The sequence below is a fragment of the Netta rufina genome, assembly GCF_964035555.1.
Source record: "Netta rufina genome assembly, chromosome: 1".
NCBI classification, from domain to species: domain Eukaryota; kingdom Metazoa; phylum Chordata; class Aves; order Anseriformes; family Anatidae; genus Netta; species Netta rufina.
This window is the reverse complement of record NC_140123.1, coordinates 194,184,793-194,306,688: the sequence shown is the minus strand read 5'-3', so window position 1 is coordinate 194,306,688 and position 121,896 is coordinate 194,184,793. Positions and strand designations below refer to the sequence as shown.

General features: G+C 39.5%; 2 protein-coding genes across 4 annotated transcripts in view; one reads left to right on the top strand and one right to left on the bottom strand.

Annotated features, from left to right (window-relative positions):
* Positions 1-575: 575 nt before the first annotated feature.
* Positions 576-75,878, bottom strand: PTPN12 (protein tyrosine phosphatase non-receptor type 12). Its single transcript, XM_084304673.1, has 18 exons — positions 75,694-75,878; positions 43,280-43,388; positions 39,656-39,732; positions 38,561-38,656; positions 37,725-37,763; positions 36,885-36,956; positions 32,925-32,984; positions 29,099-29,241; positions 27,706-27,772; positions 26,969-27,046; positions 26,789-26,887; positions 17,493-17,578; positions 8,050-9,017; positions 6,213-6,290; positions 4,911-4,999; positions 3,882-3,912; positions 2,434-2,550; positions 576-1,838 (listed from the first exon to the last, which is right to left on the bottom strand). Exons 1-18 carry the CDS (start codon positions 75,790-75,792, stop codon positions 1,777-1,779), a joined length of 2,370 nt encoding a protein of 789 aa, XP_084160799.1. The 5' UTR covers positions 75,793-75,878; the 3' UTR covers positions 576-1,776.
* A 37,571-nt stretch (positions 75,879-113,449) lies between these two features.
* The window catches only part of GSAP (gamma-secretase activating protein), a 48,189-nt gene continuing 39,742 nt past the window's right edge, over positions 113,450-121,896 (top strand). For 2 of the 3 annotated variants that reach the window (XM_084304372.1, XM_084304371.1), the window contains exons 1-3: positions 113,450-114,062; positions 117,253-117,326; positions 121,411-121,467. In XM_084304372.1, the coding sequence (XP_084160498.1) occupies positions 113,978-114,062; positions 117,253-117,326; positions 121,411-121,467 (216 nt within the window). In that variant the 5' untranslated portion in view covers positions 113,450-113,977. Of the gene's footprint in view, positions 114,063-114,514; positions 115,570-117,252; positions 117,327-121,410; positions 121,468-121,896 lie in introns of those variants that run through there. The other variant, XM_084304373.1, reaches the window with a different exon arrangement.

Sequence of the window (121,896 nt, the reverse complement as noted above, 5' to 3'; positions counted from 1 at the left end):
GGCATATAAGATTGATTTTTTTTAAATGAACAATTGTAGAACGATATCCAGGGGAAGTTAAATATTTATAGCACGCTCAATTCTTCAAAAAAGCTCCTGAGCTAGGCAGGCTGTACCAAATGCACAGTGATTATTCCATAATCAAAAACAGTACCTGCAAGTTACACACCTTTCGGGAAGTGGTAACGGGGTAGCTATCTGGGGCCTCTCTGCTAAAGGCGAGTTAATGCCTGAAGTTACAAGTAGCAAATCAGACCTAATGTTTCCATGGCTAAAGTTTAGATTAATAGATAGTTCCACTAGCTAAAATAACCATTTTTCCTCTGAAGATGCTTCTTCACTTATCTGGCATTACTGCCAGCCAGAGCTTCGAGCAGTTACTTAAAATAAAGTCCTGAGGGTCACTATATGTGCTCAAGTACAAAAGTTACAAGCTAAGCCAGACCTCCATCCTTCAATCCACTTAGGCTTCCTTCTGAGTAGTCTTTTTTTTTTCCCCCCTAAGAGTAAAAACATCCATACCGAGATTTTGACTTTCTTTAATTTAAAGATTCTATTACAGAAAAGTTTAAGTAAGGAATCCTTATAAGGATTAACTCTTGACATAATATATTGCCAAGATACAGTGTAGCTGCAAGGGCTCTACGTGAACCTTCATATAAGTTGCTTTTTACATACACAGTCGCTGAACAACAAAAATGGTATTCACCATTGTGAGAGAAGACAGTGGTATTTAAACAGTCCTTTTACCAGTGTGTTCTGGTTTTCCCCAAATTAGAAATACGCTGCACTGAAGTTGTAAAACTACTATACAGAAAGTTGACAGAGATGAATCTTCTATTGATTGCAACTGATCAAATGTTAAAATGAAAACTAAGGAGTGTTGAATATGTAGAATGGTTTCTCTTTTACTGGCAGGTCAAATATACTAGAAACTTACAAATATTTTTGATAATCTAATTCCAGATGAATTCAAAACACTGAAGTAACATACACAGGCTAAGAGAATTCAATATTGTTCCAAGGCACTTACTGAATCTCCATGACTAGATGAAAACCAGAACAAATTAGGTCTGACAATTAAACAGTATATAATATAAAAATAACCTTTTGCTTACAATTTACAAAATGTATTACAATCTTTATCTCTGCTAACCTGCAACTCTGGATGTGTGTGTCCAGCAATTTTTGTAAAAAACAAACAAAACCAAAAAAACTATTTTCTAAAACTTCAGGGCAAATAATTTACAAATAAGGTACACAAAAATTTAGATCATGCAGAGATTTCTTACATCTTCTGTTAATATTTTATGATTGCAACTTTATCAAATTATATACTTACTTGCCCTGTACATATACAAAATAATGCATACATGGTAATCAAACGTTAGCAAAAAGTAGTCCATAAACACAATCTGTCAAAAGTATTACTATATTAACATATGTCTACAAGCAGCGTGTAACAGGGTTAAAAGACATTAAGGCAATAATACTTGAAGTTACAAAATAAATCATATGTAATACTTTCTCCTAAGTGTAATAAGGCAGGTAGATGGCCCCAGCAAAAAGTTAAGTTGTAATACTGGAATCCACTGTTGTGAATGATGTTTAAGGTTTTGCGTGGGATGTACTGTAAAAGTGTACCATTTGGTAGTTAGATCTACACTGCTCTGTGTTAGTTGCCCCTCAAAGAAGTGGAATACTGTTTTTCTAGTTCTCAGTGGCACTTGAGTTTTCCAGTATAATTTATTGATAGTATGTCCATTGGTTCTTGGATCATGTCCATTCTGAAGGTGGCTCTCTTGGTCCTCTAGGCTTTCCACAACGGTTTCCAAAACCTAAAGAAACACATATATTAAATACTTCTGTCCACCCAGACAACAAAACCTCACAAATACTGATGGGGCATGTCACTGTAAGGCATGCTCCAGCTCTTACATAAAAGGTTTACCCTCAAGGCTAAAAACTTAGCTTGTGGGTATTAAGAGTTCTAAAGGCACTATGGCCATAAGAAATAAAAACACAAAAAGATGTATATAATTATATTTCACTAGTTAAACCTCACTTGGGAGGTACATTTCAGAAGATACAGTATTACAGCCTTTGTTATTTTTTCCCCTCCTGTGTACTTAAGTAGTTTTTCCCAGATATTATTTCTGAAAGTTTTGAATGCTCTACAGAAGTTCTATCCTAGTTGACTAATTCTCTAGGTCCTAAAAATCTTTTTTTTTTTTTTTTTAAATAAAAGCCTAAATTCCTCATTCTGAGTAAAACAGCCAATGATGCTGAAGAAACAAGGCAGGCTTATTTGTCTGGGTTTTTCTGGTCAGTAAGTTGAAAGGAAGGTACTAGTAGCAGCTATCCAAACTAATATTGTTAGTGAATCTTCTGTTTAAAATATCAGGTGATTAGTTTTGAATGAATTGTAATTACCCATATCTGTTATTTCTGTAGGAAATTCTGAGATTTGACCTCTTGTATCAGCGGAACCAGAAAAAGAAATCTGAGGTAAAGTATCAGTTGGTGTTTTGTTGCTTATTTCAGGACGACCTGGAAAACACACACACAAATATATACACTTCTTAATGTATCATTCTTCTAGTCAGCACTTCATGAAAGCTATTTTTAATAACATCTTAGTCTAAAATACAACTTACATCAAATACTGTTTATAAAAATCAAGATTAAGCAGCACATTTTTCTCATTTCTTAAAAATGCACTTCAAAATTGTTTGATGCAGATGTTCAGCAATTCCAGTGACACACTGCTGTTTACCAAACATAGAACTTCTTTCTAAACAAGTTTGAAAGCATATTTTAAATTACAAGACTTCACAGTACCATTTAATGCATCAATATAAATGTATTTGTCCATATTCCTTCTAAACTAAAGGTGCTTAAGAGTACGGGTTAAGTGACTATACACTACGTTACTTGCATAACCTCCAATGAGCAAATCTGTAATACTTTTGAAAGTGATTTCATTAAAAAATAACTATCTAATAACTAAGTTAAAATAACTAAGCATTTAACATGTGGGTTGAAGTGGAGTCTTCTAGCCCATTCAAGTATATACATACATAAGATACATGGCAGATAAAGTAAGATTACAGCTGAAGCAGTTTGCTTAATCAGGTTGCTGCAAAATTAAACATGAATTGATAGACTGCCCCCTTACCAAAGCCTTTTCAAAAGATATATTTAATGTTTTGGTAAATATGCACAACACATACATACTCCCCCACAAATCCTCACCACTGAACTTTGTTTTGTAATGACAGGAATAAACACAGAATAAATTAATGAACATAACACAGGAAGGATTTAATTAGGGCAAAAAATATTTTTATTGTAATGTAGATGAAAATTCAGCGATTTTGGTATGCTAGAATAAGTTTTACATTTGACTTACAACTTGCTTCCTCAGAAAACATTAAAAACTTTAGAAATAGCCCTTTCAGAAACATCAGTGTTCTGAAAATATGTCTAAAATATTTTGAGCTGAAGCCAAGTTCAGAAAAAAAATAGTTCAGTAGAATATAGGTATTTTGAAATAAGAGCTTGGTTTATTGCAAGACTGCTATCATTTTTAGAAGTTTGAACATTAAATTATAGCATCCTGGTTTGGAAATAGTTTTTTGAAGTAATCCTATTTTTTTCCCCAAAGTTAGATCATGAAATACTTGAATTTCCAGAAGAAAAAGGTCCTCTGTTATTTTCCAATCTTCTAATAGAAATACTCCCAGCACACTATCAGTTCAAGTACCTAGGTTACTCAAACTTTTACTCTTATGGGATTACTTGACAAACTGATAAGTGGAAAAAACATTATTTTTCATATTAAAACAACAACAACAAAAAAACTCTTTTCCATCACTTACCAGGTAGTACAGGTGAAGTAGTTTTCAAACCCTGTTAATGAGAAATATTTAAAATAGTAAAATATTTTCAAACTACTGAAAGAACATCAGAAATTTAAGATGATGGAATTAAGTCTTCAAGAAATAGAAAATATGGGAATACCTACTTCCTCCTACATTTATGACTTACTGTAGCGCTGAAAATGTTATGCTGGTTTATATATACTTCACTATCAGAGTTTTACATAATTTCATAAGAAGTTGAAATTGTCACATTATGGACTTTTTGCAGAATCAGGTAGTTTACTTCTTGTACGAAATGTACAGTTCCCAAAAATTCACATCTACCATTTTTGACAACATTTTAGTGTGTAAAGGTGGCTGTGAAGTGTTTGGGCATGCATGAAAAAATGCATGAATGTGAAGAGAATATACATGTTTTTGAAATTTTACCAGGTGTTTAAGCTGGATGACTTGGAGCAACTAGTAGACTGAGGTGAAAAGTGACATTTAATGTGCAGGAAAAGCATTATTTAAAAATAAATGTAAATATAGTGAAAAACATTTTTCAGGCAGTGGAACATGTTGTCCACAGAGGATACGAGGTCTCTGTCTTTGGATGTTTTCAAGGCCCAACTGCATAAAGCCCTCGGCAGCCTGGTCTGACACCCTGCTTTGTGCAGGAGGTTGAACAAGAGACTGCAACTCCCTTGAACATTCATGTATCCTATGTTCCACTAGGGACAGGAGCAAGCTCTGTATAAATAACAATACTAAATAGCAATACTTACATTACTAACATTGTAATTTAAGTTATTTTAAGGATGACTTCTTAAAATATTCTTGGACATCAAAAAAAATATAGTTTTCTTGGAAAGTGAACATGCTCTTCACGCGTTGGTTCACCAGCTATCGCAGGACAACAATTAGGTAGGTAGCTGCAGATACTCAACAGCTCTAATTTTTCACAGCTGTATATTTTGTTTTCTATTGTGGCTCCCAACACAACTAGAAATGAATGATCAGTACAGACTTGTCTCCTTTACGTACCGTAGAGATTGTTTGTTCAGGGAGATGCTGATCACGCAATATGCTCCACTCAGACTGTGCAATCATAACTGGCTTCGGCAAGGGTGTGCCTAGGAAAAATTAAATCAAACTTATCATACTTGAGTTCTCTGCATGATGGGGCATCAGAACACAGCCAGTAGAAGTGTGATATAAAAGCAACTTATTCTAATTAGAAGTTTGGACAAGCAGAAAAGAGTTTAAGATAAGAGAAGGCTCTACAATGTAAGTGCAAACAATGCAGTCCTGTGCTTTCACAGTGGGCTTCTACTTTCTACATTTGGGAGTTCCTAACTGAGAGAAGAATTAGCTACTTTTTCAATAATGTTTTCAGAATTTTGCTCTGCAACAATAGTAGATCTAAAAAAAACCAAAAACGTATGCAAAGAAAACACACAAAACAGAACAGTCACACTCTGCTTTTGCTGAGTCAGCCTGTCAGACGCTGACATCAAGACAAAACACAACCATAACTGATGCATTTCTAGTGATTCCAGCCCCATAGATTTTTTTAATGTGTTCTTACAGAAAAGAAGCAAATCCAAGAATTACGTATTTCCCTAACACAATATAATAACCAAAGAAAGAATCAATGACTCAGAACTATCTATGCTTGACAACACTATGCTGAAAGTACCTGTATTACCCTCTTTAGCTAGAACTTCCTGAAAGTTTGAGAAAGCCAGTGACATTAAACAAAAACCTCAGTAAGTAACTACTTCACACCAGGGCTTTGTTGTTTTGTTTTCGGAAGATACCAAGCATCATCCTAATTTTTGACTTTATTAACAGTAAAGTATGTAAAACTTGAAGTAACTGGACTTGTTCACCAAATGCAGTACAGCATGACCTGTCATCATCTTTCCTTCCTCCCTCATCCCAAGATGAGCCTGAGCCCCATGTTTTCCTGTTCCCTATCCAGGAGTAGTAGGAATGTTGCTTAACATAGCTAGGGAATCCTCTAAATGGAAATACTACCTTATTCAGTATTTCAGATTGAAAGACAGGTACACTAAAATCAATATTGAAGTCTCCAATATACTTAACTATCATGTAACAGCATGCTTAGTCAGAAATGGAGAAATTATTTGTTTGTGTTCAAGCACTTGTGAAAGTTATCCATCAAGCTCAAATATGCCATTAAATATGCTAGGTTTCATTCAATTTTTTCTTAAAATTCAAATTTAACACCTCAAAATTAGCCAAAAGCCAGGGGCATTCAAATACCGAAATGCATTTTACATCTTATATCCACAACTATCACACAACATAACAAAAACTCACTCGGTTCACTTGCCAATATAAACGATTCTGGTGTTCTTTCTGGGAGCGGGGGAGAGGAATCTTCACTAGTATCGGCATCTGAATCAAATACAACATTTAGATAAGTTAAAAAAACACATTTTGAAGTTGATTTTTTGATATGAGATATCAAAATCTCATATTGATATCATATGATATCACCCTAAACTGTGAAGCATTCAATAATACAGATCAACTTAGTGCAAGAAGAAATAGGTTCGAACTGAATACAAAAAGAAACAATAACAATTTAAGAAAAGTTAAGCTGTTCCTGTGAAATCAACAACATACCAGCAGCACAAAGGCTGTCCTGTTATTTCAGAATGTTTCTGATGTGCAGTTACATGAAAAATTATTGAGTGACATTTTTCCCCATTCTTTATCATATTTATGCACTATCACTTAAAAAATACACGTTTGCATGTTCTTGCAGCATCTGCATAAAGAGATGTGTAGGGAAGAAGCAATTTCCTAACAGTGATAAATAATGATTGCCTGGGGAAAGAAGGAAAACAACAAGTATAGAAAGATACCTTATCATGCAGATCTTCCATGATCTATCTGAGGACGACTGCTTGGTATAAATGTTAAAGTAACTATGACAGCAACAGCAAAGCCCTTTACATATAGAACATTTTTAATGTGTCTCAGATTTGAAAACTGCAACTGCTTGTGCTCGTATTGTTTTGTGTGTATAAATAACATCACAATCTGTAGAAACAGATTGTTTTTCAAGTTGGAAATAGTTGACATTTCTGAGTACCTGACCTTTGACAAAAACTTAGTTCACAAAATATTTTCAGATCAGCCAACCGCATCTTGCATCATAGACTAGACCCAATTCCACCACAGAAAAAGTCACGTAGTTCTACACAGGTTCCTGAAGCAAGGCCATCACTGTAAGGAGTTTCTAGTGCAAGAGTCTGATCTAGTTAGAGGAGCACATGTGAACCTTTCAGAGCTCCACAGCCTTACCATGTGCTTTGTTGGACTTTGCATAGCCAGCTGCTGAGGCCTAATTTGTCTTTCCAGTTACAGCCTCCATCTGATTTAAGCATGCCAGCCCGACTGAAAACCAGAGCTGCACATCTTAGGACCCTTTTACCTTCAATATTGACATTATTTGCAGAAACAGTCACGCCCTATTTTGAGCAAACCTTCCTTGCTCAAAAATTCCCCCAAAAGAGTAAGATTTTTCAAAGCATTGCACAAGTCAGCAGTTTAAATAGTCACTAAAGCAGAACTTGGATTTTTACATGAACAGCAATATTACTGTGTGTCCTCCTGGCCACATACAGGAAAAGAGGGCTAAATACGTACAATGGTATGAAAATGCAGGAGGCAAATAACAAGCAACTTCAAAGACTGATGCAGTTAAAAAAGTTACATCCACATTGCTAGGATCAGTGCATCAACCAGTCAGCATGAATTTCACATACACTGTACTTTGGCTACCTGAAACTGCCACTACTATAGACACTTCCATGAAATCATAGCAGTGAAGAATTAAAAAGTAAAATCTTAGCATGAGGGAAAAATACATGGCCACCAATAACACAGAAACCTGCAATTAACGATACAATCACACCTCATAATAGTGCTTTTGAAATGTTATCAAGGTCCCTAGTTGCAGTAACGTAACAGACATAGCTCACATACAAAATAAAAACTGAAGAGTTATGTCCCTTCTAAAGCTGCCATACTATACTGTTTAAATTTACATGTAAAAAAAATCACACAGTATAGAAACTTACATTGTCCAGTCCTAGAGATGTAACCAGGTTAACAAATAGCACTTCTGAAACACAGTAAAACCTACCTTTGCCATCTTCAGAACATGTTAGAGCTGTTAAGTCTTGCCTAGCAATAGACATTGGCAACACTTTTCTGGCAGAAATGTTTTCAGTGTGAGTGGCAGCAGAAACTGTGGCACTTGCGGTTGAAACGTTAGATGCGCTTCTGCTCATGGCTCCTTCAAAGTTCATTTCATCTGTGTCAGAATCATCTGAATGAAGAGGATTAGTAAAACAGAGGGGTGCTCGAACAGAAAGAGCAGTGTGATCAACTTTATCACTGGAAGGAAGTTCAACTGCGGTGTTTGATACTAGAGAGAGAGTTTTAGCTCCATGACACAAGACGTCCGAAGACGTGTCTTCGGACACTGAAGAAGTACGCAGTGCATTTGCAGCCCCGTGCAGCGACCACCTGGCATGTCCCTTTTCTGTTAGAGGCAGGCGATCTGGTCGTGGTGGAGTATCAGAAACCTGCTGACTCCGCGGACTTTCCGGTGAAGGTATTAAGGCTGTGTTAGACTGGGGCACGCTGCATTCCACGCATGAGTTTTTAGAAGCATCCACAAACATATCCCCTGAAAACTGCTCCTGTGACTTAAAGCTCTTATCAGTTATGGAGGATGACACAGGCTTCACTTTAATCGCATGTCCCCTGTTCAAGAGGGAGTTCCCATCAAAGCTCCGGGGCCCCTCCTGCAGAGGTACCTTCTTGATTTCAAAACTTAAGTTGCGCTCCAGCCTTTTCTCCACGCGTTCACTGGGTTCGTTCTTCCCTGAATGCTCTGTTGCCTTGTTATAATTCTCGTTGAGGTCTGTTGAATGCTCTGACGAAACCATGTGCAAAACTGGCTTTGGATGGTATCTGTCATTGTCCTGCCACACGGTAGTGACTGTTGGATAGGCTGACGGAGGAGATGGCGTTAAGATCGGTGGGACTGGCTGAGGCTCTGGAGGCTGCAAGATTTCTTCTTTAGCGTCTCCTTCTACAAGGCAACTGCAAAAAACAATGGTGTGAGTTTTCTGCATTTTGACAACGTTTTAGGTATCTATGTCTGCAGCAGTAATGCGTTGATACCAATACCAAGCGCCAAGACGCACTTGCACTACACCAAGACAACAGTTATACAATATGACTAATGTGGCAGGCAAGAATTAAGCCAAGACACTTTAAGAAGTCTTTCAGAGTAACAGAAGCATGCATTCAGGACACAGATAATCCTCACTGATACTTTAAAGATTGCTCACATCCTTTCCCAGAAGCATTCTTTCAGAGAATGTCAGACAGGCCCTCTTGTGGCAGGATTCCAGTGTTCCTTGCTTTATTCTGAAGCAGCAGCTCAAAGGAATTCAACATACGGAATTCCATTTTCAAAAAAAAAGCCGTGAAAAAATTCTTTGAAAGACCTTACGTGAACCAGAACATACAGCCTGTCCAATACCAAACATCTTCCTTTATTTTTATCCACATGTCCAGGAGGTTTTGATGTTTGTGTATTTAATAGTTTCTCCACAGATGTTAGGCTAATGATCCAGACCAAACTTAGTTGGCATGAGATACACACGTTATGAGAATGTTCACAGTATGATCCAAATTATAGTGCGTATTAGCAAGATTATTAGCACTTATTGCAGCTCATCTTCAGCTTGTTAAAAGGAGAAGCTCCACAGGCACACAGACAATTTACTTTCAGCTAAGATACAGAATATTTGACTACAAACATTTTGCACAACTAAGGTCTAGTCCACAAACCAGAATTAAGCATTTTCCATTCGGAACCTTTAAAGTGTTTCCTTTCATTATGCAGACTAGTAACTGCAGTGCAAAAGAAATGTCTGAGAAAAACAGAAATACAATGAAGTACTGTAACAAAATGACAGTTTCAACCCAGGCAGACAAATCAAAGCAGGATGGACTACTGTTTGCAGAGGGCTTCAGTGTGGCCTGAGAAACCAGCCCAGTGTTGGCAGAGACACCCTTCAGGAGGGAGTAATAAACCCCTGCATGGGCCAGCACATAATGCCCACGGTGGTGGCATGTAGCAGACAGATGCTCCCAGCCCCCCATGTAGTTCCCAAGGATGTAGGGTCTTCACTGAGAGGTTCAGGTGGTCCCGGCAACAGAAAAACCTTGAATAAGCAAGAGTCATCTAAATCCCGTATACCTTTAGTTTGTGGGGGTAATCTATGTCAGAGACACTACAAAGCACCCAAATCCAGCTCTCCAGCAGGAGACTTGGAAGCTCCTCTTGGAGATTCGGTTATTGCAGAACATTCTTTTCCCTTGAAAATCAGGTCAACTGTAAACCTTGGGCTGTACCTTCCGTTTGTAAGCCAACACCTTGAAGAACTGAATCAATTCAGAAGAGTGTTCACAGTACTCCCATGAAATACGGTTTTATCTACAAGGCTACAAACCAAAAGCCAGAAAGCAGAGGCTTTCAAAAATTGAAAAACTCTTACTACCTGCTACTATTGTCCCACTGCATTTGTGCCAAACCCAGGAGATCATATCTAGCAGACCTGGAAGGTGTGCCAATAATAAATCTCACATCGTAAGGACCAGCAGAATGCCAGGCAGATTATACTCCCCAGACCCTATGCATTTAGGCTATTTAAATCAAACTGCTATCCCATCAGTAGCAGTCAATCATACATTGCTATCTCCAATGAAGAATGAGACTTGAAAGATCTTATGGAAGAGAAAAAATTCACGATGTGCCATCAACTAACATAATGAAACAAAGCCTTTGGAGTTTGTAGGTGTAGTCTGGTATCCAAATACAGTTTGCCATTCGACTATCAGAAAGTGTCCAGCTCTACCAGCAGCTCTCTTGCTCCCAAATATCAGGAGCCCTGACCAAAATCAGAAGCCTAATGTAAATACTTTTCAGCAACTGCAGGAGAGGTTCCAGGAAATCTTGGCTGGATCATCACAGTCAGTCATTTAGGTACGATGATCAGAAATAAGATGAATGTCTTTCAAGTCCTTCTTAATCAGACAACTACCTGTACAGACAGACTGTCACTGCTACCAAAACATTTCAAGGGTGTTTAGAGCCATTGACAGACAAAATGCAAAAAAGGCTTGTTATTTATATCACACCTTGGCTGTCAACAAAAATACTTTAAAGTAGACATTCTGAAATTTCATAAATCAATCACTTCAAAGACTGATAAAGTCTAGTATCAGTCTCCCGCACTTGTCTTGGAAACCTGAATGCCTCAATCAACAAGTCTTCATTTTCCTTGTGTTGTGATCAGAAGAATAAAAAAGCCTTTTTGAGAGAACATGGAGTAGCAGCACAGGCTCCAAAGGCCAAAGAACATTCTACCTCCTGAGCCAAGATTAAGGAAGTATTAATTAAAAAAAAAAAAAAAAAGCATGAAAATAAAAACATAATTAAAAAGTCTTACAAGGCAAATGCAAAGTACCAAACTGTTTTCAGTATCCTTCCAGTGTTGTATTACCCAGCAATCTATAGTGAGGTTTATTCTGACACTGCTCACGTGTGTCACACGTTGGGCACATACACCTATCTTTGTCGGAGAGCAAAAGAGGAAGCAAAAAGACTCAGAAATCTTGATCATGGTTTCAGAAAGGTTACTGGAGAGCGCAGAGGACAAAATAGAAAACCCCAACAGCTACAAAATTGAATAGCTACCGCTTCCTTAAGGACATGTTTTTTCATGTTTCACTTCATAAGGAAACATGTTACTACACTGGAATGAAGAATACATTGGGCTTGGGTTTAAGTACCTCACACAAGGGATTCCAGACTGAAGAAAACTGTTGATAAGTTTCCAATTTACCAACATCCCCACCCACTGAAAGCACTGCAAGCTCTCCAGTTTCCAGTTATCTCCCACAGGTTACTACCTTTTAAGATAGGAGGAATACACAGAACATCAAAACATTTTAATCAAAAAACCATTTAGAAACTGTTTTGCCTCTAGATGTTCTTGAAAAATGGGCAAGCTTGGGAATAAAGTTATTTGCTTGAATTAAGCAAAATAAAAGAGTCTTGCTCCAACTTAACACACACTAAGACAAAAGGAGAATTTCACTTCAATTTCTCTCTATGCCAGAAGAGAGGGAGTTCACTTGCTTTAATGGTTACATGCTCTCTTTTACCAGCAGTGATGCTTGGAAGTAATCACCACTAATTCCTGCTACTGAAAACAAGGTTTTCCCTTATTGACCTTATGTTCCTGACCCCTCACATTATACTCACAATCAACAAAACTAATTTGTTATCTGGTACACGCATATCATTAATTGTTACGATTAGCTATAAAATAAAAAAATAGTATTGAACTGAATACGACAAGATCACAGGCCCATAATACAGGTCAAAATTCATTAAGTTCTTCACTGATTATTTAATGAACTCTTTCCAATTTGATTCCCTAATAAAAAGAACCACATGTATAAAAACTGCCCTCTCAAAGTCATGCACAGAACAGATGATAGAGACAATACTACACAGTCAGTAACACAAAATTCACACCCTTGTTTAATCATCTTCGTTATATACAGCGTAACAGAGTTGTTACGTGCATTTTCCACTTTCAATTTCTTTCACTCCTAATATACATTTCCTTCACTCCTAAATGAGAGCAGAGTGATCAAATGAGAAACGCTCCATATAAAAATAATTCTTTGCCTTATTAATATTAAGAATATCCACCCATTCTCAAAAAAAAAAAAAAAAGACAACCAAATAGCATTTGATTTTTTTTCTTTTTCTTAAAGGAAATAGATGCCACCCAGGATTTCCTGGTTTTCGCTGGGCACGTAACAGATTGTTTCTGTTTTAACAATATCATATTATTATCACCACACGTATTCTGCACTGCAAATAATGTTTTTGCTTCTTTTTAGAAAGCAGAAACATTGGGATATGTATACCTTTAAAAGGTCTTTGCTTGGCAGTAGCTATTTCTGGAAGTCTTGCCAGAAAATGTTGGGCATTACGGTCTGATGCATAATGCTTTCTTTGGGCCCTTTCTTCAACAGCTGTGCTCTATAGACACTTCTCTCCCCAAAGGCAGAAAATTATCTGAAGATGAACTACTAATATTATTCCAAACAACGGGAAACATGAGACCGTAGAGTAAAAATAGCTTGACTGAAAGCACCGGGAAACTAATGGAAAGCTCATGAAAGAGGATATTGGGATAGAAAAGATTCAGTGAACTGAAGAATGTCAGACCATTTGAAAAAGAAAATAAGCTTTCCTCTATTAAATTCTTCAAATTAACCCTGCACTGCTTTTACATACTGCAAAAGCAAACATTTCTCAAGTACATTTGTACAATCACACTGTGCGACAAAAAACAGAAAGCCTTCTCATAACTTGACCTTGACAATGTCTCTGCACACGCAACTGTTACTGATTATCTTGTAATTCCACTACCTCTCCACATATGTAACTGTCTATGGGTTCTTCTTAGGTGATCAAGACAGCTTTTTAGGTGTTTTTATTGTACAGTCTGAATAGCAAATCCATCACGTCCCACTATCTCAAAATGAATGGCTTCTCAGCTTACAGGTCAACCATGCATTGGGTGTCATCTCTGAGCTATGATCAGGCCAAAAAAATGAATGGTGGGAAGTTGTGTGTGGAAATTGTGAACGTATTTCTGGAAAACCATTTAGAGACTTACTGAAGAAACAGAATTTGAACAGCTGTGATAAAAGCTTAGGAGCATAGGACATTTAGCTATTTGCTAAGTGACAGCACAGAACGGGGGTAGGAAGAGCAGTTGAATGTATTTCCTGTTTCAGGAAAAGTTTGGCACTCAGACAGTTTGGCACCCACCCCCAAAATCTTGAACAAACATTTTAGAGCAAACTGTTAGAAGAATGTAAAAAATTCGAAGGCACATATTTATTCCTTCTGGAAGTCACAAAAATGGTTATATTGGTAACAAAATAAGAGCTCATAGCAAAACAACAACAAAAAGAGTTCCTATGGGGAAAATACTTTCTGATATTAGCCACTGTGATTTTAAACAACCCAACTGAAAGATTTAGGACGTTTTCAACTTCATTAAATATCCTTCATTATAAATATAATCTTGAGATGAGTTCTGTTTATTTACATAATAGCTGAAAGTACATCATTTGTGAACCCTGACTTATTCACAGGTTACTTTCACAGTCTGTGAAAGTGAGATACTGTCTCCAGGCTTGACGTGGTCTGGAGGAGGACAGAAAACCAGTGGGGAAAAAAAAAAGAGGAACACGCAAACCAAATAAGGTTGCAATTTGCTGAAAATTTCCCAAACATTTGTGTCTTGGATCATGCTGAATGCTTCAAAGAATATTTTGACAAATAAACAAACAAAAGAAATAAAAGAGCCCCCACAACTCTACTCCAAAAATGTACACAGAAAAAAACAAAACCCAAAGAAATAACAGAGACAGTCTTGTTTTCTACTTTTCCTGTAATATATTCTAAACCTTTAGAATATTTTAAAGGCCCTTCTAGCCTTAATGTAAAAGGGCTATAAAGTAGCTGCCCTAAAGTAGAGCACCATAGGGTTCAAGTATAAATGAAGGTTGGCCTGTGTTCAAAAGAAAAAAACAACTTTGTAATCCACCATTATTATGTGCAGCATATTATAGGGTTTTATTATCAAATAAAAGAGCAATGCCAAGGTCATTGAATGTGGCTGCTATGATCAACCAAAAATAGATACCAAGCTCTACATCCTTCCTCATAACTGAAATAGGAAAATTCAACTCTGCACAAGCAGGTTGAAGCTAGACAAACACATTATTCTACTTAAGCAGTGCATTTTATATATATATATATATAGATATATATATATATATATAATGTAGAATGAATGAATAAGAACTGGTGAATTTTTCTTGTAAAATTTAGTTATAAGGCTCTTTTTGTAGCTTTTTTTAAATGTATTTATGACATACAAATTAAAAACTGCTAACTAATAAGGAATATCCATGTTTTTTTTATCTTGGATTTTAGGAAACGCAAGGAGGGTTCCATAGGGCTTGAGGTGAAGTGCAGCACTTGTACTGCATTTTAATGTCATCAGACAGAAGGATAAACATAATTGAAAGCCAAGTCAGACTGCTAAAGTATTTCGTCTCTTATCCTTCAGAGTATGACATTGGTCTTCACTACACTGCAGTAGTACAAGAAGCTGTTACCTCATTTTTATTTTAGAGTTTATGCCTCAGCTTCTCCAGTTCTTTCAAGTTGCCTTATCTTTTGTGGGCATTTGAGAATTTTCCATAGCCAACTTGATTAAAATTAATCCTTTTTCCAAATGGAATGAACTAATGATCACACAAATGTTTCAAGGACTGTTCACTAAATGTATTAAGATACTCCCTCCAAACTCTGAAGTACCAATTATCTGTTGTGGACTTGAAATAAAAGAAACTCCAGCTTTCCATGTACAGTTCTAAATAGCGAATTCAAAAGAACTTGGGTTATTTATGGACTTCTATCTAACAATAAAGACAAAAATTACTTATGCGCTCTTCCTGCCTTAACCTGAAAATAGTCAAACATGTCTAACAAAGAACAAAAGAATGTTTTTCCATCCGCCCAGTCCTCCAAAGCAATTTAACATAGACTTAAGTTTCAAGGTGATTTTCACAAGTAATCAAACTGCAAAGCCAGTCTCCAGAATATGGTACTGATGCATGCACTCAAAGCATGAGTTGTTCTTGTTCACTTTAGTAATAATCTTATAAAATCTTAGAATCTTAGTAATTTATAAATTATTATAAATATATATAATGTTGACATCAAATGCAAATACATGTCAATCTAAGTGACTATGTTCACAAGTGTTACAGCAAACATGAATTACATAGAGCATTACAAGGTGATAAAATTAAAGGGGAGGCAATAAGATTCCATAAGCTCTGTATAAAGTGAAGCTAGATGCTTCATGCTGACACGACAACAGTAAAAAATTTCCAATTAAATACTGATCTAGTATCAATAGCCTGAAAATACTTGTAATCTCCAAAAAGAGGATTTGAGGCATAAAAAGCTTAAAAAGCAAAGTTTTAAGTTATACTTTATCATACTCCTTCCTCCAGACACCTCCAAGTCAAGATAAACACTACAAGAATAAGTTATCCCTCCCTGAGCAGGTTGCCTATTTTATAGGACAAAAGCCTTTAGTACTTTGTAGATATGCTCAGTAAACAGGCAGTAGAATTGCATGCAGTATTCTAGATCTGGTCTGAAGTGGAATACTTACATACCCAGTTTTAAAATGTTTATTCTTCAAACAAAGATGTTGCAATATTGGACATGCACACTGCTTCCCATTTTGAGTCACCAAATGTTTATGTCCAATTATATTTTTAAATACATAAACACATACATAGACCTTTATCAAACCTTAAAAACTTCAGAATTTAATATTTATTTTATTATTATTATTATTATTTATTTATTAATCACTGCTCTTGTCAGCCCCTCAAAGAGAGTCGTCTTCTGACATCACTCATGCCCTGTTAAATGCAAAACTTGAAAGCAAGAATTCCCACTACTGAGATGACCTTGCACTGCCACAGTTAGATTATATTTTTAAACTCTTAAACTGCTTTCCTTATATGACTAAATGCTATGCACGAGTATTAACGGGTTGGTTGTATCTTGTGCCATTCTACAACTTCACGAACCCCCAGTGCTTAGCTTACATGGTAAGCACTGAAGGAACTCCAAAGGAAAATATCATCTATTTGACTACAGATAATTTAGCACAGGCAAGATCAGGATGTGGGCATCCTTCCAGATACTAGCAAAGCAACTCAGGATATTTTCAGACACTAGCAAGGATACTCAGGATAGCAAGGCAAACTCAGGATTGCTTCTTCAGCTGCCTAATGCTCAGGTTGGGTACCCATTTCAGGTAGACAAAGTCTGTCCATTCACTTTTACCTTTAACTTCTTTAAAGGCAAGTCTATGTATTTCATAAACTAGAGAGAATTTTATTTCCCCTTTTGAATGAATGTACTGCCGAGACTATTTTTTCCTCTAAAAAGAAAGAATGTTTTGATGACATACCCTAGTCACTAAAAGTTCTTTTGTGAGATAATATTTTCTTGAATAAAGAGATATTTTTTCATTGTCTTTATTACTCCAGAAATTAACGTTGAGTCATTATTTGAGCTTACTTTGAAGTATGTAGTAGATCTAACAGATCTGTCTAATAAAAGGGTATGTCTGTCTACTTGTCTTCCTTTATTGCAAGATTAGTAAATTCAGACTTTGATCTGCGAAGATATTAAGATTATATATTTACAAAGCCAATTACAAGACATCTATTTGTATTATACATATTTCTGTTCATAAATAGCAAAAAATCCATCTTAAAAGTCTTCACAGTGTCAGTAGTTTAATTCTACTTTTTGTTTACAAAGCAGGTCAATCTGCCAGCTTGAAATAGTGTGTCCTCATAATTAAGTACCTGCGGGTCCGTGGAGGCTTTGGTGGTGGAGAATCCTGTTTCTGAGCATCTGAAGAACTGACAGCATTCTCGGTGTTATTCTCATCCTGATTAAAAGAAAAAAAACATTAATTCATAGCTGTAAAGCTGATATGCACAATACTTGACTCTAGGGTCTGAGGATCTGTAACAGTACATGAAAACAGCGTATTGCAATACTTTTTTTTTTTTTTGACTATCATATAGAAAAGACTTCAAATTACATATAGATTAATTTCAATTCTAATTTTGCAGCATTGTTACATGTTTTCCAATTTTTATAACCAAATATCACATTTCACATGTAATAGTGTAATCCACCACAGAAAATTCTCAAAAATTAATCTTTCAGGTTAGTAATGAGCAAGGTTCTCTATATCCTTCAAATTATTCCTATTAAGAACGCTTATTTTCTAGTCAGTCTAATAATTTTCACCTGTACAATCAGTTAACATAACATAAAATTAATCTACTATGCAGTAACAAAATTAAATTTTTTACTAACCATAAATTTACAAGTCAGGTTTAACATATACTTCTAAAACACTTTCAAATCATCTATTTGTCTACAATAAGTTTAACTTATTTGGCAAAGCACATTTCAGGAGTACCACAAGTATATAAGATATATACATACATATCTGTACATATTTATACATCTCCAGTTATGTAGAATGTATATATATTCTATATAAACAGAGCATGCAAGACTCTAAGGCTGATAAACCATTTCCATACACATGCCATGGCAAAAGATCAAACAAAACCAAGGAGGACCTTAGTGTTATCTTGAGTTCAGTACACATTTCACTTTCTTTCCCCTGAAGGAGCTTTTTTTGAGAAGTGCTTTAAAATAAATTTAAAAAAATCTTTTATCGGTGTATTATTTTTCAAAGCACAAAATCAAGTTCATACAGTGGGGCTTCTGCCTTCTTTCAGACTACCTGCTTGTATTGGGTGACAGGCAGACCTTCTCCAGTCTTATAAAACAATCAAAAAGAACCCCGAGTTAATTGCTGCTCCAAATCCAATAGTTGCACTTGCATTTGATAAATATTTTCAACTTTGGAAGACAAATCATAACTAAGTGATCTCACCTTCACACAAATTTAGATTCAACATGTCACATATTTTTCCTTCCTATTATTAGCCTTTTAAAATGACTGCCATATCACTGGCTGCTAGTGTGAAGTCCATCATCAGATTCTATTTTGCAGTACACTAACCCAAGTGAAACTTTTCCCATAAAGAAAAAAAAGTCTCCTAATCATCCTTATTGCTCTTCACTGAAATTTCCCCTGCCCACTCCTATTAATTAGTTGCCAAATGCAATATTCCAGAAGTACTCCAGAATAGATGCCCCATTGTGCTTTGGTGGATTGTGCTAGCCCTTTCAGACAAATTACACAGGGACTTCATTGTCCCGCTGACCACTGCTGGAACTATCGAGTTCTTTTGGAGTGAGTAGCTAAAAGCCACTTACATTTAGATGGCCAGAACTGAAGCTCCCATTATAGCCAACCAAGCTGGACTGGTGCTGAGCCAGGAGACCTCATGGAACTATTCTAGCAACCAGCCAGTAATGCTGGGAAGAAGGGAACAGATCAGTTGGCTCTACTGACTACATCTGGAGTTTAGACACCTACATCACAACCAAATTCTGAGTTCCAAACCAAGTTTTGCCCTTTTTGGTTTCCAGATTATTATTAATATTATTATTTTTTTTTTCAACATTAAAGTATAGTCTTGGGATCATAAAATGTTCCAAGTCGGAAGGGACCCACAAGGATCATTGAGTCCAGCTCCTGGCTCCTCGCAGGTCTACCCAAAAATTCAGCCCATATGACTAAGAGCACAGTCCAAACCTTCTTAAACTCCGACAGGCTCAGTGCTGTGCCTATGTCCCTGGGGAGCCTGTTCCAGTACGCGACCAACTTGCTCCACTCTTGCTCAACTTGCCCAATAGTCCAGATCTTTTTGAGTGTGTATCACAATGACTTGTTCCTCTTTAAACCTCCATCACTTGAATACTCTAAGTAACAATTTTTGGCAATGCATAAACTAAAAGCTGTAACTGATCAGTTAATCATGTTGTACCTTACTACACAAGGATTATTATCAATTGGATGGCTCTCAAAGTGAAATGCATAACAAATTAGGTTTAAATAGATTTAATGCACTGCTTTTTGTATCAATCTAGCTTCTCAGTGGATTACGTTGGTATCAAGTCACCTTCAGAGATTTATCACATCAGCACCATCCTAACAATCACTATTCTTAGCTAAAAGTGCTGACAATACAACACACTGCCCAAAAAGCCACTGTTCAAGAAAATACAGCAACTGAAATGGCTGATGAGATATTAAGAAAAAAGTACCATTAATGCCATGCTTGATCTGTAAATTTAAAGCAGAACCTCATTTATTTTGAAAGGGTATCTTTGTGCCTGCATATCTTTTGTCAGCATTCCACAACATGAAAAAAAATTAAGCGCCCAGAGGACTTCTGAAATTTAGCTGCAAACTACTCCAGACATGCTAATTAAAAAAAAATAAAAGTCTATTATCACTTTCTAGTCATTGATGGAAGGGGATGCTACCAGGGACCTCTGATCCTTCTACTACCTTCCTGTCAAATATGAAAAAAAAAAAAAAACACAATTCCACATTTTTGGCTTCAAGTAGCGAGCAATTATGCAGACTGATTTTGTCCTTAACCTACATAAAAACTAACTTGATTGCCCACATTCAGGCGCAGCAGCACTCAGAAGGATGGTGCCAAAGATGGGGACACTCGCAGTATCCCAAAACTGCAATTCTGTTTCCAGCTCACTGGTTGTGTCCCCTTCACCTCAAGATGTGCAAATTTATCTCTGATCTTCTCCCATATGTAGTCATTACTACGGATAGCCCTAAATGCATCAAGATTGCAATAATAAGACCCTGTATCAGCAAGCAGAGTTATAACCAACTAATGCAACTGCATCCTGGAGAAGGGCATGATGTTCTGCCTTGCTTCTCCACAGCACTTTAAAGCTTCATCAGGCACAGAGAATGTAGAGTGAGACACCACAGAGAATGTTTCCCACCCTTGCCACTAACTTCTCCACCCTACAACAAACCAGAAAAGTATTCTGGTCCAGTTCCACACCAGCAGAAAAGTTCTAAGGAACGCAAATAGCATGTTTAAGCACTAGATTTTTAAGAGTTACTGACAAGGGAGAGGGTGTGCCTGCTGCAATGTAGACCAACTTGTCCAGAATACAAACCAGCAGCTGCATCCCTGCTCTCTTTGCAAAGTGAAACATTTGTCAAACAGAATTTTGCCTGAGATACACTTTTCTCCCAGGCAGAAGGAAGAGCTTATTAAAGAAACTAACATATGCCAGTTGGATTTTTTTTAGGCTCTGTATCTATACAGTGAGAAGCTCAGTTTCTGCTTGAAACAGGCAAAAGTAACCCAAGGGACAAGGCAGCGCTCCACCATTTTTGCTACTAGCAGTAAAACACACTTTGATATACTTAGAAACATGTCCAACCTCAAATGTCAGGAGCAAGAACGTTACAGGAATTGTCACCAAAAAAGAGGAACTTCACTACATTGCTTAATTAGCTCCACTGACTGATGATTCTGTGAAGGCTTCACTTAATTTAACACAACTTGTATCCTAGTAAGGAGAGGATTTTTACTTAAAAGGCTGAAGATGACAAAAAGGAAGGCAGTAGACAGATATGCTAACCCACATAGGAATGAAAACAGTCATCACATTAACGTTATGCTACTGCAGCATTTAAGTGATTGTGCTCAGTTACTACTGGACCTCTTCTCCTTGCTTTTATCTTAAGAAATCCCGCTTACTGAACTCAGAGCCACTCTGCTACTTGTTCCCAGTTCTGTGTCAGGAGCGGTAGCAAACAACCAGCATTTTAAGCATACTTGAGCAATACCTACTCTCAGATTTCTCCTTCAGTCACATGTCTAAATAAGGGTATTGGTAAGCATGGCGAACAACTAGCACAGAGAGAAGTACAACTCGAAAAGCGAATGTAGGGTATCTCAGGGATGACCTCAGCCACTAAGAAGAGCAGATGGCAGTATTAAGGAAAAGCCTTCCAGCCTTCCTAATCAGAGCTTATTGGCATCAGTCAGCACTCTGTTGGTTCTCTAAACAGATGTCATATTTTAGGGCAGAATACAATTTTGAAAAAGAAAAGCATCAGCTTAGAAAAAAAGTAAAACGTATGTATTTTGCAGGGGTCACTGTGCAGAATTATTAGTATTTTTAAATGGATTAGCAAATATGCAATTTATTCAATTAAGTAAGTGTTTGGCAAAATGTCCTGCTTTCTTACCTGTCCTATTGTGGCAGGCTTCTCATTTAAAGAAAATGGAAGCATCAACAGTACGTGGGGAAACAAAAGAATAGAAGCTTTTTGCATGTTTACCTCTACAAGGATCAGATGCTGAACAGTTCAGGAGGTCCCATGATATGAGTGAATCCCATGATATGAGCGATATCAAGTGAAAAATGCTCACAGTAGCTAGGAATTTCTAGATATAGTGTTAAGTCCTATACACATACGGTCTTTTTATTTGTCACTGCAGTATTTCATAAAGCCAAATACTTGGATGGGAAGTGTAGGTTATTTTGTCTGCAAGAATGCATACTAAATAACTCATGTTCCTGTGTCCGTGCAAATAAATAAGGAATTCTCATGGCAAATGCAGTTTCTGAATGCAGCTTGCTCAGATGACCTAAATTTTGCTATTATCTCCTCCCGAGGGTGGGTCCCTTTCTCCATCTGCCTCCTCCAGTGGCTGAATTACAAAACTGAGTTGTCACTAACTTTGAGTAAATAGAAGATCAGTTTTAAACTGAGATTTCACAGGCATTGCCTACAATTCAAGAACTCTTTGTCCAGGAAATGCAATACATAGTTTTCTTTTGAAACTCACCATAGAAACCTTTACTGTCACTCAGAAGGTTTTTGTACTGGTGAAATACTATAAAATTTAATACAAAGACTCTTCCAGAAGTCATCTCATGGTTTCCCTTAAAAGGAATCTAGATTTTCCTTTTTCCCTTATCATAAAGCAGCATGGGAACCACAGAGCATCACCAGATAAAAGAAGTATTTGAGACTGAAGTAATACACTCAAATAACTCAGCTAAATACAACTTTCTGAGCATAGGCAGCAAGTTGAAGGTCTCTGAAGACACACAAGATTTTTTACAATGCTATAACAGCTAAAAATCTCTTTCCAAGATTCAAAACAGCAAAGAGAATTTCAATAGTGAAGTCTTTTCACTTAGTTTCCAAACCACTAATATTTGGACATCCACATTCTTCTTACAGCAGCTGCTTTTTCCACAGCTTCTAAAAGCACAAACCACTACAGTAATATAATTGTGCCACTTTTACAGGAAAAAGTGCAAGAGATACTTTAAGTACTAGAAATGTCATATTTTAAGGAAAATGTTTATTAATAAAGTTTCTTTTAGTGGATGAGGGTACAGCACAAAGACTTTAAGTACTGTAACATGTTTTTTACTGTCAAGTGACAAAATTCAACAAGAAGCATTTCTCAACAGACAGTAGAATTTTTGTTGTTTGCTTCTCCTTTAATCTATTTTCCTTTTCCTACACACAGGACATCCAACTCGATGGAAATCCATCTGATTCACATTTTGCAAGACAACCTTGGTTCACTTCAGGTCATGGAGATGCCCCTCAAGAAGCACATACGATATTGATTGAGATCTTATCAGATGATCAACACTGATCAGCTCACATCTGTTTCAGCTTCCAAACACAAAACCAAGTGTAATATTTTTACAGCAGTACTGGAAAAAAAAAAGAGATGGACTGACTTCCAAATACATGGCAATGTGATCAAGAGTTTCAATGGAGAGAGGGCCACGTTCCAGACTCTGCTCCATTTTAATCACTTGAGAAATTAAGAGTCCTACTATTTGAGGGAGGGAGAGAGAGAAGGAATAGTTGTGAATATCAAGTTTAGCACTTGAGTCTTTTCTTATTTGGTCAGGGATTCCCTGCTTCTGAGAAGCAAAGGAATCTTTGCCCTGAAATTTGTCTAGTGCTGGGACAGTCCAAAGTGCTTCCTGGCATCTGAAGAAGGCTTTTCCTCATATAATTTGTGCTTTCCATACTCTCATTTTAAGAACACTTAAATCATGTAAGCAATTCACAGTAAGTGCTACTGTACTTAATGTAATAGTATACAATTATTACACTATTTCACAAGTACATTTTCTATAAGGTTTTGAATTCATCAAATTGCATTTATAAAATAGAATTCTAGCGGAATTCTAACCACTAAGTGTGGCTTTTGTTTTGCTCATTTGTTTTTGTTTGACTTTTTACAGTATTGTTTCCAGCAGGGCAGAGTTGGCAAGTTCACCGGAACACACGTTCGGCATTGTGTCTAAGCTACTTCCCTGTGAATGCCACTACCCATTGCCAATCAGATTAACTTTTTACTGTGATGTTACTGGCAAACTCTGCTTACAAAGCTTAAGTAACTCAATTTGTTTCAAGCAATGCTAGAAGCTGGAAAGACAATTGGACTATAAAACCATGGAACAAACCTTACAGAGTAGGCCAGCCCTTCAGAGTACTATCAGAAATCTATCGGATGAAAAAGAGGAAATTGTCTTTCACCTTTCCGTACTGCCTCCTATAGCAGCACTATATCAGAAGTAGGCATGTTCTTTTATTTGGATTCATTTTCACAGAATACAATTAAAACCCTTCACATGTACAAGATTCCACAGTCACTATAGCATCTTTGAGAAAGTATGGATTTTGATTCGTACCAAAGAAGTTTCTTAATTACACAAATAGTTTTTGTCCATCTTTAAGAGATACCTAAGGACCTCACCCTGAACATGATCCTATTAATCGCTCTTAATGTGATACTCTTAATCACCATGTACATGTAAATGGTTACTTGTTTTCCTGACTGACCTTTGAGAAGCAGAACAATCCAGACATCCCATCGCTTCTACTGGCAGTGTAGCACAAACTGCTACACTATTTTGAAGTAACAAATAAAGGAGCTTAGATTATAAATGATGAAACACTGCAATATATTAGTTAGTCATAGCTACTATTTCTAATACACACACGCTGCACAAGGATTAGGACAACTACAGTGGGGGGAAAGAAGTAACTGGAGCTTCCCTACACACTAAAACTGTACTTTGTAGACAGAAAACTACCATAACATTGCAGCCAGCATGCTGTCATGACAATTTCCACTAAAACAGCTTAATTTATATAGTTAGGCTATGTGACCACTATAAACTGTGATCCAGATTTTTAACTGTTACTAATATAAACCACCACTCAGATACTGTTATATGCTCCAAAACTAAGTAGTTCCAAAGCCAGAAGACAACAAAGACATCCACAAACTCATTGCTGGGTTATGGATTTCCTACCACCAAAACATGCTCAGGATGAATTGTCCTAAGATAATCTGATTATTCCTATATATGAACTCGAATGTTTCTCACCCAACCTACTAACAGGAAAATGGCTTCCTGTACATTTGGCGCAAAAGAGTAAAGGCTCACTTCTGCTAGGCAGAATAAGATCTGGGAAGGAACCTTCTGTACAAAGCCAATATATCTGCACTTTCCAGAGGTTATCATACTCATTCATCAGAAATAAAATGAGAATTTACAATTCAGCTAGGCTGAATATCAAACTCCACTCATTTAAATTAAAACAGCCTATCCTATCAATATTGTATTTAGCCCACAAAGTTTCTTTTCACGACTCCAGACCTGAGAACTATTGCATGAATTGATACAGATTCTAAAGAGAGTTAATAAAATGATGCATGCCTTTCTTTCCAGGAAGGAAAAAAGTTTCAGGCTTTCTAGAAAGAACAATATAGAAAAGCTAAACCCCTAAAATAAAACTTTTTTTTCTCAATATGATGAAATAATAAAGGCGGTATGTCCAGCCTTTGAGAAAGCTGTAGAAAATACTGTATTTGAGTGTTAAAGGCAATCTCTTATTTCGTGATTTACTGTAAGGGCCAAAAAAAAGTCCTCACCACTTCAGATTTAAAATTGCTTTCATGATTCCAGATATTGCAAAGGGTCTTCAAGACACTACTAATAGTCCCTTTAAAGGGCTACAGAAGCTACAACAATTCCTGAATAAAAACAAAGGTAAAGGGCAGTATGCATTTTTGGACCACGGGAAGAAAGAAAAGACAGACTATACAAGCCATTTTTCATGTAGTGCCCACCAGTAAACTGGAAAATATATCAAACATTAAAAAAATAAAAACAAATAAATCAGGGGCTATGAAGTTTAAAAAGGAAAGATGTAAAGAAAAATCCTCAAATGCCATGATCATTAATTAGTATATATTTTTGAGTTTCTTTTCCACTTTTATTAAATGGGTAGAGCAAGAAACTTCCTGACAAAGGCGTTTAAGTTATTTTTCCTTTCCCCAACATGTTCCAGTGCAAACACTACCTCAACGCCATGTGACAGCTTAGTATGATCACTCATTACCAGTTCTGCTCAGCTACACCAAGGCTGTGTTGGGACAGGACCAATGTAGCACACAATACCATGCAATACCCAGCTCTCAGCTGAAGAATCAGATTAATGCTTGGCTACTAGTTTAAAATTGGGTTCCTATGAAAAGGGAGCAGGAGAAGAAAACCTGGATGAAGATTTTGCCTTTTGAGTTTAAGATAAAGATTGAACAAGTAGAGTTCATACACACATGTAGATTGTTTAATTTCAATTTGCTCTTCATTATATTATTTAACAGATAAATTCCAAAAGGTCATGCTTAGACAAAATTTAATGTGTTATGAAGATACCAGTTCTGCAGTAACTAATGCTAGTCAATGCAAAAGAACAAAGAGCAGCTGTCAACTAGCATCACCTTTTCAAGGTACGAGCACATTTCTCAATTTAGATATTGCACTGAAGTCCTGTGTTTCATTCATGCTAGAATTCTTTCTAGCTTTCCCCAATGCAGTTACATTCGGTATATATGGTAACTATTCTTTCAATTACCTGACATAACTTTTACAATCAAGTCTTCAGCATAAGCTAAGTATAGTGTAACTCCATAGTCAGGTAAAAAACACTTGTAGTCCAAGTTCTGCATCTTCCCTAGTGCAATTGAACACAATCTTAAAAATTCAACTTTACAGCAAAAACTGTTATCAGAATCTAACAGCTACAACTAATTGAAACGCATATGGGAAAGATACATACCACTCCATCTGCAATCTTCCAGTCTGCACAACTTTCGTATTTTTGCAGCTGCTTTTCAAACAGTTGTGCTATGGCTCGATGGACAAGTTCATACTGCTCCTAGAGTAGGTCATGAGATAAAAATTAGTGCATGAGATCTTTAAAAGAACGATGGTATGAAAGATCCATTTCAAACTGTACCTTTGTCTGCACTGCAGAATGCCTTTGCGTCCTCATTTCCTGTATTAAATTAAATACATTGAATTCTTCAGGTATTTTCTGAAATACAGAAGGAAGTCAATGATATTGACAATTATTTGTAAGAACAGCAACACTTTAGGCTGTCTATCAGCTTTTGCATGTCTGAGTTATGTAGGTGTGGACAATCTGTTCTCTGGACTTCGAAGCTATTTAGAATTCTTTTTGAAGAACAATTCTTCTCCAGAATTGGTTTTAAACATTTGTTTTAGACCAGATAAGAACACTTAAAGAATTTTGAGAATGAGACATCCAATTTATATTGATGGCAAGTGGGATTAATAAGGCACTTGAACAATAATGATGTTGCATAACCTAGAAATCCCAGTATTTTTGTTTATCCCTATACATTTGAAATCTTGAGACTTCAGAAGCTACAAGATTAACCAGAGACGTTGAAAAGGTTCAATTCAGAGTCACTTTATATTGAAATATATTCAAACAGTATGATTCTACAACTACTTTTCTGTAAGATAAAAACTTACTGTCAAAACAAAGTAAGTTCACACAAAAGCAAAAATGATGAAAGATGAAACTAAATATCCAATCTGTTGTAAGATTTTTGGAATGTTTTGAAACATTGCACAATTTTAGTACGTTTGGGAGCTCATCACTGTTATGAAATGATAGAATGTCACAAAATTTCTTTTTTTTTTTTTTTTTTTTAAAAGATTCCTTACCCCAGCTTTAAGCAAATTCCATGTATAATCTATGGCACAGATGGCTCCTGTTCTTCCACACCCTGCACTACGAACACAAACAGTTTGTTATGTTAGAAGTTGCTCTAAACGGTTGAAAAGACACTACAATTTTTATGTTTCCAGAGTCCACATGGAAAAGAAAATTAAATCCCTTGACTATTATTTTAAGCTTGCTCAGTGTATCACAATAACACTAAAATCAAACATGTAGCAGTGCAAAATAGAACATTAGTTTTTAATGTAAGTTTTTCACAGCAATCAGAACCACAATCATGGAAGATGTTTCCATGTTGACATTTTTAATGCTCACATTATTCCTAGTTACCACTACATCAAAAGTAGGGATTCTGTAAAAGTATAAGAACAACACATTCACAGAGTCCCCACATTTTTCTGATTCAGAATCGTATCTAGTTTTAGATAAAAAGCAGAAAATAAGCAAGTTACAAAAAATGACAGCTAACAATCACATTTATTCTTTATAATGGAATGAATGCATCTATATTACAGATAAAGTTGTAATGATGTATTTTTGTTGGATTAGAATTATATGGTTGTAAAGTTTTACTAACATTCAAGAAAAACAGGACGAAGTGAAATGTATCTCAGTATTAAAGAAGTTCCTTTTGGGTTTAGACTCCAGTTACTTATAATGTCAAATTAAAACACCATGCAGTAGATTTCTACATTTGTAGAGAACAACCAAGTTATAAAGAGTAAATAAGCCTCCAACAATTGATTATTATCTGGCTTACTAATTTAAATTCAGTTTTTCCCACATATCATACATTAACTTTTGCTGTTTAAAAAAAAAAGAAAAGGTTCAAATATCACAATCAAAAACTTCCCAGAGAACTTATCATCACCTTGCCAAAACATTTTTATGGCAGGTTAGTTTCAGCAGTATTTCTGCTAGCCAAATTTCAAGTCAAGGATGAAATTGCTGCTTGGAAGCAAAGGCTTGCCATTCAGAAGCTAAAGTGTGGTGATTAGTCTGCACCTGCTCTGTAGCCTACCATATTGCAAAAGGAGCCTTTGATAAATGTTTCCATGTTGAAATATATATGTTCCTCCATATATGACCTGCAATAATCTTTATAGTTTGTCCTAATGATGATTTAAATGTCTTAAGAACCACAAAACTACTTCCTTTTCAAAGAGTAATTCTCTCATGACAGGTATTGTGTCTTCAGCTGAAACAATCAAATTTTATTGTGGCATGAATTTTTCAGGCCATGAGGACTATATTGTTTTGAGCTACGTTCTGACATGAGCAAACATTCCTTCTTAGAAAACGAAAACTAGTGCAACTCATACCAGAATTCTAAATTTAAAAAAGTATATAAGCTTTAAAAATAAATGTACTTGATACCTGCAGTGTATACAAATTGGTACATCTTCATGTTCCTGGTATTCTCTCATCAAGCTGATCATGTCCAGAATAGAATCAAAAGATGATGGGACATCATGGTCAGGCCAGTTAACATAATGAAACTGATAGACACTACGAGTCTCCTAAGGGAGATAGAGGGAGAAATGTGTAAATAATAAATATTTGAGAGGCTTTTACGAAATAAGTACTTCTGTGAGGCTCCTTACTTTGTTTGGTTAGCTTGGACAATCAAAGCTGTTTATTGTATGAAAATACTGTATGCAGTTGGCCTTCTGGGCTGAAAGCACACACTGCTGCCTCATGTCGAGCCTTTTGTCCACCAGAACCCCAAACTCTCTCTCTGCAGGGCTGCTCTCAGTGAGTTCATCTCCCAGTTTGTACTCATGTCTGGGATTGCTCCAACCCAGGTGCAGCACCCTGCACTTGGCCTTGTTGAACATCACGAGATTCACACTGGCTCACTTCAAGCTTATCCAAGTCCCTTTGGATGGCATCTCGCCATCCCATTGTACCAACTGCACCACTCATCAGCTTGTTGTCACCTGCAAACATGCTGAGGGTGCACTCGATCCCATGGATTTTAGACAACACTGGTCTTAAGATGGACCTTTTAGGGACAGCACTCATCACCAGCCTCCACCTGGATATGGATTCTGGTCTTGCAGAAGCCCAGGTAGATGACATTGGTTGCTCTTCCCTTGACAACTGATGCAACCGTTCCATCACAGAAGGCCACCAGATTGGTCAGGCAGGATTTGCCCTTGGTGAAGCCGTGCTGTCTGGCTCCGATCACCTCCTTGTCCTGCACGTGCCGTAACATCTCTTCCAGGTGGATCAGTTCCATTGCTTTCCCAGGCACAGAGGCAAGTGATGTTCACTGGGCTGTAAGTTTCCCAGGTCCTCCTTTCTACTCTTTTTAAAAATAGGAGTGATGTTTCCCTTTTTCCAGTCACTGGGGACATGGCCTGACTGGCAGGACTTTTCAAACATGATAGAGAGAGTCTTGGCAACTCCATCAGCCAGTTCCTGCAAGACCTTGGGATGCATGGCATCAGGCCCCATAGACTTGTACCTGTTTAATTCCTTCAGGTGGTCTCAAACCTGCTTTTCACTTACAGTGGGAGGGACTTTGCTCGCCCAGCCACTGCCCAGAGGCTCAGGAAGCCTGAATGGCAGGGAAGACTGAGAGAAAGTTGTTGAGTACCTCAGCCTTTGTGTCTGTTGATACTGTTTGTCTCCTCTCGCCTATCGGGGGGTGTACATTCCATGGCTTTTCTTTTCTGTCACTCAGAAGAAAATCCCCTTCCTCTACTGCACTTATTTTAAAGTAAACTTGTGGGTCTGTGAGCACATAAACTTATCTTACACCTGAAACAGCTACTTTGGACACTATCAAACCAGTGAAAACACCATAGCTAGTAAAATCAAAAGAAAACCCAGTCTAAGAAAATAAATTTATATAGAAATGCAACTGATTATGCAAAGCCAATGACATCAGCAGGGAAGAAGAAAAATTACAGCTTCCTACTATGGTTCATCAAGAACTTCCAGTTAATTACATTTAAAGAGACTGATTTTTCACATCTGCAGAACTGTCAGAAACAACTCTGAAGAACCTTCATAGTCCTTTTTTATTGTAACTTTAAGAAAGAACCTGGTGTTTTAATTTAAAATAATCTTTAGGTTTCAAGCTGTTTTTCCTCATAGGAATTGGAATAACTTATATGCTAACTTACGTAGTTATAACCTTTTCTATTTTTTACCCTCCATGTAGCGTTTTGAATGCTACTCCATTGAAAAGTTTACAGAAGGGACTTGTCTTGTCTCTTATTCTAGAAAACTGGAAAGTGATCTTAAGAGGATATTTGTACCACAAACACATATTTTCCTCCCTAGTTCAAGCCTATATTTAGAATTCTTCAAGATAAGATGAAAAGTCGACAATTCACTGCCCATCTATGCAGCATAGATCTGTTTCTAACAGGAAGATAAAACCTCACAGAAATACTGAAACAAATTTACTAGGTAAGTTTGAAGAAAGATCATTTTATCAGCTGCTGAGGTTGAACATCAATGTATCTCGTTAAGCCCTACATTACTCCTTAAAAGAAAGTAAACTCTGGGCTCTGGGCTAAGACCAAAAACATGTTAAAACTAAGTAAAAGCTGCAGTTTTCATGTAACACAGGCATCCCATGAAATTGTAGAAGTCAAATTGTAGGAGAATATGTTTTGCATTTACAGTATATGCAAGCAAACTATAAGAAAAGCTACAGTTTCTGAAGTAGCCAGTTCTCATAAAGTTCAAGTATTAAAAATAACTTAGGTTCTGCTTTGGGGTTTTTAAAAACAGAACTGAAAAGAAATTAAGTGCACCATTTCAGTAAATGTTACAAAAACCACAGTTGTTACGCAGACAATTGCTGCTATAAAAGGTTTCATAGCATGGTCAGTTTTGAGCATTCAGGAAACACTACAAGATGAACTGCTTAAATTCATGTCTTGCTACAAACACCTAGGAAGCTGCAGTTAACACAAATTCATGCTAAACACCACTTAATAATGAAGTGGTTTTCACAACTGTTGTGATCTGTCATTGACACGGAACAAAGTACTGCTAAAGAAAATAAGCCCAACTGAAACTAACTTGTAATAAGCAATTTCTTATTACAGGATGCCAATCAAGATGACAGGTATCCTTTAAAGCAGACTGTCAACCTTTGTGGTTTTGCAGGAGAGCTCTTCATTTATTTTTTACTGGCTTACTTTTCAGAAAAATGAACTGCCACCCCAAATTTGGCATTTAAGTTCATTCGCTCTTAACCCTTATAGGAGAATGCAAGTGCTCTTATTTCACTGAACAGATAAATCCTATATACAATCAACACACTTGATACTTAGCTTTATCCAGTCAGTTTCATGATTTACAGCAGTTCTTTGAGACACAAGATTTTAACCAAGATGAATGAACTATTTTTTTCTATAAAGAGACTAATTATAACTATGCTCAACTGCCAGCAAATACTGTATGTGAATTGGCTTACCAAACATGCATTCTTGAAGATAAAACTCTTCAGAAGTCCTGAGCTCTCTTTTAAAAGTACATTTCTATCTTAACCCTTGGATATAACTACACACCACTCTCCTGTTTCCCTTGCAGAAGTTTACCAAGCAGGAAGATAACGTAACTTAACTTGCAAGAACATATTGTATGTTCAGAAATATTTGAACTCCATAGAGCAGAGTACTTTTTTTTTTTTTTTAAAGAGAAAGAAAACTTGAAAAAATCATGACATTGTCCTTGCTTTATTTTTATTTGTCAGTACAAACGTATTAATGGGCATCAGAAATATCCTTTAACATTGTAAAACCCTCTGGACAATAAATACAAGTTTATGGGATGAATTCTAACAAATACTTACACTTTACCCAAGAAGTTGACTAAAAGGAAACAGTTTCTTTTGACAAGTCTGATTTAGTTTGTAGTCATGTTTTCAGCTTGTGTAACAAGTAAAATTCTGCAAGGTTCACAGCAGCTTTCTAGTTAACACACGCTATTAAAGATTATATTACTTTGACTAACCAAGAACATACATCAGAGGAAAAAAAACAGTTTCACTATGCTTTTCTTATATACTAGACTTTCAACATCACCTCTACGCTGATGATTTACATACACAACCAGCACCTAAAAAAGTAAGGAGATTTGATCAGTTCCCTCCATTGTATGATTTTTAAGAACTTTTGACCAATCATTAAATCAAAGTTGAAAAGTGAGAAAGATGAAATTTTTTTCACATACTTACATTTTGAAATTCAAGTAATAATGTCCTAATGAAGTAATCTGTTCTTGCTTGCTCAGCTTCCTAAATAAGAGAAAACAATAATGAATGGATAAAGAGATGGATATGAAGCATGCAGTAAAATAACTAAGATTCAAATTCAGTTTGTTTTTTTTTTTTCTTTATTTATTTACTGTTTGCATATCTATGATTTTCCCAGAAAGGGACGATCAATGTTAACTCTAAAACAGCAACAGCATAGCTTGCTGTACACAAGACACTTGTGAAAGATTTTGCTTTTATTTAAAATAAAAATGGGTGTTTTCTAAGTGAATACGCTGCACCTGAAACAAAGTCCTTGTAATAGTATTTCAAAGCACTACTTCTGCTTTATTTCTCCATGCATTAATTCATTAACAGTTTTCCTCCCACAGCCATCCTTTTCCAACACTTCTGTTGTATCAGCTTCAGCCTTTTATCACTCTGTCCTTTCACATCCACTTTCACTCCACCCCACCTTGGTTATTTTCAGCTAGGGGTGCATGTTAATGGATCATTATAATTATCTTGATTGTGACCAAAAAACATAACTTCTAGGCTCCTAGGATTTTCAAATCCACCTTTGGAACACCAAAGAAGGTTTATACTGCACCTGTCAAGCAATATTATTGTACTTGAAATATCAGTAAGAGCACTAACCGAAGGTGCCTTAGAAAACTTACATGCTCCAGCTTTCCACAGTGAATTTAAGAGACTGCATGTGTGTCTTAAGTTCTTTTCTCATAGTGGGAATTTTCCATGTTCCATCAAGAAAATAGTTGCACTACCTTGTAGGAGATACTGCATATCTAGCAGCAATGGAGCCCACGTACACCACCACTGCACCAAATGGTAACGCATCCTCAGCTACAGCTCAGAAGTCCGTTATGATGTACACTTGATCCTTTTCACAAATACTTGTCGGGTATGTGACTATCACCCACTAGATCCAGGAAAGGAACCCTCCTCCCCCCCAATGGTTTTAAAATCAATTTAGGTAGAAAAATCAATTTTAAATCAATTTGAGGTAGAAAAAAGCTACTCAGAAGCTTTATGGACTAAAATTTTTAGATACATGCTTTCCCAAGAAGATCAACTTGAAGTATACTTAGTTCTTGGTAGACTACTTCAAGGCAGAATTAATAACAACTTGATAAGGTGGCATGTTAGCTCTAACTGAGCTTTTTAAAGTATATCAACTAGAAAATAGCAGCAACTCTGTTCCAAACAGATAACTTGAAGCTATGGAGAATTAAGAACAGTCTGGCAATCCATGTAGGGGTTTTCAGTTCCACTGTTTCAGAAGCTCCAGGGAATACTGAATCACTAGCTCCTGAGTAAATCCTCCAGCTTTAAAGAGAGCTTTTATAACAGTTAAGGCCATTTTTAAGGTGTAGTTTCACAACTGTTCAGAGATCCAGATCACCAAGTTGTTCTCTCCTTCCCTGTACTCACAGTGGTACATATCTGATCCCACAATTTTTCCAGTACTGGGAACTACCTTAGCAGAAAGGTGATCCAGGAACTTTTGACCTGCGTATTTTTACTGCTGTAAACTGGTGTAGCTAAAAAAGCTAACCAGAGTGTCAGAGAAATACCAATTTAATAGAAGGGACACCAGTGTCATACAGAAGAAACAGAGAATAATGTGAAGTGCTGCCTGTGGAGATTAATGAAAGCAAATGAGCTGACATAACAGCTTTAAAATACACTACTGAATCTCAATGGATTTAAGTGCCACAAAGTATTTAAATAGCTAAGAAGGGTATTATGTTGCTCTAGTAACATTAGACTAGTATTATGTTCAGGCTGTTCTACTGATCTGTAAGGATAGCAATAACAACAGAAGATGTCAAAGACTTGTTGTCTAAGTCAGCCTCAGGTTAAGAAGATAACTATACACTTATACGTTCTGAAAATTCTGTAGCAATCCTGGAAATTACAAGCAGCAAGCACCTTCAGACTTGTTAACTTACCAGTAAGATCAAAATTATCCATATGACATCAGTAGGATACAATGAAAGGGAACCACAACAGCATTTTGAGACAAAAATCCTGTCCTGCCTATTTCTTACAGTTCTTCTTTGAAGCAAGAAATGAAATAAAAATCATTCCATCATCAAAAGAACTATCAGTACTCAGCTTTACCTTTAGGTTGTGATCAAGTTGCTGTGTGTTGTTGTGTGACCAGAGCTGTTAGAAAACTAAACCCTTATGGTATAAAATGGGAAACTTATCTTCCAGACTAGATAAGTATAGGAATAGGTTAAGTGCTGGAATGTGAGAGAATCTACACATTTGAAATTAGTAATCAGAAAACTGGGAAATGTGATATAAAGAAGCTAAATAGGTGTCATTCACTATTTGTCATAACTTAAACTATGAAGGACCTGATTAAACTACCAGATGGGAAGATTAAAAATAAGGACACCAGAAAGCGTGTCCACAATGATGTGAATATCAGAAAGAACAGGTGACAAAAAAAAATCCCATATGAAAAAGTTCGTCAAATTCATGGTCTACTATATTATAAAAATAATGATAACCCAGATAATCCCAATTAAAAAGTCCTTGCTAGAAAGCTGGCAACAAGTACAAGGAGAAGAATCATCCTACACACAGTTTATTTTCTCCTCTACTGTTAAAGACGTTGTGAAAGACTGGATGGACCCTGGCATCATATGGAAGCAAAATCTTGATGTGATCACAACTCCAAGAGCCAGAATTGGGACAAAATTGGCTGCAAACATATTTAAAGCAAGAAAGACCATACATAAACGGGCATGTATGAAGTCAAACAGATACTATTCCACATCCAAGGAACACTGATCTTAAACTCCCAAATTTATTTTTTGTGACTAGGCTCCCATATACCTTATTTACACTCATGTTCTGAATATCTCACAAGCAACAAAGTGAACGTCTGCTATGTAAGTGGTCCCCTTTTGTGAAGTGATAATTATATCTTGATTTCTTTTACTATACAACTTCTTCTAGATATGATAGGTAATTGCAAAGATGCACTGGGGTTTCAGAAATTGTACTCTTGTGCAATCTGAGACGACAAGGTGCCAAAAGAATGATTGCTTTCAATTCCCTGTTGTGCTTAGTGTAGGAGTTATCCACAGGCCCTCTTTCTGCATATTTAATCTCTCAGAAATCCTTAAGTTATCATTTATAAGCTAGTATCAAAACTAGGTGTTCTAGCAGTTATGCTTAGAGATCAGAACTGTTGAAAACACCGATGCAACATGCAATGGAAACATGCATACTTTCATCTTTCTGGATTTATAGCTTAAGTAGTTCACCTTGGGAATTCTCCAGGAAAAGCTTCAGACCTCCTTAACGATACTCATTTTTGTTTTGCTTCGAAGAGCAACAACGGTAGCAAAGGAAATATTTTTAGATATATCCATTACCAACAGAAGTAAAAAAAACAAAAAAACAAAACAAAACAAAAAAAAAAAACAAACAAAAAAACATAACAACTATAGTTTCCATTTTCTCTATTCATGCTACTTAACTTCATGTACCTTAAAGAAAATAAACTATTCCAGTATTGCTTTCATTTCTCATGCACATCCAGAATGCACAAGTGCTAATGGAGAGAAACACCTGCATGACTATTATCTAAATTCTTGAGCATGGTACAGACATTCAAAACTACACGATTTAAATCTAAAGAAATGACACAAGAAACAAAACCAGTGCACGTACGTTACCCGCTTTTTATTTTAAATTATGGAGCATCCAAAAAAAACCACAAAGCTTACAGGGACACATCACTTTCCATGGATTTCTTTTGAGATTCTTGGTTTAAAGTTTGGTACTGAATAACTAAAGAAGTATTTGTTTGTAATACAAGGCTGATACAAGTTGAATAGCTATTTTAAGCTATGGAAGCATTAAATCCTTCAAAGTTATTTTACAAAGCTTTATACTTACACATGAAACACGAAATGGTCCAAAAGTTACTGCTGCTTCTCCATACAATGGCCAGTAGCGTTCACATTTTTTCTGTAAAAACAAAAAATTCTAATTTAGTTAACGTGTAATATTGAAAGATGATTAACAGCAGAAAAAGCAGATGATGATAATCTCTAATGCTTTATTTTCTTGCCTATTCGGTGCTTCCTAATATGTGGCTACCGGTGCCTGGTGATTAAGTGGTAGCTAAACTTCTTTTAAGATATTAACATGTCCTTTCTTTTGGTATCCAAAACAAACAAAACTGCACAAAAAAAACAAAGCAGGACATGAACTTCATGACTACCTACATATGTGCAAGTATGCGTCATACAGTGGGAAGCTACAAAAGCAAATCTAGTGTTTCTGTAAGTTCAGAGTTAACAATTCTGGACCACATTTTTTTCCTTCTCAGTCTTAAGAATACAACAGAGACTTAAGAAGATAGATTGTTTTTGCAGCTGTATCAATTGACAGGAAATTCTGAAGGACTCAGGATTTTGATAGTTGGCCTACATTCCAGTAAGGGCAGGACTTTTATCCTAAGTAACATGTCCACAAACCGACAACTAGTTCAGTTCTTTATACAAAAATGTAATGTATATTGCACTGATAGAACTTCCAGATAATAATATAACACTACGAACAGAACAAGGAAGACCAGTCATATTATTTGTTTTGCACAGAAATATAAGGGCATATATTCTAATTTAGTCTGGCAGATGACTTTTATAGCTATGGATTTCACACGGTTTCATGGATATTGGCATATTGCCCTACATGGGCAACGCTCACTTATGTTCATATTAGCATACTTACCCTTCCCATTTCAAATTCTCGACAGGCCATTACAATTATCTGAAAAGAAAAAAAACATTTGACATTATCTAGCTTTGGATCAAGTAAATTCACAAACACTTTACTGCTTGCTTCTAACTGAGAAGACACAGGTACACTTCAAACTATTGAAGAGACTAATTAATAGTATCTTCTTACATGCAGATGTATATTCTTTTAATTCTAAAATAGTATCCAAGTTCTATCCCATACAAAATAATCCACAACACTAGTACTATAAAATACAATAAATAATACAATAAAAAGCACCAAAAGATATGCTGTTTGTTACAGTAATAAGTAACTACATCTTACATGTCAGGTAAAACAAAAAAAAATAATTGCAGAAATTAGGCAAGTCCATATTGAATAATACTTGGAAGTTAACTCCTGACAGTAACTATTTGAAGAGATGTAGAAAACATAAACCAACAAGTAACCCAAAATTAACAAAACTAGAAAGGCAGGCTTTTGTTTTCAAATGCTGCTTCTACATCTGATATTGATAGTCCACCCTAAGTCAGAGCTGTAAGGTCTTGTAAAGGACAAACATAATCAAGTACTGACCTATTAATAAAAATGCATAATTTCACATACACTTAAATTATTACACTTTATTTACATTTTTAAATTCAATAATGACATACAGAATGCTATTTAAGCTACAAAATTCAGATCTGGGATGAACTACTGCTAAAAAATTGACTAAATCACCATCAGTATTCTTGATAATAGCTAGCTCAGACAAAAAGAAATACACAATCCCTGTACCATGAAATGGAGTAATACACAATTTTTGTTTTTAATTAGGTACTTACGGCAACATTGTATTCCCATATCATCCTCCAAAAGTCTATTACTGTATTTGCTAATGGTCCCTGGGTAGCAACATATGCTTTCGGCCCATGTACTCCCTAAAATTGCACAAAGGAACAATAAATGTTTAAAAGAAAACTTATCAACACTAAATGAGAAGTTTTCATTTACAATTATATAAAATTAGATCTTGTTGGATCCAACAGGAAGGGTGAATATGAAATATGAATCCCATTTACATTAGCAGGTATTTTGCTGGTGATTTCAAGTGGGTCTAAGATAACAGATACTGTGCTGGGAGAGATTGCAGCAGAAACCATTAAGCTAATAATTTCTCTGTGTTTCAATTCTGAACATTCTCTTTAAGTTCTCATTACTTATTACACATTTAATGATCAAAATTTGATTATTTCTGTCAAAGCAAACTCCATGAAAAAATAAGAAATACCATATTTAAAAGAAAAATAAAGATTTTTGTATATAAAACTTGAACTGAAGACATTTATGTTTAACTTTGCAAGCTAAATATTCAAGAAACAAGATTTACAAGAACACCTGTTTCTGAATTAGCATTACTGTTACAAACAGCATCAGAATAAGTCTACAGAGAAAGGCCAGGAAATTCACCATGTAAAACTGAAGTCTAAAAGTTTTTTAGCCAAATTCTGGCTTGGTTTTAAGAATGTTAGGTACAATTCCATTGCCACACTTCTGCAATAAACAGCAAGAAGTACATACTAGCAAACAAATTGTCAAATGCCTCATTTAGGATCTCTTAAAACAGCTTCCCAAAATCTGGAATTTTTAATGATATCAACTGTTAAAACAATCATATTTAACTTTGCTGAGGTAAAATGTTCCAATTTGGTTGACTGTGACTTTAAAGTATTTCATATTATACTTAAACTTAGAGCAATATTAGAACCTAAATTGCTTTATAAAATGGCATTAGGTTTGTAAATTTATTCAAGCCATAGTGAAAGAAAATTTTTCCTCGTGGCTTTGAATTCTCATCTCAGACTATAACATTAAAACTACACTGATCTGAAATAAAAGCTTAGAACAACTTTTAAAGCTGTTAAGATAATAATACATACCTTAATAAAGTTTGCATTAATGTAGTCTGAATCTTGGGGAGGAGTTTTTAAAGTCAGTTTAACCCGGCTATGATCGACTAAAAGAAAAATATAGATGTTAATTAAAAATGTGAACATTTAAAGCAGTATGTAACAGCAAATATACAGTGTATATATGAAGTGTATAGGACAAATTAAGCATTAAAAATATTTCCCAAAGTCATATAAGCAAGTAATGTTCCTCAAAAAGTAAGTCATAGAAGCAAGTCAGTCAGTTACTGAAATGAACTATTACCCAGCTCAGGTAGGGATAAGCAGAATGCTCCTACTACTACGTGCTTCTATTGCTCAAATTTACAGAGTACCAATTACTGGAATCCAAGTGTGATTCATTACAAAGAGGCAAAATTAAATTTATCCGAAGCAGGCAAAATGACAGTTACACAATATTACCGCAGGCTACGATAGTCAGAATTAAAGGAAAGCTTACACTGCATTCAGAAAGCAGAAAGAGTCAAACCGCTGCATAGCTTAAGCAGTGGGCAAGTCTCAGTGTCTCCGCCAAGGAGGAGCCCATCAACTATAACAACACGAAACGTGCACTGTGGTTTATCGCTTTGGCCCTAGTCTGGGCACTTTGCTGAAGCACAGAACATGCCCCTGTTAAACAAGCAGCAGTTGATTCCCTCACTTAGAGAGCTTGGACTTAACAAATTTCTACCTTGATCATCAGTGAATGTCTCAAAAAAAAAAAAAAAAAAAAAAAAAAAAAAAGTTTCCTATAAGAACAACAGATCTCCGGAGATCCTCAGCAATCTTTAAGAAATAGTTGATATTTGTTGACAGAACACACTGAGCCTCTTGGAATTCTTTTCAGCGATGAAAGAATCAGTGCATCTTCATACAGAAACAACTCAATGCTTCTTACTAATGGGGAAGGAGAGTAGGTGGTCGGCTGGTTTGCCAGCCTTTCCAGCTCTTCTTGATACCAATATTTCCTGGCTAGCACAGAGGCTTCTTATATAATTTATTATTACATTAAACCGGAAATCAAGACTGACAAAAATTACCCTATAGATTTGAACCGGGGAACAGGAGCGTCTGCAGAAGCAGCATCTGCTCAAGCAGTTTGTTCCTTTCTGTTCCCATGATCAATTCCCTCAGCCACAGAGCAGCTGCTGAAACTTTTATGTTTCTTCTTTACTTGAAGCTCTAATAAAGAAGTCTATCCATTCCTAAAGAGGAAATATGGTTTGTGGGTTTTTTTTTCCTCTCTCAAAAACATCACTGGTAACAAGTATAGAAGTATATGCTAAGACTAAGAAGTATATGGTAACAAGTAAGAAGTATATGCTAAGAGTTACTGCTATACAGAAAGCTCTTACAAAAAGCTTCCAAGATGATTTTTTTTTTGCTAGAGTCCTGACAATATGCAAAGAAAAGTTGATTTCAATGTAATGCTTTCTAAAAACAACAAGCCTAGATTAACATAAAGACAACACTCTTAAATAACAGCCCAGAGAAACCCCTAAAGCATATTACACTGTAATACATTATCACACTCCATGTAAAAGTGCAAACTCTATGAACATGAACTGATGTTACAAACTTAATACTAAAAAGTATTTTCACATGACAGATCAGAATAATTAAAGCAATGGGCTAAAGCGAGCTTCTATCTTCTCAGCACAGTAGATCCAAAATTCTATAGCAGTTTCCAAATGTCAACATTTATTTATTACTTCCTTCTCCTGCCACAGCTCAAGCTCTTCCACAGTTTTAGCTCCAAAATAGAATTCCCCAAGAAAAACTCAATCTTCTTGGAACTTGCAATGAAGTGCTTGCTATTTATTTTTTATCTTTGTATGTAGATACAAACTGGTGTCTTCAGCTAGTCAGTGCACACCATGGCTGATTGAATTATCACTTAGAAGGGCTTCATAAATTGTAACGTGACCACGCACACGTTTACTCTGAAGCCTGTGTTGACTTAGTATTAAGGTACCGATCTCTCTGGTAGTAGCAAGAACTTCTGATAAGTAGTGTTAATCTCTGATTAAGTTACATTTGTAATCTTCTAGATTTACAGAAAATAAGTAAAAAAAAAAAAAATCATTCCCCTCCCTCCTCGGAAACATCTCCTAGCTTTCATTTCTCTGTCAAGCTGGTCTCCCATTACTTTTGCTGGAACTTTTAAGTATTTGAAGATACTATTTGTTTTAACTGAAGGTGTACCTTCAGTTTTCCTCATTGTCAGCTTTGAGGTTTGTTTTCCTGACTGTGCATCCTTTCAGTTCCCAATGCCTCTTTTTTTAAGATAGATAGATAGATGAAAGCAAAGCTCATCCCCTACTCTAGTTGCAGTCATTTACTGCCACAGTGGCTATTGTATCCCATGGAATCAGCTTAGGTGCTGCTGATACTTTCCCGTATTTTTTATTATCTATCCAAACACTGGCATGGAACATGGGAGAGTATAAATACATGGTAATAACTTTATATTTCTTTCACAGAATTAAACGTGTTTCCTCACAATTAAAAACACAGTGGCATTCAACTATTTTTCTGCATTTGAGCTTAATACCATCTCAATGCAGCAGTGAGAAGGAGATGCCCATTCCCATGCCCACCTTGTTAAACAGTCTAGAGCCTGTGGCTCTAGGGCAAAGTTTACTGCTCTAAGTGTGGCCCCAAGCTCTGATAGATGGTAAAAAGATTCTATCAGCAGAGAAACAGAACCAACAAGTACACAACAGTCTGAAATACAATCATTCTCTGAAGTTTATTACCAGAACACATCTTGAAAATGAAAGCTAATGATGCTTGAGACCATTTTTAACTTCAAATAGCCTATAAGCCTCTAAACACTTCTGAGAAAGCTAAGCAGAGTAAAAAGTATCTGTTGTTAATTTTCTGGGATATGAGAAATGGCATTTGTCAAAAGATTAGCCTTTAATCTTGTTGTCAGCTGTCCATTTTAAGAAGCATAGTAAAAGCTGCTGAGATACATGGTCTCATGATGTAAGCAAAGCAAACCTGCAACAGGCAATCTTATCATTGTAAGATCTGTTATACCCATACATTGGTGGTTTTAAAATTTAAATTCTGCTCTGACTCACATTTTATGTTTGTACATGAAACAACTTCATTTGGGCTCTAGCAAAATACAAACAGAAGATAATCCAGCACGGAATGCTCTCAGACATGGTTTGCAGGATATGAACCCGCAAAAGATAGATCTATTGTACTTCAAACCACAAACCCAGGCTCCTTCAGGCTTCGTAAAATTTCATCTAGATCTTATGCTGACATGTGTTTATCTTCTACCATTAACAACATACTCTGAAGAAAAAAAAATACAGCTAAGCACATCGCAAAGTTCTGGACTACTCTGAGTTGAAATGAAAGCATCAGCTCTACGTGTCTTGGCACCTAGCTAACATTTTCTTTAGGTGATAGATCTTCTAAGAAAATATATTACCCTTTACTTTGCCTTTTCAGCTAAAAACAAAAACTTTATATAAGTTTTATTTCAAAGTACCTCCAATTTTGCCTTTCAGTAATAACTAAGTAGTAAAATTTATAATACCTTACGAGTAACAAACATTTCCTTTTATCCCCTATTAATACACAAATCAGACTTACATGGCAATATATCCTTGTATCTATTCTTTTTAACATTTTCTTCCTTTTCACCGGTGGCTGTTGGGTAGATCTTCTCTGTTCTATATTTTGTGGATAATCTTCTTAACCTCTGAAATAAGACACATACATTATGTTTTCAAGTCTTAAGGCAACAGAAACATCACTAGGCATCAGCTTCAATTATGAAGTGTAAGCAGATCATTTAAGAAAACTTCTATCCTTTTACAATATTCACTACGATATACATACATATATTAAAAAAAACTAATTATCTAGTACTTTTAGGTCATCAGCAGTTTACAGTGAAGTCGAAACCAGCTCATGATACATGGAACTTTTGATAAGCCACTACAATGTGGTCATACAGCTATACTTCAATTAGAACATCGTCTGCCTTGTTAGGGAGCAATGACTGCATTAAGAATACCTGTGAGGAACAGGAAAATCTGTTACTGCCCACAATATCCATAGGAACACAACAGAGCAGGTTGGCTTAAGAACAGCTGTTATTTTGCTTCGAAGCTCATGGCTTCCCACACACAATTGGTCAGGAAGCAAAACCTAGGTTTTAGCAGGTATTGATTCCTAGCACTGAACTCCTGTTGAGTTTCAAGCTCATCTAGGAAAAAAGAGGGTTCCTGCCACTCAGGTACAAGCTATTCCCAATTAAGATGAGTGACAGGAGGTCTGCTGAATTCACAGCAGTACGGTTTTTCTTTTTAAAATCCCCTTGATCTATTTCAAATCCTGGAAATTTGGAACAGGCATAACCTCTAATAATAACATCCCGCCCATCCCTTCTGGCAACGTAGGAAATAACAAAAGCAACACAGCTTTCTTTCATCCCACTCAAGTTACGCATTTACAGCCTTCAACTGAGGAGGAAGAGTACTTCTGTTAGATTGCGTAGACCTTTAGATTTAAAAAGGAACTTGAAAGACCTCAAAAACTAAATGCTCTCTTCCAGCTAGAACAACTTAGTTGTAAAACCAGCCACTCCACTGACACGCTGACATGAAGGTGGCATACAAAATGATCAAGATGAAGACAGAAGTCATTTTTCCATTGAGAGGTCCTGTGCACAGGTAGATGGACAGAGGTTGCTCATGCTTCCCATCCCACCAACTTTGATGCCTGGTGATCATCCCTGAACACCCAAAATGTTTGTAGCTTTCTTTTTTTTTTTCTGGTGTATGTGTGGGTAGGCTGCAATTGGGAGAGGTTGGTTGTTAATTAGAAATGTACATCTTGTTTATTACAGTATGCACAACAGCATACAGGCAGGACATCATCAGTAAAATTTGAGCTGGTTGGAAAGTCACTTCTCTTCCTGAATTCTTCTTAGATTACCAACACCTGGGAGACTCGCTATACTCAATTTAACAAAGAAGTAAAACTGAGTTGGTAATTCAAGTTCTCCAATAACTCTTCCAGAAAAAAAAAAAAAAAAAAAAGTTTAACATTTATGCTACTACTTAGAGAAAAATGCTTTCATTAAATTTGTCTGGATGTAGAGAAAAAACAGAGTAGACAAAATTCTGCGTGGACTTTGTTGACTACTAAATGTCTAAATCCTTAACAGTAGTATTTACAGAGCAACAAAGATGGCAAAGTAAAATAAAGCAAATCAAGAAGCACACATTTTCAAGGTAATTCCCAGAGGACTTTTTTTTTTTTTTTTCAGATGAAACCACTGAATGCTAAAAAAAGCAACTGAATTAGCACACAGGGTTTTTTCTTAAAAAGCACTGCTCTTGAAAAACTGGCAGTGTCAGTCAACGCAGAAAAAAAAACAGTAAACATTTGGAGGTGGGATAGCAAGTCTGACCAAATGATGATCCAAGTGCTAGATACATTATCTGAAAACATTACCACAATGAACAGAAAGATTCAGTTTTTGAACAGACATCTTAACAGCCCCAGGGAAGAAGCTTCCACGCAGACTACACTGATCTTTGCACCACTAAAACCAAATCTGCAACCTATCTTCCTGTGGTGGTTTTACCCAGCTGGGCAGCTCGACTGTGCCACAACCGCTCTCTCACTCCCCCTCCTCAAAAGAAAAGGAAGCCAAGGCCACATGGAAGCACAGAGGGAAGAAAATTACTCTCTACTTCCCATCAGTGAGCAATGTTCAGCCACATCCCGGGAAGCAGGGCCTCAAAATGCGTAGCAGTTGTTTGGGTGGGCAGACATCTTCATCACAAGAGCCTCCCCCTCCTTCCCCTTTCCCAGCTTTTACTGCTGAGTGTGGCACCACACGGTATGGAATATCCCCTCGGTTTGAGTCAGCTGCCCTGGGGATGTCCCCTCCCCACCTCCTGCCAGTTGTGGGGTTTGGAGGAGCCATGAGGCGGTGCCAACAGTGCTCAGCAGCAGACACGACACGGGCTGGATATCAGGGCTGCTGCTGCCAGTGCACAGCACAGCGCTATGTGGGCCGCTGCCGGGAGAGTTAACTCCATCCCCGCCACAGCCAGCACGCTTCCACACAGCAGGCAGTTGGAAAAGCTCCCCTGTAACGTGTGACAGACAAAATACCAGGGAGTGGTCAACTGTGCATGGGAGACACGGTCCTACATAGAGTCATAAAGGTTGGAAGAGACCTCCAAGATCACCTGGTACAACCACCCCCTGCCACCAATGCCACCACTAACCCATGTCCCCAGGCACCACGTCCAACCTCTCCTTGAACACCCCCAGGGACGGTGACTCCACCACCTCCCTGGGCAACCCGTCCCAGTGCCTGACTGCTCTTTCTGAGCAGAAATGGCTCCTCATTGCCAGCCCGAACCTCCCCTGGCACAACTCTAGGCCATTCCCTCTGGTCCTGTCACCAGTTCCCTGTGAGAAGAGGCCGACCCCCAGCTCCCCACCCCTTCCTTTCAGGTAGCTGCAGAGAGCAGTAAGGTCTGCCCTGAGCCTCCTCTGCTCCAGACCAAACACCCCCAGTGCCCTCAGCCGCTCCTCACAGGACTTGTGCTCCAGCCCCTTCACCAGCCTCACAGCCCTGCTCTGTACACACTCCATGGCCTCGATGTCCTTCTTGTAGTGAGGGGCCCAAAACTGAACACAGCACTTGAGGTGCAGCCTCACCAGAGCTGCGTAGAGGGGATGATCACCTCCCCGGTCCTGCTGGCCACACTAACACTACGTAACGCTGCCCTCACATGCATCAAAGGAAAACAAATGCTGCCAGTGCTACCAAGGCTGGACACTGAACCAGGAGTCTAAAAATAGCAAAATAAGTACACATAATTCAGCAATATCAGCTAACAACCACAAGACTGAAGTAGTTCAAAACAGGCTCTAAGCCTCCAATCCAAGAAAAAAAAAAAAAAAAACGAAAAAAAAAACACCAAGCCCCATAAAGAGAAACAGTGATACTTCCCCAGCACAGCCACAAATATGAGTTTGTATATTGTTCCCCATCTCAACCTGGTTGTGGGTTTTTGTTTTTCATATTATTCATCTTATTTTTATTGGGCTAAGTACTCTGGCTGTGCTTAGAAAGAAGTAGCAGAAAAGTTTAGAGAAAAAACAGCCTCTGAAAACCACGAGTAGAAGCAGAAGTTTTTTTTGCACGAGAAGAGATACTTGAGGAAGTGATACAGGAGAAACAGTAGGTAACAAAAAGCACCCTAGGAAGATGACCTTTTGTGCTTTGCCTATTTTAAAGGCACACAAAAAACCACCAGCGTCAAGGGTACAGTATGGTTCTGCTGTAAAGCCAGAACACCAAGAAGTGCCTAATACCAGCTTCCATTTCTAGCAACTGATGCTATTAAATTCAGCATATCCTCTCCTCTGCATGGCCCACTTGTCGTAACTCTGCAAAACAGAGTGGAAAGGAGGATTAACACAGGCCAGCTCCGAGGCAAAGACCAGAAATGAAACACAGTATGATTCTAACAGACATCTCTGCTCCTACAATACTTCAAGACCCATGCTTTTAATGCTTATTTGTCAGCTGTTCTCTGGCTTGGGTAATAGAAGATAGGTACAGTCATGAAAGCAACCAAAAAAGAATAAGCATTTTTATGGTTTGTAGCAGTGTCTGCTACATAGAATAGTACCTACTTCATGCTTTGGAAGGGAAGGATTTGACCAGAGCAAGGGAAGAACCCTGAAAACCACGCCTTGAATGAACCAGCCCAGCAGAAATGCAGGCTACAGCAGCAGAACTGTCACTGCACACAACAAAGGACTTCTGCAGAAAGCAAAGGACACACGTTGCTGGTGTAAGATGTAAGAGAGATTTGGTGCTTCCCAGGCTACAGCCTGGAGTGACCAGAAAAAGGCAAATGAGTGCAACAGAGCGGGGTAATGACAGGGCAGAGGAAGAAAGAGTTTTGTTCAGACTACATTAAGCTGTTGACAAGATATCCAGCAAGATCCGTCACAGTCCACTTCCATGCTAATTCAGAACAAACAACTGTGGGCAACAGAAAGCAGCCCTCACATTTGGGCTGAATCAGTAAAACCACCAGGCTGCTCCCCAGCAGCTCCCTGGGTGCAGAGAGCCGGGACAGGAATGAGCCCAGTGCCTCCACAGGCCCTGCCCTCATGCTTCTACATCCACAAAGCAGCTGTGCAGCACCTCAAATCTTCTCCTGGGTGCCTTTTAAGACTGAAACAGTCAAAAAGGAGCTGAATATTCACGGTATACTTTAAGAACTATGTTCACAAGGCCTTAACTTCCAGTCTCATTTCATTAGAAGCACTGGGTTTAGTTTCACCGTGCTACAAAGCAGGCTGTGGGACAGGGACAGACCCCACAGGATGCTGGGGCAAGCCTTGGAAGTAGCCTGAATTTCAGAAACATGCTTCCAGCCTCTACAGCAGCTTATTATGACAAATTAGTACAGTGTTTTTGAGGAGAAGGAAAAAAAAAAAAAAAAAAAAAAAAAAAAAAAAAAAAAAAAGACTTGACATGAAGCAAGTGGAACCACACTATATCAAAGAGAACATAGTCCAGGCAGCTCAGAAAACTCATCTGACTTCCAGTCAAGCCTTTTTGCCTATTTTACCCTTTAGAAAGCCTGTCAAGATGCACGGCTTAATGCCAGAGAAATGCTGTTTGTGGATTAAAGAAAATATTTATACTGCTTATTGAGATTTGAAGAACTCGCTTTAAAAGCCTGAGCATTATTTAAGATATAAAAGCTCTTCTGCCTCCTCTCCGGGCTTCTTCGCAAGGGAAGCGTGACAAATAATGTCACTTATTTAAAGCCCTCAAATAATCTCCTAAGACTTATCCGACGTTTCCAACCGTCAGCAACTCTGTTAACAAGAGGCAGAGCCGAGCACACACTGCTGTTTTGCCTGCCCTGGAGGAGCAGGGTGCAGCAGCGGCACCCACTCCAAGGCTCCCACGGCGCGGTCGCTGCGCGGCAGCGGGCACCAGCCCTCGGAAGTCCTCCACGGACAGCTATGGCAGCGGAGGCGTGAGATAACACCAATCACACTGAAACATATTTTGCTTCGCGAAATTCACTTCAATTTTGCATATTAAATATGCAAAAAAAGAACACTGAAAATTAAAGAAAACCTTCCATAAAAATTCGCTTAGTAGTCGAAGCATAAAAAGATACTGGCAAACACTTGAAAAAATGTTGCATCAATGAACCCATTTCTTAAGACATTTATTTCTAGCATAGATTGAACCTTTCATTATGCTTACTAGAAGCAGGAAAAAAAATAAAATAGTTATGATACCAATACTTAACATACACATGAAATCACAGATAAACTTAATTTTTGAGAGTATCCCTTCCACCACTCTGCCTTAGGAGTATTTAAAAAACAGTTTATATTTGTCTGACTGTAAATGGCAGTCTTTCCCCAGATATTCCTGTCAGCTTTCAAACAGCTATTTCTGAGTGTTCCTAACCCTCGTGCTGTAAGGTAAAAGCCTTCCCAAACACCAATCAAGCATAAACAATGAAAGGAAAATGATTCAGGTCCATAGAAGAAAAGCTTCGCTGTATCTGAACATTTACAGATGGCTTTGGCTACCAGGAATAGCCCAGATCTAACTTATTTATCTGAAATAAAGCCCTAGCAGGACATTGCAAGCTGAAGTGATAGAAAGAACTGAAGTGAAGAGGGAGAAGTGTGTTACCTTTGTCCTCCCTTCTAGCAACACCTACCAGCTCCCAAGCTCTACGCTCTCCTACAAGGGAATCTCCTGAAGTGACTAACATATGAGGCTGATAACTAAGGTCTCTTGGGCACTCCATCTTCTGTTTCATAGCAGGTCAACAACTAGTCTAGAAAACACCACTGTGCTCAAAGAAGCTGGTGTGAACTCCATGAAAGTCCCCCCAGAATTTCCCAGGGAACCGGGAACGCCAGTATTTCAGTATTAGATGGCATATTTTGTTCTACGTCATCTTAACTCAGGTTGGTATTTTCCCAAGAAAAAGGGGAATTCGTGTTGTTTCATTAGAGATTTAGATTCAACAACGAGCATTAGTCGCAGCCGACAACACTGGCAGGTCCACACGCAGGGAAACCAAATGCCAGTACTGAGAGGAGCCAGGGAAGGTGAACATCCTACCTTCTTCAGTAGCACACTGACACTGGAAACAGGTAAAAAACAACACAAGAACAGCATGCTCTTAAGAATTAGGTAATGCCAGAGTGAGACCTTTGCTTTCCATCTATCCAAACCAATAAAACATTTTGCTTGACAGAAATATTAGGACCAGAACTTACACTATATTAGAATAATATAAGTATTATCCCATACGACTAACGACTAAGGATGCCTTCACGTAGACCTATTGTTAAAACTTGGGCTGACTGCTTCAAAAGCCTTCCTTTTCCTCTCTCATTTCTGAAACTATTTTTATACTATCTGTATATTAATCCCTGCTTAAATTAACAGTGGTATCAATTATAGTTGACATGTTCAGCCTAATAGCAGAACACCCTACCTACTGTCAGTGATGCGCTAGCTTAACAGGGATGGAGCAGACTAAAGAGGTTTGTGGCCTGTTGATGAGCAAGTAACCAAGCAGAAAAAGCAAAACATTAAATTACTACAGCATAATCAAATTTTAGTTAATAAGTTATTAACATCTTCTTTATGATATTTTAGAAAGCTCTGGTGCATATTCCTTCACAAGCTCCTATTTTCTATCCCTGAACCACACTGATCCCTTCGCACAACCAATTTATTGCAAGGACTGCTATAAACACACCACTTCAAGTGAAAATATGCAGGACAACACAGCTGACAGAACACCAGCAGCCAAGGTTACAGGCTATGAATGACGAACGTGAAGGTTTCTATTAATCTGAGAACATCTGATTAGGAAACAGCCTGACTGCTTTGGTTTGAAGTCTGGGATGCACATCACAGTGCGAAACCAGAAAATGCGTTTCACGTTCATGCACACCATAACGTGCTTCTTAGCAGTGCTGAAGGAATTCAGGAGTCATTCTTAACAGAAATAAGCCTCTGATTTTTGCAACAGACCACAATGATTTTCAGCAGCAAAAGGAAACAAAACACTTGAATAAACAAGGAAACAAAGCTCACAGAGAACAAACTCCCCTGCTTAAGAGCATAATTTCCAAGTTACTGGATTTGCTACTTCCCTCTTATTCCTGGAGTCCTAGGTTACGGTATTTTTCACATGCTGACAGCACTGGTATATTAAGAACTGCACATTTAATCTTGAATTCCCCTTCAAGTCTCTTTGAACACACAGAGCTTTGATTCATCTTGCCTTGCTATGGGATGCTCCTACAGAAAGTTGTGGGGAATAATTTTTAAGAGAATGGTTTTGCCCCACTCCAGGCGATGAAGTGTTTCAATCAACATGCCCACAAAAAGACCCAAGAGCTTGTTGGTAAACAAACAGCTATGAAATACAATACAAAACTAGGTTAATTGTAGCATATAAGATATGCCATCTTCATATGTAAGCCTTCTATACCAGATCTCCTCACCGACTCATTTTTCACAAGCAGTTGAACTTACAAATTAAGACAGCAAGTAAAGGCTTGAGTTGTCCTTCGTACAGCCTTCTGCAGGTCTTCAGAACTAAAACCATTCATTTCTGGATGAATGAGTGAATGACTGCCTCTAATGTGAAAACTCTTACAGTTTGCTGAATACTTATGCATGCCAACCTACTAAATGCAATGTATATCTTGAAATAAGGAAGCACAAGAGTTTTCCCACCTCTACACCTTTTTGCAGCCTTTTCTTCACAACTCTGTAATGTCAGCTCTATCAGTACCATACAACTTCACTGCCAGCATTTCAACAGTTCAGCTGACTCGTTCAAGAAACTGACAGATGCATATTTTAAGTCTTGTTTAGGTTGAATCCACATTCAGCTCAGAGCCAGGAATGTAAGGTCTTATCACATGGTGCCTATAAATAACTTGCAAGAAGAATTGGCAAACTCAGTCCAGTTTCATTACATGCGTATTTCCTTTGCAGCAGGAAAACCCTGTACCACTGCACAAGGGTACAGCGATGAATAACCCATCCACCTCCCATGGCTTCCTACGGAATTGGGTTTAGGCCCACTAGGGGGACAACAGGAAAGGTTATTTCTTGTGGCTGTTATGCAAGATGCCATCTATATGTGCACTCCGTGGAGGGTTACGGCGCCTTCTGAATCTCTGGGGGATTCAGCAACAACACAACAAGAGGTCAGCTGGGGGCGTACACAAATACCTTGAATCAAGACACAAACACCTTACTGCCAGGCATCCAAAAGCAGGAGGAAGATTGCTCGGTCTTGTTGTAATCCCAGTGATCTGAGCTGCTCAGTAAGAACTGGTTTCACTAATATTAAGCAGAGATTTACCAAAAATGCAAGGATGTAGACAGCAGTTTGACAGATCCCCTCATCTCAGTCAGCAAAAGCAAGGAGAAGCAAACCTGCAGCACCAACACCGGCACAGCAGAGGGCTGCTGAAAAGCCTTGCCAGGAGCACGTCGCAGAGCAAGTGTGAGAAAGATGGGATGAACTTCCCACTCCGATGCCAGAGGAGGCATTTTGTTTGTTTTAAAGCCATGAACTGATTACAGGTCCAGGTAAAAATTCCACAGAAGCCTCCCTTTCTCTTCTTCATAGCTCCAGGAGAGGTGACCATGGTACAGCCTGCTATTGAGACAGAGCTAGCTCTCAAGTCCAACTTAAATTTTGATGGTCCTAGATGTGATGCTGACACTGTCAGCATAATATCTGAGTTGAGTGAAGGCTCCTAAGGCATGTGCCCTTCACCAGAAATAGAGATCAAAGCAGAGGCTCATCCTTCCTCCCTTGTGAAGCATTTCAGCTTTGGTGGGAAAGTCAAAACCCGATAGCTATGATGTGACAGAGACGTATGCCGGAGTACCAGCATTACCAGGAAGGAGTCACAGAAGCGTAGAAGAAAGTGTCTAATGACAGCTTGAGGCTTTCTCCACTGAAAACGCCCCAAAGGCGAGAGGTTTCACTCCAGCTTGATCGGGCAGCCAGAAGGAACTCAAGCAAGGCTTTTTCCCAAGCCCTAGGGCCACTCACCGCCGGCAGTGACTCCCCAGCTCCTTCATTTCAGCACTTCTACCCTAACCCACACCACATCCTTAAAGCACAAAACCCACGGTGACAGACATCCAACAGAGAAGTTATACAGCCAATACAGATCACGTACGGCTCAAACAAGAAGCATTAGGAACTGAACAGCTATCATCTAAACCTCTTCTGCTGAAGAATATTTAGCTTAACCATGTTATTGCTCCCTGAGAAATTTCACAACCTATTAGCACCAAAGTTTTCTTTCTGACACTCTTTACCATTCCCTTGCTGTTGATTTCACAGTATGTGGAATGAGGCATCAGATGCCACAAATGATATATCTTGCTTCTGGTTTCACTCAGTTGTCTGTTCTACTTCAGGAGTTAACACTTGAAAAGTTTTTCTCCCTCTTCCTTCATAAGGCCAAAGACTCTTCCTCTTTTCCCACGCCTTGGAACACATTTCCATGAGTTCAGTGATTGTTTTCAGTTCAATTCATATTAGGCAAAAGAAAAGCATCACAACTGAAACAGGAAACTGCGAGCTTTCACTCCAACAAAAGTAAACTAGGATTTCCTACCTGCTGGCCCCCAATACCAAAGCTGCCATAAATAAAGGCACATGAGAACAGCCATAAAGCTTTTATTAAACCTATACCTCTAGCAATACAACTAACAACACTTAATAAATACTTAGTCCAGCTTCATGATGTTCAGTCTCAAGCTGCATTATTGCTTTTACCACGCTGTTGAGCTGTATTACATCCTGTCCTTGCTTGCCCCCACAAGAAGTCTGCTACAGCCGCACGTCCTGCCATGCGCCTTCCAAAAAGGCAGTCGGGCTCTTTATCAGCTGTGCTTTGTCTGTTTTTCTGAAACAGAGGTACTGCCCCATAAGCCTTTCACTGAGAAAGGATCTATTCTGAAAAGCTGGAGCCTTACACACTCTCTGGCAAAAAGCACAGCTGTTTGTGCTATTGAGAAGCACTGCAACCAGCATCTGGTTTGGGGTTAATTACCTCACTGAAATTACCTTTCTGAAACACCAGGGGAACTCAGAGATGCTACTCCTTTCTGTTAGGTGATGTCCTTTAGCATACAGCTGAATTGCTATGCAATGACATGAGCTCAGGGTGAAATACACTCATGGTAGACAGGCAATTCCAATAAAAATGTGCTGGTTTCATCTTCTGCCAGGTCTTTTTTTTTTTTTTTTTCCCAGAAGCAGGCTTGACCCTTACATAGAAATACAGTGTCTGTAAAGACTCAGTAATTTAGAGCCCATAGCATTCAGCAGGCAAGATTAGGATGCTGTAATATAGTTTTGTTAGTTTATAATCGGCAAGCAGAACACTCACGGGGTTTTAAAGATTGCTCCCCCCTCAAAACCAAAACAAAAATGGGAAAAAGAATGTTTCCAGACAAACACAAACAAGAAAGCTTTTGACAGGCACCAAATCAGTACATCCGTGCAGGAACATGTACAATTACAGTTGAGTTGATGTAAATATGCAGTTGACACGAAAAATTAAAAAAAAAAGAAAAAGGAGGGGGGAGAAGGTATCAAAGGAAAAACATGTTTACTATCTGGAGAAAACATGCTTAAAACTATTTTCACCCCTTCTTTGAGGCTGTGTCTGGACGCCAAGGAATGTGCTAGTTATAAAGAGGTCATTTATGATGGAGCTCAATAGAGTTTTAAGAGCCAGGAAGTGGCCTTATTAAAGATACAAACTTGTACTAAGACTTCTGTTGTAGGAACCCTAGCTAATAGCCATCACAATATTTATGGATAGGCACGCAATTTTGTATCCTAGTTGTTCATATTAGTAGCATCTCTCAAATTTTGGCTAACTAATATATCCCTGGGAGTTCAAAAGAATACACCTTTAACCAGATGATGCCAATTCTGGTTTCAAGACGAGATAGAACAGAGAATGCAATGGCCAACAAAATTCTCATACTTAGAGCACAAAGCCATAAAGCAACTACTCAGATGAAACCAAAGCAGCAATTGCTAGTACAGAAACAACAAACATAGACAATAAATTACTCACTAGAATAATTTTCACTATTTCTCTCCATCAAAGTTTTTATTTTAATGGTTGAACATTCAAGAGCTGGAAATATCACAGTTAAATGCTTCAATAATACAAGCTCTGATTTAGACTGGTTTGCCAAATTAAAAAAAAAGCTTAACCCCCTTAATCTGCACACACACCTTACTGTACACAATTCTCTTCTGTCAAAGTAACGTGGGTGTACACGAAGCACCTTCTACCAGCTTAGAGCACTATCGCTCGTTCAGGAAATACTCATCTCATTTGCTTTCATGAGCTGCTTCTAAAAGAGGAAGAGGCTATAGTTTTTTCCTCTAATATAAGGATTTCAGATATATTTTTGGCATGCCATCTATGTTTAAAGTTCCAGCGGTAACCTTAATCACGGGTATTCTCAGGTTTTATATTTACCCATGTAAACCCAGAAGTGAGTAGCAAAAGAAACACTTGCCTATTCTGCAGCCTCATATCAGGAACACCCAGAGGCTAGAACCTTACAGTGAAGTTACTAAAACCAATTGAAAATACTGCTTTAGTCTGGTAGTTTAACTGTTAGAAACCACAAATGTTCTGGAGGAAATTTTCAATTCTGAAGATGCATACAAGCTTGCATCAAACTAAAGGGTCAAGCAACAAACATTTTCTATGTATCCTCTTAAAAATAACTCCCAACCTAAATCCCTGATACATCTAAAATGAAGTCTTTATATATATATATATACACACACACACACACACACACATATACGCATATATATATATATTCTTGCCTTCTGTACATCAAAGCTGCAAGTCAAACTTGAAATTAATTTCCAGCCCTTTTGTAGGTTGCCTTTATTGCGTTTATAATTATCTCTGAAACCCTTCTATTCTGAAGACCAGAGAAACGTCTCCTTCATACCAACTCAACTATACACTCCATCACTGAAAGAATTCTCAAGTAGCCTCTCAGTGTTTGTACCCTGCAGGATACGTCTGTCACACAGACAGTGTGCCAAATAGAGCCCTTCTACAGTGCCAAGTTTCAACAAATTAAAAGGTACTAAAGTCATCAAGTAAAGTGAGTCTGGTTCAGGCAAGTGCCTTGTCAATCAAGGCACTGATTTTTTTTTTTTTTTTCTCCAAATAAACCTCAATTGTTGCCGCTTTTAAAAGCTGCATATTTACAATTCAGGATGCAGAACTAGACTGTTTGTTTGGTAAACAATAGCCAAACCCTCATTAGTTCTTATGTATTCTATTTGAAACACAAACAGCTTTATTCACCACCCCCAGGTTCTGGATGATAGATTTACTTCCAGGTATTTCAGAAATGCACAGGAATACCTTCAGATCTAACCTCAAGATGCTTATCTACAATCCTCATCTATGGAGTAAGTGACAAAGCAATAAGACTCCATTTCCTTTCTTGGGAAAGGAAGCTGTTCTAATCCGAGCCTCAAGTCAGGATTTGATACGGTGCCAATTCAAAAGAAGAGCATGTGAATTTTTACAAGAACTCAGGCAAGACCCAAGTCTCTTCAGTCTGCTTTTACTAAGAAATACATTGAAAGAAAAAAACCATTTGACTGGAAGGATTTATCCAGTGGGGCTTCTCGAAAAGACAGAAAAACACAAAAAATACCTTCTTGGGCATTTTCTTGGAATTTTCATTCATGACTTCTCACTAAAAGCAGATCATACTAACAGACTTTTGGATGACAAAGCCAGAAAGCCATCAATAAAGAGGAAGATGACAGCGTTACAAAAAGCGAGGAAGTAGACTTTTGGGACAATAGAAAGACTGAGCTTTAAAAAAATGCTAAAAAAGTGGCATACCAGAAGCTAACAATGAAGGTGACACATGTATACAATTAAATTAACTAAGTGGCAATTCCTAAGTGTTTACAGCAGTCACCCAAAGAAATAAAACAGGATATTTAGTGACAAACAGGCTACATTCACAAGTAGGTCCAGCATGCTGGAACGTTTCTAGAGACAAGACAATGTAAGTTTCCAATAGCCAAAAGGAGGCAGAAGCTATTTTCTTCTTCCATCTCAATTTCAATAACTGACTAGCTGAGGCTGTGATTCTTCTTTTTTGATGGACCATATGCTATTTTTCTTCAGAGTCCAAAATAAATAAATTTGGTTCAACTTCAAACTACTGAAATCTTGCTTGCAGCAAAGAAACATGCAAATTTTAACTTAGCTATTGCCTGCATTTCCTAATGCCCTTTTGAATGTAAGTATTAGTATTGTTTAAGTTTCATTTTCCTGGTATTTCATATAAAACATGACTTTTTTCCCCACATAGATGCTTTTGGTTGTCAGTGCCTGGTTTTACTTGAAGATATTTTTACTGTAACCAATGAATGCCAGCCTAGCCATTCATAAAATAATCTTAGCATCCTTCAGCATAAAAATCAATGCTTTCTCTTGATGAGGAAGCAATATTTTCTCTTTTAAACCCTGGCACCAAACATTTAAGTCTAACACCTTCATTCTATGCATTGTCAGCCTACGCTTTCTCTGACAACTCTTCCACCCATTGAACACGGATGGCCCAGGAGGTTTCATTTTTGATTTTAAGTGCCTTGAAACTAGTTTTTAACCTCTTTTAGAAAGTTACTGTATGGTCAGCAAACCCCCAGAAGGTGTATTACTGTAAATCCTTAAATCCTTTGAGATCAAACAGGGACCCGCAGCAGGCGTGTTAGCTGCTCACTCAGCTCACGTCGACTGTCTGATAGCCAGCAGAAGGTACCACATGGAAGTACTAAACTATTAGGTTTAACAAAGAAAATAAACATCACATTTTGAGGACTGAGCAAAATATCCCCAACAAGCAACAAGTCTGACAACGTAACCCTTACATCTTAGAAGAAGTTACACAAAAACTGCTAGTTTTTTTTTCTTCTGTATTTTATTTTTCCTTCACAAAAACACCTAGAAACCTTAATAAAAGCACATTTTCGGCTTAGAAAGATGGGCTTAAGCAGCAGTTGGCTCGCACGGTGCCTGGGGAGCCCATCCACTAGGTGTCAGTGTCCTCTCGGCAGGGGAAGGCCTCAGGTGGCACCGAGAAGGCAGCCCACACTTCTTGGTTTTGGGGTCAAGTGTAAAGGAGGAAATCCTTCCAAAGCATCCCTATGGCCACCTGGGCCACGACAGAAGCAGCAGTAAGAGTACACAGGACATAAATATAGCCCTCGTCCTCAGGTTTAGCCAGTAAGGTGAGAGGGTGAAGCTCAAGAGCTGTTTCTCAGACGATTCCTGAGGAGCTGTACAGCACAGCTGTCAATATGAAGGCACTCAAAATCGGCAATAAAGAAGCTGAAAGATAAAGAAACTTCTGCTTCTCAGTTCCCAAATTACCCACCCCCCAAAAAACAAACAAACAAACCACAAAACCAGAGTGCTTTTGTACAAAAAATAATACAAGAATAGGATCTACCTATACCAAACCGAAACAAGGCCTGAAGAGGCCAGAAGCAATAGGTTACGTGATCATAGCACGGTGTGAAATCCTCCGTGATAGGCATAAAGCCACCACACCCTGCGAGGCAGAGAGCAGAAGTCAAAGTTCAGGCCCACATGTGCGTGGTGGAGGAAGAAATGGGTGTTTCTATTCACATGCGCTAAAACTAGATATTCAGGCCAAGTCTAAGTTTGGGTCTGGAAGGAGAACAGAGATATAAAAGGAACATGAAATTTCATGGACAGACTGCTCACTGGGAAGCTAATGCCAACCTACAAGCTACACAGGACTGCCAGGGCAGCGGGGAAGCAGCACTAACACACCTCGCAAAGGCAGAGACTCAACCAAGGTGTGGAAGCAAGGCAGGCCGAGCTGCTGTAATACAGACACTTACATACCTGGCACTGGGCAAGACCTATGCTATCAAGGAAGCAGGTACAAGAAACCTGGCAGGTCATGTGAAGGTGATAGGGAAGGCTATGAAGCTGAGAAAACAAATTTGAGAACCACAGCACATACTGAGTTGGAAGGGACCCAGTGGGTTGCAAGGTACAGGCTTCTCTTTTTGAGGGTATCACATCAGTTTCCCAGAGACATCTCTCACTCCATCCCACAGCAAGAAAACCCCTTTGGTATATAATAAAAATGGTACACTTGAGCAGGCACAGGACCTGGCTAGCTCCAGCAGAACCACCCCCAGTGGTATTTGGTATCCTTGCCAGACAGGAAAAAAAAAAAAGAAAAAAGTTTACCACAACTTTTCCCTTTAGAAATGGGAACTTCAAAAAAAAAAAAAAAAAAAAAAAGAGGAAGTTGAATGAAAGGAAATTATACAGATCTAAAAAAGTAAAGCATTTGCAAGCAGCACAGGGCCTGTCTCATGCTCTGGGCAGTGCTACCTCCCACTGCCCCGGGAGCCCTCTCAGTGGCAGACTGACTGAACTGAGGATGCCTTCTTTTCTCTCTCTCTCTCAGTATTCACTAGCCAGAATAAAGTGTTAGGCTAGGAGCACGTTTGATATTTAATATTCTGATATTTAATATTCTGAAAGAAACCATATAATACCCTATGATTCAAAAATTCATCTATTCCTCTTCCTTCTCAGTGCAATACACATATTGCTGACTACGTGCAACAGATTTCTTTTTTAAAATCCCTTCCAGGCAGCATAACATAGTCTCCTTGATGCTGCTGCTTTGTCCCAAATACCACAGGTGTACTTATGACAGTTTCCATACCACTTTCACTGTCCATGTTCTGTAAGGCAGTTACTTTCAAGGGAGTGTTCCCTCTACCCAGCTCCTATTTGTCTGACCCATCTTGTACCATTTTGCCTCTTTGTTTGTATGCTGTCAACCCAAAGAAATCCCCAAACTGCCCTCAGTATGGAAATAATTTCAGGGTTTTCTTCCCTGGTGCACACACACACCACAGGAACGCTGTGCGAGCTGCTCTGTCTTTTTCAGAGCCAATTGCTTTGACAATTTAAATGAACAAGTGGCCCTTCAAAACAAAGGCAATACTGGAAACATCCTGACCAAACACCAACGCAGATAACACTTCCTAGAAGTCTTATTTACACCCTGCCTTCACCCACCCTGCCACCAGTGGTTGGTCAAAGGCAGCAGAGGCATGGCTGAGCAGCACAGTCACCCACTCACCTTTCTCCCTGGTTAATCACACTTATTGCAACGCCCAAAAGATTCTTATTTACACGCCACTAAACAAGCCAGAACTACAAATATTTATAACATTTTAAGATCCTTTCCAGGCAGCCCAAGATAACGTCATTCATATTATTCCTTTGTCCCAAACACCACAATTAGAGTTATTAATATTCAACTCATTTACTTTGTTCAAATAATAGGCCTATCACCTCAGCCTTCACAAAGCAAGAAGTAACTTTCACAAAGCAATACGTCCTTCTAAGCTGATTATTATGTAATTATATTACTAATTATTCCGTATTTAAATATTTAGATGCCATCAAAACCCTGTAAGTTACAAATGTGAATGGATTCATGACATTTGGTGGAACTCTTCAGTTTCCTATTTTAAGGTATTGCAAAATAGGATAAAACAGCAGAAGTAGATTCTCAGCCATTACATTTTAAAGGCCAATCACAGAGGTAATCTAAAGAAAAGTAACCACTTCAGATACAATTCCTATGGCTGACTTCAGGTTTTAACAAAGTTATATCGTCTGTGGTTAGAGCAGTAAGTGCACAAACTGCACTCACCCACTTCTCTCCTTCCTATGTTAAGAGAGCTAAGAAATGGAATACAGGGGAGAAGAGTTTTTGATGATCTACATGATTATAAGATATGCACAGAGGTATGTCCTACTTTTACAGTTTTTTTGTTTGTTTGTTTGTTTTTCAAGTTTTGTATTAGCCATGTTGCTGCTTCAATTCAAGACTGTTCAGCTCATGGTACAATGAACCACTGGTAGGACACAGTTTTATACCCACAATCAGGCAAAGGTTTTAGCTGGACTCTTTTTACTATGTTTTTTTACAGCTGCTATTTATACAATAATTGTAAGATTTTACATATCAGTCACTTACTAGTTGCCCCAGACACTTTTAACATTTTCCTCCTCAGCCTTTTATTTCACTTCTCTTTATTTTTTTCCCCTAAGACTTTAATCTCCTTTATTGCAATTCCTTCCCCATATCAGCCCAAATACTGCTTTTATTCCAACTTGCTACTGACATTGGCTGCAGCCCACGCTGGCCCATCTAGGAACAGGAAAGTTGCTCAATACCAAATGTCTCCTTTCTCTGTTTATAGATACATTTAAAAAAAAATTCTCAGAAAATACTACAGCTGTGGTCAAATTAACATTCTGACTCTGGAAAAACGGAAGCCAAAGACAGAATTAACAAGGTGACAGGGTGAGAAACTACGGCCGCCAACAAATCAGGAGAGACACCGGGCAGATTAGCATCACAAAGCTCACTGTCTGCAGAAACTGGAGTTCTGCCTTGTTTGATTGCAAATACTGGTGACAATTCCTGGCACAAACAGAACTGCTACCCTTTTGCTGCCTCTTTCAGCTCGGTGTATTGCTCAACATGCATTGCAGAACGAACAGCAGGCTGCTAACCTGCTAACGCAAAGAAGCTGCAAATACCTTGTGGAGTTGACGCTGCATTTTAGCGAGCTGAAATAGGAAGGCATCTCCTGCCTTTGACTGTCTTCCTCCTAAAGCTTTTGCTCTTCACTGCTTTTTTTTCCTCCAACAACAAAGTTTTGATCTCCTGCAAGAACAACTGAAGTTTACAGCATCTTACAGAGCACTGAACTTACAGCTGTCAAAATCAGAGGACCAACACTTAATTGCACTTTTAGCCAACGGAAAAGTTTGTGAAACCACCAGTCACGGCTCCTCATGGTGACAAAATAAGTAGATGAAATAGAGCAAATGAGGAAAGTTGCATTACAAAGTTACTTCCTCAGAACAGATCTATCACAGCTGAGCTTGGGAAAGGCTAGACAAGAAAGAATGGAATCTAGAATTTCAGACTAAGATAGGAAAAAGTAAAAGCAAGCAAAGCATGGGTTTCTTTTTTGTTAAAAAAAAAAAAAAATGGAAAGTGATGCTACATAGTACTGAATAACTTCTATGGAAGAGGTTGCATTGCTATTTATACTCATTAAATAACTACTTGACTTGCTTTTTGGTTTGAAAACAGGTAAATCTTCAGTCAGCAAAAAATAAAACCTCTAAAATCCTAACGAGGTTACTGCCTACTACAGTATTTCTGGCAAGGAAATGAGCTAGATAATGCGTGCAGTTTGGATTGGGGTGAAAAAATTGTTTCCAAATACCAGAACACCCCACACTTAGTAAAATGTTTTAAGTAAGTAGGACACAATTTTCTCAACCTTATTTTCCCTCGATGCAAGAGGCAGCATTCCAAACAAAAATCAATAGTTTTAAAATACCTCGATTTCATTTCAACAGCCAGTTAAGCATCTGCTGCAGCCTGACTTTAAAGAACAGCAGCATTTTTCTAAAGCTCTCGCCTCCTTAATCCTTGTGTGCTGCCTTCCCTTAAAGGCCACCTTCTTCTCAGTCCCAGTTTCTAGCATCACGCATCAGTATTCCAGGGGGTAAGGAGAATGGCAATTAATGCTAATGAGCCCAGACAGGAATACACATTTGTCCTTAAGAGACAGTAAGTGCATGACAAGTAATAGGATGAGACATGCAGCATTACTACCTCCTGGCTTTAAAATGCAAACTACAGGAAGGCTTACAGGGAGGCCAAAATGAATCCAGTCACAGCAGCAGTGATTTATCAGTGTCTCACCAGGACACAGCATGCCTTGTGGCGAGCAGCACCTCGTGTCTGAACGCCGATGCACACGCTGCTTGAGAGAAGGTTACACCACGACCCCAGTGCTGACTGCACTGCTGTTCTCTGTGTGTCGACTGCACCCTTGTAGCTGCCAGGATTTAACGCTTATTTCAAGATAGTCAAACGAGTTCTTTGGGAACCTTGGTGAAAACCAAGCTTGGACAATATGGCTCAATATTAGGGCTCCTCTTGGTGAGGAGACAGATCCATAAGCAGCTGACTGGTCCAATGCTAACACTAGAAAGTTAATCCTGGTGAAATGAACAGGCCATAACATGAAAACCGATAGGGAAGAGCATGCATGATGATTCTTACCAAGGCCCTTTCCAATGCAAATAAAGAAAGCCCAACTGAGACTAAAAACAGACTTACATTCACAATAACTCTGGAGAAGCTATTTCATCCCTGAAGCTGCTTTTAACCAGTCTGGTTAAGCTTCACTGTCCTGCTTCCCAGGCTTCTTGCCTCACTGTCCAGAGCTCACACACTAAGATTTTTACTTATTAAACACGTTGATCAGAGCTAAACAACATTTGCAAGCTAACTTTCTGTTGAAAAGGATAATAAAACCAACAAAATGCATGGCTAAGCTGTTCTGTATTGAGTTTAAAACCACCCTCAAACAGAGCAGCCAGCTGTACATGGGCCATTTAGTTCAGTAAAACAAACAGGACAAAAAAAAAAAAAGACCCATTACCTTCCCTCTTATTATAACCCAACAACTGATCAAGCAATTAATGCTTGCGCAGCTGAAAAGGGTACCAAACTACACTACAATTACTTGCCTTCAGTTCCTTCAATCCATAACCTGTATAAGCTAATGCTTGTTCTGAAGAATTTCCCGGCTAAAGGAAGACAAAGATGAGGATGGACAAAGACATTGAACTCATTCACACTGTCCTCCACTCTCTTCTTCCACTCGCCCCGCAATGGCATCAGTATTCCCAAAACAGTAACAACCGATGGCTTAAAAATGAGGCAACCATCCCGGCACTACAGTGGTAAGGAGAACGGGAGTGAAGTGGAAAAGGAAAGAGAAGCCTTCAAAAGCAAAATGAAACCAAAATATCCAAGACAGCTCTGAGCTGAGATGTGCTGAATCAAATACGCACGCTGTAATTTGCGTATGATCTGACACACGTACTAAGCCCAGTGGAAAACGACGCACTTCGCAGGGGTGATCCAACTACTGGCTGACAGAAACGTACAATTCCCAAAGGGCATCTTGTTTATACAGTGCTCAGAAGCCAGATCCAACAACCTCAAGACAAATCAAGAGACAGCCGTAGAGGAAGGCAAAAGAAAGCCCACAAGCACCAACATTTCCACCATGCTGTGGAAGAAAATTTTTTGCAGGAGATGCCCTTCAGCAGACACACTTCGTATAAGCTAAGTTCCCCAACAAACTGTTTCTTCTGGAGGCATTCTCAAGCCCCGTTTATAAGCTACATTATTTTTATATACTTTCCACTCCATGTGACACCGACATGCCCACTACACTGACCTAACACGGGAAGCACAGAAAATCGCAAGCTCTATCCAAACAAATCTTCACTTCAAGCACGTCGAGCTGGTGGGCTACATTTCTCTCAACAGAGCATTTCATGTTTTCAGTTGTTGCCAGTCAACAATAAATTCCGCCAGCACACTAGCAGGAATCTGGTATGTTAACAGAAAAAGGAAAAAATAATCATATGAATCTTGTAAGTAAATATTGACTCTTCTGTGACTCTCACTTCTCTTGGAAGAGTTTGCAAGGAACAGCAGCTGGAAAATCTACACGAGTACGACACAAGGAACTCATGACTTCAGGTTTTACAGTGCCATTACTACAGCCCCATCACACCTAAAGGACACAGCACTGAAATGCAAGGACAGAAGGAACTCACTGTTGTATTCATTTACTGGAACTAATTCCGGTGACCCCCTGACGAGCCCTATGAGACCCTTTCACCTGACCAAAACCACGATTGCATTTAATTCAAGGTACTGTCTCTCTCAAAATAAGTCAGTTCACTACTTAATTATATCCCTGACTGAGTTCTCTTTTTACTTTGCTACTGCTTTTCTCAACCTAAATGCATCCTGGCCTGATGCACATTTAATACATTTGGAAGTTATCTTCATCTGTACGAGCTAGAAGTACAACAAGGTAATAATCACTGAGGTTTTAGACACGCACGCAGTTTTTTCACGGGATGATCATTCTGCCTTGCTTTAGCAGCCATGGAGCATTTTTTCTACGAATACAGGAAGGGAAGCCTATTATGTATGCTATACGGCTGTACAAACAGGATGCTGCCTTCGTTTTCACACAATCACCAACTTAAACAGCGTGATGCTTTTTTAAACGCTCGAAGGATGCGTTGCTATAGCTCTGCACCCAAAATGCTGTCATGTGTACTAATGTATAAACGGGTAACCTGAGCTCTCCTTCAGAATCTTCTGTATTAGAATTAGACACAGAATTAGCCAGCATTTTAACGGTAAATATTTCCCCTTAGGAAATGGCAGTTTGTAAATGGATTTATTGCAACAGCCTGTTGACATTAGGATATGAACCTTTATTTCAGTTTCACTGGTCCCTCAGTTGAAATCATTCACTTACAAGCTGCAGATTCATGTAATTTGTAAAAACACAGCTAGGCTTCTTCCCTCTGCCATGGTTTCACGTATTCAGGTTTCTACCTTTTTTTTTTTTTCCAGAACAACAGAAATAGTCAGTTGAAGTCCTAAATAACTTGCAGGCAGCATTTTCACTATAATTAAAAAAAGAATTGAAAGGTCAAATTTCATCATGTTCATTAAAATATTAAGAAAATATCTGGCACCAGTTTAAAGCACATCCGGTGCAATGTTTCTACAGAATATTACAACAATTTCATGGTAATTCCCACAACAATTCTATGGAACAGCCTTTGAAAAACTTCCACTTACAGAGGAAAATATAAAAAGGCTGTGATTATTGTTTTTTGAGTGACTGCAAGGTGGAGTGTCCAGCAGAACAACAACTTAAGGCAGAACATTCAGCTTGAAGAACTGACTTGTGCCCAGAGCTTTGGTGTATTTTATGGCAAAAAGCTGTTAAAGAAAGCAGAATAGGTCACACGTCCCCCTTCTGGGCCTACTCTGCTAAGAGTGGAAAGAACAGAAAAATAAAGCTTTTTATAAAAATAAAGCATTTCTTTACTACAACTCAATTGCAGTGAGAGGCTCGAGTACTTTACCTGCCTAAAATCATTGTCATTTTTCTCCATTCACATTCACACGCAGCTATATTTATGCTACCTCACAGGAAACAAGTTAGTGTTCGTTTTACTTTTTTGTTTGGTCATAATAAAAACGCATCTTTGGGTAGCCACCTATGCTGCTAAAAATGGAAGTCTCAAAAAAAAAAAAAAAAAAACTGTGAAAGAAAAGATACTTACAGCGATCTGGGGAGACTCGCAATATCTACGAGATTATTTCCTTCCTTTAACAGTTTGTGCAACAGGGCTGCTGCCCGAGAGGCAATTTATTCTAAATTTGTTTCTGCAGGAATTCCCAGTTCTTGAAGCAGTTAAACTAACCTACATATACCCTTCCCTCTAGAACAGGGCTTCATTTTCCAGTTTTATTTTGAGCTAAATTGTTCCCTCGAGTGCTCCTACAGGACACCTGTATTCATTTCAATTAACAATTACCTGCTTGCTCAAATTATCAGAATATGTAAGAGGCAGTAACTAATAACGAAAGCAGAGCTTTGCCTTGCAATCCTGTTTTTTATATAAGAGGGCAAAGATTGAAGTACAAAATAAACAAAGATTTAAGACTGGCTTTCCATGTGTAGAAAATCAGTAAAAAAAAAAAAAAAAAAAAAGAAAAAAGCAGTACATTGCAAAAACACAAAACCCAAAGCATTTACCACCAAGTCACCACCTTATGAATCCAAGGTGGCCATGATCTAAGTGCAGTGCCCTATTCATATCACTTGTGCTGTTTGTTGAGCTTTTTATGGCAATTATTCAGTTCTGTGCAAAGACTGAACAAATACTGGGCAACAAACCTAATAAAAGCTGTGCGAGGAGGAAGCTACACGCAGGCACCACGCATGTTACCAGGACACCGAGTGCCTTGGGGGAAAAAGACACTGCTCCACCACAGGGTTATGCATTAGAGAGTCAAATACAGTCAAATGAGAAGTGAACCACTTAGGAGCAGAGTGGAACAAAGTGCTTTTAGAAGCTGTGGGGAACACCACTTGTGCTTCTCAAGAGCTGTGCAGCTCCCACAGCAGGAGGCATTTCAGCATGATGCATTATGTACATGGCAAGTCCCTTGAACGCTCACAGAAAGGACACCCACATAACATCATCTGAACTGGGAACCAGTCGTTCACAGACAGCTGTGTCCTCCAAGTACCACCAGAGGAAGTATCAGATAAAACTAACGCCGTACTAACAGCAGGGAAAGCCAACATCTATCCGGGAAACCAAACAATGGAACAGAAGTTAAAAATTCTGGACAAAGCACCCCCTGAAACTCTCGAAGGTGGTGAGTAGCTTGGAGGCATGCCTACTGGTCTCTGAAGTCCAGCCAAACCTTCATGGGCTGGAGTCTTGTCTACACAGCTACAGACATCCAGCTCAGCACAGAAGTGGAGTTCTCATCCCCAGTATTGACCTGACAGCAGATATATATAGTACAGCTCTGCTACCAAAGCTACCAGCCCATTCCCAACAAAAGCATGAAGACCAGACCATGCCAATCACATGCCATGATCTTTAGAGCCTCCCGTTGATATTCCTTTGTTAGCTTTGTCTTGAATAAGAAGTCTTGGCCCCTCGTTTCCACTGTAGCCCTGCTGCACAGCTGAGAGATGGTCATCTGCCTTTCCAGAACCAAAATAAGAACTGCTCTTAATCTCACTGATCCATGCAGAGGCTGCGTTTCCTGCGATCACAAAGGGTACAAGACATCTGTGTGTTTTTAGATAAAAACAAAAAGCAGATGTCATCCACATGTGCCAATAAGAATGACAAGACAAGACAGATCCACTAGACAAATGCAACAAGATGCAAAATTGTTCAAGACGACACCACCAAAACACTGACCTTAGAAAAATAAACACCGCCAGCTAGAACTTAAAAGACTACTTAAGAAGGAAATTAATGTAAGACCAGTTTGTTTAAAATTTGCAAGTTCAGTATTTTAACGAAGTAAGAGATTAAAGTCGTGCATATGTTCTTTAAAGCAATATGGCTTTAACTAAGTTAATTACCCCATAGGAGACTGACGCTTTCCAGCCCATTAGTTTAGACACAAAACTAGTAGCACGACACACTTAAACGTTACTGAGATACATTAGTTTCAAGAATCAAGGCTTGCTCTCCAACATATGCAAAGCTAAGGCTATAACTCTTCCTCCAAATAGAAAGGAACCCAAATTACATGGAGAAGCTTATGACCACTGAACTGTGTTGGATGTCTCTGCCAGTGAACTAAAAACTGAACACGACAACCAATTCATACAGCACTTACTAATTTCAGTCCCCTGATTTAGTTGCCCATGGCACATTAATAAATCCGGCCAATTCAATTGTTTTACTACATTAAGGGAGCTCAGAAGTAAAATAAATAACACAATTAACTGTCAGAAGTATCGCGGCAGAACTTCCTTCCAAACTGCTGATGCTTCCTTCTAGCAATCCGAATGAATGAAACTTATCTTTAGTTGCTTTTGTTCCTTTGTTCTCATGGACCTCTCAGTTCATGAGACAACATCATTCATAGCTTCAGTCCTCTTATAATAGCTACTTATTTTTCCTTCTTGAAGTCACTGGCTACATCAGCTTGCTACTTTTTACAGCTGCTAATTCTAAGCCTTTCTTTCAAAAGGTACTTCCATTAAAGCCAGGATGGCTGTAAGCTTTCCCACAAAGTGGTTACCACCAACAAAATTACCTTTTAAAGGAATTAAAATCTCAGTCTGTAGCAAGATAGCAGGAAAAATCAGGTCAAACAAACTAGGTCATCCACTTATACCTCTATTTATCCAGTACCTTTGGGGAATTTTTCTACCTTCTCTTTTTAGAATGAACGAAATTCTTACACAGCTAAAGTGGATGGCAAGAGAGTAGCTAGCAGAGGCCCTCTGAGATAAAAGCTGTAACTTTCCAATGCAAATCTCACAGCGCCTCAATCATCCTGACATGCTCTTGAAAGATACTATGAAACAGTGGTTCCCAGCCTAGAAGGATGGTCCTAAACTCTGATGGGCTTCACCACGCTTTTCTCCTCCTAATCTTTTGCTTAACTCGCTGTTGTGCTCTCAGCCTTCCTAGTCAGGCTTCTAGCTTAATTCTTGTACTGTCCTGGTGGCGCTGGGTCAGAACACGGCATCACTCCGGGGAGGTGCAGGAGGATTTGAGACAGATCCACCAAAGCAGCCGCACCCAGTGACTCCTACTTCTGGATCAAGAACTCCACAGCGGGATCAGAGCGTCCTCCTTCACGGATGCATTCTGACCAGATCTCTCTGAAACAAATTAATGAGTTAAGTTTCTACTGGTAAGTTTTATTGTCTGACGAAGCAGGAAAACAAGGAGCTCAGCCCCTTTCCAATTTTCATTTGCTACTTAATAGAAATGGAAATGCATATTCATGCCTTGCTTACAGCAAATATACACAGCTGAGTTATCCCAGATGGCATGGACATGACCATAGCCGTGGTGGAGTGCCACCAGCCCAGGGAAAACACCAGGATACAAGTGCTGTACTTCCTAGCAGCACAAAGAGCTTCTCCTCTACCCATTAACTTATGCTCTGCTCAATTCCACACCTGACCTTTAACGCTGATGCCTCTCTCTAAGTAAAGAGGATTTTTAAGAAACCAAGAAAATCATCATCTGGGCTCTGACTTCAGTTCTAAGACTGTGTACTCAAGGCACCACCACAGTTTTGTCTTCCCCCAGCACTAACAAACGCGTTACTATTCTCCCTGTGCTGAAGTGCCCTACATACTGAACATATTACAGCACTACTGGAGCAGTGCAAGTCCCTTTAGCACAAAATCCATCAATCTTACATACTGACAAGCAAGAAAATCAAACGCTTTTCTGTTTATGACAAATTAAGGCCTTTAAGATGAATTTGAAAAGCTTTGGCCCTAACTATTAAAAACTTCCTATGGGCAAATGTATGCACATGAGATAAGCAGGTATTCAGATTAACCTCTCCTGGGCTGCAGAGCCGGTGAGTTACGTTTGGCAGTAACACTACACAGCAGAAACACCCCACACATATCAGTTTTAAGGTTAGTTATGTATACCTCAAAACAAGAAACTGTTTCTGTGTAATATAAATTGTTTCTGCAGAAATTATATAGATATAAGCACAATAATGTGTATATATACACATGTATCTGCGTGTATGTAGAGCTCCAGACCCATGGAGCCTAGCATAGATGAACTGTGGTCACCTGAGACATGTACCTACAGATTTCTCTCTCTGCATCTATCTACATATAGCTATATATGTGTTTGTACATATATGCATGTATATATACACACACCAAAGTTATGGTAGGACTGCAATCTTAATAAAAGCTAAGTATTTGACGCACCATTTAAATTATTTAGGATGTGTGCTGTATGCCACAAGGTGCAAGGTCAAGATTATCACTTGCTCCTCCTGAATAATCTAATAATACCCCAAATCAGTACACAAACCTTTGATACATAAGACCAGGAGACTTGCATGCTGCTGTCTTCAGAGGCTGAGCAAACAGAGCTTGTTACCATGCGAGTTATTTGACAAAACCCAGAGCGTTGCCCAACCACGTTGTTTTAGTTTCATCTGCCTGAAAGAACAACGGCAACTTTAGGCCAAGTTTGCAAGTTCTTACACCCCAGGGTGACGACAGGAGTTCTGTGGTTGTATTCAGCCACCCCTAGGAAAATTCAGAGTGGCATCTTGGAAACAGCAGCAGCAGCACTCATTTCCTCAGGAGACGACAAAAAAAAAAAGTTTAAATATATTGATGTTCATAGAAAGTTGCATTTTGTGCAACACTTCAAGAACAGCATTTCACCAAATTCCAGAAGCTTCTTAAGTTAAGGGTTACTGAAAATATTATTCAGTCGTATTGCTCCAGCCAGAAGTAGCCTACATAAATGGAGCTTTATGGCCGGCCCTTATGACTTAGCATTGCTCACAATGAAGTAATTTTTCCCCCCACACCCCCGACCAAACCAACGGCAGTCAATGAAACGCAGCTAGCAGGAATACACTTCAAAAACACATTAACGCTCAAAGTAATGCCTAATATGGAAGACGAACAAGACCAGAGACAACTTCGACTCTGAAATTTTAAGGCTGCAAACCCTTCAAAGTGCTGCCCCAGCTGCCTGTGACCCATTGCACAGCTGTAAGAGCAGAGCTCCTCGCAACGTGCCGCTGCACCGCATGCTCACCGTCCTTCTCCCCAAGGCCATCAACCCTGGGAGCATGCTCGCAGGAAGACAAGTGCTCAGAACTGGTGACGGTTGCTCAAAATCCCCCCAGGTTACGTGAATTTCCCCCAGAACTTGTTTTTACACCAATCACTTTTTAAATCTTAAATATATATATATATAGGTATATATATATATATATATATATAACAATTAACCTGTTTGTGAAAGTCTAGCTGACTCTACCCGAGTGTTTTTCCTACTTTAGCCTTAGCAGATAGAAATTATTTCTCTTCAAAAGGCACCGTGTGTTTTATGATGCAGAGGATGAAGCCTAAGCAGAGAATTCATGTTTCAGATTATGTTACAAGCAAGAGACTCATTCAGTAAGTAAATACTAGAAAACAACACAAAAAATACATGTATAGACATTGATTTTTTTTTTTTTTTATTTTTTAAGAGAAGTAATTGGTAATGTAATTCTGGAGGCATAGCAGTCTTACCCTTCTCTGCTAATTTTCCTGATTATATACTTGCTCTATAAAATTGAAAAGTACATTCACAGATACACCTGAGATACATCAGTGGTATTTAAATTGAGAAAGTTTACACAAATGCACATTAATATACAGACAAGCTTTTAAGAAGGTTGTCTAAGTGCTATGGTTGCAATTGAATGTATTATTTGTGATCTCTTTAATGCTGTATTAGACAGTACAGGAATTAGAACAAAATCCATGGTGTGTTTATCATTATTACATGGACTTTTACTACATATCTCAGTCACCTTGATTGGTAATTTAGAGCAGCCTAGATTGTTATTTCATTTTTAGTAGTCTCATCTCAGGTATTTTAGACGTGATCCTTGGAAGTAAAGCACATCCCACCTCCCCTTTTTTCACCAAAAAAAAAAAAAAAAAAAGAGGCAGAAGTATTTAAAAAGAAAAACTTAAAAAATTAATAAATAAAACAACCAAGAGATTAAGAGTGGCATCTATCATAAAGTCTACCTTTCATCCACTTCAAATGAATGGCCCATTCAAAATCCCTTTCATACTGTAGAACACAGCGCAAGTTCTTCAGTATCTCAAAACCTATGAGTTAGCTTAGATGGATTAAACAGAAGACAGCCAGGGGTCTCCTACAGAATACCCAAAAGAGAAGCCAGAAACACCTTCAGCCATTCTCTGTGCTCCATTAAAACAGATTAGCCAGGGGTATAACTCCAAATATTAGGTCAAACTGTCATACTCTGCAAAACATTTGAAAAAAATGATTTTTTTTTTTTTTTTTAACAAAATGCTTTTCACCATTCATATTTCAGTTGTCCTGTAAAGATATCAATCTACCTCAGAGAACTGATAGCAATGACAGTAGCAGAACACTGTTGCTGGATTACTGCATAAATGTGTTAGCTGTGAACACATTAAATGTAAACCAGCAACAGTATTTATAGAAGTCTACCTAAAATCTGGAAGCTAGAACTGTTTGCTCCACATGGACCTTGGAATTGCAATCCTGGTTTGAGATGAGTCCTGTTCATTAGAGGAATTCAGAATCCAGACCAGACTGCTTGTGAACACACAACAATACAAGGCACGACACAACACAAGGAAGCAATCTGTACTCCACCTTGCCCTAATACCGGTGTCAGCTTTGATGTACTTTAACCATACATTGGCCAGACCCAACCTGCATTATTTGAGGAAATGCCCACTTGCCCCTAGAGCCACAGAGCAGAGCTCATTGGCAAGACCCACTGGCAAATGAGCGATATGCTGCTGCCAAACGACACACTTCATTTCCACCTCATTGTGTGCACCCATAATGCTCAAGTGATCTACTAATAAAGTCCTGCTTACTTTCCAGTGAAAACTAATTAAAATTAAATACATTTGACTGCCAGTAAAAGGCTCGTTATTGGTGCCTACGCTGTGTAATTTATCTTGCAAGAGGGAAAATAAATAATTAAGTCACCTCTCCACCTTCTGAGTGGAACATGTCTTCAGGGATGTCAACGGCACTATGAAGTAGCAGTCAGATTTATCTGTGCTATGGCCTTTCAGTAACATTCAGCCAGGCTAACCAGAAGCCTTCAGTCACCCACAGCCTACCCGCACACAGCTGTAGCTCTCCTACCACCTCTTCCAGAGCTCCATGGCACCTGTCTGTCAAGCACCTTTAGTTCATTCACTCGGTCCCAAATAAAATTCTCTAAGTCAGCTACTCAATGCAGTCAAAGGCGATAAAGACATGAAAATAAAGAACTGTTTTCAATTGCATTCACTCAGTACTCCTCTCCTATTTTTAGATTCCATTTTGACTTGGAAATGAAGCGATGAGTAACAGCAATTCCTTTTCTACACACTTGCCGTTGCGGTGCAGCGACAATACATCCTGCACTTAAATGAGAACATAATTCCTCCCCAGAAAATCACTACTGGAACCTACAGAAAAGATAATACAGAAGCTTTTTACCCCCTTCATCTCCCCTCCTCTCTCCAATCATTATAATGAGTATCTAAGCATTGGTCTGTAAAAAAAGAACAAAACAAAAACCAACAAACACAACAGCAAATGACATGCCCTCAGTGAAAAATAATTGGTAATTACGATTCTCATTGCTACACTAATCTGTATCTGCTTTGGTACGTGCAGGTGAATACTGAGACTGACGGGAACACTTCTGTCAGCGAGCAGCATCCCGGTTTCCTGGTTTCCCTATCACTTCCTATGCAGAAGCAGCATGCAGGTTGGAAACAGAAAGCGTTAAGAGCACAAAAGAAATCTTGAACGTGATCCTTTCCAAAGCATTTAACACTTCTGCAGGCAGTACACCTTTTCCCTGAAACGCCTCGCTAGTTGGTCTCCGTGACCCTATTTTCCCATTTTTAGCAGCATTCTTTCCTTACTGCTCTGAGAGCAAAGGGAAAGCTCAGGGCTCCACATCCGAAAGCTACACAAACAATGCGCTGTCAGGAACAGAACAGAAACCAAACCGACTTTTCCATACAGAGCGGGGACTATTTAGGAGAAAGGATGGCAAAACTATTGTTTAGGCTTTGTTACAGTCCAACTGCACGCGTTAGGCTGCTTATCAGACTTGAAATGGTAGCAGCTGATTACCGGATCTAATTCATACAGCATTTAACAGAGGAGATATTAGAAGCCCTGCATTTTCTAGGCCACCCTTTCTGGTCCACTTGAACCAGACTCCCCAGTACTAGATGTCAGCGTGCGTTTAATAGCAATTATATCACTAAACCCATCCCTTAACAAGGGCTCTGCCCTATCCCTTAACCTCCCTGTTACCCAGGGATGCTGCTGCCCCAGAGCTGTGCCCCAACTCGGGGGCAGCCCCTCGGCTCCCCCCATTCCCTCTGCCTTTCCCACAGGCCGGCTGCTTGCCCTGAGCTTGCCCTGGGCTTGCCCCAGCCCCTGGCAGCTCGGTGGCCCGGGGCTGCCCTTCCCCGGCCCCGTTTCCTCCCGCAGCCCTCTCCCAGCCCTTGCGCAACATCCGCAGCCCCGATGCGACATTTCCATCCCGTTTTTTTTTTTTTTTTTTTTTTTTTTTGTTCTTCCCGGACCATTAGGGAAGGCTGACAGCTCCGAAGGCTGGCAGAGGGGTTTGATCCCAAACAGCGCCAGAGGATAACCGGGGGGGGGGGGGGGGCGGGGGGGGGGGGGATGCTCGCTTTTCCCTCTCCTTCGGGTCCAGCCGGATTTTTCTGTGCTTTTTAGGGGCTTCGCCGGGGCTGCTCGATCCCAATCATTGTGCGATTCAGGAGGCAGATGGCCTCCAGCGGGTTCGCAGCCCAATCAAAAAGGGGGAAACGGAGCCGGCATAAGGGGGAAATCCTCTGCTGAACGCCCCCCTTCTCCCCAGCACACCGCCGCGCTGGGCAGGGGCTGGCGGGGAGCTGGGCTGGGCTGGGAGGAAGAAAGGCCGAGGGATGCAGGCAGGGCTGCCATGGGGGATGGGGAGCTGGTGGGAAGGGAAGGGAAAGGGAATATCCCTCCCAGGGAGGCTCAGGGCATTTAAGCCGTCTCCTGGCAGGGAGCAGGGGTGCTCACCGGGCAGATGAAGGGGTAGGCATGGCCGGCAAGGAGAGGGGCTCCCCCTCAGCCCCTCCCCAGCCTCCTCTGCCCCCTTCATCTGCTGGGGGGGCTCCTGGTCAATTGGGTTTAATTCTGCCTCTCAGCGTGAGCAACCCCTCGGGAGGGGTTTGAGCAGGGAATGGGGGCTCATCACTCCCAGGGGGGCGGTTATAGGGATACACCCCGGTTATGGGGCCAACCCCGGTTATAGGGTTACCCCCCGGTTATGGGGCCAGCCCCATTTACAGGGATAACCCCGTTATGGGCCCATACCCCTGTTATCAGGGTACCCCCCGGTTATGGGGCTAGCCCCCCAGTTCTGGGGGTGTCCCCCCCGGTTCTGGGGTACCCCCAACCAACCCCTACGAGTGTGGGGGACCACGGGGGGCCCCTGCCCAGCTCGGGGGCCACCCGACGGCACCTCACGGTGCTCCCCCCCCCTCGGAGACCCCCCCTCGGCCCCTCACCATGAAGTCGGAGGCGAAGTTGTCTTCCCCATTGTGGTCCGTGTCCTTCATGGACTGCACCCGCCGGATGAATCTCCTCAGGATCTCCTCCTGGCTCATCCTGCCCCGCCGGGCGGGAGCCCCCCCAGCCCCGGCCGTTCGCTCGCTCGTTCGTTCGCTCGTTCTCCGCCTCGAGCCCCCTTCCGCCGCCCTCCCTCGCCTCTCCTCGCCCTGCCGGCCCGGCTCCCGGCTCCCCACCCCGCTCAGAGCTGCCCGGCCGCCCCCTCCATCTCCCCTCCCTCCGCCCGACCCTCCCCGGGCGCCGCCGCCACAGGGACACGACGAAATCCCCTCCTCCTCCTGCCCCCCCCACCCTCCCTACGCAGGCGCGGCACCCGCCGCCCCGGCCTGAGGAAGAGGCCCGCCCCCTCTTCTCTCCCATTGGCTATTCCCCCACGGTTCCCTCATCCTATTGGCCGTCCGTCACGCTCATCAGCGCCTAGCCCGGCCTCGGGGGAGAACTCCGTTCCGTTCTTCGCCTCGCCCAGCCGCGCCGGCCCCTCCCGTTTCCCACGGATGGGACCTTCCGCCGGGCGCCGAGCGGAGCTGTGGACGGGACCACTTGGAAGGCGGAGGGGGAGGGAGCGAGCCCGAGCGGAGCGCGGCGCCGTTCGCTCCGGCTGGAGCACAATGGGGGCGCCGCTGGGTGCTGGCGGCCCCGGGGCCGGCATGCCCGGGACCTGTAGGCGCAGCCGGCTCCTTATCCCCGCTGAAGGGCCGGCTCCCGGCGGTGCCCGCCGTCCCCCCTGTCCCGTAGCGGCCCGCCGGGGAAGGGCCGTGCCGGGTGGGGAGCCCGGAGCCGGGGAGAAGTGACCGAGGCGGGGCGAAGGGCGCCCCGCGGGGCCGGGCAGGGCGGCGGGCGAGCTGTGGGGAGCGGCGGGAAGATGGCGGCCGGGGGCTGAGGGGAGCGCTCCCCGGCGCCGTTTCGGCACGGTTTTTAATAAAAATCGCCTCACGAAACGCCGCCCGGGGGCATGGGGGGTCGTGTGGCAGCGGCTGCTCCAACCGCTGGGCACGCAGCTGAGGGGCACGGGCTGTGCCCCGTGCTGGGGGTGCCCCCCGGGCCGTCAGTCCTTACCAGAAAATACCTTAAATCTGAAAATACCTTAAATTTCCTCCTTCCACGTTACGGGATTTTTTGGCAGGGTCGAAGCATTAAGAGCCATGATGAAAGGGTGCTATTTCTGCCTTTTTCTCCACGTTAAGAAGTGAATTCATTGTCACCTGGTATTAATGTTAATTATGTTTAAAATATTTGTGCTGCGTTTGTATTTGGCTTCAATAAAATCAAAAAGGAAAAATTAAACTTCCACGTCTATTATTTTTTTTTTAAAGTGCTTCCCGACAGAGAGATTTTAAAGTTAATTCTTCTGAAATTGTCTTAGCATGTTTTTTTTTTTTTTTTTAAAAAAAAAAGCCACTAGAAATCTTCAGTACACCTGTGCACAGAAATACATGCCTATTCTTTATAAGGAAAGATTAATTAGCCTCATTAAGCATTGTCTTCATGTTTGGTGCCTTGATTACATGTATAACTTCTGCTTCATCACAACTTCTGCTTCAGCAAAGCAAAATAATTTGAGGTATGTTGTATAAAGCCTCACAGCATGATAAATATACCACATAAAGTCTCTTTAAGTACAGTTTTATCAATGAAGAGGTGTGTGGCCTTTATGGGCGTAGCTGGTCCTATAAAACCTTGTAACAGACTCATGATGAAGTTCCACACAGAGAAGCATTACCTGGTTAAAGCACCCTGCCACGTCACCCCTTTCTATCCCCTCAAAGCATCGCTCCTACCTGCTGCAGCGCCGTGCCATTGTGGGACGGTGCAATAAACCAGGCCATGGAACTGAGCTGTGATACAATCCCCCAGGAAAGCTACTTTTTCTTCTTAGGTGATTCAATTAAGCTGGCTTTGCTACAGAAGCAAGCCTACGTATTAGCTTGGTCTTCCTGTGGTGGTTGAAGGTGTTACTGGTTTAGAACGACTGCCAAAGATCACCGCCTTTACAGCAGAATTAGCAAAATGGCATGTTTTGGCCAATTCAGTGCCCGTTAATATCAGCTTCCCCATGAAAGAAGGTTTGAGCTATGTAAGATGTCGGATTCTGAACTGCAGCTGTTAGAAGGACACGTTTCCTTCTGTTACATCTGCTGCAGAAGCAGTCATCTCTAGCAGAGGGGCAGGCTGGAAAATTCAGAGGGTTAGCGTTTTCGCATGGTTTGCCAGAGACGGCAGCCTCCTGTAAAAGGGTTGGGTTTTAGCAGTTGATGTTCATGGAGGCTAACGTGTGGCAGTCTTAAGGACACGTCAAGGAACTGCTGCCAGGGAGACAGTTCTGTGCTGAGGCAGTGAGGCTTGAAGAGCTCCCCGCTGCACTGGAACCTCCTTTCCACTGCACGTGGATGTTGAGGTCTGAGCATCCCACGCAAGCACATCAGCAGTCAGTGCCCAGGCTCCTCTTCATGTCCTTCGCACCCTCTCCCTAAGTATCAGCCCCAAAGAGACCCAAAGATGCCTGCTTTTCTTGCTTTAATCCCTCTCTTCGTTCTCCTTTTCCTCCAAGCCTCCTCTTTCCCCTCCATCAACAAGCAGCGTTAAAGGCACATACAGAAGAAAAGAAAAGGGCATAGCTGTGACTGGTATCATCAGATAACCTTTTCGTGGCACCTTGCTTGATTTCCTTCTGCTTCAGGGAAGGTCGCTTCATTTGCTCAGCAGTCACCCTGGCAAACCTGATCACAGTGCCAGATGGCATGTAATTTTAGAAAAGTGATAGCTGAGACTAAGCAACCAGTTGAAGAAAAGTCTTGAATGTGGTATGGTCTTCTTTACTCATTTATCCACACAACAGAATTACAGAGGACTTGATAGGAGGGAAGGAAAGGTCACAATTTATTGCGCTTGCATCTCACATCATTATTGCCTTCCATTAAAGGACCCAAGTTTTCAATCTGGCTGGCCTGCTTCATAATCGATCGTCACGTCGTAATAAACTGTTTTACATTAGCAAGTGTAACAGTGACCTTTCCTCTGGGTTAACTGATAAGAAGAGTATATATAGTCTCAGGGGAAAAAAAATAAAATAAAAAAAAAGCCCCCCTATCCAGGCCTGTGCTACTAGCCAAAACAGAGGTATATACAAAACACAGCAATTAGAAATACCTGGGTGGAGACCTTTGCCTAGCACTGTTTGCATATGCATGTGTACTTGTTAGGGTTGCCAGATATTCCTGAGCACAAACCCCTTTTTATCACCAGTTTTATCTCCCTCAGCCCTGCAAATGTTGCACTTGGCCGTCTCATCTCTTTGCTCTGAACACAGAAACTTGAACTTTCAACAGCAGAAGTAGTGCTTTAACCGAGACTTTTGATCTGAAACTCTTACCGCCTGGGTTAAACCCAGACATCTGACCAATGCAGCATGTGTGCATGAGTGTGTATTTGTGTAACTGTGGGAGAGCGGCGGAAAAAGAGTGTGATGCAGGCCAAATTACTCACACTATAGATAGAACAGGAAGCTGAAATCAAAATCTGTAGAAGTAAATTGTGGTCGTCTTAACAATCTATGTGAGTACGGTCCTTGGAAAAAGTCAAGCAGATCACCTACAGCTTGTCTGCCATCAATCCCATTTTGCTGTGTCATGTACTACATCAGCTGCCACAAGGAAGGAGGTCTAGTTTTAATGTTCAAAGGTAGCTCCGGTTCCCACGGGGTAAGCATGTGCGGACTGGAAAATGCATTTCCTGGCATGCAGGCTGTGCTTGTGCCCAGGCAATGGATGGGAGCAGCAATCTTCCCAGCTCATCCAGATGCAGAGGTTTCCCAACGACAGCAGTGGACCACAGGCAATCCTCAAAGCCGTGTCCTCGAGCACGAGCTTGGAGCCATGTGCAAAAACCATTTCTCCCTAAAACTGAGCTCCAGAAAGACATCAAAGAACTGCTGGGGAGGGAGCTAAGAGAACCCTACAACTCCAAGCAACATCATCTCCTATGTTTTCGTTCCTCTGCACAGCAAAACAAGACTTTGTGTTTTCCTTGTAAATTGGCATGACTGCATTACAGTCACAGCTGACTTCATCACCATTTTCTCCTCCCCCTTGCAATAATCACTCTCCGATTTGGGCTACCAGCTTGGATTAACATTAGTAATACTGGTGTGCAATTACTAATGCATTGCTGTACTTGCAACTAAATTCTGGTCAATATATCTTGTACATGGAAGTACTTTTGTAGTCAAGATTATTTAGAATAAAAAATAGAGGCTAACAGTCATAAGTGTTAAAAAGACACTCCTGGAATATACACGTAAGAACAGTTGGTAGGATACTTTCTAAAAAAGTGGCATTTTCAGGGATAAATGTTATTTCTATAAAAGTTAAATGTTCAACAGGAAACAATTTTGCCAAAGTTTCTCTGCTTCCTGACAAAGACAAAGCATTCTTATATTTACTGATGCAGAAATGTCTTTACCATTGAAGACAGTACAATTTGGGATAGGGACCCAGGACATGAAAGAACTGGAACATGGAATATAAATGCCAGGAAGCTGTTCAACAGCTCAAGGGTACACATAAAATGTTAAACTAAGTCCAAATGAAACATTTGTCTTTGATCTGACAAACAGAAAAGCAATGTGTCTCTCCACAAATGTCCAAATGTTTCATGCTCCTTGAAAATACTTAGAAGAAACATTTGGGAATATCAGCATCAAGTACTTTTTGTATACACTGACCCTCAGAACATTTTTGTGTTTAGTCATTTATGTGTCTGAGGAGGTTAAAAATAATCCTATCGGGTTTCCTTTTGATCGCAAATTACATTTTGGCCACTTAGATTACAAGCAACAAACTAACCAAGAGGAATCCCTACGGATTCTCAAAACACCCATTTTGAACACAAAGGACGTTAGGAACATTAAATCTGAGGAAGATGCATTGTAACCTTTGTCTACAACAAATAAATTGAATTTCAGATTTAAGGCCGAAACTAATCTCATTTTAAATGAGTCATAAAGACCTGATCAGTGTCTTTATAATATGTTCCATTCATACTAATTAAGTGCCATGTGACCCTTGAATTTCTTGACATTTGCCTCTATTACTCTCAGTTAGGCAATGACAGACTCCTCTTCTATAATTACCGCTGAAAATATTTCTACTACAGTTGAATGTTATGTGGCTTGCTCAGCTTTTAATTTTTTGCTTACCATCTTTACATTGGGTCTTCTGGGATTCATTGCACAATGCTACTAAACCACTTGACATGTGACATTTCTTTTATAGGTGAGAAATACTTCAGATCATAATTGCTGACATTCATAATCAGTGCATAATTTGGATTCCCCTCTCACTGTAACATGCCCCTTTTCCCCATTTGCATGCAGTTTGTATAACTTGGATTCCCCTCGAACTGTAATGTACCCCTTGTACCCCTTCCCCCCATGTGTGTGCAGTTTCCAGAAACAGAAGAAACTTTGCTGTTGCGATGGGACTTAATGTAACAGCATTCAGGTCTGAAGTGGTTTTTAACATGCAACTGAAAGTAAAATAAGCATGTGCACTGTGCTCATCAGCCCAGTCCTCTACCAAGATCAGTTATAAAAAGAAAGCAGCTGTGAGATAGTGCCCAGACATACAATTTTTCTGTTTATCATTTAAAAGTTCCCATTTAATTAAAAAAATATAATTGGTCGGCAGAGGTATTTTGTTTGAATCTTGTGATTAATAAATAAATATTTTTTTGTGTGTTGTATTGTTTCATAATACAATTAATATTTTCTGCAAGGTTTTAACTGTATTAGAATAAATAGAATATGGGCCCCAGATTAATTGCTGTGTGCCCTTTTGATGGCTACTTTCTGATGGTTGCATTGTGTATCAGATAGGTGTGATGGTTATTTATACGTTTCACTCTAATGTAGGAACACTAGTATCGGGAGGAGACCTGATTCTCTCTATTGAACGTAGGAGAAGAAAAATCAGGAGCTATTTTCCATCTGTATCTTTTGACCTTATTCAGATTGGACATAACATTTCTAAAAGAGGAATATTGCTGTCTCCTGATGACACTGTACATTTGACGCAGGTCAGTTCTGCTCCAGCAGCCAGCTGTAGCCCTGTTGTGGGCTGCTCTGGGGGAACCTCATTTGCCTGCTTTTGACAAAGCTTTCATAAAGGGTATTCCCCAGGCACAGCAGCAGCAAATCTGAAATGGAAATAACCAGCAGCAGAAGGTAAGCCTGTGCACAGGGCGTGTGAGGTGTTTGTGCTCTCAAAGCTTTGCCTACAAGTATTAGAAAAAAAAATAAAAAGAAAAAAAGAAAAAAGCATTAAAAAAATGGCATATTTAAAAGACACAAGGAAAGAATCTGGATGTACCAATGGGAGCCACTTATTCAGAAGCTGGCTTTGAAAACAGCTATGTAAAAAAAAAATTAAGTTGCAAGTGCCTCGTTAAAAATAAGCCCCAAATCTCAGTACTTAAACCTTGCATCAATGAGTCTGAAAGATGTATAAAAACTGAATGTGATTTGCATCATTTATTGTGCTTAGTTTTTGTGTACCAGGTTCAGCAACAAAAGAATTAACCGGTTCATTACCAGTTCTACTCAAGGTTTGTATCCGTTGGTGTAGCAATATCTATATTAGCCTTAAACGAAGCTCAGGGTAATGTTTGTCTCTATTTTTATATTAATTTATACAAGTTAAAGTATTTCTACTTATTTAAAAATTGACTTTACTAAAAATAAAAGTAAAAATAATTAGACAATATCTGAGCCATAATGAGTAATCACTGTTCTTTTACCTGGCACTGACATTCTCTGGACAGACATACTGTAACATTTTATTCTGAAAATCCTTATAAAATAATAATAACAAGGACTGAGACTGCTGCTATTAATGCATTAGATATACTGGTGAACTTAAGCTCCCTAAGAGATTCTTGTTATATTTATATAACAAGAGTTATATTGCCTCTTGTTATAACCATTAGCAGTCATGATGGCCAGTTCAGATTCTCCTGTTTTGTAGATTTTTAAAAAATTTGTTATAATAGTCTCTTAAGGGAAACAATGAGCTCTATAGTTTGAGAAACAGAACAGATGGAGGGGAAGGGAAGGGAAGGGAAGGGAAGGGAAGGGAAGGGAAGGGAAGGGAAGGGAAGGGAAGGGAAGGGAAGGGAAGGGAAGGGGAAAAGGGAAGGGAAGGGAAGGGAAGGGAAGGGAAGGGAAGGGAAGGGAAGGGAAGGGAAGGGAAGGGAAGGGAAGGGGAAAAGGGAAGGGAAGGGGAAAAGGGAAGGGAAGGGAAGGGAAGGGAAGGGAAGGGAAGGGAAGGGAAGGGAAGGGAAGGGAAGGGAAGGGAAGGGAAGGGAAGGGAAGGGAAGGGAAGGGAAGGGAAGGGAAGGGAAGGGAAGGGAAGGGAAGGGAAGGGAAGGGAAGGGAAGGGAAGGGAAGGGAAGGGAAGGGAAGGGAAGGGAAGGGAAGGGAAGGGAAGGGAAGGGAAGGGAAGGGAAGGGAAGGGAAGGGAAGGGAAGGGAAGGGAAGGGAAGGGAAGGGAAGGGAAGGGAAGGGAAGGAAAGGAAAGGAAAGGAAAGGAAAGGAAAGGAAAGGAAAGAAAAGAAAAGAAAAGAAAAGAAAAGAAAAGAAAAGAAAAGAAAAGAAAAGAAAAGAAAAGAAAAGAAAAGAAAAGAAAAGAAAAGAAAAGAAAAGAAAAGAAAAGAAAAGAAAAGAAAAGAAAAGACACACATCCCTCTGCCATTCCCAATAAAAATGCGCTATAGGGAGACACCCTACATGCAATCAAATCTATTTTTACACCAACTTCAAACAAATATGGGTACAATTCTGTCTTTGTAATGCAAGTTTTCCCATAGATTTCAATGAGAAGTTTATAGTTATATTTTCTAAACCAAAATGACACAAACCCAACACAGACCATGTTGAACGATATTCATATTTCTTTATCTGAGAGCACAACAATAGCTCTATTGTGTAAGGCAGCACTGCTCAGACATGGAAGGAAGGCTGCATGCAGGCTTCCAGAGTGGTCCAGAAATACGGTGGTGACACCAGGCTGGCTCATGTAAACAGGAAATAGGGCCAGGATGTAAACTGGACTGCTTCCATATTCAGTAATACTCGGCTAAAAATAAACAGGTTGAATAGAGGTAAGGAAGCCAATCCGCTCTGTAAACTCATTTTAAAACTTAAAAATTTCAAGACCTGATAGAAAATTTCAAATAATAATAATAATAAAAGAAGTTTTATTGTTGATTTATCAATGTTTCTGTAATGAGATTGTATTCACATCCAGATGGGCCAATAGGATGAAAAGGAGAATGGAAAGTTTCTCGTTTCAGAGAATAATAAGGACCTGGAGAAGGTTGAAAAGGGAATTGACTACTCCATAAATATATTGAGGTTTAAAAATAAATAAATAAATAAATAAATAAAGGAGAAAGAGGTTCTACTTAAGATGAAAGATAACGTCATCCCAAGAATAAATAAATCCATTGATGGTGAAATCTAGAAATGATTGGGCATCTTATTCCGAGAGGGATGAGAAGTTCGAAAGCAGCCTTTGCAGAGTGGCAAGGAGGAGCTGTTTCTTCAATACCATTGTGTGGAGTTCAGCGGCAGCATCCCCCAAAGTCCCCAGTTCCATATGAATGCTCTGATTTCTAACCATGCCTATCTCAGAAGGAAAGTCAGGAAAGGAGTAATTCTGCAGAATGTGTTTGGGTGACAAGAGAAAAACACATTACACACAACCCATTAATGAAGTTTCCCTTCTGCAGAAATCTATTTGCAGTACTGTTCTAAATATCCTGGTTTGATGCATGTAATGTTGTTAATGAAAACACTGAGAAGACGTGGCAATTCATTTAGCCTTTGTTACTTCCCTGTCTCCATCAGATATGCCAGATGCCATAGTACAGGCTTGGAGCACAGCAAGCTAATAATGATAGAGCAAAAAAAGGCAAAATAGCCTCAAGTATAGCTGTAATCTGTGGGATTTAAATTTTGAGGCACAATTATCCCTCAGATTTAGGAAGAGATGAACATAGGATATGAACTGGAAATGAGTAGGAAAAGTAATCAAGTCCAGACTCCCGCCATCGCATTAAACCTTGACATAATCTGGTTAATAACACTGTCAAGTTTCATCTCAAAATAAATCATATTGTTGCCTCTGCTGGCCACACAGGAAGACCGATCCAAAACCTCACTGCCATAATGACAGCAGGATTTTCTTCCTTCTGACCTCAAGCTTTCAAGCACACTTTTTCCTGTGCCAAATGTTCCTTCATCACAATCATCTTTGTCATATTATATGGGGAAGCTATACTTGTACTCTCCTCTTATGCCATAAACCTCTAATCACTTCTAAAAGGCCTTCTTGGCCTTCTTGAAGTAATTCTTTAAGTTGAATCATCTTTCTTGAACAAGGGTAATTAAATATGTGCCAAGTTCTAGATTGCATTTTATTGAAAAATTTCCCTGAGATCTGGGTGTGCTTGCCAGGGATGAGGGTTAAAAGCCACGATGAATAGGTGCAATTCTGAGGGAACAGAAGAAAACACAGGAGGAAGGTTAGGGCCTGTCTGCTTAGCAGTAGGGTAAAGAGACCAGTGTGGCACTTATTGATGCAGGCATCAATTAACCATACACATTAATGGCTCCTTCCATTAACAGCTCATCAAGGCAGTGGCACTGCACAGTTTTTGTGACACTGTTAAGGACCTACCAGCCAAAAAAGCTGACTGACCCAGCATTCAAGGAACAGTCATTTATTTTTTCAGAAACTGGTCTGTGTGATTCAGTCCTGGCACCCCAGGCCCACTGGGCTTGCTGGGCATGTAAATAAAGAAGTTGCTCTGTATTTTCTCCCCCTTCCAAGTGCAAGAGAACTTCCTTAGAAAGCCAGAGCCCGTGGACTGAGGACCACTAAGACAGATTTGGCCACGAGCTGAAAATCTGGGGCCAGGAGTCACAGGCCTGAAGCTGCCTTAGGGGATCGGCTGCAGGCCTGCCTCACTCAGGAATCACTACCAATGTCCTGGATGGCATGGGCATAGCTTAGCTGCCATGAGAAAGAGGAATCACAACCTAATTGACATGGTGCATGTGCTTATTCTTGTGCAGGCTTAGAAGAGTAGATGTTTTTACACCATTCAGATGATGGCAAGATGATTGCAAGATGTAATTGAAGACTGTGACCATGGAGTTCAGTTGAACCTCCACCTTGTTCTTATTCCCCATGTCCTCAAGGATGGTTTTTCTTCCTTCTTGATACATCAGCTATTGATCTGAGCATGCCTTTAATTTCTGCCATCAAAAACATCATTAGTGTATTCTTACTTTTGTTCATCAATGAATAGAAATATTGAATGGTACTGTGCCCGAGACTGAATTTTGAGAAATTCCACTTGTAAGCAGCATCCCAGGAGATCATCTTGTAAGGCCAGCCCACTGTGTTCTTCTTTGCTTTAGACAGTTTCATATTTACCTTACAATCCTTGAAGTAATCTCCTGTTTGTTAAGTAAGGTTGTCTTTTTTTTTTTTTTCTTGAAAAAAACCACCCACAAACCACCACTGAAGTGTGTAATAACATATGTGACCATTAAAAAAATTGACACAAAATTTGGGATTCTCTAATTGAACTATTGTGATGGAAACTTCTTTCAAAAAAAGGATTATTTTTTTTCCCTGCTGGTGTTTATATTGACACTTGAATTAAATTTAATAGAACAAAGGAATTCAGAGGATCAAAAATATTAGCATGACCTACACAATGTTCAGCAGTTAAATATCATTCTGTTTTCTGAATACAGAGACTTTGGGCTTCTTTGTGTCATAGCAAAATAAATGGATGGTAAAATCTATGAATTTAGGAGCTAAGGGAGAGAGAGGAAGAAAAATGTTTGAGCTGTGATAAAAGGGTATTTGCACAAAGAATGAGGGTAGAATACAATGCAGCTGTTACATTTCAGCATCACTCATTGAAGGAAATTATCATGAGGGTCTTTTAAAATGATCTCCTTTCTTCCTTTTATTTAGCTATTCTGTATGAAAATGCAGTAATTGCTCAAGCAAGTCAGTCACAAAATTGCTTTAGCACATGCATTTTGTTATAATTTTTTGAGGATGCATTTTTGAAAGTGTTAAGATTTCAGCATTAACATAACCTGGTGTGGTATTGATTATACTATTGAATATATTATATTTTCTGCTTAAATTATTTAATTTTAAATCAACTCACTGCTTTTTCCTGACTGGTCATCAGCAATTTCCACAAGTAGGGAACACCTCTATTTCTATTCATCACCAAAGAAAATCTACTTGGTTGGAGTCAGAAACCATTCTACTTGGCTGTTTTCTCAGTGCAACATGTTCTCTGTGCTTGTGGAATAAATGACGTACCTGCCACATTGCCAGACGCATAGGCAGTAGTGACTTTCTGCCAACATGTTTTTGGTGGTGGTGGTTGTTTTCACATCAATATTAACCGTCTCAATCGAAATGCAAAATTCACGCTCGCTGCCATCTGGATGGTGATACTGTCCTGGGACTTCGTGTTTACAAATTGAGAACGGCTTCCCCTCCTCTCTCAATATAATTTCACAAACTAAATAAGCAAGATATAAATCATCATGGAGTGTTACAGCATATACTAAGCTCTTTCAAAGCACTGCTTGCAAAAGAATGTAACTGTATGGAAACTATTAGTATCAAGAAAAAGACAGCATACGTATGTGGGCAGAGCAGCAAACATGAAGTTATGCCTTTCATTACAGTCAGCGTCTTGTCATATGTCAAAAAAACAACAAAGACAGTTTGAAAGTGTGCATGATGGAGAACACACTTGAGCACTTCTTAATGACAGCAATAGTCACAAGCAACATGCAAAAATAAGAGGCAAATCTGTTTGATTTTTTTTTTTTTTTTTTAAGTTACAGCACACTGCATGGACTATTGATGTTTTTTTTTGCAAACTGTGATGTCTGTCTGTTAGAGGGATGTATCTACAGAAGAAGTGGCCAGGAAGTCCCCTGGAATAAGCTATGTAATTGACAAACATTTCACAGACCAGATCAGTTACATATGCATATCGAATGTCCTATTGGAAATACCCGCAGGATCTGTTAGCATCTCTTTGGAGAACATTATTTTCCTCCCAAACAACTAACAACCCAAGAGCCCGTAGCATAATAAACCAATTACTTTTTTCCTCTACCTGGCAGAGGCAATGAATAGGTAATATCAAGGCTGAATGCTCTGAATACTAAACACAAAACTGCATACAACCAAACTACTCTCAGGTCCACAAACAACTTCTAAAACAGAGCGCTAAAGAAGTTAGCTCTACTGCCTCAAACTGCTTTTAATTGTATCCTTTACTTCTGTTATAGAAACACGGTGAATACAATAGAATCACAGTATTGGAAAACTAGTAGAACTACATATAACATCTTTTAATATACCCTGTGAAATTCACAGATCCTGTAAAGCCTGATCATACCTAGATGGAAGGCAGAACCTGAACCTTTATTTTATTTTATTTTTATTTTATTTTTATTTTTATTTTCATTTTTTAAATTTATTTTGTTTTATTTTTTATGTTACTTTTATTTATTTATTTTTATTTTTTATTCCTTTATTTCATTCTAAACAAAACGTGAATGGTCTTCACCTAGAACACTGACAGCAGTGGATATCTGCACTGGAGGCCATCCATGCGGCAGGATTTTGTTGAGATGTTTCTCAGCCGCGGTGCTCCGGCAGTGCTGCTCGACCATGCGATGGCATGAGCACGGCACGTTTCCTGCGCATGCTGCAACGGGGCAGAGCACCAGCTGCCTGGCCGTGCATCAATTTAATGCAGCTCCCATAAAGGACAGCTGGGAGAAGCCACTGACAAGCTTATTATCCTGAGGCTAGTTTTTAAGGAGGACTCCAGGGCAGATATTCAATACCCCAGAGTAATAACCTGTACTGGCTAAGCCAGAGGAAACCATGATAAAGAATAGCATTAGCAGGCAGCAGGATAAGTACGTTACAGTGAAGAAGTCACCACGGTTTTGTGAAGGGAAGTCATGCTTCACAAATCTACCCGAGGCCTCTGACAGAGTCAGTAAAACATGTTGGCAGCAGAGATCTGCTTGATACCATCTGCCTGGATTTTCAGAAGGCATCCAAGCAGTTGCCTCCCTAACGGCTATTGAGGGAGATAATCAGACATGAAGAAATGTTCAGAGGGTAGGGAGAAGGGACGGGAACAAATAATTGCCTTTCACAGTAGGGAGAAATCACATGTGGTGTCCCACATGGCTCTGTGCTGAAGTCTGCATTGCTCAACACAGGTCACAAGTGATCAGAAAACAGGGTAGAAAAGGGATGAAAATGCTGATAACACTGAATTAGTCAGGGTGATACAGACTGGAGATGATGGCAGACTTACAGAAGAACTTCTGACCACTTTATGATGAGGCAGCAAAAACTCCCGGTCAAGAAATGTAAAGGGAATGCAAACAGAATGCCAGAAATCAGTGGAAAAGGAATCAACGTAGGAGAAAACATCAGTTTGCTTTTGTACCAATACATGACACACCCACATCTTCAATAGCATTTGTAGTTATGCTTTCATCTGATGACAGTTAAGAAGAAAGAATAATTGAATAAAAGAAGGCTTTTGTCATGAAAAACACTAAAAAGATATATGCTAGAGATTAATAAAATCAGGACTGGCCTGGACAAGGTGAATAGGAAATAACTATTTTTATTTTTATTTTTATTTTTATTTTTATTTTTATTTTTATTTTTATTTTTATTTTTATTTTTATTTTTATTTTTATTTTTTTATTTTTATTTTTATTTTTATTTTTATTTTTATTTTTATGTTTATGTTTATGTTTATGTTTATTTTTATTTTTATTTTTATTTTTATTTTTATTTTTATTTTTATTTTTATTTTTATTTTTATTTTTAAATACAAAATCTGGAAAACACCAAATGAAATAAGATGATGCCAGCCTCTCAGCAAACAAAAGGAGCCATGTCTTCATTCATATAATCATCCTGTAGAATTTGTGACAGAGAATTGTGGATGCTGAAAATATACCTCAATTCAAAAAAAAAAAAAATGATAAGTTTACAGAGGAAACAAACACCAAGTGCTACTTAGTACAAAAACTCAAATCTGATTTAGGAAAACCTAGAATGATTGATCACTAGATGCTCAGAAAATATTTTGGGAAGCTTCTGTATATTATCCCTATAACATTTTTGGGACGCTAACTTGATGGTCACTATTGGTAACAAGGTGCAGGACTAGGCAAACCTCTGATGTTGTATATATTGCTATTCAGGCTTGAATTAGGATTATAAAGCGTATTGAGCTCTCCTCCTGCCCACTGTTGAAGTACTTAGTGTTGGGCCTGCAGAGTGAGCCTGGGATTTTTGGGCAGTGTTATTACTCCTGTACACGTACTGTAGCCCAACTGTGCAGGCATAGCTGCACTTCTTGGAGACACATCAAACCTACTGCTCACATGGGCCCACAATTTCCAACGTCCTGTGAATGTCCAGGGTTCAGAAACCACATACAAGCCTACAAGCACAGCTGGGCATGCTCTTCGTCATTGCAAAGCCATCAGATGTACCAGAAAAAGGGCTGCCGTGCTCCCCAAAATCCTAGATAAACATAGAATTCCTCTATATCTTGCCAGACAAGATTTCTAAGTGAGAAAGAGACGTATTCATGAGGAAACAGAAGGATGGTAGTTCTGCCTGGAAAATCCTCTTTTATCTGGAGTGAATCTGGCTTCTCTGACTTGAAAGACAGGTTTAATATCGTTTAGTGGTTGCTTCCATTGTCTGCAAATGAGTTGCCTCTTTTCTCTACTTGGTGGTAGGTCCTCAAGGTTTGTTAGACAACTTCTTTTCTTTTACCTTTGCCATTTTTAAGGTAATCCTGTTCATGAGAACACTCTCAGGCAGCTACATTTCTGCCAAACTGATCTTTCTGGTCTGTATTATGCATGTGAAGGAGGTTCTTGAAACGTAGAGGTGTGGCTTTCTAGTGAAGTAAACCAAGATAGATAGGGTCTTAATCATCTTCATTTGCCTTAGTTAGTGTTTGCTTTGCTGTTTCAACATAGTTTTCAAAGTCCACTGACCTCTGAATAATACAGACTATGAAACTTCCATACCTTTCAAATATTTGAAATTCCTGAGGTATTTAATGCGTTCTGTTATCTGAAGTAAGTGTATCGTGGATGTCATTCGCTAATGCTGTCCTGTTGTGATTCATTTCCTTACTGACTAACTAATTACTTGGCTGAATTTCTTCAATAAAACTAGTGCAATAGTCCACTGCGAGCAGTTCCTGGTCACATGTGTGTTCAAATAACTCCATTTCCAAACACTCCCAGGCTCTGCCAGCTGCTTCACAAGTCAGCACAGGCTTATCGTAATTTTCTCCTTACTATTGTCTATATAGTGAGGAAATAATTTATTTTTATTTCTGCCCTGTATTGTACATTTTTTAAATTCTTGTAATTTCTCTGGTCAGCATAATACCAACGTGAGTTCTGTGTGTTTTTTTTTTTTTTTTTTTTCCCGAATCTGTGCAATTTCCTCAGAAATACTTTCTAACCATCCTCCAGAATATCTTGTAGATATTTATTTCACACTTCACCTACTCAGAGCTTGTCCTGACTGTCATCTTTGCTGTCCTTATCACTATGTCTGACTCCAAAGTTCTTGTAGATGCACTATGATTTTCGTGCACCTCACAACAAAACATGGAAACTTTCCTTGCTGTTACTAGTATGACTTCCTACTTTTATTGTGAGGTTGATGGTTTTGACTTCTGCTGAATGACCACAGATAAACTTTCTGACATCTGGGGACAACGTGAACTAATTCTTTTTGTGCTTGAGAGTAATTCTGCTGCATCAGCACCACTGTTCTCCATTTGCTCCATTCCTGCCACAAGGCTGCTCCAAGTGCTGCTTATGAAGCAGCTTAGAAACCAGTAGCATTTCCCCTTGTTCCACATGTGCTCAGGAATTATCAGGCTTTCCAGCACACCCTCTGCTTTCAGCAGTCAGCTCAGTATAAGCAAACACCAAAAAGCTGGAGCCTGCACTGATTTCAATGGGGTGGCTTCTCTAGAAGGAAGCATTACACCAGGCTATACACTTTTATTAGATTTTTCTCATTGCATTCCTAAAGGTTGAAGCAAATGCAATTCAGCAACAAAGAAGAGCCTAGTTTGTATCTATAAGGAGTCATATTTTAAGCTTACAAATGCCCCAAATTCCGCCACTTGTTGATAACAAGCACTCCCAACAGCAACTGCAGCCCAGTTCCTGCCGGTGGTCAAAACCAAAAGTCTACCAGGGCAATGTGGGCACAGATGTTGGTGGCCTTCTGTACTTTACAGTAGTTCTGCCAGTGGAGATAAGTCTCCTTTAGAAATCTTGTTCCATACACTCTGCGAAGAGGAAGGTAGGTAACCAGTTTCATGTTCGTTCAGATCAGCCACAGGAAAGAGGGCATGGGGAATCAGTGATAGTGCTGCTGGAGTCCAGGCATCATCAGCTCTGCAGTTGTTTCCTTTGAGTATATCAGTGGCTGCTGAATTCTGCATCTCTTCTTTGTGGCGTGGCCACAAGAAAATGAGGACCGAATAGGTTTACACACATAAACTCTAAGAGAATCTGATGTGCACTCCTAATCCATCATTAGCATTTATTTGCAAAGGCAGAAACAAAATCTCATGAATATCATACTCCCTTTTTGCAAAACAAGAATAAGCATAGAATCTTTAACACCTTAAAATACTCCCTGCTTCTGTGTGAAGAACTGTAAAGCATCTGTCTCAAAAACCTGGGGTTTTTAAAATGATTTCTGAAGGAAAGGTAGAGGTTTTCGAATACTGTTATTATGTCCTCTTTTTATTGGGTATAGATTAAGGCCTAAGGATGCTAAGTATTTCATCTTCTCACTCCTTTTGTTATCGTTTTTGTGCTCATTGCTCACCACATACTCGTCTAATGCACACTTCTTCATTTCGACCTACCAGTGATGTCAGATGTTTTTCCCAGAAAAAAACAACTACCTTTCAGCAATGTTTATGGTAATACACTTTCAGTTATTATCTTCTTGCTACCCTTTGAGTTTATCACTTGCAATGCATTGTGGTAGATGGTTACTAAATGTAGACTTCCACTCATTAAGAGATTTCACATCTACAAGTTGAATAGGAAAGATTCATGACCCAAGCTTTAAAAAGCCTGTACATCTTACTTTATACATTTTTAAACAACTGTTTGTGAGACAGGTAGAGAGAATGTCTTCAGGTTATTTTTTGTACCAGGAGAAATAGTTGAACAGAAAAGAAGTTTTTCCAAAGATGTCAGTTGTAATAGGATAAAACTCTAAGGATTAGGGATCCAGTTTAAGTGCAGAAAGTGTAGGTCTGCTGAATGCACCTGATATATATGCATGTGTGCATGCAACTACTAGCATTGTACACTAAAATCCTTCTCCATTTCCCTCTCCCCTCAAATTCAGCAGGTGGGCAGTGCTATAATTAATGGTCTCCCAGCACAAGGATCAGTTAGTGAGACTCACTAAAAGCCCTAACATTAACAATTTGCCTATTTTTATGCCTCTTTATATTTTGTACTGGTATTTTGTGTACAAAGAAATCAAAGACTGAATTTCAGCAAATATATTTAATTTCATTGTGTTTATTCCTAGAATTTCAATTAATAAAATATTACATTTTTTTTTGTAGGAACAGCCACAGTTGGTCAGATCACAGTCTATTTGTGTCCATATCCCCTGTAACCTCTCTGTAGAAGTGTCCAAAAGTGGATACTACAGGAATGAATGCAGGAGGTGACACATCCATTGTGTGGTCCTCCATAGGCACTGGCACTTAGCAGCTGAAGGAGATCCTGCACTAGTCCATATACTGTGCTATACACTCCTGTGCTACAGTTATGAAACAATACCTGTGAATTTGCCAGCTTCTGTTCTTGACACTATAAATGTTATGTCCAAAACATCCTGTTCTATTGAGTACCACAATATAATTATGTTATGTGGAAAAGTACATCCTTTTGTTCATTTAAAATCTGTAGCCTGTTTGGATTTCATTTGATTTCATTCCCTGTATCACAGAAAATGATGATGAGCCTCCACTGCATTCACAAGCTTAGAGCTCTTTCTTAAACCCCTTAAATTTTCTTTTGTAAGCTGGTGAGTCCAAACCTGTTTTGTCTTTCCTCATATAAAAGCTATCCTAGCTGCTCAATATTTCCAGTTTCAGCTGTCATCTTTAGATTTGAGTATCTTGAATAATTCTTCACCATTTTCAGTCTTTAGCACCATCATCTCTGTCTATCTGAGTCTTGATGACTCGTTTATCAAGCAGTATCCATTTCAGTAGAGATACTTTCAAAGACTGCTCATAACATCCTTCATTGAAAAGTCAAGAACCCCAATGAGAACATTCTCTCTTAATTTACAGTACCTCTGTTTCTTTCAAAGGCTTGGTGAGGAGTCTCAGCTTTAAAATCTTGAAAACACAGATATAATATGACAACACTGGACAACTATTGCTTGTCTGACAAGCAATGTCTCTAATAGCCTTGTGAAACACCCTATCACATACAGAGCTTTTGTTGATTTTTCTCCAACATATCTTAACTATGTGTTGATTTTTTTTTGTATTATATTTTATAGTTTCTACCAATCTATTCATATGGGCTTTCTACTCAATGGCCTTTCTGTGTTTCCGAACCACACCTGCAAGACTTCATTACTCCAGCTCCTATCGATTACAAAAGTAGGCAAGATTATTAATATTTGATTATCATCCAGACATCTGTTTATTAAACGTCTTTTCATCTTTTGTATTGTATGCACAATGACACAAGAGAATTTTAATAAAAAATTAATACAATGCATTTGCAGAGCTCCAAAGAAAAGTTTAACTGTAGAGATAGGCTTGGAGGCTGCTTGGAACTAATTCAAAGCCCACATTTGAGTTTTTTTTCCAACTTCAAAGAGCTCTAATTCATTTAGATTGTTTGGTGACCATGTGTTTGATGGAAAAAAATATTTACAATCAAGATTGTGCTGCAGAAAATGCTTATTACTGGTTATAACACTCACTACACAGTTGATTCTGGTCTGCTAATGTCAGATTTCCTACTTACTGCAGTAGGCACAGAATAAAGCTATACCATCCTATAGTTTGTTTGTTTTGAGAAGCAAAGCTCATTCCAAGCAGTGAGAATTTTTTCCATGAATCCTATGTCATGTTTTGGGAGAAACAAATCTTGAAGTCTTTACTCTGGAAAGCTTTCATTGAAAGTAACAGTTTAAAGGTAGGACTACAGATGACCCATTTTTTCACTGCATAGTAAATGTCTAAGCTTAACTACTAAAAATGTTGCTTAAGTATTAAAAATGCTGCTTCAGAGTAAGGAAAAGAAAAGCTGACCTGGCATTTTATTGAACTTCATTTCATGTTTGAAAAATGTAAATGAGCAATGACAAAAATGTCAAAGCTGACATTTTATCTACCCTTACATATTTTTGCCTATTCCACATAACTCCCTATCAGTTCATTCAAAAAATGCATCTTAGGTGTTTATTTTCCCAATGTTTAGACTGTAAACGTTTATGTATGCACTATAATTTGTACATTAAAAGACAATTTACAATACAAAATTTCATTCTAATTTTTGTATGTAGTTCAAATTGCAGAAACAATGACACATAAAGCAAAAAAAGAAAGTCTCCATTTTGGAAATGTAATCTTAGGTATGGAATAGTTTGTTATTGCACCTACAAAAGAGCATTGTAAAACAGTAGAACATGTCTCACAGGTCATAGCAAAAGACACATTAGTACTTTAAGCAGTAATTTATTTGCAGGAAAATTAGCACTGAGAAATTTTACTGGGAAACAGAGGACCTGGGTTTTCCATTAGAGTACTGACTGCAAGATGTGGAGTTATTTACATTTTTGTTTTGTTTCTGTTCTTCCAACCCACATGGAAATACATGCTTACTTTGAATTTTCTGGAAAAATCCCACTGAATTATAAACAGAATACTTTGATTTGTACAAAACTGTATGAAAGCGATGAATAAGATTGTTTGCCTAGTTGCCTTCAGGGAAGGTACCATCATCAGTTCATGTCCAGGAATACAATGTCACATCTCATCAGGGAGGTCTGGAGCTGCAGATTTTGCAAGTCTGCCCTTTGTGCCTGCTTTAGTCACATCTCAGGTAATACCGGGGAAGGGTGTATGTGGTGGTCAAGGCCACCATTTAAACACGTATACGGTACTGCTGCTGCAGTGGTGTAAAGGTGTTATTGTCAGGCGACAGAAAGGAAGGCAGAAATATACAAACTTTGCTTCTGCTGAGCTGCTCTTAAGCTTTTCCTCTCCCGAACACCTGTACCAGATCCCCATGACAAAGAGCATCATGACTATGGCCACGGGGCAGAGCCACTGTTTGTAACTTGCGTTGAGACAAGATCTTGGGTGCTGGAGTAAAACTTTTTGCCACCACCAGAAAATATCCACATCACGTAGAGGAATCAATATACCATTAATACCTACCATTTAGACAGCATTTCATATTTCTGGTCAAAATCGTTTTTGCAGGCAGTGGTGTTCCTTAGGATTAGCTCAGCAGAGCTCAGTTTCTCCAGCTTGGCATGATAACACAACACAGCTTTCAGTCCTTACAAATATTTTAAAGAGGTTAAAACCTTGAATCAAATTCTGTCCTGATCTGCAAAGCCATTGCTGTGGTCTTACAGGATTCCATAGTTTCAACCAGTGGCAGGCTCTCATTTCGAGGTTAGTCAAGATGTCAGGCTCTCATTTTGAGGTTAGTCTTGTGTAAGGGGCTACCGTGTGGGATAAAACTGACACATGCAACAAACTCACACATTTTGAGCCTACAGAGTACTAGCTGGGTCCAGTACAGCAACTCCTCATCATACCACTATTATTGCATTTTATCATATAAAATATATATTTAAATAACTGCAAATATATGTATATTTTTAATGAAACAACCTCTCCTTAAATGAAAAACAGATGGTTAATTCTTATTCATGGCTACAAAAGGAAAAACAAGAAATAACTGGCTTAATTTATAGGATGGGAGATTTAGTATAGACATTAGCAAAATAATTCTAGCCTAAAGGATTGTTAAGCACCAAAACAGGATAGGTCAGACAGTTATAGATGAGAAAGTTTTTAAGAACCTGCAAATTTTAAGAACAGTTGGGCTTACTTTTATTGAAGGTCGTCTAGGACAGCTTAGCATGGGGCGGGGGGCTGGGGAGGAACAGGTTGGGGACCACTGATCCTTGAAGTCCCACCCAGCTTTTCTGTGCTGTGAATCCTCAGGAGCAGGACAGTCTGTAGACTGGCGCAGTGCAAATGATCCTGGAAATAAATGACTAACTTGAAACAATTATACAAGTGAATAAACTTAAGGGAAGAGAAATGCCCCTACAGTTTTATTCCTAACCTTTATCTCCAAGTTGCATATTATATTGGGTCAACCAAAAAAACAAATGCCATATTCTGATGCAATCCAGTCCTGTCTGTTTTACCCACATCACTGTTTCTTTTTCCCCTATCTTGATTACAGATCTGAGCAGCAGAGGCTTAAAATTGCAGTTGTCAGAACAAGAGGTCATTTGAGTCATTGCAATTTTCAGAAATGTGGCTTATGCCCTCAGAATTTTCTCTGGGAACATTTTATTGTAAATTCAACATATTTCACACCAGCCTGTCTTTACAGGACTTATGGGCAGTTTTACAAAGTGGGACAGAACAGCTGAAGGGTTTCTGCTTGTTTTGTTTGATTGTATAAACATTTGAACAATACATTCCTGTTTTGTCCACCCTTATGGCTAACTGCCTACAGTTCCGGTAAATAAATGGTCTAAATGAACAAAACCGAAAACAGCTGCCTTTTTGCAGCCATTTTGTCTTATCACCCCTTTAGACAGGTCAAAGCCTTTTGACTAGCCACAGCTCAGCCCCAGTGGTGCTACTCCTTTGATGTGTATAAACCCAACTTTAGCTTTCTTCAGCTTTTGCAAATTTGCAGCTATAGCTTTCACATGTATTTTTCATGGCACAAATTACGACCACCTGTAAAACTCCAGACTCCGGAGTTGAATACAGTATTGACCACTTCATGTTGTAAAATTAGAAACTGAAAGCTGGAATGACACATTTGAAAATACTCAGCTATTCTAGTTTAGAGGAAATGACAACAACAAAAAGCAGCAGATAAACTTCACGAAAGTTCCCCTAAAATCCTGATTTTATTCCCACACATAAAATTGCCTGTCCAGCTAGACTCTGGAGAGCTAACAGCAGATTTTTAAATGTGCATCCAGACTTTCCACATAAGTATAGTCTGAAAATATGCAAATAGGATGCAAAAAATTACAAACATTACGTAAAATTCTGGTCCACACCAAAACCAAATTACATTCCAGTTTCACACCAGTAGATCCCCAGCACAGGTCAAAGGCACAAACAGTAGCCAAGAGCATGAAAGTCTCTAGCTGAGCTCTCAGCAAAAGTGCTGCACTAACCACACTGAAGCAAGGATAAAAAACACTAGCATAAAAAAAAAAAAAAAGCAGAAAGTAAGCTACATTTATTCTCTAAATAGTAGACAAAATAAGTGCACAGTATTTGTGGTTCTCAAATGCTTCAGAGGATTGCAGACTATTTAGTGGAAATCTTTCAAAATTGCCAACTAAATTGTTGGACATCTTGTTTATACATGTTACATTACCGAAATTGGACATTACTATATTTAAATGAGGTTTTGTTGAAGTTTTTCACGTCTTACCAGTTTTAGACTAAACCAAACAGTGGTTTATTGAAGTTGAAACATTTTCCAGTCAGCCTGGCCTGAAGACAAGCCTTAAGTGACTTTAATTCTTGCATTGTTTCAATTAAAAAAGTTTAAAGATGCTACACTAATCATGTTAATTTATTTTTGTTGCACATCATCTTTTTTCTCAGCTTTTATATTTATTAGTTTTATTTCACAGAATCACAGGATGGTTGAGGTTGGAAGGGACCTCTGGAGATCATCTAGTCCAACCCCCCTGCCAAGCAGGGTCACCAAGAGCATGTTGCACAGAATGACATCAAGGTGGGTTTTGAATATCTCCAGAGAAGGAGACTCCACAAGCCCTCTGGACAGTCTGTGCCAGTGCTCTGTCACCCTCACAATAAAGTGTTTTCTCATACTCAGCTGGAACCTCCTGTGTTTGTGCCCATTGCCTCTTGTCTTGTCTCTGGGCACCACTGAAAAGTCTGGCCCCATCCTCTCAACACCCTCCCTTCAGCTATTTATACACATTAATTAGATCTCCCCTCAGTCTTCTCTTCTCTGAGTTAAACAGGCCCACCACTCTCAGCCTCTCCTCATCTGCCCTCCTGACAGGTGCTCCAGTCCCTGATCATTTCGTAGCCCTCCTCTGGACTCACTCCTACAGCTCCATGTCCTTTTTGTCCCTTTTGAGCCCATAACTGGACACAATACTCCAGGTGTGGCCTCACCAGGGCTGAGCAGAGCGGGAGGATCACCTCCCTTGGCCTGCTGGCAATGCTCTTCCGAATGCACCCCAGGACACCGCTGGCCTTCATGGCCACAAGGGCACATTGCTGACTTGTTCATTGACTATTTCCAAGTCTTTAACACTTGCCTCTAATTCACTTTGCATTTCTCTTGTATTCTAGATGGGTTGGGAGAGATGAAAATCTACCCAAAGATCTGATTATGGTATTTAAAATGTATGCTGTAAAATGTAACTCCTTGTAAGTTCAACTACATGTATTTGTGGGGTAATAACATCTGAGACAGCCTGAGATCAATAAGATAAGTTGCTATCACTTTGTCTACACCGTTAGACAAACAAGAATAGAAGATACTGTGGTATTTGTGGATCCTAATATATCTACCTCTTACTGTTCAAAACCACCCTGTTTTAAGCAAAAATGATACATGCCTTACACATGCATGTCGGTGCTAAAATTTGCAGTTATATCTCTCGGGCCCAGTAGTAAAACCACCACACACTGTTCCCCCAGCAGCCTACTGAGCCCGATTTAGTTCAGCAGTATGCCCCACATGTGGTTGTAATTGTATTGCTAGTTCATTATTCACTCACATTGCCTGCGTGGCCTTGTGTTACAGGACAAGTGGTTTAAAAAGCCCCTGTGAAAGAACAAATCTTTCCTTTCCCCCTCCATTGACTTAATGGTTTCAGAAGTTTAGTTTCTTAGGTAATTCTCAACTGACTGGATGTTTTCAATCAAGTTGGCTTTGTTTTTAAAATTTCCTTTGTAGTCTCCACTGGAGAAGATAAAGCCTTCCTCCTCACACTCATCCCCGTAAATCTCAGGGATGCTTCTGGAGAAGGGCAGGTGTTCCAGACATCCCATCTAGAACAAAGCACTGGAAGGATCTCTGTGGCCTGGGGAACGTGATGCCCTGGGGATCCCTTCTCTAGATATAATGACACAGAATAAAAGGCTGAAATGCAATACCCATGATTATTAGCTTCTTGCTCATTTGAAAGCTACAAACTCTGCTCCTCAGATCACCTCTTGGCTGCATGAGCCCAGCCCGATCCATGGGCTGGTGGTGTGGCTCTGCAGGATGCTGCCCGCCCTCTGTAGTGGCTTCATCAGGTTGTTCTGTGCAGAAAACAACAAATTTTCTAGCTCCAGCTAGATTTTAAGAACGGTTACTCCTTTGCAAACTTTCCATTCATCAAACAACTTCAAACCTTTCCAGAAATGACAAAGAGTAGAGCAGCAGCAGGCTGTATTACTTTCCACTGACTTCACTGGTTTTAGTTCAGGCAAACTGAGAGGTACTGATATTTAAAATGACCTATGAAGCTGACCTTAACACTGAGAGCCAAAAATATAAAAGATTTTTAGAAAAGGAGAATAATATTGGTAGGTGGGTTTTGAAAAAATATAATTTTTCTTTTTTAAACTATCATTGCATGTTTTTTTTGGAAAAAGGAATGCCAGTGAAGTCACTGATATCTAAACTGAAAACATAGAGTTAATGTTGAAAGCAAGAACCAGTAATTAAAGTATACAATAAATAAAAATATCAGATAATTACAAAACACTAGTTTTTTGAAACCCAGAATGTTCAGATTTCAGGTTAGATACAGCAGAAATAATATTAATAATAATAAAATTAAGATAGCAATATGTCTTTATGATACCCTAACGACTGTAATCTTACTTCAGAGTGAAGACACCCAACAATCAACTAACTAGAATTAAGGCACCCTTTGATGCTTTTAGCTCCTAAATAATTCAAACTGCTTTTTAAAAAGGTGTATTTACTTTTTTTTTTTGTTGTAATTTTTTTTTTCCACCCTGGGAACATCCCTTGAGGCTATTATTCATGGAGTCCTTAAAGTAAAATTGTGCAGAAGCATCTGCTCTGCACGATATGGGAGGCAAAACTCAGCAGCTCATCTCTTTAGGCTCAATGCAGGAAGCAGACCAGAGCATCTCAGCTGAGGTCCTTGAAGAGTTGAGAGCACAAAAGCTAAGCAAGCTTCTTGCTCCCAACACCAGGATCCTACTTCTTGTGTGCTCAGCACCAGGGATGGCAGGTTTGTGTGGCCACTCATTCTCCTGTGCAACAAACAGGTAGGAAAATGGGCTTGGCAACTACTGAAGCTATGGACCTACTTATTGGGGCTGAATAAATCAGTTCTCTCAATGTTCTAAAGCCTTTAGTGTGGAGGGCACCAAGTGCAGTCTGCTTCTCTAGTGATGTTGCTGTCCCCACCAGTTTGCTGTCCTAGACAAGCGCTACCTTTCAGTTCCTGTCAGTTCCTGACAAACACAGGAACTGCAGCACAAAAGCAACATGTGATCTGCAATTGATAATTAACCTTAGGTGGGTTTTGTGCCTATGAAAAGCAAGCCACTCGTTTACATGCCTTCATAAGAGATACTTATGAAAAGTAAAGTAGAAAATGAAAATTAGAAAAGCAAAAGAATTTGACAAGCAAATAAGTAGTGCCATAAGACAAATTACAGGGAATCTTATTACAATATTAAAGAAACAAATTATGAATCCATGACCCTCCCAGCAAAATAAAAAACAATTACAAAGAATAAAGACTCTGTATAATATGCAGTCAGAGAAAAGCATAGAAAGGCAAAATAAGGATGATATGAGGTAGAGGATAGGTTTTCTATGGAGACATTAAACAGACTCCTTGCTTTAAAAGAAAGATGGTAGGGAAGGTAAACATGATAAATACGTATAAAATCCTGATTAGAGTGTGACTATGCTCTGTTTTTCTTAAAGTAAAAACTAGAGTACAGCAAGCAGAATTATGAGGCAGGAGAATTGAAAACACAGATGTACTTTTTCACATTTACCCCACCGTGAAACTAATTGTCACAGGATTTTCTGGGTGCTAAAAGAATCAGTAACTTTCAGATTGTTTTGTTCCCCATTTTTTCTAATCTGAGAGTTACAACAGAAGAAAAAAAAACCTTTTATGTTGTTATATATGCTTTCTCTTAGCATCTCAGACTGGCTACTGTCAAGAGGCAAGATGCTGGTTAGATGGACCTTTGATCACACAGTCACAGTTAATCTGAAGTTTCAAATAATCACCCCCATTTAGCCTTTTTTTCCCAGTAGAGAACATTGGATAGAAACACTTTTACTTGAAATAAAAATAAGGCAACACTGGGAGGAATACAGAATAAATAACATAGATGTTATTATAAGCTGATAAATTTAGAATTGGAAACCAGCAGGATATATCCAAATGCACTTTAAGAATGAAAAAGTTCACGAGTTAACATACAATCTTTCTCATTTAAATTGTCTAATTATCTAATAGTTTTACCAGCCTGTAGTGCAGCATGTGTATGTATTTACAATATTAACACTAACAAAGATTTCTAGGATACAATGAGAGTCTTTATGACAAGGTCAGGTGGTAGACACTGTCTAATGACAGACTTATAAAAGGCCTACCCGTGGCATGATAGGACAAACAGCTCTGGCTATCTGAAGGAAAACCATGCTCCTTATCATCTGAGAGTGATGATGAAATGGAAAAACACATGCATATACCTTATTTCTGTTTTTTACAGAAAATTTTTCGAAGTCTTTCTTCAGAAGTTATCCAGGAAAGGCTATAAGAATGATCCGGAGCATGAAAGCATCTTGTCAGAAGACAAATTGAAAAGATTGATTGTGTTTAACTTAGAAAAGAAAAGAACACAGAAGACTAAAAAGTACCATAGGAAAGATAGGGCAGGAGTTTGAATTTAATTCAAAGAAATTAAATGATGGTAGTTTCTTAAATAATTCTCTTTCTTACTTCTCCCTTACTTCACATGTACTCACTAATTAGACTGTGGATAAAAAAGATCACTGAGGCCAAAATTTAAAAAGGAATTAAACATTTTTATGGATTATATGAAGATACTGAGTTCTAATTAATCCGAATACTTTGCAATATTAAATGTTCAACTTTGAGCCATAAATCTGTCTCTGACTATTTTGAGATCAGGATGAAACCGAACTTCTAAAGCAAGTGCAGAATATCTTTAGTTGACAACCACAGGGCTTCTTGCACCTTTCCCTGACACTGTTGGAGCTGACTGCTTCTGAAAGAACAAGGAACGGAGTGCAGGAGAATAGATGAGAGAGGAGGCTGGCCAGTTTGTGCTTGTAGGGAACTTGGCACAGACATCTATGGAAGCAGTGTCCTGGAATGAAGGGAGAGAAACTAAAAATAGATAAATAAATAAGTAAGTAAGTAAATAAATAAGTAAGTAAATAAATAAAAAAGAAAGGAAATGACAAGGCAAGAAGACTACTACTTCTAGGATGTTGGATTCAATGGTGTTTGCTATTGTACCTGAGGACTACATAAGGGAGCTGGAATGAGTAGAAGAGCTAATCCAGTTCTAAAATTAGTGTTTATTGACATGGAGCCTTCATACTACTGATAAGATAGCAAGTCCCTTTGTAGATACTGCTTGGGAGTATAAAACTTGCTAAATATTGGCTGACAAGAACTGTCTTGGGGTACAGTAAGGGAGCATTCTCCTCTGATCCCAGTAATGGGGCCAGACATGGGCTGCTTTCCATCATGGCCATGGCCTGCTCTCGGAAGAAAAAAAAGCTGAAGCTCAGCTTCCAAAATATCTGACGTGGTCCTTTCTGACCATGTCCTTACTGTTAGTGGGCCTTCAAAATAAAGGAAACATGTATACCCAGAAAAACAAGCATGTTCTAAATTGGCAACATTTGCAGATGACCTGTTTTTCAAAACAGGTTGATTAGAACTATAGAAAAAGAGAAAAAGATGGTGAAACTACCACAACAGGCAATATTAACAGGCAAAGTCAAATGCTGATAAATGCATGACTGTGGTGATTGGAAGGAAGTCCTTCCACTCCTCATAAACATAAGGGATTCTACCTTTACCATAACCACTCAAGAAAAAGGTCTTGGCACTATAATAGATAGCTAGCTGAAGACACCCATTTATGGTCCACTCATATTCAAAAGAACAAATACAACACAGGAGCTACAAAAGACCATCATATAATATACTGATGATTCAAGTAGATAATAATTGCACATTTGCCATGAGTATAATAAAATATAGGAAAATAGAAATAAATATTTCAGATGTGAGTGAAAAAAAAGTACCTTAGACTTACAAAAGCACCTGAAAAGTTGGAGTCTTCTACTTTAAAAGGAGAAAATAAGGAAATGAAAGAGATATGTAACATAATATATTTTGGAAAGAGGACGCATCAACTTTATCTATTTAGCATCTTTATAAATGGAAGAGTCATTCAAACAAACTGAAAGATAGTAGACTGATGAAAGTGTTTTTGATACAGACCCACCTTGCTACCCAGCTCCACTAGTGACAAAAAAATTGCTTCCAAAAAGGTATCAATCTGTATCAGAAAGAAAAAAAAAAAATGTTAGGGACAACAATACTAGTTATAGATCAAGAGTTTTTATTTCTGTATTTTAAGGATTTTTTGCATCTTTTCCTTTAACATCTAACAATACCAGGTCTATGATACCGATATAGCTAGATAACTGAGCTAACGCAGTATGACAGAAATGTTCCAACAATGTTGTTTGTGATTGACTGGTTATTTCATGACTGCACAGCACTTTAAAAGAGTTATAATCGTATGCTATTATGAATGTTCATAATTTAAATTAATTTTCCAGAAGATTTGGCTCTTCCCAATGGGTAGCAATACTGACATAACTATGACATCAAATAACACAGTTTGCTATTGTCATATTGAGCTAGAGTAGTCACCTAACTGGTCATCAGTATTCAACTTAAAAATGATTATGTCTTGTTGAGAAAAAACAATTACTTTCTTTAGTAATAATTCTTATGATTCAGAAACTTGGTGACTGCTTTCTTCCAAAAACAAACGAACTTTCTCCCAAAATAAGGAGAATTCAGTGGTTGCACTTGTAGATGTAAAAACCTAATATAAGTGCACTCAGTTTATTGTGGCACCAGAAGCAGAACTAAGCTGCATGTTTTTTCTCTTGTCTTTGCATTTATAACATTGTAAAAACAATATATGCATCCTCAGGACTTGATTCTGTGACATTTATACCAAGTCCAACTGAGCTGGCGTAAAGCCTGCACCATCATACTGATGAGAATACACTCCCCAAGTCAGGTCAGTGAATAAAAGCTCCTCACATGAGCAAGGCTATAAGAATAGACTGCGGGAGGTCAAGGTCAGTGGTGAGTTTTGGCTGAGTCAGGGCTGGAGGATAAGGCCCTTATAGATCCTATACATAGTTCATTGTCGAAAGGAGTCAGATTGAATTCTGAAAGTATTTTGGAAAAACAAAACAAAACAAAACAAAACTACTGGGTGACTAACGAAGTACACCTCCCTAACTCTCTCTATTTATTAATGTGACATTTGTTTGGAACTAACGTGTACAATAAATAAAATATATTTTTAGGACGTACCAGGGAAATGTATTCAGATTTTGAGAGAACAATTTGAATGTATTTAGAGTACTTGTACTTTATCAAAGGAAAGGTTGTTGCAACATACAAATAAGGTATTAAAAACTAGTGGTTTCTGTGGATTCCAGCGGAAACAGGAAATCAGGCAAATGACTCTAAGAATGGGATTTTCACACCTGACTTATATCAGCTCAGAGCTGATATAAGACTCCTCTTACTGTAAGTGAAGAGAAGCAGGTGCCTCTGCAGATAACCCCACAATCAGGCCGGCAGAAGCTGAAGCAGGCCTGACTGTGCCCCAACACTGTGAAGAGCAGGGTCCCCCAGGGCCTTTGCCCACCATGTGTGGTTTGTTGCCACCTCTGTACGGTATCCTCATTTTTGTGGGTGTAAGGGTTCAGTATACTTGGTGGGTAGGTGATTTTACTGAAACCAGTCCCTCCTAACGCCTGCTTTCTCTCCTCAGGGTTGTTTTTCAGCGGGATCACCTCTCTGGTCTGGAAACTATGCCTGTGGTGGATGGGCAATGGAGAAGAGCAGTGCTGCGGAAAAATGACTGTTTTGTTCAACCGGAGAGCTAGAGGAAAATGTTTGTCAGACTAGAGCAAAGGCTCTGAATGAGCTGTGCAGGTCTAACACCTCACAAGCTGCCAGTACAGGGAAGTCTTCAGTTCTGTTTCCCTTCCTGTTGCCAGCACCACGTTACCGCTACTTCCTTTTGCAATGGCTCTAGCACTTGTAAAAACCTTCTGTGACCTGAGACGTCTGAGGTCAACGGCATGAAGTTTAACAAGGCCAAGTGCCGGGTCCTCCACCTGGGGTGCAATAACCCCAAGCAAAGCTACAGGCTGGGAGATGAGTGGTTGGAGAGCTGCCAGGTAGAGAAGGACCTGGGAGTGATGGTTGATAGTCGGCTGAATATGAGCCAGCAGTGTGCTCAGGTGGCCAAGAAGGCCAACGGCATCCTGGCTTGTGTAAGAAGCAGTGTGACCAGCAGGGCTAGGGAGGTGATCGTCCCCCTGTACTCAGCTCTGGTGAGGCCGTACCTCGAGTACTGTGTTCAGTTTTGGGCCCCTCGCTACAAGAAGGACATCGAGGTGCTTGAGCGGGTCCAGAGAAGGGCGACGAAGCAGGTGAGGGGCCTGGAGAACAAGTCCTACGAGGAGCGGCTGAGGGAGCTGGGCTTGTTCAGCCTGGAGAAAAGGAAGCTCAGGGGTGAACTTATTGCTCTTTACAGATACCTTAAAGGAGGCTGTAGCGAGGTGGGGGTTGGTCTGTTCTCCCACGTGCCTGGTGACAGGACGAGGGGGAATGGGCTTAAGTTGCGCCAGGGGAGTTTTAGGTTGGATGTTAGGAAGAACTTCTTTACCAAATGGGTTGTTAGGCATTGGAACAGGCTGCCCAGGGAAGTGGTGGAGTCACCATCCCTGGAAGTCTTGAAAAGACGTTTAGATGTAGAGCTTAGGGATATGGTTTAGTGGGGACTGTTAGCGTTAGGTCAGAGGTTGGACTCGATGATTTTGAGGTCTCTTCCAACCTAGAAATTCTGTGATTCTGTGATTCTGTCTTAATCACCTGACAGAAAATAAAATCATTTTTTAAAAAGTCAGTAGATTTTATGTGGGCTCATGAGTAGAGCTGGATCACAGGTGTCAGATGTGCAGCAGAGCTGGCAAACATGGAGATGGGATGACCTGGGGATGAGGAGAGGAGAAAAAAAATCAAACTAGGGAAGGTCTGACATCATCCTCTCAATGGTCAGGAGTTGTTAGATCAGCTGCTCATCAAATCACACCGTCAGGGCCCCTTCTCATAGCATGCTATATGAGATCTAATTGCAGGCAGACACTGGAAGGGACAGTCCCACTTTCCTCCAGGCCTCCAGCTGCACATCTGCATGACTGCAGATGGGAGGGGAGGCAAGGCCCAGCAACCGCAATTGGGTTGGATTTGTAAAATGAGCCTTAAAATAAGTGCCAAACTTAGGCTGTATCATGGAATCATTAAGGTTGGAAAAGACCTCCAAGATCATCTGGTCCAACCATCACCCTACCACCAATGTCACCCACTAAACTATGTCCCTAAGCACCACGTCCAACCTTTCCATTGCCCTCTGGGGTTCTTATATTTTTTCATTAACTAGCAGGAGCCTAGACAAAGAAGTCATACTAGAACCCTGTTTTCAAGACTGTTGAAGCTCAATAAGATGAAATTCAACCGATGCATTCATCCTGTGCTGTCTCTGGCTGTAGTCTCCACTATACCACTCTGTAGCCTTGCATTTTGAAAGAATGCATTTGTGTTAAATATATCTTTAATTTTTTTTAAATAAACACAACACTGAAAATGAAAATGAAAACAGCACATCTAAAAATGAATTGGAATTATCTGCTGATAAACACATTATTATATCTGTTCCTTTTAAACAGTAGTGAATCTGTTAAAGAGTATTGACAGCGTCCATCTACAATGCAAAATGAAGTCAAAACTGAACGATCATAAAGGAAAAAAGAGCAAGTTTCAAAACACTACTGACTAGTCCTAATGAGGCTGTAGCTGGAAGAATAAACACAGAGCAAAGAGTTCCTTCAACAGCTGTTGAGACCATGTGTGTTCGCAGAGCTTTCATCAGAGCTAGTAGGGGTTATTCTGTGAAAAGAACAAAGGAGCCTTAGAGCCCAGGCCATCAAGACAGAACTGGCGGAAACAAAAAGGCCACTTGGGATATGGCCACAGATTGCGTTTGGCCCTGGTCTGTTTCCCTCCCTCACTTTGAGGAATACCTTAATTGTTTTTGAAGTCTCCTCAACTTGAAAGGTGTTACTGGCTTGAGAGTGTTATTGACTTCAATGAAACTATTTAAAGAATAAGGTACAGTTCAGTATGAGCATGAACAGCAAGACAGATCTTTTTTTCATTAGTAGTTAAAAGACTATATCCTATGATTAATTATTAAACAAAGCATAGAAAAGACATGTCCATGAAGCATTGGGTCTGTACTGGATGCTGATTGACTTCAGAGAAACTACTCCGATTTATGTTGATATTCTTTGATTAAAGATACTGAATAAGATGTGATTCTTACACTGAAATAAAGATATTTTACTATACCACCATTGAATTATGGCCTTTATTTTTACTGTAAAAATTCTGTTTTCTAATTGCATCTTATTTGTGTTTAATAAACATATTGACCACCTCCATCAGGAAAGCAACTTATTTATATTTTCTGTGTTCAACTGGTTGAAAACATTCTTCAAGGAAACAACTGTCTAGACAAGATCACAATAAATCCTCTGTTGCTAGAGTGGTGGGAAAAGAGGTTGTCCTTGGTAAGCAACGCTTTCAAAAGCAGTTATGAGCTGTTTGCCAGGCTGTCATGAGTTTAAATAATTATTTGAGATATATGTTCTGGTGGTTCCCACTAAGATAAGAAGTCTTAAGCATAATTTTCTGATGTGGAACACATCGATGATTTATGGCTCTTTATATAGCTTTTTCCTTCTCTTCTCACCATGAACGAACCTTTATTCTGTCGAGAGCTGAAAAGTATGTTGCATGGGTTAATGCCAAGTTGGCAGTCAATGCCACAGTAGCCTCATGCTTGCTTAAAGTTATGATTTTGTAATTCCTGCCAGATTAACTTTTTGTAAAATAAAGATAGGTACATATGCAATTAGCACAACAACTTTTGTCTGTGGCAGAATATCCCGATGTTGGTTACAATATGATCAGTAGGGCCACTATCCCTTGCTGGGGGTATGCTTATTAATCCTGACTCCGTTCAAGATCCACTTCAGCTAAAAATTCCATGGAGATCCTCCTGTTAATAAGATAGGAACAGATTCCTGATTTAAAATAAAAAGTTAGAAAAATTTAATGAGTCTTTTTTTTTCTAAGAGCTTTATTTTCACATCCCTATACCGCAAGTTGCTGCATCAGGATTGGCTCCTGTGCCTACGCACAGCTTTAGTCTCAAACCTAAACTATGATCATCAGAAAGGGAAAAAAATATAAATAGAAAGTGAAATTCATGATTTGCTTTCATGATGTAAGCAAAAAGGAAGCAAAAATCAGAAATGGCTTATAACACTAATTTCACTCGGCACAGATGAGTATGGTGTTTTTTCTTTTTTTTTTTTTTTTTTTACAAACCAAGATCTTTCTCCATCTAGCAAAGCTGACAGATATTATCAAGACTACATCAGGACCTCTGTCTTAATTCAAAACCTGCTGAAGGTTTTTGTTTGTTTGTTTGTTTGTTTTTAAGATGTTTAAGAATTTTCATCAAGCTTTTAATTTTCTGTATGTAGATCGAGGTGATATTTTAAACTGCACTATTACATGAAGTATGCCGAATGAGTCAGTTTTGTGGTTTCTGAGGAATGTGTTGTGCTTCTAGGAATTCAGTCTGGATATTTGGTTCTGCAGACACGGCCTATAACATGTAGAGCCAGACTGACAGTTCAGGGAATCATGAGCTTTATAGAATGAGATCTAAATCTGTGAATTATTTTTTTTGCAGTTGTGAAGGAAATGGGTATTTGTATTGAACATTAAAGGTGGAAGTGCGAAAATAAAAACAGCAGGTAACAATGGGAACACAGGAAGAGAAAGAAGAAACACCGTCCCAGTTAGAAGTATTTGGCACTATTCAGGTGACAGCTGCTGTAGCAAACACTTAGTGAATATCTTGAGGAGAAAGAGCAGGAGCAGATTAAGTTTCCTTTGTGTCATTGCAAATTCTCACGCAGGACAGTTTGTTTGCTCTGCTGCACCTTAAGTGTTAGACTGTGAAACCCCAAATCTGCTATTATCTGTTGTTTTTTAAAAGATGGGGTGACTTGTACATGTCAATAAAATAGCCACTCTGAGTTTCACTTTAAGATTAATGCTGACACCAGTTTTCAACATTTTATAATCTTTCCCATGATAATTAAAAAAAATTACTGTAAAATTAAATTCAGAAATTGCATCACTTTCTGCATTTACTGTAAAGCTCATTTATTTGATTGGAAGTATTTCTGTATTAGACAAACACACAGGCAGGCAAAACATTTGTTATTTATTAAATATATTTTCAGGAGCTGAATGCAGATGTAGGTATTCCTAACTTACATCATGACTGTAAATTATAATGACAAAGTTAAGCTCTCAGAAATTAGAAATTGCCAAATACACTGTTTATCCTAGATAGCTGTCTTTGAAATATCATTCATCTTGTAGTATGCAATTCTTGTTCCTTAATATTTCACTTTTATTTGGTTCATAGGGTGGATCATGTTTTAGAACTGAAAGGAGATATAACAAATGAGACTGTTATCTGAACCAAAAGTGGTTTTATTATCTTTTTTTTTTTTTTTTTTTTTTTTGGTATAAGTGTGTGTAATTTTTTTGAGGAAGAACAAAAAGTGCAGTTAATTACTTAATGGAATCCAAATGAAATTCCCAAGCACTTTCCAAGAGTCATCAGCACTGTTGGGCATTTAAGAGTCACATACCTTTACCACTGGAACCAAAAAAAAACAAGCAGAGGCAATATCTTTTTATAGGGATAAGCCACTGGAGAACAGTAGATTTTAAATAATTTGCTGGACAACAGAGAAGCTCAGGAATCACAGCTTCAGTTCTGGGAAGACTGTCTTCATTTCTACACAGGTTATAAACCTTTGTCTTGTCTTTCCAGATTTCCTGTCCCTTCTGTTCTGGATCTGTGCTCCTATCAATTCCTTCAGCTCCTGTTGGTAATGTCTCCCCCAGCTCTACTTGGTTGCTTTTCTCATGTTTCTGTGTCTCTGAACCCTGATAGTCATGTATCACCTCATCCTTTCCTGTTTCTCAAATCTTTTCATCCGTCAAGCTACCACTTCCTCCTTCTTCTCACTGAAAAGACAGGGAAACTTCTCAGAGCTGTTGCCTTGGTTTCAGGGACAAATATCAGAGAATCTTCCAATTTCTCAGGAGAGCGCAATAGAGGTGAGGTCCCACTCTATCCCAGGAGTCTGAAAAAGAGTATGTATTAACTTTAGGGAGATAACACAAATATATTGGTCATACAAAAATAATGAACAGCAGGTCCTTTGCAATGAAAATACAGTCTCAGAGAAAATTTTGTTCTTAAGTATTTTCTCAACAAGAAAGGTCTTTCCTTTATTTCAGATTTTTACACACCTGACTATGAAGCCTTTACTTGTACAAACTTTCACAGCAATTTTCCTGAGTAAGGACTGTGGAACAAATGCTATGCACAGGCCAAGAGCGAACAGCTCTCCTCCACACCCACTCATCTGTATAGCTACTCACCAGCTTACATCATATGAGAACATTTTCATTTTCTTTTAATTGCGTTGACCAGCTTACGTCCCATGGCAGAGCCAGCAGTTACTCTGGTTAACTCCTACTGAAAGGCCTTTCACATATTGCACAAGATACTCTTCTTAGAAGAACAGCATCATCATATGATTCTGTCTGTAAACATTAGAGAATAATTCATCCATCAGCTATGTGGGCTGTCTTTCAAGAACTGTGCTAAGTGACACAGCTGATTTTGAAACAAGAGAACTGTGACAGGTTTTTTTTTTTTTTTTTTCTTCTTTCAGTGAAAGACCATCAGACTGGGCAGCTATATATTTTTTTTTCTTTTTCCTTTGCATTTGGAGAACAAAATTTGTTATAGGTACGCACCTCCACATTTTTTGCTTTACGGTAGGCCAATGTAAAATCTGCCAGTTGGCCTCATCCTGGCCTTAACTGAACTCTGTAGCTCTGGGCACAGGAGATTTTCTCCATGTGAAAACTTCCCTTTTTGCACATAGTTAGAGAATCAGTCATTTCTTTGGCTTGGCTTCCCTCCTTTGCTTGCTTCTCTTTTTGAATCAACTCCAAATCTTTTTGAGTCAACTCCAAATACTCATAATCATGAATTATCCCTACCTCATCTCTTACAAAATGCACCCATTTGGGATCTTATCTCTGTTTTCTGTCTCTAAAATAAAAATTCCAGATTCTTGCGCAATCACTTGATCCAATGAGCTCTAAGAAAAATGATGATTATGAAAGTTATGATAAACTTGTAAAAGTAGCCAAGGGAATTTGAGAGAAAGCACTTTTGCTTTGCAGCTGATTGTCAACTTGCCTCTCATCTGGATTTTGCAGTTGTACCAGACTCTGATCCGGCCTTTATAAAGCTTAGCAAGGAAGGAAAAAGCTTGGTACTGGATTACCTCTTAGAACTGGTTCAAGCTGTTCTGTACTTGCAGTACGGTAGTTTGGTGTGTGCTATTACAGCCTATCCACTTTTTCTGCCACTTTTAGCCACTGACATCAGACAGCATCAGAAGGGAAATGGTAATTACAGGCGTGCTATAGATAGCCACGAAGCAGCATCTTATCAGCACTGTGAGTATTTTCAAACGCTTAAAAAAGAATGAAGTCCTGAAGTTCACACTAGGCTTTACGTCCTTTGCTCTTTCACGATTTCAAGGTGGATGAACAGCAGGATCATGCCAGGGAGGCCTGAGAGGACAGCCTGAGGTCCGAGCTGGGCTGCAAATGCTGTTTGTAGAGATTCAGCCTGACTGAGGAACAACTGTAATGTGCAACCTGGCAAAACAGGGACTGTTAATGGGAAACGCCTAACACTTCTGAGCTAAATGTGAGACTGGTAGCGGGTGACCAGAGCCTTTTAACCAGCGGCCACCAGCTGACTCCACTTTGACACTGACTCCACAGGCAATTCCTCACGGCGCTGTGAGTCAGCCGAGCTTATGAACAGCAGAGATACACCACGGAGGAGCACTGCCTCCAGCTCCACAGCTCCGACACACAACCCACGGCCTGCGGCTCCCCCTGCTCCCACACCCACACGGGAACAAGCTCCACATCTCCGCTCCCCGGCGGGGGCCGGAGCGAGGCGGGCCGGCGGCTGAGCGACACCAGGCGGGCCCAATGCGCTCCGAGCTGCTCCGAGGGGCCGGCCCGTGGCGGCGGCCGCCCCGCGAGGAGCCGGCTGGGGGGAAGCGGGCAGCGGCGAGGCCGGAGGGAGGAAGGGAGGGGGGGAGAACGGGGCTGCCCGATGGCGGCATGAGGAGGCGGCGCCGCCATGTTGCTGCACCTGGCGGCCGAGTTCGACCTGCAGAGGGATGTGGGGCCCTGGCTGGCCGAGCGGGGTTGGGCTGCGGCTCTAGGTAACGCCGCGGCGGGGGGCGCCGAGGAGAGCCCCGGCATTTCTCCTTTCGCTCCTTCTTCCCCTCCCCTTCCCCTCAGCGCCGCGGGTAATGGCGGCGGCGTTGGGCTGCCCCCAGCCGGGGCAGGGCGAGAGCCCAGCCTCGCTGAGGGGGGCTCCGCCCGCGGGTCCGTGCAGCCGGGGGAAGGGGAGGGGGGCGACAATTATGGGGGCTTCAGGGCGCTTTTTACACCCCCAAAGCTCTTCTGCACCTCACAGCGAGTTTCTTCTTCCTCGACTCTTTTTCGTTTTCTCAAAAAGTATTTTTTTATTATTATTATTATGCCCGCTTCTCCCACCCTCCTACCCTTTCTGAGGAGAGAAACCCCCGCCACCTCCCCCCAGCCAAAAATAAATAATAAAAAACAACACTTTCGTCTGCGCGGTGAAGGAGCGCTAATTAAAATTAGGTAGCGTTGGTTGTCACGCCATAGCGCAGTAGCGAAATTAGCGAGCGCTTGGTGTGGCGGTGGTTGGAAAAAAACAACAAAAAACAAGAATGACCCCACTGTATTCTGGGCCCTGTGGTTTTTCACTTGTGTTTGTTCTCATTCATCTGTAGGCATGTCGTTTCAGCGCTGATTTTTTTTCTTTTTTTTTTTTTTTTTCTCTTATCTCAAAAACTGATGGAAACTGTAGTCTAAAAGAGAGAACTGCAACCCTGTAACAATTGCTTCAATAGAAATAGATGGTGGTTGATGCGCCGTGTCGGGAACTCCAAACCTCAAGTCCTTTGGTTGCATTAGCTAACTTGCCTCACGTGTTAGGGGGCTGTGATCAAATACTTCTTCAGAGCTTCTTTGTTGTAAATCAGAAATTACATATATATTTTTTGATTTTATAAAAACAAAGTTAATGGCCAGGCTGTCTATGACAAAATCCGTTAAAAGTTATTTCACGGATACAAGGCAGTTTACTGACAAACAGTCAGTGCGCTATCCCCTGAAGGGTTTTGAGGTAAAACTCTGAAAATCTTGGAACGTAATCAATTCACCTATGCATCTGTGTCATAAAGATATCAGAAAGGTGCTGACTTGTGTTTGGGGGAGGGACAATGGTTTCAGGCTTTCTAAAATGCAATGCAGACGTGTTGGTCAGTAATTACACCTGATAATACAGAGTTTAGATTGGAAGATGCATCTGAGCCAGGACTAACTTTTCCGTATTGTGTTTTAAGTTTTCTGTATAAAGACTTTTTCCCTCCCCTAGTGTGATGCTCATTTTTTTAGGAACGTGCAGGTGAGAGGTGGGAATTTGTAAAGATTCATTTAACCATCAAAGGAATACCTATTCACAGAAAGCAACTAATTTTTAGGAGTTCTGACACTTCTCTGTGAGTAATTTCAGGTGCTATAGTTATTCATATTTATTATTTTATTTGCTGTGGACTTGAAAACCCCTTGGTGTAGTGTGTGAGAATTTCTAATGGCCTGGGAGCTGGGAGTAGCTGTGATCAAGGGAGGGGAGTGGTAAGTGAAGAGAACCAGCCTTGTTCTCTATTCCATTTATTTTTGTACAAGCTGCGTATAATGGCCTTCAGGAAATCAAACTGCATTCTCCTGAGTATGTTGATAAGAGTTGTTTGCTGGGCAGGCAGGTTGGGTTGGTTTTTCTTTTTTTTTTTTTTTTTTTTCAGCCCTTCATCTGCTAGTCTAAGCTGTGGAGATGAGGAAGAAGTGTTAATTCTGCATGCAAAGTTCTCCTGCAGGATTTCCCAAGGGCAGGGATGGTTGCCACTTCTTCTTTGGCTGTGTATTCCCACCAACAATGTTCAGTAGTGACATTAAATTTGTTTCCAAAACAGAACTTCTTCAACCTCTTTCTTGATTTTCCAACATAGAGATCTTAGATTCACTGGCACAGAGATTTCTTGTGGACCTTCTTCTCTAGCTAAACTTTATTCTGAGAAAGTATTTTGTGAGAGAGGCGTGATTTGCCTAGAGGATGTTGTAACCTTGAAAAGTTTGTGGTGGTTGCTAAATTCTGGGAAGCTTCTGCTAAAAGAAGAGTGGAATGTATGGTTAGCTGAGACTTTCTCAGTTGTCACTGGCTGACCTTAGCATAGTGGCATTGTGTACTTTGAGTGATCTGAAACTAGGAGAAGGTGATGTGTTTTATGCATGTAAGGATTTTTTTAGTCCTCTCACAGCAAAATTATTTGCCTCTGACAATATTTCTAAACACTATTTTTCTTGTCACCACAAGCTGTATGAGCTAATTCGTAGTATCAGGCTCCTGAAGCTAACTTTCATGCTGCTTACTCCTATCAAGGCACAGTGATAACTGAAGTAGCATTGAACTTGACTAAATACATGCCAGGAGTTGTGGGGAGTTCTTGATCATGCTTACTGAAATACAGGCGACCTGTATCTTAAAACTAGAGCCAATCATACATCTCTCAAGCTTATTAAGAGCAAAATTCCTTCTTCTAATAAGAGTTTCATCTGGGATCAATACGTGTGTAGTGCCTGTGATTAGAAAACAGAATGCAGAATGGGGACAAGATACGTTTCTGGCATGTGGAGTATAATATTTTCCTTCCTCCCAACCCCCCAATGTTTTCTTGTCCTACCTGCATTGCTTAATTCCCTTGTAGCTGTAAATATATTGCATATATGTTTTGTTTGATCTTGTGGGTCTTGTTGCTGTAGAGCTAATCTCTGAAGACATGGTTTATTTCCACGTATTCCTTTGGGGGCTGAGGGGGCGGCTGGGACAAGTGATGCTTTTTCTCATGCTTAGTTTTATCTCCCTGTACTGCTCTGAGTGCAACTTAACTGTTTGAATCATGTGTATAATGGATAAATGCAATTTTAGTTTTCTGGGAGTGTAAACCACTGAGTAATCACATTCTATTTTCATCAGAAAGGATTGTGGCAATTTCGGATCACAATTGTAATGAGGCGTTAGGAATTCAGAAATGTAATTATTTTCTGTGTGCTTTGAAACTGTACCTATTTTGTTTTGAAGTTTATGAGATTTAAATCACAGTCTAAGAAATATTCTGTCTGTCTTTAAAGAAGGTGGTAATTCTGGCATGTACAAATAAGCATTTATATGTAAAAATGTACTTAGTACCTTTGCATAAATTGTGCATATGTATGATATACATGCTCAAGTGAAAATCTTGTGCCTTTTGATACTTATTTCAGATACTTCTGAGAACTCATCAGCACTCCGCGTTGTAAATGTTGAAAGAAATGGAAAAATTATTTATACCTGGAAGGTAAATCTCTCTTGGAGCTTAATGAAAATATTCCTGAGAATATCACTGTGTGTGCGCCTACGTTTACTTGAGTCTCTGCATCTTAATTTTTTGGGGGGTTGGAGGGGTTAAAACATGAAAACTTGACTGGTTACTTGGAGGTTTGGGCGATGGGAAAATACCCATCTCCACTTCAGACAAAGGTTAAGAGTGATGAAACAGAGAGTAAAGTACTGACTGACCCGATCAGGTCATAGGGTTTTTGCTGTTGATTTTTTTGGGGCCAGAATCTCACCCTGCATGAAAAAAACATTTCTTTAACAGATAAACTCTTCATAAGCAGCATGTTCTTTCTCCCTGGGAGTTTCTTAGGGAGATCTGACTCTTAAAATCAAGTGCACTGCTTCAGTTAAAGGTTTAATCCTGCCAATAACTATGTTAAGATACCATATATGTAACACTAACTCTGCTTCTGTTTTTCTTCTTTGTTACTTTAAGATACATCTGTAGCACTTCATTGCAAGTACTAGGAAGTAATCTTAGTTTATTTGATGTTTTGAAGTATGTAGCGCTGTCCTTTTTAATATAGGGTTCTGCTCTCATGGCATATATATGGCTTTTAGATTGAAATTCATGTAGTACCAAGGCTTTTCTAAATGGTTTGGGATGGCTTCCCCTTGAGGGGACAAGCTGTGGTTCTTCTCTGTGCAGCTCAGAGAAATCTGGAAACCTAGCTGGATTCTGGAGGGTCTTGGTTCTTGGGAAATATGACTGCAGACAGCAGGCTCCAGTAGGATAGGGCTGTCCTGCATTCCCCTCTGGCTCAACAACGCTAAAACTCTCCAGCTTCACTAGGGTTAAGGGAAGAGGTGAGGCCTTCAGCAAGGTATAGTGTGCTTCAGCTGTGGGTGGATGTTTCCTTTGGTACAGCGAGGGGAGGGGAGACTGTAAGGCAACAGGAGTCATAAAAACAGCGCTCAACAAAGTGTCATTTCTTTTAATATTACTCAAATCTCTAAAGATTTAATAAAGACAATCTACCTAGCTCCTTAAAGGAGATCTATGTATGGGTGATGTCGCTGCTGTCCAGCACCTGTGGAATATCACACCGAGCTTCGAGTAACTCCTTTCCTTCTTGGACTTTGACAGCAGAGTCCAGCTGCCTCGTGTGGTGTTCCAGCTCTTGCAGCTGGCAGAAGAGGGTAAGATTTAGCTCAAGGTTGATCCGTCTAAATGTAGGTGTCTGCTCACATACTAGGTGTTGAAGATGTTGTTACAGTCAGTGCAGATCTGGTCAAACCAGGGGAATTTAGAGAAATGGCTGCTTGTGGCCTCTGCCTTGGGAGGAGGTGTGTGAGGTGGAGAAGGGGGACAAATGTTTGCCAGGCTCTAGTGAATGAATTGGCCAATGACTTGAAGGGGGATTCAAACACCTAACCCTGAATCTGGAGGTAAAGCCAACACCAAAAATGTGCGCTGTTGTTTCTCTTTCCTGATTCAGGGAATGAAGTGACCTCTGCAGCCTTTGTGGCAGGAATGGCTGGGTGACAAAGGCTGAGAACTAGAGGTAGCAAACTGCACAGCTCTGCTGCAATTTTCACCTCTGTTATGCTAGCCTGAAGGAGGTGCTGCTGCCCCTTTATTTTCCTGTTCTCTTACCATTATAAAGTAGTCTAATCTCTTTCTTCTTGAATGAGTCAGGCTGCAGAAGGAAGAGCCAACATCTGGGTTCTTTCTGTGTTGAGAGGATTGCTGACATACTCGGTTTGCTTTACTGTAAGTGTGGTTCATTCGTTGTTTTTTTTCACACTTGCTATGGGCAAACTGGAAGATGCTTCCTGGAGCGTTTTCACAAATATCAAATGTGTCTTAAGGTGGTGTTGCATTAAATGTGTGATGCTTCTCCCAGTGGAAGTTGTCTGTAGCATGTGGTATACAATTCTTTCCTGCCCCTTTCTTTTCTGTTCTTGTGGTGACAAGAAGAACATTGACCTACTAGAATGAGTCTAGAGGAGGGCCATGAGGATGATCAGAGGGCTGGAGCACCTCTCCTGTTAAAATAGGTTGAGGGAGTTGGGGTTGTTCAGCGTGGACAAGAGAAGGCTCGGGAGAGACCTTACAGCGGCCTTCCAGTGCCTAAAAGGGTCCTGCAGGAAAGCTGGGGAGGGACCCTTTGTCAGAGGGTGTAGTGACAGGACAAGGGGGAATGGCTTTAAACCCAGAAAGGTTATACATGTAGTTAGATTAGATATAAGGAAGAAATTCTTTAAGGATGGTGACACAGTGGACCAGGCTGCCCAGAGAAGCTGTGGCTGCCCCATCCCTGGAGGTGTCCAAGGCCAGGCTGGATGGGGCTTTGGGCAACCTGGTGTGGTGGGAGGTGTCCCTGCCCATGGCAGCGGGGCTGATGCCATGAGATGATCTTTAAGGTCCCTTCCAACTCAAACCATTCTATGATCAATACAAATTCTGCTTGTCGGCTGAAACTGTTGGTACCAACTTAGATGTAAATTATTTGTTTCTGCAGCTGATGCAGACATACCTTAATTCAGGACTGAAATTTTAGGACTGATAATTTTGTTTCAGGAGTGTAATGGTATTTCTGAATGTCTCTTCAGAAATAGAAGACCAAATGCCTTCCTCCTGAAATCGGGAGGGTGGAGAACGAGCTTTATTTTCAAGTGTGTTTTAGAGTATTGCATAGTACTCTGGGTTTGAAAGCGTCTGTCATTCATGACATTGAAAATTGGCATAAAGGAAGATGTTTGTAACAGAGATAAGTGCTAGTGCCAGGGCTTCTCCTTTGCAAAGCTGGAACAGGAATCTTTGCAGGAAACATGAAAGCAAATGTATTAGCTTCTGCACTGGGCCAGACACTGATGTAGCCCTGCTACCAGTCTTGTAAAATGCATTTTTCAGTTGTAAGTACAGAGGATGTTAGAGTTTGACACATTTGGAAAGAATGGCAATTTGTGAAATCACTTGCTTAACCTTAAGCTAGCAGGCCTGAAGCCCATGCCTTAACATAAAGGCATTTTGTTTCCCTTGTTTAAGCTAGAAGTCAAAAGAATTTTGTCACAGCCACAACAGTAATGAAATACTTAGAAATAGACCCTTGAGGAAGAGAATACTCAGGCTTTTGTTTTAATTTCACAGGGCGAGATGCCATAACTTTGTAAATAACCATAGATTTCTACCCTTTCCCCCCACCCCTCAAGCTGTAATTAAAAACAATGATGTTCATTGTTTGAGTACAAACGATGTGGCTGGATTTAATTCTGACAGTTTAGCAATTTAGTGCATATACCTAGAGCATATTGATTAATGGATTTCAGCTTGATTTGCAAAACAAGATATGCTGCAAGGCAAAATCAGTATTTTTTTTTTTTTTTTAATTAAAACATAGTTTGAAGATATAAGGCATATTAAAGAGTACCAGAAAGTTTTGGTCTGTATAGTCTTAGAGTGTCCCAAACATTGCATGTTGCTATCGATAAGCTAGAAAGGGTGTACATTATGCTTCTTTTCAAAGGCAGCAGCCTAATGGTCTCATTTGAGCTTGTGAAATACTATTTAAAGGCTGAATATTGTTTCCTAAGGTAGAACTGAAATCCTTTTTCCAGCCTGCAGCCAGATCTCTGGAAGCTGTGTTTGGTGATGGTTGATGTTTCTGTGCTCTGTTTTGGCGTGATGACCCAAGTCTGTGAGATTTGGAATGCCAGCCTTAAATCTTCCCAAGGCCAGTGTAGTGTCTCCTCTCATTCCTGCAGAGAGATCTCTTCCTTGCTAACTAAACCAGTTTAGAACCGAAGTAAGAGAGGCAAGTGGCATACGGCACAGCCAGTGGGCAGTGGATTGGCTACATTTCAGCTTTGTCACATGTGTTAGTTTTGAAAGGGGGGAAAAAAAAGCTCACCACACTGTTCTCATTCTTGCCTCTCCTTCTTGGAATTAGATAATTAACTGCCTGTATTACAGGACAGGGAAGCGTATGAGGATGTGTGCCAAGGGAAGGGGGGAAAAGAGGAAAGAAGGGTTGGAGAAGAAACAACAACTGTGTTTAAACTTGTATGCACATTCAGTGTTGATTTGTTTTCACCTGTAGGGAAATCAGAGAGATACCCATATTGGATTGTACGACCTTCAAACTAAAGAAAATGAGGTGAGAGCAAAACCATGCTTCTGCCTGGTGAGGGCAATGCTATAGGATTTTAGATTTGGATGCCTCGCAACACAGTGTGTCATCTCCTTAAGCATTTAAATGTTTGTTTGAAATGGAGGAGAGAAATGAAAAGTACTCACATGATGCTCAGCAGCATTAAGATTACAGAACATCTTGGGAGTAGTAGTGTCGTGTTTGGAGTCTTGATTTCTAAACAACCAGTTCAAGGTCCCCTCTTAAACACAGCATGTGCCCTTAAAAGTAAATGATTTTTTTGTATTGTCATGTGTGCCTCCTCGGTCTGTCTGGTGCTACTATTTGTGAGAAAAAAAATTAAAACTGAATGCACCACGGTTCAGTGGTTGAAACCGTGATAACGGGTCTTTGCAGGTGTCCCAAAACAGTATGAAATGGGTAAGATTTCATACT

What these genes read in the sequence shown, in the direction of transcription:
- PTPN12 (XM_084304673.1), bottom strand. Translation starts at nt 75,792, where the DNA reads ATGAGCCAGGAGGAGATCCTGAGGAGATTCATCCGGCGGGTGCAGTCC. An exon ending in ATGTTCTGAAGATGGCAAAG is followed by an intron (nt 6,291 to 8,049) that starts GTAGGTTTTACT and finishes TATTTGATTCAG; the next exon opens with ATGCCGATACTAGTGAAGAT. An exon ending in TACAGAAATAACAGATATGG is followed by an intron (nt 1,839 to 2,433) that starts GTAATTACAATT and finishes GTGTTTCTTTAG; the next exon opens with GTTTTGGAAACCGTTGTGGA.